Here is a 125640-nt window from a genome sequence, read left to right as displayed (position 1 = left end):
ATACCACACTGAGCAGGCTTGTGTCTGTGCATTCCTTATTATAATAATAAAAAAGGCTTAGTGACATCCACACTACTGTATACAATAAAAATAACTACATTGTTGAATCAATCACTGTTTCACACTTCCACCATGACTACTCTTAAGTCTTTTGTCCTGACAGATTTTACTCTCTGCAGCATTTATAGCCAGGCCCACAGAATGATAAATAAATCAAGTATTAATTGGTCAAGCAGACCTTTTATTCCTAATATCTTCTAGGTAAACCTTGCCTAATAACTAGTTTTTATTGATCTCTTTGTTGCTTCAATTTAAAGTAAACGGGTCTTACTGGCACACTTTTTGTTGGTTGTGAGGCTTGAACTCTGGGCCTGGGCACTGTCCCTCAGCTCTTCTGCTCAAGGCTAGGGACCTACCACTTGAGTCACAGCGCCGCCTCCTGTTTCTGGTGGGCTATTGGAGATAAGAGTCTCAGACTTTTCTGTCCAGACTGGCTTTGAATCATGATCCTCAGATTTCAGCCTCCTGAGTAGCTAGGATTACAATTTCTCATTTGACTGTTTTACTTGTAATAACCAAGGTGTCAGCCCTGCGGAACGACATTATGGCTCTCGTTCCTCCAGCACAGCTCCTGCAGTGTACTGAAAAGCACCTGAAGAAGGTAAATGGAGGTCGCCAGACCCATGAATATCTTGGGGTAGAGGATGGGCTTGTGTCTTAGTAGAATCTGAAGCAGCTCCTTTCTGGGAGGTGTGTGAAGCCTAGCCATGGACAGGGAAGATCAACATGCCTGAGACCCTTACAACATGACTCTGAGTCCAAATGGATAGTGAGCCCTACAGCCCTGGAGACAGCCCAACTAGCAAAGCAAACCCAGTCACTTTGGACAAGTGAAGAAGATACTTCACAAAGTAGAGAGACTTCATTGCATCAAGCTAACCTGCCTACAGGTCCATCAACCTGCTGGGAGCAACCTTTGCCAACCTTTGCCTTACAGTACCAGGGGCTCAAGGAGAACAAGTATTGAGCCACAGTTCCTACCCCTCCCCTGCTGAGGGCTACTGGAGCCAAGTTATAGAAACAGCCCAGATGCCCTACAATAGAGGAATGGAAGGAGACAATGTGGTACCTGATGGGAATCTGCATTGCTCTCAGGACTCAATATTGCTCCCCTGGCTTGGCCCACTGACTCACCTCCCAACCTCCCACCCCAGGGGACCTTCCCACAAGTCTCCAGCCCAGTCTCCAGCTCAGAATCTTAATGTAACTTTGAAATCCCACTCCCCAGCCCTTTCAGGTGGTAGGCACCTGAGAGATGGGGTAGGAGACTTGCTCAAACAATAGATTCCCAAAGCCAGACTTGCTTCATATACTCATGAAACTCCTTGAACCCCCCACACCTCTCCACCCCTTACCCATTATGCCTCCTGTCTCCTGCCTCTCCGCAGGTCTCCATATTGTCCCTCTTCAACTCTCTATGAAAGTTGATCTGGTCTGTAAAGTCCACTTTCTGCTCTTTCCTTATGCTCATATCCTCAGGATTCTGTTTCCTAACAGTACTTATACACAATGGTCTGTAGGGAAATGGATGGCACTAAAACATGTTGGGTGGGGTAAGCAAGCTCAGAGAAACAAACAGCACAGGTGTTCTCCCATATGCAGAAGCTGGTTCTAAAACACACCAGATCATAACAAATTCTATGTATTTCACAATGAGACCAAAGGAGGTTGCTCTTAGGAGAGGAAAACAAAATACACAATGCCTATGTACATCTGGATTATACAAAATAATATTTATTGAAATGAACTCCAGGTGATAGAAGCAGAGGTTTATTCTTTTTGCTGTTTTTATTTTTTTCCTTTGATCATGTTTGTTCATTTCTCTTCTTTTGTATTGTAAATGGAGACACAGAAGTGGAAGGACAAAGGGTAAAGAAATGCAGCAATGGTAGCCACTGGACTCTATGCTGAAAATGAACTTTACAATTTGTGAGTGGGGATGGGACAGTGAAACGGAAAGAGGGGAAAGTGACATTGTCCAAGAGAAATGTACTCTTTATCTAACTGATGTAACTGTAACCCTTCTGTACATCATCTTTCTAATAACAATCTAAAATATTTTTAAAATAAGACCTAAAGAAACATTAACAGCCTCCATGCCTCTCCGGACCTTCTCTCAGACATGTACATTGGATCATTAGAAAGTGCTCATGTGTCACTATTTTGGATCACCAAAATGGAGTTGCATGAAATACATCCTCTACAACTTGAATTCTTTCTGTGGCTTCCACAGAGATTATGCAGAAGAAAAATCACAGTATAACAAGAATCAAACTGAAGCCAGGCACCAGTGGCTCACACCTGTAATCCTAGCTACTCAGGAAGCTGAGATCTGAGGATCGTGGTGCAAAGCCAGCCTGGGCAGGAAAAATCTGTGAGACTCTTATCTCCGATACACCACTCAGAAAACCAGAAGTGACACTGTGGCTCAAGTGGTAGAGCACTTGCCTTGAGCTGAAAAACTCAGGGACTCAACAAAAAATTAAAAAATAACATAATGGATTTGAAATGTGCATTATATTGTCCTAGGTTTTCTTAATATGTCTTAAATACTCCAAGGCACCCAGGAACAGCTCACTGATTCTCCTTTTCCATAGGCCCATTCAAGTATTAAGGGTTTCTACCTCAGCTGCAGGATGCTTTCCAGAGGAGCAAGCAGGAGCTCTAACCCTGCCCTCCATCAGAGCTCCTGCCCCACAGGGACACAGACTTCATACACATTGGAGCTACGGAGGAAAGAGAAGATGCTGGAAGACTTCTCTTGGCATGATCTCACAAGGGACAGAGACAGCATCATCACAGATTCTGTGGAGCATGGAACCCAGAATCTGTAGGAGAGACAGACCTTTCTAACTCCCATTGAAAGCACGGCATGAACCAGGGTAGGGCAATGTGGGGAAATATTTGAACATCACTGCTTCTAAGTCCTGTCAGGCCTTCAGGGAAAGGAATGTCATGTAACATTGGGCAGCTGTCACCGGAGGAGACGTGGAAACAAATAGTCTCCATGGAGGCATCATATGCAGAGCTCACAGAAAGGGAAAACGTGGAGGTTCTCTTTGGTTTGGGAAGTTGCAGTATGGAGATTATTTGGGAGACAGAGGATAACCATAGGTAGCCACCTGACAAAAAGCATGCCACATTTTAAAGGATGCTGCCTGGAAACAGTGGCCGGTTACCACCCTTCCTCCCACAATGCCACCTGGTTGGGCCTCATGTGTGCAGTGAGGTTGAGCAGGAATGCTCAACGCCACACCAGGGGAGGACTCCACGCCATCAGTGCTGTTCCAGCTAACATGCGTGCTCCACCAGGGAGGCAAAACACAGGCACATTGTGCTGGAAAATGGGAAACGATGAGGTATGACTGCTATGAAACTTCATCCACCCCTGAAATAATCAGAATCAAAGTATTCATTGGTTTCGTGCTGGATTGAGTGATCTCAATGTGGAAAAACCAAATCTGCATGTCAGCAGTGGATACCATCATCAGTTGCTGGGCAGAGTTTCTCTATGAAGGTCTTCTTCTGAAACTCAGCACTTCCATTATTGAAAAGGATTGTTTCAATTTTTTATCTCTGAAGTCTGATCTAGTTACAAGTAGAACTCTTTGCTTGAACCAGTATGGTGGTTCATCTCTGTGCTAACCAGGGAGGCATTCATATGTTCCATTCGCATGTTACTTGAGGAAAGAACCATTTGGAAAACTCCATGTGTGGAGGTGTTGAGGAATGAAAGAAATGGAGAGAAAATGACTCCAAATCAGGGCAAGTTTAATCTTACCTTGACTCGGTTTTGTAGAAGGGAGTTATCAGTTAACTTCTCACAGCAGAATTTTATTTTATTTATATAGTTTATTATTATTAATGCATTTTTTCATGCTTATTTTTATCTTTACTTTTTGAATTATTATCTTTAAATAGTTGTACAAAAGAGTTATTTCTTATTTTTTTACGGGAGATTCAATGCAACATGTTAGTTGTATGTACAAGGCATCTTGACCTATGTCTCCCCTTTCATTGTTTTACCCCATCTCTCCCAATCCTATCTACCCCCTCAATTTACCTGAGTCTATTTTCACATATGTACACTGGAGATTATGAGGGCATTCACTCACTTTCCTCTTCTTAATATTTAGGGATATGGCTGATAAACCAGAGGCACCATTTAACGGACTAAGAGGCTTCCAGGTTTATCTGCTGCTTTCACTGCTGTCAGTGGCCCCTGAATGCATGTGGATAGACACCAGGATGATGGGAGGCCATCCACGTGGCTTGAAGGTCTGAAGAGAATCTGTGCACTTACCTTAGCAACAATGAATGACCACCCTCCATACAAACTGCACAGGGACTCAGCGACCATATAGGGTACTCAGAATCAGCCTGAGTCACATCTCCCCTTTAAATTTATTGAAACAAGGTTTCCATCCCTTTATCCTGCTTTCAGTTTTCATTCTCTCATTCCATTGAGGATAGATATATCCCTTCCTTATCCCATTTTGCCTGCTCTATCCTAAGGAATTAGCTGGTATGTGCTTGATTCCACCATGTCTAACTCAGTGCCACCATTACACTGAACAGAAAAGACACCAGATAAAAACAGAAGCACAAACTTAAACCTTAAAATAACTCCGCATATTATTTACTTTTTTAATTTAATGGAAGATATACCACTAATGACCATTAACTATACAAAGTAGAAATCAAAATTTAGAATAACAAGGGGCTGGGAAGGTGGCTCAGTGGTAGAAGGCTTGCCTTGCATGCATGAGGCTATGGGTTCGATTCCTCAGCACCACATAAGCAAACAGAAAAAAAAAGCCGGAAGTGGCACTGTGGCTCAAGTGGTAGAGCGCTAGCCTTGAGCTGAAGAACTGAGGGACAGCGCCCCGGCCCAGAGTTCAAGCCCCAAGACCAGACCAAAAAAAAATTTAAAAAAAATTTAGAATAACAAATGTGTTATATGTATCATGTAGATCACTCACGTTAAAATAAAGGACAGGGATCTGCCATACAAAAAAAGTATACTTTTTTTTGCTTCTGAATTGAACTGCACAAAAGTTATTATCATATAGAGATCCATGATTTAAGAAGTAGTAAAAATGATTGGATAGATATTGTAATAAAGTAGAAATTAAAAACGTATCAAATCAGAATCTGTTTCTGGTTCAGAATAACTTTGATATGTCTGAATTTCTTTCTTCTCATAATATCAGAAAATACATATAATACCGTATTTTATTTCTTTTGGGACAAAGAAGAAACTGTAGGAAATACCTGTGGGAAAAATTTTTTAGCTCTATGTTTATTTGAGGGAAACATAAAATGAGGTATTGTGACACAGGCCAGATTGGATTGAATGGGGGTAGAAAGGGTGGCAGAAGGTTTGAATGCAAAAGGGCCAAGAGAGAGTGCAGAGCAGACCTTGCAGTCTGCACTGGGCTTCCAGCTCAGGGACAGGGGCTGGGGAGCCATCAGGGAGGACAGGATCTGCTGGACACTGAGCAGGGATGAAGCCAGGTCCGGAGAAAGCGTTACTTCTCTCTGAAGAATTAGAGCCAAGCTGGAGTGATGTCATGAGGAGAGGGAGGGGCAGAGGTCCTGCCTTCCCAGCTGTCCACCTTCACTTCAGCTCAGGAGTCCTGCAGGAGGCAGAGGACAGTAAGTGTGCAGACCCTAACTCAGAAAATGGCTGCTTTCCCACGATAAGGGCTTCTCATTATAGCATGTGGGAAGGAGGAGGGAAGACTTTCTACCCACCCTCAGCCAATGGTATTTTACAGCATAGTTGGGTTTTGTCTTTCACTGTTGGTTTGCTTGTACCACTGGTGAAAATGAACTCAGGACACTGTCCTTTGGCTTTATCTGCTCAACACTGCAACTATAACACTTGTGCCACAGCTCCACTTCTGGCTTCTTGGTAGTTAATTGGACTTAAGAATCACATGGGCTTTCCTGCTCTGACCAGGTTTGAATCAGGATCCTCATTTCTCAGCCTGCTGAGTAGCTGGGATTACAGGCATGGGATTACAGCCAGCCATCTCTGGCTCTAGCACAGTTTTTATTAAACTCAGAGTGGAGATGGGGTGCAGTTCAGTGGTACAGCATTTGTCTAACATGCACTAGACCCTCAGGAGGAATGTCAGAAGCACAAGAACACAAAGGAAACAAATCTTAAAGAGAACAAGACTTAGGTCACATTTCTGCTTCATGAAAACTTTGATTCCAGATTTATGACAGTACTTTTGCCTTGTGTCATTTGTTGTAGGATTAGAGAACATTACCTGCTGGTTGAAGTCCAGAGTGCCCTACAATGGAGACAAAAGGACAGACACTGAACTCTACAGAAGCCATTCCACCTGCAAACACAGCACCGAAGATTCACATCTGCCCCCTGAGACTTCTCTAACACCACTGATGCAGGAGAGATGAAGGACTGGCATAGAAGAGACAGGGAAAGTCTCTTCTTTTTAATAAATAGAAAGAGGGCCAGACTCAGAAGTTCTAACCAGGAAGCAACTCAAAAAGCAGTGAAAATTCCATCCACTCAAATGTTAAAGCGAGGAGACCTGAAAGGGTCTGCCAAAGCCTTCTCTGGTAAAATGGTTTTGTAAAAAAGTAGAGAGGAAATAGCTCTGCAAATGCACATAGACAAGATGAGAGGCTTGTCTGGAACAGAGCAAGTCCTAAAGCTCACCTAGGATTGTTCCCCTGTTTCAGGTAGGACCAGGGGCATCTCTCTATGTTAGAATAATAAGCAACATACATATGAGCCACTGAGAACCTCTGCTTGCGTGGAGGCTGCCAGATGACATGCCCACACCTATTCTCTCAGCTCCCAATAAGGAAGACAGCAGGGAACTGCTGCCATTTTGAACCTTTAAGTGCCACTTCCTGCGTATGAGGAGCTGGAAATGTTTTCCTAGCTTTCTGTCTCTCTCTATTTAACCTTGTTCTACTAAAATAAATCCTGGATAAACACTGTCAGCTCATGAGTCTCTCTCCTTTTCAGGAGACACCATGGCATGCTTTCAATGAAGCTTAGGGACACCCTCATGCGTTCTCTGGTGAGAGTTGCAGAACTTCCTTAGATTTTCAGGTCATGTGAGAACAGTAAGCTTCCCACAGGTCCCTTGCTGTCCTCAGAATTAATCTCAGTGATACCACTTTTTTTCTTAAAAAAAAAAAAATCTGCCGACTGTGATTCTCAGCCACTAGAAGGTCTAAGGACTCAGGGTCAGCTTGCCATTAAGTCCCCACCTGTATCCCTACCTATTTACAAAAATCTGTTAAGTTTGTATTTCCCCAGTGCTGTATTGCTTTCCCCCTCTGACATACAAACTCCTACCCCAGTTGCAACAATCTCATTACTCCTCCTTCTTGGAATATGACTCTCGCCCCAATTCCTGTACCTCATGTAACACCTTCCCAACACCTTCTTCTTGGAACTGATTCTACCCCCTGAATTCCCATGGTCCATGTGATGTGACCCATGTGAATGCCCTCTAAGTTTAGTGTAAATTCCACCCAACCTGTGCACTGCTGCTCCCTCCATTCCTGCTTGCAGAGCCCAGCAGGTCTGTCACCCAGGAAATCCTTGAGCCCATACTGGTGGCTCACCTCTCCTTTCTGACAGAGGTTCCTTACCTTTTGAGTTCCTGTGGTAGATGAACAGCCCTGCACCCAGGAAGAGCAGCCCCAGCACAAAGCCCCCAACTCCACTCATCAGCTTGCCCTGTGCAGATCCAGATTGCGGCTCTGAAAGGAGACACCAGGATTAGTTACATGTGTACAAAATCAGAAATTCTCTCATGAGACCCCGAGAGTCAGACTCTTGAGCAGATAGAAGCCTGCCCCAGATGAATGAGATTTAGCCATTCCTGAAAACAGGAGAATTAAAAGTCTGAGCCAGGTGCCAGTAGCTCATGCCCATAATCCTAGACATTCAGGAGGCTGAGATCTGAGGATGGTGGTTAGAAGTTAACCTGGGCAGAAGAATGTCTGTGAAGCTTTATCTGCTATTGAGCAGCCAAAAGCCAGAAGTGGAGCTGTGGTTCAGATGGTAGAGTGAGTTTGAAGGAGTGGAGTGCTAGCCTTGAGAAAAGTAGATAAGGGAAAGCACCAAGGCCCTAAGTTCAAGCCCTAGTACTGGCATGATCACACACACATGCTCATCAACCTTAGTGACTGAAAGGTTCATACACTGGCTTCATGTAATTGTCACAGGGCTGAAGTGCCACCAGGTCTCTGAAAACTGTGGAACTCAGTCATGTTACAGAGCTGGTAAAGGATGACAGAGCTAATGGCAGACAGAGCTGAGACTGGATGAACCTCATGTCAGGAAGGACCCTGCATTGCTACTCTTCTCAGATCACAGTGAACAACCCAGACAGTAGCACCCACACATAAGCTCAGCCCTGAGGCTGAGGCTGGGCCAGGACTGAGGAGGTAACTAGGACCTGTGGTGTCACAGGGCTTTCAGAACAGTGTCTTGATTGACACACTCATGTCCCCATGGCTCATGGGTGTTTTCCTGACCAGTGACCTATGCTGAGGGGGAGAGCATGGAATGGGTGAGAATCCAGTGTGGGGAGAGAATGCTGCAGCTGTGGTGTAGGGAGAGGAGCCCTGCACCCCGCAGGCAGCCAGGTCTGCATCTGGCCTGAGGACTTTATACAGTCACCAACATGCTCACTCACTCCACTCCACGGTGACAGGACCGTCCAGGCTGGGGTGCTCCACGTGGCAGGTGTAGACGTCCCCCTGTTGGGGGGTCATCTCCAGCATCACCATGATCTGGAAGGTCCAGTCTCCATTGTAGACCAGGCCTGTGGACACCACTCCAGCCTTCTCCTCTTGGCCATTGCGGAACCATCTGACTTCAATGTTGCCTGGGTAAAATCCATGCACAGCGCACACCAGGAGGTTGTGGTGCTGCAGGGGTTCAGTCTTTGTGGGGTACACGGTCACCATAGGTTTAACTGGGGAAGAAAAGGCAGAATAACTCAGAATACAGCAGAATCCTCCTTGGTTTGCTGCCTTCCTGTATTTGTCCAACATTCCCAGGTTCCAGTCCCGGCTGGTGATACAAGTTCTAACTGGTAGCACCATGGAAAAGCAGGCTACAGGACTTGCAGATGGTAGGATAAATGGATAAAACTTGCCTGACAATGAAATGGAGGCACAAAAGAATGAGGGATAAGAAAACAACGAATGAAGAAATAAAGATGCGCTCTTCATCTTTTGCTCCATGACCTTACAGGAACCAGAAAGGAGAGTCATAACCATGTGTCTGTCTCAACGACTCCAGTTCTCTGGATTTAAGCCAAGGCCAGGCTGTGTGAGAAGGAAGGTGGTTGGATGGGCTTATGCTCTGTCTTCCTGTGGCATGTCCATGACACAGGCTCTCTTTCTCTCCTTCTCATTTCTCTACTAAAAATTCTTCCCCTCACCTTCACCATGTGCACACCTTGCCTGTGCTCTCTTGCCCATCAAAAGTACTGAGGTCCCCTTAGCTGCCCTGAATTTCTGGTAACATATTTGTTGCAGTGGTCAGGCAGTCAGAGATTAAATATGTCTTTTTCTGGTTTGGATTCACTGAAAATTTCAAAATAATCAGCTGAAAGGAAATCCCCTTTTTCAATCAGTGGTGGGGTGCTGTGCCACTGGCCTATTATCCCAGCTAGGAGACTGGGTGCAATGGCGTGAGCCTGTCATCCCCATGAAAGGAGGAGACTCCTGCAGAAGTGAGGTGAGATGGAGACACAAGGAGCCAGGCGATAATGTTGTTTCAAATAACTCTCATGAGCAGAGTCAGACGGTAACACCAGAGGAGGAAAAAGCAGTTCAACTTCCCCACCACTATACCTTCTGTTAGGTGCTGAGTTCAAGAGTGGAGACCTGAGACATGCTATCAGAATCTGCCCTTCCTACGAAGGTGCAAAACCCTGCCAGCTCCATCAGTGGGTAGAGGTGGACAGTGGGAGGCAAATCTGGGGAAAAGAGGCCCTGCCTGAAGCTCAACCATTTCCCCTAGGTTTCAATAGGCTCCAAACCTTCTCCATATTTTAGATCATAAGCAGCACCCGTCTTGGCCGTACTGAACCATGGTGTAATGCTCAGGAGTTGAGGAGCTCCACAACCTCGTGCAACCCACCAGGAAGAATGAAGGCCACTGCCATCTTGATTCTTGACCACCCTTTCCTACGTGGGAACCACGAATTGTGGATCTCTCATTTTCCATTTCTGTTTGCTTAGCCCTTCTTTTTAAAAAAATTTCTTTGTTGAGATTATATAAATTTCATAATAATGTGGAATAATGATACTTAGGTAAAGCACCAAACACATTTTAACCATTATTTTGTTTTGTTTTGTCGGTTGAGGGGCTTGAACTCTGAGCCTGGCACTATCCCCCAGCTCTTCAGCTCAAGGCTAGTGCTCTACCACTTGAGCCACAGTGCCACTTCTGGTTTTCTCATGGTTTATTGGAGATAAGAGTCTCCTTCCCGGGCTGGCTTTGAATCATGATGCTCATATCTCAACCTCCTGAGTAGCTAGAATTATAAGCATGAATCATTGGCACCAAGCCACATTTTAACCTTCACAAGACAAATTGTCATTACCATGGTCCATAACACTGGTGAACTCTACACATTTTGACGATACAACTATTTCTTCCAAATCAGGAGACATGTACATTTCTTTCCTTTTGCTTAGTATGAGCCCTTCCCTCTTTCTCACTCCCCCCTCCCTTCGCTGCCCTTGAGTTGCTTAGTTCACGTTCATCCATGTGCAGCGCAGCTGACGGCCTCTGCTCATGTTACCCCTGTTTCCCTCTGAGTCTGTGCCTCCTCCTGGCTTCCCTCAGATGTGCACATGTGTGTTCCATATGTGGGGCCAACAACATGGAGTCGTCTAAAAACAATGCTTGTGTAGTGTTTATTTTGCCATATCGTGTCTCATTTTGAATTTAATGTCCACATATTAGGGAGACCATGTGCCTTTGTCTCTCTGAGCTGGGCTTAGCTCACTCATCATGATTTGTTCTAGTTCCATCCATTTGCCTGTGAAGGCCATTGTTTTGTTCTTTTTAATGGCTGTGTAATATTCCATTGTATATAGGTACCACAATTTATGGAAGCATTCATCTGTCGGGGGGCATCTGGGTTGTTTCCATATTTTGGCTATTGTGGACAGCTGCTTAGCCCATCTTATATTAATAACAGTCCTTGCTGAAACTTTCCCCTTGTGGGACTGTTTTTGTGAAAGGCTCCTGAAGTGCCTTTCATGAGTGGATGTCAAGGACCTGTGGATTTTCCTGGGCAGGGGTGGGTTGGAGCCCTCACCTGTCATATGATGACAGAAGGCCCACAGGCCAGCCTGGGCATAAAGTGGATCCTCACTTGAAATAATCAGGAGAAGAAGTGGTGGAGACCTGGTTCCAGTGGTGGAGCACCTGACTTGCAGGCCTGAGGCCTGAGTTCCACCCTGAATTGTGCCAAAAAAAAAAAAAAGTAAAGAAAAAGAAAAAAGAAAAAGGGGGAGGAGAGAGGGGAAGGATGGAGGGAGGGGAAGGGAAGGGAAAAAGGGGAGGGGAGGGAAAACAGGGAGGGGGGAGGGAAGGGAGAAGGGTGGAGGAGGGGGACAGGGGACAGGGGAGGAACAGGAGGGGAGAGGAAGAGGAGCAGGGAGGGAGGGGGAATGTGGGGGAGGGAGGAAAGGGGGGATGTGAGGAGCTGGAAGCATGGCAGGGAGGGAGGAAAGGAGGGGAGGGGGGAGGGGAGAGTGGGGAGTAGGGCAGGAAGGGAGTGGAGAGTGAAGGGAGGAGGGGGAGCAAGAAGCAGGGCCATGACATAGAGGAGGGGGAATGGGGGAGGGGAGAGCAGGGAACAGGGCCTGGATGGAGGGGAGGGAAGGGTGGAGGGGGAGTGGGAAGGGTGTGAGGGAGGAGGGGGGAGCAGAGAGCAGGGCAGGAACAGACAGGAAGGGGAGGGGAGGGAGGGAGGGAAGGAGGAGGAGGGGAAGAAGAAGAGGGAGGGGAGGGGGAGTGATGAGGGATGTGAGGGGAGGGGGGAGGCAGGGAAGAGGGGGTGGTGGGAGCAGACTGGGGAGGGAGGGGAGGGAGGGACTGGAGGGAGGGTAGCTGAGGGGGAGGTGGAGGAAGAGTGAGAAGGAGGGAGGGGGAGGGCAGCGGGGCGGGGCGGGCGTCTGGAAGTTGCTCATGTCCATCATCTTCTGCTCTGTGTTTGGGTTCAGATCTGAGCGTGTTCTCAGGCTGGCAGCAGACGCGGGCGGCGCACAGGCACGTGCGCACACACGCGCAGGCGCACGCGCACCCGCACGCACGCGCCCCGCGCCCCGCCCTCCCCGCACGCACGCGCCCCGCGCCCCCGCCCTCCCCGGCGCCGGCCCCGCTCACCTCGGCGCTGCACGGTGAAGCCATACCCGATCTCGTAGTTGTGTCTGCAGTAGGTGTCCGCCATCCGCCGCCTGTGCTCCAGCTCGTCCTGCCGGCTGTTCCAGTACTCGGTTTCGGGCCGCCCCAGCTCATTCAGGGCTTGGAACTCCCCGACCTCGCTGTCGAAGCGCACGAGCTCCTCCCGGTTATAGAAGTATCTCCGCAAGTAGCGCACCCGCTGCGTCCCGTTGAGGAAGTGACACTCGGACTTAGCTAGTTCCAGGAACCGCGCTGCGGGGACAGGAGCGGTTACTGCCAGGGCCGCGATGACCTCTGACCCCAGGACTCTGAAGGATCAGCTCCCTCCAGGACCCCGAGACGACTGGACACAAGACGGAGGCCACAGTGACCCCGAGGACAAGGACACCCCATTGCACCAGAGTCACCCGTGTGTGGGGGGAGTGTGGGGGGGAGGCGTGCGGGGCGGGAGAAGGGGCGGGGCAGGTCCCACACACTGGCACCTGACATCACCAAGTCCACCAAGAACAGAGCAGGCGGCAGACCCGGGAAATTTCCACCCATTCCCCACAAAACGTGGAACAGTCCTCCCCCCTCTACCTTTTATTCACAATCTACAACCTCCCTTCCCCGAAGGCAGAGGATCAGAAGCGCGAGCTCTCCCTCCCAGGGTTCTTATTCTGTCATTCTAGCAAGGCCCAATGTCTCCCTCTTGAGGGGGGGATGGGGGAGTGGAGGGATGGAAGAGAAACAGGAGAGAAACTATGGACAGAGAGACAGCAAGAGGCACCTTTGGGAACAGAGTGGGAACACCCTGTGGAAAGTGCTGAGGCCTCTGGAGAGGCCTGCTGTTTGCAGAGAGGCCTGGGGAGAGTGGAGAGGCCTGCAGAGAGGGAGGAAGGAAGGAAAAGGAAAGACCTGTCCCAATGGAGGTTTGGAGGTTTGCAGACCAATAATAAAGGTCGAGGCTGTTCGTTGGAGGTTTGGAGGTGAAGGCTGCTCTTGGCTCTGGGTAGCTAGCCCATGACAAAGTAGTCACAGACCCCTTTCTAGTGTAAATAAAATTCTTTTGTTACCTATAACCCTGCCTCTGAGGATTGTCTCACTCCAAGGTCAGTACAGTTGGAGGCCCAGCAAGATAATCCATCTGCATGGCATGGGGCCATGGCCCCCAGGAAACCCCTCATAGGTGAGCACCTCAGCCCTCAGGGCAGAGAGCCTCCCTCCAGCATCTGTTTCCCAAGGACCAACACAGACAGGAGTCATTAGGAAACTCTGCAGGGGGAAGTCTGGGCAGGCCTGCGTCTGGACAGACTCATTGGAAGGCTGGACACAGCACTACTTCCCAAGTCCAAGGCGGGAATGAGGTGTTGCCCCCCACCTCCTGGGACTTCCTCAAGAGATCTTCTGAGGCTTCCTAGAGGTCATCTGGGACCTCCTTGGGAGGTCATCTGGGGCATGTGGGACATGTGGATTAAGTGTGTGAGGCTACTTGTGGGTGTTTGTTTTTTAGTAGTTCTGTGTGCATCCTGTATATACCCATACTCACTCCTTTTTTCCAGGTTGGGAAAACAATATCCTAAGGTTCTTGTAAGTGAAACTGTAACTGAAAAATCTTCTGCCCAGTGTTACAGGCCCCAGAGGAAGACCCACTGGTGCACTCTCCTGCCTGCTCTGTGCCATTAGCACCTCTGATGTGAAGTCCCCACCCCCCCCATGCCAGAAGTGGTTCCTCTTTCAGGCCTGAGGTAGTAAAGGTGATGCAGTCCCCTTACCACCCCTGAGCCAGGAGCATGGGGGAGACTGTGGGCAGGCCCTGTTTCTAGGGTATGTTCCCTTTACAACTAGTGACCTGTATAACTGGGAACAACAAAACAGTGTTTGTCACACACCAGCCCACCTGCAATGATTGCCAGCAGCTTTTACAGGTGCTGTTCACTTTGGAGGGAAGGGGGCAAATCTGGCACAGTGCCTTGAAGGCAGCCCTTGGACCACATGGTTCCACTGATGACCCAGTGCTTTTGGAGCGAGTCTTTCCCCAGACTCACTCAAGCTGGGAATCCAACATTGATCGAGATAAGGAGGCGCTTACCAATCATTGCTAGACTCTGTTGGCAGGGATATGGGCCACAGCTAGGAAGCCAACTAATTTATCTAAGGTGAGTGAGACAATACAGCTCCCAGAGATTCCCTCACTGATGTTCTAAATGTCTCTTGGCAGCCTATAGGACTTGTATGCCTACAGGTCCTGAAGTCCCAGAGAATTATACAGCTCTAAATATGACCTTGGTTACCCAGTTGGCCCCAGATATAGGAAAAAATTTGAAAGGTTGGAAGGATTTGAGGGAATGGTGTTATCTGAGGTGCTTGTGGTTGCCCAGCAGGGGGTTGATTAAAAAGATAGAGTAGCAACACCAGGACAGGGTGTTTATTGCAAGGAAAACAGACACTGGAAAGGGATTGTGCAAAGATGGAAAATGACAGGTTAAGTAAGGGAGTTATCTGCCTGAAAATGGTGTCCATGTCTCCTGGGAAACATGGAAAGGAGCTTGAGGTTCTGAAATCTAACCTTGATGAACTTAAAAATCACTGGCCAGGGGCACTAGTAGCTCACACCTGTAACCGTAGTTACTCAGGAGGCTGAGATCTGAGGACCCCAGTTCAAAGCCAAAAGTGGTGTCGTGACTCAAGTGGTAGAGCACTTGCCTTGAACTGAGGAGCTCAGGAACAGTGCCAGGCCCAGAGTTCAAGCCCCACAACCAAAAAAGAAATCAGCTCTCTGAACTTAATGAAAAAACTCACACACTCCTGTCTGAAAACACTGGCTTAAAGAAGACCCTGAACCTCCAGTACATGCCAGTCAAAACCACAAAGGGGCTAAAAGCACATTCAACAGTCTGCTGGAGAGAACCAAAAGAAAATTATTGAACATGAAGAAAAGATTTGAAGACATAATTCAGGAACTTGTAAAAGCCAAAGATGAGAGTGAAGTCCTCAAAAGGAAACTGGAAAACTCTGAGAATGAAATGAAAGCCGAGTACATCAGCTTGGGTGAGCATGAGCCCAAGCAGGGGAGCACGGGTCAGAAGCTGAAAGAGCCACAGGACACCAACGCTGCCGTCCTGGCTGATTACAAGCGAGGCAGGAGGAGATCCTGATGCTGCATGTGGAGATCATGACCTGGAAGAAGGAGCTGGACATGATAGAAGAATGTATTATGCTGGAGTGCACGCCCATTATCAGCTTTTGAAGAGTGTAGGCAGAAATTCAACGCAACAGAGAGAGAACTAAAAGAGCAGATAGTGGAGCAGACACAGAAGTGCCATGTCAGAAAAGCAGAGGCCATGAAAAGTGAGCAGGCTTTCCCTCCATGAAGTCCACTTCCCAGAATTCATCAGGTGAGGTTCCTCTCTAACACACCCTCTCCACATGTCCCATCTTTCCAGCATTTACCTGTTGGCAACGTTCTACATGCATTACATAGGCTTGGTAGGCTGAGGCCATACTGGTTTTCAAGAGAGTTTTAGGCAGTGGCCTGGGGCAATTTTCCAGGTGACAAATAACCAGATATAAGCAGACATGGAAGGCTTGAGCCTGGAACCACTTTTTGCAAATGCAATCTCCACATTTGTATAGAAGAGGCCAAGAAAAGTAGCAGGAAAACAACAGGCTCAAGAAGAATATTGTCACTCACCAGAAAGAATTAAAGGACACGAATCCTCTGATAGGGAATGCCCAAGAAATGGAAAGAGCAGTAGGCAGAAAAACAGAAGAGGAAACAAACAGTTGAAAGATCTGTCAACAAACACACTGAAGGGAAGAATGAGGAAGAGAAGCTATTAGAGGAAAAGGCCAAACACACTGCCAATATCCTCACCACACAAAGTCTAATACAGAAGCAGCATGTCCCAATGGAGCAGGTGGAGGTGCTGAAAAAGTCTCTCAATAGCACTGTGGAGAACTTAAAGGAGGAGCTGAAGAGCAAGCAAAGGAGCTGTGAGAGGGAGCAGCAGGCTGGGAGCAGGCTGCAGCAGCAGGTGGACAATCAAAGCAACTCTCCTGTGGCCCTGGCAGAACACTTGCAGGTTAAGGAGGCCTTTGAGAAGGAGGTTGGATCATGAAAGCAAGCTGGAGAGAAAAGGAGGAAGAAGAAAGCCAAAATAAGACAGAAGAACTCCACAAGCTCCAGACTGAGGTTCAGAGTACTAAACAGGTTTTAAAGAAATTAGAGACTCCTGAGGTTCAGGGAAACAACTGAGCTGATCAGGTAGCATAGGAGGCTGCCCCAAAACCAGTGGGGCCTCTACAGCTTCTAGTCATTAAGATGAAAGGAAGAGGAGTGTAAATAGTGGTGAAGTATGCAAATGTGGAGACTGCACTTGTGAAAAGTGCTTACAGGCTCAAGCCTTCTATGTCTGCTTATATCTGGTAAATTGCCCCAGGTACTAAAAATGTCTTGAAAACCAGGGGGACCTCAGCCTGCTAAGCATATATACTGAACATAGAAGGTTGCCGAGAGGTAAATGCTGGAGAGTCAGAACATGTAGAGAGGGTGCATAAGAGAGGAACCTCAGGGTGACTTTTGGGAAGTGGACTTCATGGAGGTAAAGCCTGGAAAGTATGGGTATTGGTAACTGTTAGTACTAGTAGACACTTTTCCAGGCTGATCTGAGGCATTCCCGAAAAAACCAAAACTGCTCAGATAACAGATAAAAATGACTCCATGAAATAATTCCTTGATTCAGCTTACCCTTAGCAATGGAGTTCAACAATGGGCCTGCCTTCATGGCCCAAGTCACTCAATTATTAGCTAAAGCCCTAGGAATAAGTTGGAAGTTACATTGTATTTATAGACCTCAGCTTTCAGGACAGGTGGAAAGAATTAATTGGACTTTCAAGGAAACTTCAACTAAAGTAATTACAAAGAATGGCCATGACTGGGTAAACCTCCTCCCCTTTGCTCTCCTCCAAGCAAGATTCACCTCTTACCTACCTCCTATAATGTAATTTATGAAAGACTGTCCCCTTTGGTTCCTAAACTGGGGAAGCTATATTCACAGAAATGTCGAACCACAATCTTGCACAGTCTCTGCAACATGTTCTTTTGTGTGCCTGTCCTTTGGTAGCTGAGGCCCACCAACCTCCTAGAAAAACTCCCCCCACTCTTTCTCACCTGCGCAGCTGGTGTGGGGGAAAAGGCATCATGCTCCTGAACTGGAGCCCAGGTGGCAAGGACCTTACTCAGTAGTGCTAATAACTGTCGCTATTAAAGTGGCAGGAAAACAGCATTGGAGCCATCACTCTCAAGTGAAACAGGCAGTGGAACAATATCCAGAGATGGATGCAAGATGGTCTGTTCAGATACTCAGAGGATCCCCTAAACATAAGGCTTACTAAGTGTTAACGTTTCTAACAGGGATATGATGCTTTGCTATAGTTGCACTTCCTTGTTCTTAATGCATTACTAAGACTTTCCATGGGGAGACCTTTTCTGCCCATTCCTTTGTACAGGTGGCTTGTTATTATCTGTTGAAGCCTGTTAGTTGAGGGGAAAAGGGAGTATAGGGTTTGCCCCAAAAGAAGGATGTAAAAAATCAGTGATTTGATTGGACATGAAAACCAGTGGGGATTGTGAGGACCAGCCGGCAGTTTGGCCAGCACTGTGCTGATGTCATTGCCTCAGGGCCAGGCTGCTGGAGGGGACAAGGAGCAGTTGGGCAGTGGGCAGCTTTGGGCAGGGTGTCAGTGGGCCGTTGGAGCCAGTGGAGTGGGGAAGGGTCAGCCTATGTATAGGCTGTGCATTCCGGTTTATGGGGTAGAGAGAGAGACAGCAAGAGGCACCTCCCTGAGCAGAGTGGGCAGGGCCTGTGGAAAGTCCAGAGGCCTCTGGAGAGGCCTGCAGAGAGGCCTGTGGGGAGGCAAGAGGCCTGCAGAGAAGGAGGAATGAGGGAAAAGGAAAAGCCCGCCCCTTCGGAGGTCTGGAGGTCTGGAGGTTTGGAGATCGGCAGACCAACTAATTGGAGATTTGCAGAACCACTAATAAAGGTTGAGGCTGCCCTTTGGAGGTTTGGAGGTTGAGGCTGCTCTTGGTTCTGGGTAGCTAGGCCAGGACAGGGTAGTCACAGGACCCCTTTCCATTGGAAATAAAACTCTTTTGTCACCTTTAACCGTGCCTCCATGGATTTTCTCACTCTGAGGTCATTACAGAACCAGAAGATATGGAAAGCAAGATCCATGATGTAATTACTTCCCCAAACATCAGCACCCCACCCATTCACCTTTCCTAACCCAGCGGCAGAACAAGCCCAGAGGGCAAGGGACCCCTGTGACATTGCACCACATTGCACCACACACACCCCTCCACTTGGGTGCTGTGCTGGGGACCATCAAGCAGGAGCTGGGTAAGGACTTGGCCCTCACAGCCCCTGACCTACTCCTGCTGGGAGCCTCCATTCACTCCTTCCACCTCTCCTGCCCACAGTTCTTCATCCCTTTCTTCACAAGCCCTATCTGGAACATTCCGTGGAAATATCCTTAGCATGGATCCTGGGGCAGGCCTGGGCTGCCCTTGGGAATTCAAACAGAGAAAATTCAACATTTGCCCTTGAGCTTAAATGAGTGAAAGTGAGGCACAAGAGCCAACACTCCAGAAATTATCCAGGAAATGCAATTGTCAGAGTATAGCAAGAAGAACCAACATGGAATTGGGAGGCAAGGAAGGACTGTGGGGACTCACATTTGAGGTTTAACAGGGAAGGGTAGGAGGATGTGAGCCAGAGGAAGTGTGTGGTGAGGGCATTGGTTTTGATAAACAGGAAATGAGATAGAAGGATGGAGAGGACATTTTCTCTTTCTTTCCTAGCTGCCATGTAGTGAGCAGTTTCCTCCACCACACCCCCCACCACAGGCCCAAAAGCAATGGAGCTAACAGACCCCAGACTGAAATCTCTCTCTGCAAAGAATCCTTTCCACTTAGTCATTTGTTTGTGTGAGGTAGTTGGTCATAGTGACAGAAAGCTTACCATCAGTAACAACAGTAAGCCAGACCCCAATGGCTCACACCTGTAATCCTAGCTATTGAAGAAGCTGAGATCTGAGGATCACCACCAGAAATCTAGAAGTGGTGCTGTGGACAATTTTGGATAGTTAATGTTCATTAGCAGTATGTGTATTCTTTTAAATTAATATAGTAAAAACATAGAGACATTTTAAATCCAAGGTGCTTTGGCTCAAACTGATAGTAACCCTTATCAAAAAAGCCATCTTTTAAAAGCCAACTTCCTCTACCTTTTTTTTTTGTCATGGGGATGTACAGAGGGGTTACAATTAAATAAGTAAGGTAATAAGTACATTTCTTGTCAATCTTGTTACCCCTTCCCTCATTTTTCTCCTACTTTACTTCCTCCCACTCCTTTTCCAATATATTATCTTGGTATATTGATGTTGCATTGATTCTCTTATCCTTTGTCTCATCATTCTGTGGTTTTCCTTCCCTTCCCTAACTCAAATAAATGTATATACAATACCAGAGTACCCAATCAACTACGATGACAACAGGAGATATACCATAGGGGAAAGAACATACAAAAGAAAAAAATTACATAGTACATTAAAAACAATAACAAAGAAAAACCTCGTATGTCCATGTCTTGGAGTTCATTTCACTTAGTGTCATCCTAGATAGAAAAATCGATTTTTTAAATTTTCTTCCATCTTTTTGAAATGTTTAGATCTGTTGTGTCCTCATCACACATCACCCCAAACATGTCCCCAAACAATAAACACATATACTCTGTGTAGAATCTCTGCCAGTTTTATTGAGTGTGTTCTTAACTGGTTTTCAGGACTTGGATTCTCATTTCTCTTGAAGATATAGATACAGATTTATGAAACATGTAATAATAGAATTTATATGACTATACATACATATACATATGTTTGTATATGTACATATATACATGCACTGGAATGTACTGGGATATATAGATAGGTTTTCAGTTGGTGAACACATGAAATTTCCAATCATTTCATTGATGGCTTTGTAATCACTAAACTGCATTAAGTCATCTTCACAACATATTCCTTCTTCTCACTGCCAATGTCATTCAGCACTCCAACTACTTGCAATCTGATTGGTATCCAATATCCAGTTCCCAATATTCATCTTAGAACCACTCCAAGCTGGGTATGGGCCTCTCACACTTGTAGACAGGACCCCACAAAATGGGAAACATGAGAAGGGAATCGTCTTGCTGGTTCACATTTCTAACCTTAGCTATTCAGCAAGGTTAAGATCTAGAGGATCATGGTTCAAAGCCAAAATGTCCTCCAGACTCCAGCTCCAGCTCCAGGTAACATTCCAATCTTTGTCACCATTATGAACACACACTCACAAGAATAATTCATTCTGAATTTCCTGGAATAAATAATTTTTCATCATAGGACAATTTTATTACTAATTTCCATTTTCAGCAACTGGGTACAGAAGCACTGGTGTACTGGACTGTACAGCACACGGAAGCTCGCCCCTAAGTGTCCAGTACAGAAGGGAGGGGTCTCCCCTCTACTCTCATGGGCCTGAAATCTGGGTCAAGCCCAACAGTGTGACTCTGCTGAATTACTTAAACCCTTTAAGTTTTAGTTTGCATTGGTACATAGATGTATAAATGTCTCAGGCATGATATTTCTACTTAACTGACAGGCTGAAATAGATAGGCCTGCGAAAACATTTCAATGCTCCATACCAAAACAGCACAACTGTTCATCTCTCCATTCTTCAAAATATGGTAAATATATTCTAAGCCACTAATAAATAAGAGCTATGGGGCAAAGGACCTTTTGTTTTTCCAGAGCAGACAGGTAAAGGTGTGGCCAGTGCTTCTGTGTAAACTAAACCAACAATTTCTGCACTCATATTCTCTCACACTTTCTGACTCCCGTTCCACAGCACAGCCTTTTCTACAGGCACTACTTAGTCATGTCTTCTCCAACCCTCACTTCCTCGGTTCTGCTCTCTTCAATCCTTGCAATCCAGTTTCTTCCTCAACATTCTTCCTACAATGAAGGTGAAGGGTAGGGGACCCAGGGCTCACTTCCCTGTCCCATTCCCCCTGTGGCTCCTCCTGGGTCTCACCACCACTGGCCATTCTCTCTCCACGCTCCCTCCACCTCCACCTCTTCTACCACTCCTCCTCCTCATTCTCCTCCTGCTCCTCCTCCCCCTCCTCGTCCTCTTCCCCCTTTGTTTCCCCCCTTCTCCTCCTCCTCTTCTGTCTCATCCTCCTCCCTTGTCCTCCTTCTCCTCCTATTCCTTTCTCCCCCTCAGAAAGTTGCCTTCAATTCCCATGGGTGACTTCCCTTTGATCTTCTTCCAGCCCCAGGAGACAATCTTTTACACTCCTGTTTGGTGGAAGTAGTTTGGATTTCATACAAGTTGGATCAGAAATTATTGAAGAAATCTCAACTACTAAGGGATTTGTCCTGGACATAATGAGGAAGCTACCCCCCTCTTTCCCCCACCCATAGTAGCTCAGCACCCAAGGTGTGCACTTACGTTGAAGGTCCCTGGTCAAAGCCACAGGAGGGCTCAGCACCATCAGCAGCACCAACAGAACTGCCATGTGGAAGCCTCCAGGGAGCCATGGGCACAGCATGCTGGAGATCAGCATGAACCCTCTCTACCCAGATCCCAAGTAATCACCAAGGTACTCATTGCTTTGATGCTGGATTGGCCAAGCTCAATGTGGACAAACCAATCAGCACTAGAGATGAAAAGCATCACCCGTTGCTGGGTAAAGGGTCAATATCAAGGTACTCTTCTGAAATGTGGCCATTTCTTTCTTTCAATAAGTTTTGTATTGAATATTTTAACTCTTTAACCCACACATATGTGAATAGTTTTATTTGGGTCACTGTCCTGGTCTGGTTGGGTGCTAGTCAGTGAGTGATATGTTCACAAGGTCGAGCCTTGTAGGGAGCTCATTCAGTCACCTCTCACTTAAAGACAGATGTTTGTACAATCACTCCATCCTCAAGCTCCAAGAGCTTATGGACACCTTTGGCAAAGCAGCAGAGTACAAAATTAGCCCACAAAATCAGTAGCCTTTCTGTACAGTAACAACACACAAGCAGAGAGGGAAATCAGTCAAACAACTCCATTTGAAATAGCCTCAGAATAAAATATCTACGAATAAACCATCCAAAGAAGCAAAGACCTTTATAGAGAAAATGATTTAAAAATATGAACATATCAAAGATATCATCAGAAAATGAAGACACCTTGCATCTTCGTGGATAGCTAGAATTAATATTGGCAGCATAGTCATTCTCCAACAAGATCTACAAATAGGATGCAATCCCCACACAATCCCAGGGAATTTCTCTGTCGAGATAGAGAAAACAATCCAAAAATTCATATGGAACAACCAGACTCCCCAAATAGCCATATTATTCTAGGCCAAAAAATCAAAAAGTGATGCTGTGTGTGTTGGGGACCGCTCATCTCCCTAAGCAAGGCTGAAGGCACCCGTGGCTACTGAGAAGTCACCATGCCAGGGATGCCTAAGTGGCAAGGGTCATTTGGGCAGAGGCAAAGTGACCACGCACTGGAGATCACTGGGTCTGAGCCCTATCCCTGTTCCCAAACCAGGCAAAGAAGACAGCGGGTTTACTCAAGGATGTTAGCTTAAAAGCTTGTTTATCTCACACCTACTTTTCTACCAGAATGGTCCCACTTCTTTCTGTTAGAGAAGGCACTTACTCATCATCACTAGTTATATATCAAGTTGACTGCCTTTCCTTCTAGTTCATGCTGGATAGTAAAATCCTCTTAGGAGATGAGTGAGGGGCTTTTGTCCTCTGAGAGAGTGCCTCCTGGCTTCCCTGCTTTGATTCCACCCATTCTCTTTCAGTCTTTCTTTCTTTCTCATACTGGGCAGTCGCACTTCTAGGAACCTGATTACCTGGCTGCACTGGATGCCACAGATTCACCCCCGAACAGACATCACCAGCAGGGAAGGCCTGCTTCCAGCAGAAAGACTACCAGTGAAGAATCATAAAACTGCAACGTGCAGAAACTACAGCCAGCAGAGGATACCTTGCTCTGGAAAGAGTCACAACCATGAGTGGGCAAGGAAGAGGTGAGAGCACGTGGGTAACAAGTGGGCAGAACGACTCTCATGAACCTTAATGTTCTATCCGCCTTGGTAAGTAGATGCAGACACAGTTCAGGGATTTCTGAAGCTTGATTAGAGACATCGTTAGAGGCTGTGCTTAACTATAATCCCTTGTCTAAATACAAGCATTATAGATCCTGAGTGCCAGGATGGGCCTTTGAAGAGTTAAACAGAAACACAGCACTCAGGAGCAATGTTCCCTGTTTCTGTGTTTTCTTTTTGGGGTCTAGTCAATCATGCCTTAACATGATTCAGAAATCATAAGGAAAAACCAACGCCTTCAGTGCCTCATAAAACAAACTCATTCCTTGAATTGAAGGACAGAAAAAAAAAACAATTATGAAGGGAAAATAAAAAAAATATATTAAAGAGGAGAATATTTTAAAAGGGTTAATTTCTCTGTAATATAATTTGGCCTCAATGTAAATTGACATGTAAAAGGCTAAAACACTGTGGTATAAAAATAGATCACCCCTTAAAATGGGATAATGTTTTTAAAGAGGGATTTTATTAAAGACTATTAAATTAACACCTCACAAATTCTAAGCTCTTTGTTAGTCTAAATGACCCTCTAGAAAATTCATAAAGGAATCTGGGAATGGTGCCTCCTTCAGGAATTCAGTCTGGACACCCTCCTCCACCCCATCCTCCCATTCCATTCTCTTTATACACCACTAAGACTAAAGGCATCCAGGGAGTATTCAGTGTCAAGCTGTGGACTGAAATGAAGCCTTGCCAAGAAACTTGTTCTGGACGTATTGTATTCTTGGCTACCTAGGTGTGCTTATGAGTGGAGATTCTTTTTGTTGTTGACAAAAGGTTTCTGTTTTTTCGTCATTGGTTTTTCTACCACTGGCCACATGATTCTATCATACATTGGGCAAAAATATGTCATTGGCCATTAGAATCCCCCAAAACTTACAATCAGCATTCTTTTCTTTTCTTTTCTTTTGTTGTTTACCTGGGGCTTGCGCTCGGTGCCTGGGTACTGTCCCTGAGCTTCTTTTGTTCAAGGCTAGCACTCTACCACTTGAGCCATTCTGCTTAAGTGGTAGTGAGAAATGAAAGGCAGGGCTTGATGCATGCTAAGCACACTCTCTACCATTAATCCATATTCCCAGCCTCCCCTGCCATCATATTTAAACACAGTCCTGTGTGCATTTTAAAACTTTTTGTCCATAAGTGTGCATGTGTTCAAAAGAATTGTGTATCTTAATACACAAAACCTTCATCACTGGAATCAGGAGTTATTTCGCTGAACAAAACAAAAGCAAAAGAAGGCAGCTTTAAACTCAGACTGCAAGGAGGTCTTAAGATTTTGGTCTTAAGGAAAGCCTCAAATGATTATTACAAATATGAATACCTTCAATAAATAAAGAAGAGTTTTAAACTTATTTTTTTCATAAATAAAAAATGTCTTTGTAAACTATGCTAATGGAGTTCACAGATTTTGTAAAAGTTATTTCCAAATCAACTTACAGGAAGAAAATCAGGAAGAAAAAGGGAAGCATACAGAAAATGAGAAGTTAAGCATTACTAAAGAATTGGAGGGCTGGGAAGGTGGCTCACTGTTAGAGAGCTTGCCTTGGATGCATGAGGCCCTGATTGCAATTCTTCAGCACCACATAAGCAGAAAAAAAAAAGCCGGAAGTGGTGCTGTGGCTCAAGTGGTAGAGCGCTAGCCTTGAGGTGAAGAGCTCAGGGACAGCGCCCAGGCCCAGAGTTCAGGCCCAGGACTGGACACCCCCCACCCCACCGCCAAAAAAAAAAAAAAAGAATTTGAAAGGGAATTAGGAAACAAAAAGTGGTTTCATATAGAAAAGAGAGGATTTGAAGAGTGAGAATTGTCTTAAATGTTTGTTCCAAATTGGAAAAAGGAGATATTAAGACAAATCCAGACTAATCACTAAAGTAGCAGATGGTGTGAGTATGTATTGAGTTTTATAAGATAAAGCTTATAAAACATGAGTACAATTGGTATGTCATTAAGTTGGCTGTGACTTGAAAACTGATCTGAGGAATTTTCCAAAGGACAAAATCAATCCATGAATATAAAACTAAATAGAAACTAGCCTAAAGTTCGTTGAACTATCTGTTTATGTCAAGGTTCTGTTTATGGTCACATTTTCACTGATTAAATAAAATTAAAATGCTAAGAATTATTGCTGTCTAATATATTCTTATCCAGTTCACAAGCCACGTTGGATACTAAACTAAAATGGACACCAAACAGGTTATTTCTAAATTAATAATACCACACTGAGCAGGCTTGTGTCTGTGCATTCCTTACTGTAATATAAAAAAGGCGGGCTGGGAAGTTGGCTCAGTGGTAGAGTGCTTGCCTCACATGCATGAGGCCCTGGGTTGGATTCCTCAGCACCACATAAGCAGAAAAAAAAAAAGCCGGAAGTGGCACTGTGGCTCAAGTGGTAGAGCGCTAGCCTTGAGCTGAAGAGCTGAGGGACAGCGCCCAGGCCCAGAGTTCAGGCCCCATGACCGGACACCCCCCAAAAAATAAATAAATAAAATAAAAAAATAAAAAATAAAAAAAGGCTTAGTGACATCACACTACTGTATACAATAAAAAATAACTACATTGTTCAATCAGTCGCTTTTTCACACTTCCACCATGACTACTCTTAAGTCTTTCGTCCTGACAGATTTTACTCTTTGCAGCAGTTACAGCCAGGCCCACAGAATGATAAATAAATCAAGTATTAATTAGTCAAGCAGAGCTTTTATTCCTAATAACTTCTAGGTAATAACTAGTTTTTATTGATCTCTTTGTTGCTTCAATTTAAAGTAAACAGGTCTTACTGGCACACTTTTTTTTTTTTTTTTTTTTTTTTGGTCGGTCGTGGGGCTTGAACTCTGGGCCTGGGCGCTGTCCCTCAGCTCTTCAGCTCAAGGCGAGCGCTCTACCACTTGAGCTACAGCGCCACTTCCGGTTTTCTGGTGGTTTATTGGAGATAGGAGTCTCACGGTCCCTCCTGCCCGGGCTGGCTTTGAACCACGATCCTCAGATCTCAGCCTCCTGAGTAGCTAGGATTACAGGCGTGAGCCACCAGCGCCCGGCCTGGCACACTTTTTGTCAGTTGTGAGGCTTGAACTCTGGGCCTGGGCACTGTCCCTCAGCTCTTCACCTCAAGGCTAGTGACCTACCATTTGAGCCACAGCATCACCTCCTGTTTCTGGTGGGCTATTGGAGATAAGAGTCTCATAGACTTTTCTGCCCAGACTGGCTTTGAATCATGATACTCAGATCTCAGCCTCCTGAGTAGCTAGGATTGCAGGCGTGAGCCACAGGCACCAGACTCTCCTAAACTTCTTAAACAAAACTTTCTCATTTGACTATTTTACTTGCAATAATCAAGGAGTCAGCCCTGCGGAACGACATTATGGCTCTTGTTCCTCCAGCACAGATCCTGCAGTGTACTGAAAAGCACCTGAAGAAGGTAAATGGAGGTCGCCAGACCCATGAATAACTTGGGGTAGAGGATGGGCTTGTGTCTTAGCAGAATCTGCAGCAGCTCCTTTCTGGGAGGTGTGTCAAGCCTAGCTATGGACAGGGAAGATCAACATGCCTAAGACCCTTACAACATGACTCTGAGTCCAAATGGATCGTGAGCCCTACAGCCCTGGAGACACCCCAACCAGCAAAGCAAAACCAGTCACTTTGGACAAGTGAAGAAGGTACTTCACAAAGTGGAGAGACTTCATTGCATCAAGCTAACCTGCCTACAGGTCCATCAACCTGCTGGGAGCACCCTTTGCCGACCTTTGCCTTACAGTACCAGGGGCTCAAGGAGAACAGGTATTGAGCCACAGTTCCTACCCCTCCCCTGCTGAGGGCTACTGGAGCCAAGTTATAGAAACAGCCCAGATGCCCTACAATAGAGGAATGGAAGGAAACAATGTGGTACCTGATGGGAATCTGCATTGCTCTCAGGAATCAATATTGCTCCCCTGGCTTGGCCCACTGACTCACCTCCCAACCTCCCACCCCAGGGGACCTTCCCACAAGTCTCCAGCCCAGTCTCCAGCTCAGAATCTTAATGTAACTATGAAATTCCACTCCCCCACCCTTTCAGGTGGTAGGCACCTGAGAGATGGGGTAGGAGACTTGCTCAAACAATAGATTCCCAAAGCCAGACTTGCATTATATACTCATGAAACTCCTTGAACCCTCCAGCTTCCTGTGACCTGCCCCCCCCACACCTCTCCACCCCTTACCCATTATGCCTCCTGTCTCCTGCCTCTCCGCAGGTCACCGTATTGTCCCTCTACAACTCTCTATGAAAGTTGATCTGGTCTGTAAAGTTCACTTTCTGCTCTTTCCTTATGCTCATATCCTCAGGATTCTGTTTCCTAACAGTACTTATACACAATGGATTTTACATACACATTAGAAAGAATAGTAGTATGTGGTCTGTAGGGAAAGGGATGGCACTAGAACATGTGAGGTGGGGTAAGCAAGCTCAGAGAAACAAACAGCACATGTGTTCTCTCATATGCAGAGCTAGTTCTAAAACACACCAGAACATAACAAATTCGATGTGTCTCACAATGAGACCAAAGGAGGTTGCCCTTAAGAGAGGAAAACGAATACACAATGCGTATATACAGCTGGTTTATACAAAATAATATTTATTGAAATGAACTCCAGGTGATGGAAACAAGAGGTTTATTCTTTTTGCTGTTTTTGGTTTTTTTTCTTTGATCATGTTTGTTCATTTCTCTGCTTTTGTATTGTAAATGGAGACACAGAGGTGGAGGGACAAAGGGTAAACAATTGCAGAAATGGTAGCCACTGGACTCTATGTTGAAAATGAACTTTACAATCTGTGAGTGGGGATGGGACGGTAAAACAGAAAGAGAGAAATGCACTCTTTGCCTAACTGATGTAACTGTACCCTTCTGTACATCATCTTTCTAATGACAATCTAAAATATTTTTTAAATAAGACCTAAAGAAACATTAACAGCCTCCATGCCTCTCCGGACCTTCTCTCAGACATGTACATTGGATCATTAGAAAGTGCTAATGTGTCACTATTTTGGATTACCAAAATGGAGTTGCATGAAATACATCCTCTACAACTTGAATTCTTTCTTGTGGCTTCCACAGAGATTATGCAGAAGAAAAATCACAGTATAACAAGAATCAAAATGAAGCCAGGCACAAGTGTCTCACACCTGTAAACCTAGCTACTCAGGAAGCTGAGATCTGAGGATTGTGGTGCAAAGCCAGCCTGGGCAGGAAAAATCTGTGAGACCCTTATCTCCAATACACCACTCAGAAAACCAGAAGTGACCCTGTGGCTCAAGTGGTAGAGCACTTGCCTTGAGCTGAAGAACTCAGGGACAGTGCCCAGGTCCAGTGTTCAAGCCTCATGACTTACCAAAAAAAAATATCATAATGGATTTGAAATGTGCAGTATACTGTCCTAAGTTTTCTTAATATGTCTTAACTACTTCAAGGCACCCAGGAACAGCTCACTGATTCTCCTTTTCCATAGGCCCATTCAAGTATTAAGGGTTTCTACCTCAGCTGCAGGATGCTTTCCAGAGGAGCAAGCAGGAGCTCTAACCCTGCCCTCCATCAGAGCTCCTGCCCCACAGGGACACAGACTTCATACACATTGGAACTATGGAGGAAAGAGAAGATGCTGGAAGACTTCTCTTGGCATGATCTCACATGTGACAGAGACAGCATCATCAGATTCTGTGGAGCATGGAACACAGAATCTGTAGGAGAGGCAGACCTTTCTAACTCCCATTGAAAGCACGGCATGAACCAGGGTAGGGCAATGTGGGGAAATATTTGATCATCATTGCTTCTAAGTCCTGTCAGGCCTTCAGGGAAAGGAATGTCATGCAACATTGGGCAGCTGTCACCGGAGGAGACGTAGAAACAAATAGTCTCCTTGGAGGCATCATATGCAGAGCTCACAGAAAGGGAAAACGTGGAGGTTCTCTTTGGTTTGGGAAGTTGCTGTATGGACATTATTTGGGAGACAGAGGATAACCATAGGTAGCCACCTGACAAAAAGCATGCCACATTTTAAAGGATGCTGCCTGGAAACAGTGGCCGGTTACCACCCTTCCTCCCACAATGCCACCTGGTTGGGCCTCATGTGTGCCGTGAGGTTGAGCGTCCTGGCCACACCAGGGGAGGACTCCACACCATCAGTGCTGTTCCAGCTAACATGCGTGCTCCACCAGGGAGGCAAAACACAGGCACATCCCGCTGGAAAATGGGAGACGATGAGCAGATTATTTTCATCCAGGGAGTGCTATGAACCTTCTCCATCCACACCAGAAATGATCAGAATCAAGGTATTCATTGGTTTCATGCTGGATTGAGTGATCTCAATGTGGAAAAAACAAATCTGCATGTCAGCAGTGGATGCCATCATCAGCTGCTGCGCAGAGTTTCTCTATGAAGGTCTTCTGAAACTCAGAACTTCCATTATTAAAAAGGATTGTTTCAATTTTTTATCTCTGAAGTCTGATCTAGTTACAAGTAGAACTCTTGACTTGAACCAGTATGGTGATTCATCTCTGTGCTAACCAGTGTGAGGCATTCATATGTTCCCTTCGCATGTAACTTGAGGAAAGAACCATTTGGAGAACTCCATGTATGGAGGTGTTAAGGAATGAAAGAAATAGAGAGAAAATGACTCCAAATCAGGACAAGTTTAATCTTACCTTGACTGGGTTTTGTAGAAGGGAATTATCAGGTAACATCTCACAGTAGATTTTTTTTATTTATATAGTTGATTATTATTAATGCATTTTATTCATGCTTATTTTTCTTTACTTTATGAATTATTATCTTAAAATAGTTGTATAAGAGTTATTTCTTGGGGCTGGGAGGGTGGCTCAGTGGTAGAGCGCATGCCTTGCATACCAGAGGCCCTGGGTTTGATTCCTCAGCACCACATAAGCAAAAAGAAAAAGCCGGAAGTGGCACTGTGGCTCAAGTGGTAGAGCGCTAGCCTTGAGCTGAAGAGCTGAGGGACAGCGCCCAGGCCCAGAGTTCAGGCCCCATGACCAGACCCCAAAAAATAAAAAAGAGTTATTTCTTATTTTTTTATGGGAGATTCAATGCAACATGTCAGTTGTTTGTACAATGCATCTTGACCAATGTCCCCTTTTCATTGTTTTACCCCATTTCTCCTAATCCTATCTACCCCCTCAATTTACCTGAGCCTATTTTCACATATGTACACTGGAGATTATGAGGGCATTCACTCACTTTCCTCTTCTTAATATTTAGGGATATGGCTGATAAACTAAAGGAAGTCCAGAGGCTCCATTTAATAGACTAAGAGGCTTCCAGGTTTATCTGCTGCTTTCACTGCTGTCAGTGGCCCCTGAATGCATGTCGATAGACACCGGGATGATGGGAGGCCATCCACATGGCATGAAGGTCTGAAGAGAATCTGTGCACTTACCTTAGCAACAAGGAAAGACCACCCTCCATACAAACTGTACAGGGACTCAGCGACCATATAGGGTACTCAGAATCAGCCTGAGATACATCTCCCTCTTACATTTATTGAAACAAGGTTTCAATCCCTTTATCCTGCTTTCAGTTTTCATTCTCTCATTCCATTGAGGATAGATATATCCCTTCCTTATCCCATTTTGCCTGCTCTATCCTAAGGAATTAGCTGGTATGTGCTTGATTCCACCGTGTCTACCTGAGTGCCACCATTACACTGAACAGAAAAGACACCAGATAAAAACAGAAGCACAAACTTAACCCTTAAAATAGCTCTCCATATTTTTTACTTTTTTTAATTTAATAGAAGATATACTACTAATGACCATTAACTATCCAAAGTAGAAATCAAAATTTAGAATAACAAATGTGTTATATGTATCATGTTGATCATTCACTTTAAAATAAAGGACAGGGTTCTTACACACACACAAAACTATACTCTTTCTTCTGAATTGAACTGCAGAAAAAGTGATCATCATACAGAGATCCACAGTTTAAGAAGAAGTGAAAATGATTAGATAGATATTGTAATAAAGAGGAAATTAAAAACATATCAAATAAGAATCTGTTTCTGGTTCAGAATAACTTTGATATGTCTGAATTTCTTTCTTCTCATAATATCAGAAAATAAATACAACACCATATTTTTTTTCTTTTGGGAAAAACAAGAAACTGTAAGAAAAATCTGTGGGAAAAAATTTTAGCTCCATGTTTATTTGAGGGAAACATAAAATGAAGTATTGTGACACAGGCCAGATTGGATTGAATGGGGGCAGAGAGGGGGGCAGAAGGTTTGAATGCAAAAGGGCCAAGAGAGAGTGCAGAGCAGACCTTGCAGTCTGCACTGGGCTTCCAGCTCAGGGACAGGGACTGGGGAGCCATCAGGGAGGACAGGATCTGCTGGGCACTGAGCAGGGATGAAGCCAGGTCCTGAGAAAGCATTACTTCTCTCTGAAGAATTAGAGCCAAGCTGGAGTGATGTCATGAGGAGAGGGAGGGGCAGAGGTCCTGCCTTCCCAGCTGTCCACCTTCACTTCAGCTCAGGAGTCCTGCAGGAGGCAGAGGACAGTAAGTGTGCAGACCTAACTCAGAAAATGGCTGCTTTCCCACCATAAGTGCTTCTCATTATAGCATGTGGGAAGGAGGAGGGAAGACTTTCTCCCGACTCTCAGCCAATGGTATTTTACAGCATAGTTGGGTTTTGTCTTTCATTGTTGGTTTGCTTGCGTCACTTGTGAATCTTGAACACAGGGCACTGTCCCTTGGCTTTTTCTGCTCAACTCGGCAATTCTAAGACTTGTGCCACAACTCCACTTCTGGCATCTTGGTAGTTAATTGGACTTAAGAATCACATGGGCTTTCCTGCTCTGACCAGGTTTGAATCAGGATCCTCAGTTCTCAGCCTCCTGAGTAGCTGGGATTATAGGCATGAGCTAGCATCGCTGGCTCTAGCACAGTTGTGGAGATAAGGTGCAGTTCAGTGTACAGCACTTGTGTAACATGCACATGTATAGCATGAAACAGGCCCCCCTCAGGAGCAATGTCAGTAGCACAAGAGCACAAAGGAAACAAATACTAAAGAGAACAAGATTTAGTTCACACTTCTGCTTCATCAAAACTTTGATTCCAGTTCTATGCCAGTACTTCTGCCTTGTGTCATTTGTTGTAGGATTAGAGAAGGTTACCTGTTGGCTGAAGTCCAGAGTGTCCTGCAATGGAGACAAAAGAACAGACACTGAACTCTACAGAAGCCATTCCACCTGCAAACACAGCATCCAGGACTCACATCTACCCCCTGAGACTTCTCTAACACCACTGAGGCAGGAGAGATGGGGGACTGGGATAGAAGAGACAGGGAAAGTCTCTTCTTTTTAATAAATAGAAAAAGGGCCAGACTCAGAAGTTCTAACCAGGAAGCAACTCAAAAAGCAGTGAAACTTCCATCCACTCAAATGTTAAAGCTAGAAGACCTGAAAGGGGCTGCCAAAGCCTTCTCTGTTTAAATGGTTTTGTAAAAATGTAGCGAGGAAATACCTCTGCAAATGCACATACACAAGAGGAAAGGCTTGTCTGGAACAGAGCAAGTCCTAAAGCTCCTAGGATTGTTGCCCTGTTTCAGGTAGGACCAGGGGCATCTCTCTATGTTAGAATAATAAGCATCATACATATGAGCCACTGAGAACCTCTGCTTGCGTGGAGGCTGCCAGATGACATGGCCACACCTATTCTCTCAGCTCCCAATAGGAAGACAGCAGGGAACTGCTGCCATTTTGAACCTTTAAGTGCCACTTCCTGCATATGAGGAGCTGGAAATGTTTTCCTAGCATTCTGTCTCTCTCTATTTTAAGCTTGTTCTACTAAAATTAATCCTTGATAAACACTTTCAGCTCATGAGTCTCTCTCCTTTTCAGGAGACACCATGGCATGCTTTCAATGAAGCTTAGGGACACCCTCATGCGTTCTCTGGTGAGAGTTGCAGAACTTCCTTAGCATTTCAGGTCATGTGAGAAGAGGAAACTTCCCACAGGTCCCTTGCTGTCCTCAGAATTAATCTCAGTGATAACACATTTTTTCTTAAAAAAAAAAATACCTGTGGACTGTGATGCTCAGCCACTAGAAGGTCTAAGGACTCAGGGTCAGCTTGCCATTAAGTCCCCACCTGTATCCCTACCTATTTACAAAAATCTGTTAAGTTTGTATTTCCCCAGTGCTGTATTGCTTTCCCCCTCTGACATACAAACTCCTACCCCAGTTGCAACAAGCTCATTACTCCTCCTTCTTGGAATATGACTCTCCCCCCAATTCCTGTACCTCATCTAACACCTTCTCAACACCTTCTTCTTGGAACTGATTCTACCCCCTGAATTCCCATGGTCCATGTAATGTGACCCATGTGAATGTCCTCTAAGTTTAGTTTAAATTCCACCCAACCTGTGCACTGCTGCTCCCTCCATTCCTGCTTGGAGAGCCCAGCAGGTCTGTCACCCAGGACATCCTTTAGCCCATACTGGTGGCTCACCTCTCCCTTCTGACAGAGGTTCCTTACCTTTTGAGTTCCTGTGGTAGATGAACAGCCCTGCACCCAGGAAGAGCAGCCCCAGCACAAAGCCCCCAACTCCACTCATCATCTTGCCCTGCGCAGATCCAGATTGGGGCTCTGAAAGGAGACGCCAGGATTAGTTACTTGTGTACAAAATCAGAAATTCTCTCATGAGACCCCAAGAGTCAGACTCTTGAGCAGATAAAAGCCTGCCCCAGATGAATGAGATTTAGCCATTCCTGGAAACAGGAGAATTAAAAGTCACCCTGAGCCAGGAGCCAGTAGCTCATGCCCATAATCCTAGACACTCAGGAGGCTGAGATCTGAGGATGGTGGTTAGAAGTTAACCTGGGCAGAAGAATGTCTGTGAGGCTTTATCTGCTATTGAGCAGCCAAAAGCCAGAAGTGGAGCTGTGGTTCAGATGGTAGAGTGAGTTTGAAGGAATGGAGTGCTAGCCTTGAGAAGAGAAGATAAGGGAAAGCACAAGGCGCTAAGTTCAAGCCCTAGTACTGGCATGATCACACACACATGCTCATCAACCTTAGTGACTGAAAGGTTCATACACTGGCTTCATGTAATTGTCACAGGGCTGAAGTGCCACCAGGTCTCTGAAAACTGTGGAACTCAGTCATGTTACAGAGCTGGTAAAGGATGACAGAGCTAATGGCAGACAGAGCTGACACTGGACGACCTCATGTCAGGAAGGACCCTGCATGGCTACTCTTCTCAGATCACAGTGAACAACCCAGACAGTAGCACTCACACATGAGCTCAGCCCTGAGGCTGAGGCTGGGCCAGGACTGAGGAGGTAACTAGGACCTGTGGTGTCACAGGGCTTTCAGAACAATGTCTTGATTGACACACTCATGTCCCCATGGCTCATGGGTGTTTCTAGAGACATCTCAGCCTCCCTGCCCCCAGTGACCTATGCTGAGGGGGAGAGCATGGAATGGGTGAGAATCAGTGTGGGGAGAGAATGCTGCAGCTGTGGTGTAGGGAGAGGAGCCCTGCACCCCGCAGGCAGCCAGGTCTGCATCTGGCCTGAGGACTTTATACAGTCACCAACATGCTCACTCACTCCACTCCACGGTGACAGGACCGTCCAGGCTGCGGTGCTCCACGTGGCAGGTGTAGACGTCCCCCTGTTGGGGGGTCATCTCCAGCATTACCATGATCTGGAAGGTCCAGTCTCCATTGAAGACCAGGCCTGTGGACACCACCCCAGCCTCCTCCTCCTGGCCATTGCGGAACCATCTGACTTCAATGTTGCCTGGGTAGAATCCATGCACAGCGCACACCAGGAGGTTGTGGTGCTGCAGGGGTTCAGTCTTTGTGGGGTACACGGTCACCACAGGCTTCACTGGGGAAGAAAAGGCAGAATAAGTCAGAAAGCTGCAGAATCCTCCTTGATTTGCTGCCTTCCTGTGTTTGTCCAACATTCCTAAGTTCCAGTCCCGGCTGCTGATCCAAGTTCTAACTGGTAGCACCATGGAAAAGCAGGCTACAGGACTTGCAGATGGTAGGATAAATGGATAAAACTTGCCTGACAATGAAATGGAGGCACAAAAGAATGAGGGATAAGAAAACAACGAATGAAGAATTAAAGATGGGTTCTTCATCTTTGCTCCATGACCTTACAGCAACCAGAAAGGAGAGTCATAACCATGTGTCTGTCTCAACGACTCCAGTTCTCTGGATTTATATCAAGGCCAGGCTGTGTGAGAAGGAAGGTGGTTGGATGGGCTTATGTTCTGTCTTCCTGTGGCAAGTCCATGACACAGGCTCTCTTTCTCTCTTTCTCATTTCTCTACTAATAATTCTTCCCCTCACCTTCACCATGTGCACACCTTGCTTGTCTTCTCTGGTCCAGCATAAATACTGAGGTCCCCTTAGCTGCCCTGAATTTCTGGTAACATATTTTTTGCAGTGGTCAGGTAGCCAGAGATTAAATATGTCTTTTTCTGGTTTGTATTCACTGAAGATTTCAAAATAATCAGCTGATAGGGATCAAGGAAATTCCCTTTTTCAATCAATGGTGGGTGCTGTGCCACTGGCCTATTATCCCAGCTAGGAGACTGGGTGCAATGGCGTGAGCCTGTCATTCCCGTGAAAGGAGGAGACTCCTGCAGAAGTGAGGTGAGATGGAGACATAAGGAGCCCGGCGATAATGTTGTTTCAAATAACTCTCATGAGCAGAGTCAGACGTTAACACCAGAGGAGGAAAAAGTAGTTCAACTTCCTGACCACTATACCTTCTGTTAGGTGCTGAATTCAAGAGTGGAGACCTGAGACCTGCTATCAGAATCTGTCCTTCCTATGAAGGTGCAAAACCCCGCCAGCTCCTTCAGTGGGTAGAGGTGGACAGTGGGAGGCAAATCTGGGAAAAAGAGGCCCTGCCTAAAGCTCAACGATTTCCCCTAGGTTTCAATAGGCTCCAAACTTCTCCATGTTTTACAACATAAGCAGCACTCGTCTTGGCTGTACTGAACCATGGTGTAATGGTCTGGAGTTGAGGAGCTCCACAACCTCGTGCAACCCACCAGGAAGAATGAAGGCCACTGCCATCTTGATTCTTGACCACCCTTTCCTACGTGGGAACCACGAATTGTGGATCTCTCATTTTCCATTTCTCTTTGCTTTGCCCTTCTTTTTTTAAAAAAATTTCTTTGTTGAGATTAAGTGATTATATAAATTTCACAATATTGTGGAATAGTGATACTTAGGTAAAGTAACAAACACATTTTAACCTTTGTTTTGTTTTGTTTTGTCAGTCGTGGGGCTTGAACTCTGAGCCTGGCACTATCCCCCATCTCTTCAGCTCAAGGCTACTGCTCTACCACTTGAGCCACAGTGCCACTTCTGGTTTTCTCATGGTTTATTGGAGATAAGAGTCCCACAGACTCCTTCCCAGGCTGGCTTTGAACCATGATCCTCAGATCTCAGCCTCCTGAGTAGCTAGGATTACAAACGTGAATCATTGGCACCAAGCCACAGTTTAACCTTCACAAGGTAAATTGTCATTACCATGGTCCATAGCACTCATGAACTCTACACATTTTGATGATACAACTATTTCTCCCAAATCAGGAGACATGTGCATTTCTTTCCTTTTGCTTAGTATGAGCCCTTCCCTCTTTCTCACTCCCCCCTCCCTTCGCTGCCCTTGAGTTGCTTAGTTCACGTTCATCCATGTGCAGCGAAGCTGATGGCCTCTGCTCTATGTTATCCTGTTTCCCTCTGACTCTGTGCCTCCTCCTGGCTTCCCTCAGATGTGCACATGTGTGTTCCATATGTGGGGCCAACAACATGGAGTCGTCTAAAAACAATGCCACAAAATAAGAAGAGCTCCTTTGTTGCTTGAGTAGTGTCTCCTTTGCCATATCTTGTCTCATTTTGAATTTAACATCCACGTATCAGGGAGACCATGTGCCTTTGTCTCTCTGAGCTGGGCTTACCTCACTCATCATGATTTTTTCTAGTTCCATCCATTTCCCTGCGAAGGCCACTATTTTGTTCTTTTTAATGGCTGTGTAATATTCCATTGTATATAGGTACCACAATTTATGGAAGCATTCATCTGTGGTGGGGCATCTGGGTTGTTTCCATGTCTTGGCTATTGTGAACAGTTGCTTAGCCCTTCTTATATTAAGAATAGTCCTTGCTGCAACTTTCCCCTTGTGGGACTGTTTTTGTGAAAGGCTCCTGAAGTGCCTTTCATGAGTGGATGTCAAGGACCTGTGGATTTTCCTGGGCAGGGGTGGGTTGGAGCCCTCACCTGTCATCTGATGACAGAAGGCCCACAGGCCAGCCTGGGCATAAAGTGGATCCTCACTTTAAATAATCAAGGAGGGGAGGTGGTGGAGACCTGGTTCCAGTGGTAGAGCACCTGACTTGAAGGCCTGAGGCCTGAGTTCCACCCTGAATTGTGCCAAAAAAAAGAAAAAGAAAGAAAGAAAGAAGGAAAGAAAGAAGGAAGGAAAGAAAGGAAGAAAGAAAGAAAGAGAAAAAAGAAAAAAGAAAAGGGGGGAGAGAGGGGAAGGATGGAGGGGGAGGGGAGTACAAACAGGGAGGGGAGAGGGAAGGGGGGAGGGAGGAAGGGGAAAAAGGATAGGGGGAGGGGGACAGAGGACAGGGAAGGGACAGGAGGGGGAGGGAGGGGAGCATGGAGGGAGGTGGAGTGGGGGGCAGGGAGGGAAGGATGGAGGTGAGGAGCTGGAAGCAGGGCAGGGAAGGGGAGGGGAGAGTGGGTAGTAGGACAGGGAGGGAGAGGAAGGGGGAGGGGGGAGCAGGGAGCCTGGAGCAGGGCCAGGAGGGGAAGGGTGTGAGGGAGGGGATGGGTAGGGGGGAAGGGGGCAGGGCGGGGTCGGAGGAGAGGGGGAGGGGAGGGAGGGAAGGAGGAGGAGGGGGGAATGGCAGGGGAGGGGAGGAGGAATGAGCAGGGGTGGGAGGAAACTGGGGAGGGCGGGGAGGGAGGGACGGGGAGGGGGAGGAGGAGGGGAGGGAGAATGAGCAAGGGTGGGAGGGGAGGGAGGGAAGGGGGAGGGGAAGGAGAGTGAGAAGGAGGGAGGGGGAGGGCAGCGGGGCGGGGCGGGCGTCTGGAAGTTACTCATTTCCATCATCTTCTGCTCTGTGTTTGGGTTCAGATCTGAGCGTTTTCTCAGGCTGGCATCAGACGCGGGCGACGCACAGGCACGTGCGCACACACGCGCAGGCGCACGCGCACCCGCACGCACGCGCCCCGCGCCCCGCCCTCCCCGCACGCACGCGCCCCGCGCCCCGCCCTCCCCTACGCACGCGCCCCGCGCCCCGCCCTCCCCGCACGCACGCGCCCCGCGCCCCGCCCTCCCCGCACGCACGCGCCCCGCTCACCTCGGCGCTGCAGGAGGAACCCTTCCGCGAACCCGTAGTTGTGTCTGCACACGGTGTCCACCTCCGCCCGCGCACGCTCCAGCTCGCCCTGCTGGCTGTTCCAGTACTTGGCGTCGGGCCGCCCCAGCTCATTCACCGCGCGGAACTCCCCGACCTCGCTGTCGAAGCGCACGTACTCCTCCCGGTTGTAGAAGTATCTCACCAGATAGCGCACCCGCTGCGTCCCGTTGAGGTAGTGACACTCGTATTTAGCTTGTTCCAGGAACCACGCTGCAGGGACAGGAGCGGTTACTGCAGGGGCCGCGATGACCTCTGACCCCAGGACTCGGGCTCTGAAGGATCAGCTCCCTCCAGGACCCCGCGACGATTGGACACAAGACGGAGGCCACAGTGACCCCCATGACGCCCCATTGCACCAGAGCCGCCTGTGTGCGGAGGGGGGGGGGGCGGGGCGGGGCGGGTCCCGCACACTGACACCTGACATCCCCAAGTCCACCAAGAACAGAGCAGGCGGCAGACCCGGGAAATTTCCACCCATTCCCCACAAAACGTGGGACAGTCCTCCCCCCTCTACCTTCTGTTCAGAATCTACAACCTCCCTTCCCCTCAGGGAGAGGATCAGAAGCTCGAGCTTTCCCTCCCAGGGTTCTTATTCTTGGCCCAGAGTAAAGCAGCCTTAGTTCTGCCATTCCAGCAAGGCCGAATGTCTCCTCTGGAGGGGGAGATGGGGGAGTGGGGGGATGGAAGAGAAACCTGAGAGAGACAGGATGGAGACAGCAAGAGGCACCTTTGGGAACAGAGTGTGAACAGACTGTGGAAAGTCCTGAGGCCTCTGGAGAGGCCTGCTGTTTGCAGAGAGGCCTGGGGAGAGTGGACAGGCCTGCAGAGAGGGAGGAAGGAAAGAAAGGGAAAAGCTTTCCCCTTTGGAGGTCTGGAGCTTTGGAGGTTTGCAGACTGACTAATAGGAGGTTTGTAGACTGAATAATGGGAGGTTTGCAGACTGACTAATAGGAGGTTTGCTGACCGACTAATAAAGGTGGAGGCTGTTCTTTGGAGGTTTGCAGGTGAAGGCTGCTCTTGGCTCTGGGTAGCTAGCCCATGACAAGGTAGTCACAGACCCCTTTCTACTGTAAATAAAATTCTTTTGTCACCTATAACCCTGCCTCTGAGGACTGGCTCACTCCCAGGTCAGTATAGTTGGAGGCCCCAGCAAGATAATCCATCTGCATGGCATGGGGCCATGGCCCCCAGGAAACCCCTCATAGGTGAGAGCCTCAGCCCTCAGGGCAGAGAGCCTCCCTCCAGCAGCTGTTTCCCAAGGACCAACATAGACAGGAGTCATTAGGAAACTCTGCATGGGGAAGTCTGGGCAGGCCTGCATCTGGAGAGACTCATTGGAAGGCTGGACACAGCACTACTTCACAAATCCGAGGCCGGGATGAGGTGTTGCCCAGCACCTCCTGGGACTTCCTCAAGAGGTCATCTGAGGCTTCCTAGAGGTCATCTGGAACCTCCTTGGGAGGTCATCTGGGGCATGTGGGACATGTGGATTGAGTGTGTGTGACTATTTGTCTGTGTTTGGTTTTTGTGTATCCTGTATATACCTCTACTTACTCCTTTTTTCCAGGCTGGCAAAACAATGTCCTAAGGTCCTTGTAACTGAAAAATCTTCTGCCCCAGTGTTACAGGCCCCAGAGGAAGACCCCCTGGTGCACTCTCCCTCCTGCTCTGTGCCATTAGCACCTCTGATGTGAAGTCCCCACCCCCAGGCCAGAAGTGGTTCCTCTTTCCAGCCTGAGGTAGTAAAGGTGGTGCAGTCCCCTTACCACCCCTGAGACAGGAGCATGGGGGAGACTGTGGGCAGGCCCTGTTTCTAGGGTATGTTCCCTTTACAACTAGTGACCTGTATAACTGGAAACAACAAAACAGTGTTTGTCACACACCAGCCCACCTGCAATGATTGCCAGCAACTTTTACAGGTGCTGTTCACTTTGGAGGAAAGGGAGCAAATCCTGCACAGTGCCATGAAGGCAGCCCTTGGACCACATGGTTTCCCACTGATGACCCAGTGCGTTTGGAGCCAGTCTTTCCCCAGACTCATCAAGCTGGGAATCCAACAGCGATCGAGGTAAGGAGGCGTTTACTAATTATTGCCAGATCTGTTGGCAGGGATACTGGCAGCAGCTAGGAAGCCAACTAATTTATCTCAGGTGAGTGAGACAATACAGCTCCCAGAGATTCCCTCACTGCTGTTCTGGAATGTCTCTTGGCGGCCTATAGGACTTGTATGCCTACAGGTCCTGAGGTCCCAGAGAAGCAGAGAGTCCTAAACATGGCCTTGGTTACCCAGTTGGCCCCAGATATTAGAAAAAAGCTTGAAAGGTTAGACAGTTTTGAGGGAATGGTGTTATGTGAGGGGGTTGTGGTTGCCAAGCGGGTTTTTGATAAGAGATAGAATAGTAGCACCAGGACAGGGATAAAGAAACCCTTGACAATGGTATGACTTGGTTCTAAATGCCAGTAGGGAACCTCTAGGACTAGACTAGTGTGTTTATTGCAAGCATAACAGACATTGGAAAGGGATCATCCAAAGATGGAAAATGAGAGGTTAAGTAAGGGAGTTATCTGCCTGAAAACATTGTCCATGTCTCCTGAGAAACATGGAAAGGAGCTTGGGGCTCTGAAATCTAACCTTGATGAACTTAAAACTCTCTGGCCAGGCACTGGTGGCTCACACCTGTAACCCTAGTTACTCAGGAGGCTGGGATCTGAGGATTACAGTTCAAAGCCAGCCTGGGAAGGAACATTCATCAGACTCTTACCTCTAAATACCAGAAAACCAGAGGTAGTGTCATGACTCCAGTGGTAGTGTGCTTGCCTTGAACTGAGGAGCTCAGGGGACAGTGCCAGGCCCAGAGTTCAAGCCCCACAACCAAAAAATAAATCAGCTCTCTGAACTTAACGACAAATGTGGTGAGGACCAAGAAAAATTCACACACTCCTGTCTGAAAACACTGGCTTAAAGAAGACCCTGAACCTCCAGTACATGCCAGTCAGAACTACTGAGAGGCTAAAAGCACATTCAACAGCATGCTGGAGAGAACCAAGAGAAAATTATTGGACATGAAGAAAAGATTTGAAGACATAATTCAGGAACTTGTAAAAGCCAAAGATGAGAACAACATCCTCAAAAGGAACCTGAAAATTCTGAGAATGAAATGAAAGCCAAGTACATCATCCTGGGTGAGCACGAGGCCAAGCTGGGGGGCACGGGTCAGAGGCTGAAGGAGCCACAGGACACCAACGCTGCCGTCCTAGCTGAATATAAGCAAGGCAGGAGGAGATCTTGATGCTGCATGTGGAGATTATGACCTGGAAGAAGGAGCAGGACATGATACAAGAATGTATTAGGCTGGAGTGCACGCCCATTATCAGCTTTTGAAGAGTGGAGGCAGAAATTCAAAGCAACAGAGAGAACTAAAGGAGCAGATAGTCGAGCAGACACAGAAATGCCGTGTCAGAAAAGCAGAGGCCAAGAAAAGTGAGCAGGCTTTACCTCCATGAAGTCCACTTCCCACAATTCACCAGGTGAGGTTCCTCTCTTACACACTCTCTCCACATGTTCCATCTTTCCAGCATTTACCTGTTGGCATCTTTCTACATGCATTACATAGGCTTGGCAGGCTGAGGCCACACTGGTTTTCAAGACAGTTGTAGCCAGTGGCCACGGGGCAATTTACCAGGTGACAAATAACCAGATATAAGCAGACATGGAAGGCTTGAGCCTGGAACCACTTTTTGCAAGTGCAGTCTCCACATTTGTATAGAAGAGGCCAAGAAAAGTGAGCAGGAAAACAACAGGCTCAAGAAGAAGATTGTCACTCACCAGAAAGAATTAAAGGACACGAATCCTCTGATAGGGAATGCCCAAGAAATGGAAAGAGCAGTAGGCAGAAAAACAGAAGAGGAAACAAACAGTTGAAAGATCTGTCAGCAAACACACTGAAGTGAAGAATGAGGAAGAGAAGCTATCAGAGGAAAAATGCCAAACAGACTGCCAAGATCCTCACCACACAAAGTCTAATACAGAAGCAGCATTTCCCAATGGAGCAGGTTGAGGTGCTGAAAAAGTCTCTCAATGGCACTGTTGAGAACTTAAAGGAGGAGCTGAAGAGCAAGCAAAGGAGCTGTGAGAAGGAGCAGCAGGCTGGGAGCAGGCTGCAGCAGCAGTTGGACAATCAAAGCAACTCTCCTGTGGCCCTGGCAGAACACTTGCTGGTTAAGGAAGCCTTTGAGAAGGAGGTTGGATCATGAAAGCAAGCTGGAGAGAAAAGGAGGAAGAAGATAGCCAAAATAAGACAGAAGAACTCTACAAGCTCCAGGCTGAGGTTCAGAGTACTAAACAGGTGTTAAAAAAAATTAGAGACTCCTGAGGTTCAGGGAAACAAGTGAGCCTATCAGGTAGCTTGGGAGGCTGCCCCAAAATCAGTGCCCAAAAAACAGTGGTGATGAATGCAAATATGGAGACTACACTTGTGAAAAGTGCTTACAGGCTCAAGCCTTCTATGTCTGCTTATATCTGGTAACTTCCCCCAGTCACTGCCTAAAACTGTCTTGAAAACCAGTGGGGCCTCAGTCTGCCAAGCCTATGAAATGAATGTAGAAGGTTGTCAACAGGTAAATGCTGGAGAGTCAGAACATGTGGAGAGGGTGCATAAGAGAGGAACCTCAGAGTGACTTTTGGGAAGTGGACTTCATGGAGGTAAAGACTGGAAAGTCTGGGTATTGGTATCTGTTAGTACTAGTAGATACTTTTCCAGGCTGGGCTGAGGCATTCCCAACAAAAACCAAAAACCACTCACATAACAGCTAAAAATTACTCCATGAAATAATTCCTCAATTCAGCTTACCCTTAGCAGTGGAGTTCAACAATGGGCCTGCCTTCATGGCCCAAGTCACTCAATTATTAGCTAAAGCCCTAGGAATAAGTTGGAAGTTACATTGTATTTATAGACCTCAGAGTTCAGGACAGGTTGAAAGAATTAATTGGACCTTCAAGGAAACTTCAACTAAAGTAATTACAGAGAATGGCCATGACTGGGTAAACCTCCTCCCCTTTGCTCTCCTCCAAGCAAGATGCACCTCTTACCCACCCCCTTCAATGTAATTTATGATAGACTGCCGCCTTCTGTTCCTAAACTGTGGGAAGCTATATTAACAGAAATGTCTAACCACAATCTTGTACAGTCACTGCAACATGTTCTTTTGTGTGCCTATCCTTTGGTAGCTGAAGCTCATCAACCTCCTAAGAAAAACTCCCCCCACTCTTTCTCACCTGGCAGCTGGTGTGGGGGAAAAGGCATCATGCTCCTGAACTGGAGCCCAGGTGGCAAGGACCTTACTCAGTAGTGCTAACTGCATTGTCCCTATTAAATTTGCAGGAAAACAGCACTGGAGCCATCACTCTCAAGTGAAACAGGCAGTGGAACAATATCCAGAGATGGATGTAAGATGGTCTGTTCAGATACTCAGAGGATGTCCTAAACATAAGGCTTACTAAGTGTTAACATTTCTAACAGGGATATGATGCTTTGCTATGGTTGCCCTTCCTTGTTCTTAATGCATTACTAAGACTTCCCATGGGGAGAGCTTCTCTGCCCATTCCTTTGTACACGTGTCTTGTTATTATCTGTTGAAGTTGCTGCACTTTAAGCCTGTTAGATGAGGGGAAGAAGGGAGTTTAAGATTTGGCCCAAATGAAGGATGTAAAAATCAATTATTTGGTTGGACATGAAAACCAGCAGGGAATGTGAGGACCAGCCGGCAGTTTGGCCAGCACTGTGCTGATGCCATTGCCCCAGGGCCGGGCTGCTGGAGGGCAAGGGGTGTCAAGGAGCAGTTGGGCAGTGGGCAGCTTTGGGCAGGGTGTCAGTGGGCGGTTGGAGCCAGTGGAGTGGGGGAGGGTCAGCCTATATATAGGCTGTGTATTCCGAGTTATGGGGTGGAGAGAGAGATGGTGGAGAGAGAGACAGCAAGAGGCACCTCCCAGAGCAGAGTGGGCAGGGCCTGTGGAAAGTCCAGAGGCCTCTGGAGAGGCCTGCAGAGAGGCCTGTGGGGAGGCAAGAGGCCTGCAGAGAAGGAGGAAGGAAGGAAAAGGAAAAGCCCACCCCTTCAGAGGCCTGGAGGTCTGGAGGTCTGGAGATTGGCAGACCAACTAATTGGAGGATAAAGGTAGAGGCTGCCCCTTTTGAGGTTTGAAGGTTTGGAGGTTGAGGCTGCTCTTGCTTCTGGGTAGCTAGCCCAGGACAAGGTAGTCACAGGCCCCCTTTCTATTGTAAATTAAACTCTTTTGTCACCTTTAACCGTGCCTCCATGGATTTTCTCACTCTAAGGTCATTACAGAACCAGAAGATATGGAAAGCAAGATCCATGATGTAATCACTTCCCCAAACACCAGCACCCTACCCATTCACCTTTCCTACCCCAGAGGCAGAACAAGCCCAGAGGGCAAGGGACCCCTGTGACATTGCACCACATTGCACCACACACACCCCTCCACTTGGGTGCTGTGCTGGGGACCATCAAGCAGGAGCTGGGTAAGGACTTGGCCCTCACAGCCCCTGCCCTACTCCGGCTGGGAGCCTCCATCCACACCTTCCACCTCTCCTGCCCACAGCGCTTCATCCCTTTCTTCACAAGCCCTATCTGGAACATTCTGTGGAAATCTCCTTAGCATGGATCCTGGGGAAGGCCTGGGCTGCCCTTGGGAATTCAAACAGGGAAAACTCACCATCTTCCTTCTACTCCTTGAGCTTAAATAAATGAAAGTAAGGCACAAGAGCCAACACTCCAGAAATTATCCAGGAAATGCAATTGTCAGAGTATAGCAAGAAGAACCAACATGGAATTGGGAGGCAAGGAAGGACGGTAGGGAATCACATTCGAGGTTTGACAGGGAAGGGTAGGAAGTGGTGAGCCAGAGGAAGAGTGTAGTGAGGGCATTGGTTTTGATAAACAGGAAATGAGATAGAAGGATGGAGAGGACACTTTCTCTTTCCTTCCTGGCTGCCATGTAGTGAGCAGTTTCCTCCACCACACCCCCCACCATGATGTATTATCTCACCACAGCTAAAATTATTTTTAATTCAATGTGAATTAAAATACCTCAAAGGAGCTTAAATAAAATTTAGGTTTCCTTTGTGATGATCCTAGGGCTTGAATTCATGGTCTGGGTACTGCCCCTTAGTTTTTTCACTCAACACTGTTGCTTTACTAATTGAACCACAAATCCACTTCCAGTTTCTCAGGGCCTAGTATGATTGGGCTCCTGACTTATCTCCATACCACCTTACCTTCTGCCATCCTACCCTATAGTCCTATTCACTAAAATGAAGATACTCTTGCTTTCTGGCTCTCCCAGTACACATGTCACCATATTTCCACATTGTTCCCATTTCTTTGCTTTGTATCTTAGGTCTTCACTTGACTGTTTTCTCTTTCCTCTTTCAGCTAAATGCCACTTTTTCAGAGAGAGTTCTCTGAGAACTATAGTTGCCTGAATCTAATTGTTTTTCTTCCTCAATCCTGATGCCATTTTTCCCCAAAATACTTATTACTCTCTTCAACTTTCTTTTTTTGTTAGAAGCTTACTATCTTACTCTCCTGTCATCAGAGAAGGATGTGTTGAGTCAGAGGACAATATATAATTTACTCAAGAACCCGTCATCTAAATGAAACCACCAAGGTTCTAGAAATGGACCACAGTGGCTGGCTTGGAAAGCAAAAAGTATTTCAAGCTCTTTTATTTTGATGACATACTCTGTCTTCAACTTCCAGATAAATTTAGACAAATTTTCTCTTTCTCTTCCTTTTAAGTGTCCACAGATAAGGAAAAAGCAAAATAATCAAAGAAATGAACTGCATGATCTCTGAGGGATCTTTTAAGGACCTGTGCAAAGCTCATGGATTTTTGGTAGTAGCAGTGGAAGAAGAGGAAGAAGAGGAGGAAGAGGAAGAAGAAGAAGAAGAAGAAGAAGAAGAAGAAGAAGAAGAAGAAGAAGAAGAAGAAGAAGAAGAAGAAGAGGAGGAGGAGGAGGAGGAGGAGGAGGAGGAGGAGGAGGAGGAGGAGGAGGAGGAGGAGGAGGAGGAGGAGGAGGAGGAGGAGGAGGAGAAGAAGAGGAGGAGGAGGAAGAGGAGGAGGAGCAGGAGGAGCAAGAGGAGGAGGAGCAGGAGGGGGAGGGGGAAGGGAGAGGGGGAGGGGAAGGGGGGAAGGGAGAGGGGGAGGGGAGAAGGAGGAAAAAAGAGGAACAGCAGGAGGAAGAGAGGAAGAGGAGGAGGAGGAGGAGGAGGAGGAGGAGGAGGAGGAGGAGGAGGAGGAGGAGAGGAGGAGGAGGAGGAGGAGGAGGAGGAGGAGAAGGAGGAGAAGGAGGAGGAGGAGGAGAAGATAGAGGTAACTAGACATGGCTACTTAAAGGAAAACAGACCTTTCATATTTAAGACCACAAGTTCCCCTTCCTTGCCTATTGGTGTCTAGCCTGATGAGTTGAAAGCAGCCTTCAGGTTTTCGTTGTATCTCTGCTGGCATGTGCTGTTTAAAGCACATTCCATTGCTGATATTTGGGACTGGGGCATAGTTCAAGTGGTAAAATCCTTGCATTTCAAGCCACAGTTCAATCAGGTCCTGAGTTCAATCTCATGTATTTCCAAAAATAATTGCTGATATTTCACTATTTTGTCTTCTTAAAAATTAGATTTTCATATATTTTATTCAAGGTAGTTCAATCCTAGCTTATGGTCTCAATCCAGAGAATGTAGGAGATGTAGGAGAAACTGGTAACACATATTATAAGGTCAGAACAAATTCATAAAATAAACCCTAACCTGTACCAAGTTTTTTGGAAAGGTGCCTTAAGTACTTTAAGTCACTAGGAAACAATTACAGCTGTTCATTGTCTGTAACACTGTATCAAGCACACAGGAACTCTGCTTCAGCTACAAGCTGCTGACCACAAGAATAAAAAGAGATCACTAGCTGGCTGGCTACCAGTGGCTCACGCCTGTAATCCTAGATTCTCCAGAGACTGAGATAGGAGGATCAAGGTTCAAAGCCAGCCCAGGCAGAAAAATCCCTATGAGACTCTTAAGTCCAATTAACCACTCAAAAAGCAGAAGTAGATTTGTGGCTCAAAGTGGTAGAGTGCTAGCCTAGAGGAAAAGAGCTCAGAGATAGCACCCAGGCCCTAAGTTCAAGCCCTCCAACCAACAGAAGAGAGAGAGAGAGAGAGAGAGAGAGAGAGAGAGAGAGAGAGAGAGAGAGAGATCACTAACCCCAGCATCCTTCAAGGCATCCCCAGCACAAGGACAAGGCTTTAAGAACACTAGAGCTCAAGGGCAAAGAGAGAAAATATGAAGTGCAACTCTTGGCGCAAACTCTCACTGGCCTTCTGACATTTTCAGAGAAACCTCGCTAGTTCAATGCTTGACTTTTTAAAATTAGAACAATAAAATAGAGCAGAATTATACACTTAAAATAGAACAGAACTGTACACACAACTACAGCCTGGATGGAATATAATCAAAAGTGAGGCATTTTATTGGAGAAGATCTAGAAAGAAATGATTTATACATATATGCGCCTTACACAGATCTCATAAAGGAGACATGCATTCAATTACTGTTTGTGGAAATAGTTTGGATTTCATACAAGTTAGGTCAGAAGTTATTGAAGAAATCTCAACCACTAAGGGATTTGTCCTAGACAAAATGAGGGAGCTACCGCCTCCCTTCCCCCACCCATAGTAGCTCAGCACCCGAGGTGTGCACTTACATTGAAGGTCCCTGGTCAAAGCCACAGGAGGGCTCAGCACCATCAGCAGCACAATCAGAACTGCCATCTGGAAGCCTCCAGGGAGCCACGGGCAAAGCATGCTGGAGATCAGGAGAAAACTAGTTAGAAGAGTGCAGTGAGAACTGTGTACCCTTCTCTACTGATACTCCAAATAATAATGAAGATATTCATTGCTTTGATGCAGGATTGGCCAAGCTTAATGTGGACAAACCAATCAGCAGTAGAGATGGAAAACATCACTTGTTGCTAGGTAGAGATCTAATATCAATGTGCTCTTCTGAAATGTAACCATTTCTTTCTTCATAAGAATGGTTTTTACTTAATATTTTAACTATTTAACCCACATGCATCTAAATTATTTTATTAGGGTCATTATCCTGAGCCAGTCGGGTGCTAGTCAGTGATGTGGTCAGAAGGTTGAGCCTTGTAGGGAACACACTCAGTTACTAATCAAAGATAGCTGTTTGGACAACTACTGCCTGTATGTTTTTGTTTAGGAGTGAAAGTGGTAAAAGGCAGACAATGGCAGATTAGAAGGACTGCAGTCTGGTACTTACTGTACAATAACTTAGTGCTGTCGATTTGGATAAATTGTTTAACCCCTCCAATGTGAAATAAAGATTCTGAGATCTTTTCTGTAAGACAGTACTTGGAAAATTGTGTCCACATCAAGGAGCAATCTCTGCCGTTAACAGATGACACAACAGAATGGCAGCTGCTGATTGGAGAGCACAATCTATGCTTCCACTAGGGATATCTCTGATAAGCTAATGAAACTGAAAGTCTTGCTGGTTTTAGTGTCACCTCAGGAAATGCATAGACAAGGGTCTTTGTGGTTATCCAAAGTTGCAAGCAGTCACACAGAGGAGAGACTAAGGATCGCAGGGCAGCAGGAAAGATGCAAGGTTCTGGCAAGCTCCAGTCAGAAAATCACTTGTCCAGAAATCTGTGGAGTGTAGAATAAGGTCACCAGAATGGAGTCTGAATATAAACCCTCGTTCTTTGAATTGGTGTATATCTTTGGGAATATATTAATTCTTTTGAGTTTTTTACTTGTAAACAGGGCTTCCTTGATGTATTAATGCCATTTTTTATTCAACCTAGCTAGGTTTTTGAATCTGCTGAGCAGTAGAGGGTCCGAGGAATGGGGAAAGAGAGGGCAATATAGGGAGTTCATCTGGTTACTATATGTGTGTGTGTGTATGCGTGCAAGCACATATGGTTAACATCACAGTGAACAATTATTATACACTCAAAAATGGCAGAAATGTAGAACAAGTCCTGTTAGGGGGTAGATGCTCATGGGAGGGGAGGGGAAAGAAGAGAGGGTAAAGGTAAGTGAATATAATTGTAATATTTGGTATATATGTATGAAAACAGAACAAGAAAATCTGTTGGAAATGTTTCAACAATGGAAGAAGGGATATGGGAGAAAGACATGTAGGGAGTATTTGTATGCATGTATGGAAACATCTCAATGACACTCATTTGAACAAACAGTATATGCTAACAAAAATGTTTCTCTTTTCGTTTTAAAGCAAAGAGATCAATGAATCAATCCTATCCATCTGGGTACTGATTCTGTCTTTCTGGAGGAGACACAGGAGTGTAGGAGGCATTTATGGGGAATCCCCATCCTTTCTCTTTTTTATTTATTTCCTATAACCAATGGGGAGAGAGTTAGTCAGCATCACTTATCTCTAGCAGACACATTTGACCAGAAGGCCTTTTCAATGACTAAGTTACATGTTGATGTAAAAAAAAAAAATAGCTGAAAATTTAGTAGAAGAATTGGGGCATTGCAGGTGGTTTGAGAGGAAAGAATATTTGCAGAATAAAATAAAATGTGGGTGAAGATTGCAGGAACTAAGAATTTAGGGTAATAGTCATTCTTGGATTCTTATGCTTATATGGGAAGTTCTAGCAAATAGGAAATGCATAAATATAAATCTGTGATGGGCCTGGAACCAGTGTATCAGAGTCCTAGCTACTCAGAGAATCACAGCTCAAAGCCAGCCTAGGCAGGAAAGTTTATAAGTCACTCTTTTCTCCAATTAACCGGTATAAAGCTGGAAGTGGCTCTGTGGCTCAAATGGTAGAGCACCAGCTTTGAGCATCAAGACCAGGTATCGTTGCAAATTTGTGCAGAGTCACTCTGAAACAAGGAATGTTTTAGACTCAGTCCTTAAACCTCTGGTTGCTTCTCTTTCCTGGATCCTAAACTCTGTGCTTCAGGATGAAGTGATCATTTTTCTGAGCAATGATACTTTATGAAAATCTATTATCTGTCAATTAATTTCCTGTGCAAGCAATGAATAAAGTAACTTAGTTGATTCTAACAAGTAATATCATTGTAATAATCGTAGCATAGATCTGGTTCCCCACACCCTGTGAGGATGTCGAGTGGGCTGGGTTAGAAGCCATGGGGTGAGAAGAACACTTGCAGTTTGGGGAAAGAAACAGGATATGGCTCCATGAGCTGTCAGGGCCTCACCTTTCTCACTCATTTTGGATGCTTGATCCTTTTCAGTCAAGCAGAGTTGGAAAATCCCTATCAGGATTAATCAAAAGGACATTGTTTGGAGGCTAATATCTCACTATGGATAGAAAGGTTAAATTCTGTGGTGAGCAGAAGACTGGGGAGAAAAGAGAAGTTTGTTGAGAGTCATCTCCCCACCTGCTGGCATGGGACGAAAATACTGGATCAATATTAGAAAATGGAATCAATAGCTGCACATCCTTATAAAGACATTTTTTTAATCACCTCATGCAATCTTTTTGTTGTTGGTTGTCGGTTGTGGGGCCTGAACTCTGGGCCTGGGCACTGTCCCTCAGCTCTTCAGCTCAAGGCTAGCGCTCTTACCACTTGAGCCACAGCACCACTTCCAGCTGTTTTCTGCTTATATGGTGCTGAGAAATTGAACTCAGGGCCTCATGCATGCAAGGCAAGCGCTCTACCACTGAGCCACCTTCCCAGCCCCTCATGTAATCTTTATAACATCTCCGCAAATAACATTTTGTACCATTTTTGGAAGGAGTAAAAGGAATATATACTGATGCCAAATTGGGGGAATAGAAATTTATCTTAAAAGGTATTAGTGTTTCAGATATATAAAGTTGGCAAAATTGTTTCAATGTTTTACAAACTTACATTAAAAGTTTTTAGTGGAATGCTCTGTGCAAGGGAGATAGTAACCCTCATTAAAAGAGGGGAAGAGCCGGCTCTCTCTGATGGCTCACACCTGTAATCCTAACTACTCAGGAGGCTGAGATCTGAGGGTCGTAGTCCAACATCAGCCTGGGAAGGAAAGTCCCTGAGACTCTTTATCTCCAATTAATTACCTAAAAACTGGACGTGGAGCAGTGGCTTGAAGAGGTGGAGTATTAACTTTGAGCTAAAGAGCTCAAGGACAGCGCCCAGGCTCTGAATTTAAGCTTTACAACCACCAAAACAAAACAAACAAACAAAAAACAGAGAAGAAATAAAAAAAGGAAAGAGTTGTGCTTCAACTCACTTAAGGGAACAGAAGGGACAAAAAAGAGAGATGCAATTATATTACAGAGGTAGCATGGATGAAAGATACAGAGTGAGAGGAGTCCTGTCTTCTTTAAAGAACAGAAGGGCAAATACAGAGTATGCAAATGAATTTCAGAGAAGAGAGAAAAAAATCAGCCACAGTCATGTTGGTAATCCTATGTAGTTACAAAGTTAGAAAATGTCTATTAAGCTGGGTTTTGGTGGCTCATGCCTGTAATCCTAGCTACTCAGGAAGCTGAGATTTGAGAATAATGGGTCAAAGCCAGCCAGAGCAGGAAAGTCTATGAAACTCTTCTCTCCAATTAACCACCAAGAAGCTGAAAGTGTAGCTGTGTCAAGGGATTGTGTGCCAGTCTTGAGTGGAAAAAAGCTAAAGGACAGCACCCAAGCCTTGAGTTCAAGCCCCAGAACTAGCACAAAAAAAGGCAGGGAGGGAGTGTTCATTAGAAAGGAGAGCTTGGTGCACGTTCACAATAGCCAAGATATAGAAACAACCCAGATGCCCCACTACAGATGAATGCATCCAAAAATTGTGGTACCTATATACAATGGAAGATTACTCAGCCATTGGAAAGGACAAAATAATGGCATTCTCAGGGAAATGGATGGAACTAGAACATGTTGAATGAGGTAAGCCAAGCTCAGAGAGACAAATGGCACAGGGTCTCCCTGATATGTGGATGTTAAATTCAAAATGCAAGGAGATATGACAAAGTAAACAGGATTCAAGCAGCAAAGGACCTCTACATTTGTCATATCATTCCTAGATGACTCCATGTTCTTGATCTCAAATATGGCATTTACACGTGCACATCTGAGGGAAGCTAGGAGGGAGGCACAGAATCAGAGAAAAACAGGGGGAAAATACACAGAGGGGCCCATCAGCTACACTGATGGACTGAGCAGCGAGGGGAGGGAGGGAATGAGAGGGATAGCGGGAATAGTTTATACTGAGTAAAAGGAAAGAAATGTACATATTAACCAAGAAATAACTGTAGTGCCACAGTTTGTGGAGTCCATAAGCTTTATAGACCATGATAATGACAATGAAGGTGCCTCATGAAGGTTAAAATGTGTTTGTGACTTTATCTAGGTATCACTATCCCACAATTCTGTGGTTTGTGAACTTATCTAATCACTTACTCTCAATAAAAAAATTATTAAAAGAAAAAGAAAGAAAGGAGAGCTTGGATTTACTCAGCACTAATATTCTCATATTTGTACTATAAAATCTCATTTGAGGAAAAGGGAAAGATGAATGAATCCTTTTAGAAGAAACACTTCTTTCCTTTTTCCAGAGGTGGGGCCCCTAGACTCATCCTGAAAATGCAGAATCTGCCTCATCAATCTCAGTTCATCCTAATTCCTGCTTACAAAGGTATTCCAACTTTTTTGCACTGACGCATTTTAAGACAGAAAAACATTGTTGGAAATCCCCAACATTTTTTTCAACATTTCAACCAATAGGAATAGAGAACAGAGCAGCATCACTTGTCTCTAGCAGACACAACTGCTAAGACAGTCTGGTCTGAGCCCAGGTCTTTGAGGAGAAACCGTTTAGCCAGTGGGACGTCTGATCAGCAGTGAGTGGAATGGCAGACAACCTAGTTTTATGAAAAGAAGTAAGATAGGTCCTGCAGAAAGCCAAGAAAACATGTTTCACCATTGCAAAGCAGCAGAGTGCAGAGTAAGGACCTAAGTATTTGGCTAGGGGAGGGGAGGGTACCTAATCCTTTCATGCATCCGTGGGAAGTCCCTGGTCAGTTTTAGAGAAGGAAATGATCTAGACTGTTCCTGATAGTTTTGCATTAGTATGAGTGGTGGTGGAGGTGAAAATGGAAAAGCCCACAATCACACCTGCTGATTGTCACAGGACAAGTGGAGGAAAGGTCACGTTACTACACACCAAACCTTTTTTCCTAGCACAGTAGCACTTCAAGTATACTATCTCAATTAAGGATCATAAAAATCAATGTTTGTTGTTTTTTTCAACTGCTGGGTCTTTAGTACCTATGATGGGTCCTCATCCTCAATAAATGTTTAGTAAACTCATTGAGTATTATACTAAGATGTAGTAAATTTCAGAGCTCCAAAGCAACCATCTTTAGGATTCAAACCCTTGCTACATAAGTCCCAAGTCCAGGAACTAAAAATAATAGTTCATCCAGGTGATACGTAGATGTGGAATAGTGGAGCTGTGGCTCAAGGGGTAGACTAGCACCAACCTTGGGCGAAAAACCTAAGGGAAGGTATGAAGCCCTGAGTTCAAGCCCCAGTACCAGCACAAAATAAATAAATACATACATACATACATACATACATACACACATACATACAGTACATGAGAGAAGAGATGTGGAACATGTTTAATATGCAGGAGCCTCTGCTTAAATCTCTAACACAGTATAAAACCTGTGCAGAATTTATTTTGATATGAGGCCATCTGTATAAGGCATGTAAGCCCTTGTGAGGCTCTCAGCCCACAGATAATCTACGAAATGTGCAGGGTTGATCTAGATAACTTCCAGCACTTCCCTTGGGATCACCTCCACAGGACAAAGGACTTCCTGGCTGATCTTGAGAGCTACACAGTCCCTCATATCGACCTCCACTGCCCCTCTGTGTCTCATAGGTTGGGGTGATGAGAGAAAGGGAGGAATCAGGAGGCCTGGGGAAGGTTCCTCTTCATCTGAGGGACACCAGCATTCATTTAGTCTCTCTCGCCATCTGGTGGTGGCACAGCTGGAAAGGTTCAAGTTTCTGAACTTTTCCTTGTGTCTTCTTGTCTGGTTGTTAATGTTGGTTTTATTTCACTTTTTGTTTGTGTCTTGTTTGGGATTTTATTTTCCTCCCACGCTGGTGATGGAACCCAAAGCCTTGCGCATATCAGGTAAACACGCCACTCCTAAGGTACACGGACAGTTTGGGTTTCTAAACTTTTTCTAACAGGAATTTTATCCCATGGTTATGATGATTCCTCACCATCGTGTAAACAGTTAGGCTTCTTCCAGCTCATCTCTAGTTTATTAAGAAGGTTGTCAGGGGCCAATGGCAAAAGGGCTGGGGGGGAGGGGAGCTTTAAGCCTAGCTACTCCAGAGGCTGAGATCTGAGGATGGCCGTTCAAAGCCAGCCCAGGCAGGAAAACTCATGAGACTCTCATCTCCAATTAACTACCACAAGTTAGAAGTGGAGCTCTGGCTCAAACAGTAGAGAGCAAGTGTTGAGCCAAAAAGCTCAGGGACAGTACCCAGGTCCTGAATTCAAGCCCTAGACTGGCACCAAAATAATTATCATCATCATGAGCATCATCAGCATCATCTAAAAACAAAAACCAAATGTTATGAGATCTTTGTGAACAAAACTCCACCCACAGAAGACCTGCCACCCACTCTCTACCATGTACCTCCCTCTTCCCCAACACAATCTGGGACAGAAACCTAAGGTGTCACCACCCTTCCTGGGACAGCCATGAAACTAAAGAACCCTCTGATGAAGCAAGATGGCTGATGGAAAGACTTCAACCCAAAGACAGAATGTGAAAAAGTAATCAAGTTTTAAAATGGAAAAGACAGCTGGGAATGTGGCTTAGTGGTAGAGTGCTTGCCTAGCATGCATGGAGCACTGGGTTCAATTCCTCAGTACCACATAAACAGAAAAAGCCAGAAGTAGCATTGTGGCTCAAGTGGTAAGAGGTCTAGCCTTGAGCACAAGCAGCTCAGGGACAGTGCCCAGGCCCTGAGTTCAAGCCCCAGGACTGTCAAAAAAAAAAAAAGGGAAAATATATGGATATGTGAAATATCTCTTGAAACTCCTTCACATTTTTTATACAATTAACACACACACACACACACACACACAAACACACACCTAAAAAAGAATGACAGGAGGTAAAGTGCGAAAGAAATTACATGTATGTAATTGGAACAATGAAGTCGGAACTGCTTTAAAAAGAGTGAAGTGGGATTGATAAAGCAGATGAATTGGATCAGAATATATTGTATGCATGTATAGAAAAATCACAACAAAACCTCCTTGAGTAACTAATAAATGCTAATAAAATATTTTTAAATAAATGGAAAAATACAAAATTCATGAGAAAATAGTAAACATTAAAGACACACAAAAGTAAATTAAAGTGGAATGACTAGAATCCCTGGAAAGGGAAAACCAAAGCAAAGATGAAAATAAATCTCAGCTGGGCATGGTGGTGAACCACGCCTTGCGACTCCTAGCTAGCTGAGAGGCAGAAGTCGGAGGATCACAGTTTGAGGTCAGCTGAGCAATTAGCAGGAGAACCTATCTGAAAAGCGTAGAAAGCAAAAGGAATGGGGATATGGCTCCAGGCTGCCTAGCAAACATGAGGCCCTGATATCAAACCCTAGTACCGGAAATGAGAGTCAGGATGGGACCATAAACATTCCTGAAATTTAAAAAAAAAATGATTTACACAATATATTGAAAAAGAATATGGCTTCCTAGAGAAGTGGAAAAGTTCAAAACTAAACAACCAAAGCCAAGATACATTCTGGTAAACTTTCTTAACATTGAAAGACGACAACAACAAAAAATAGCTTCCAGAGATCCTATAAAAATTACCAAATGAGGGGCTGGGAAGGTGGCTCAGTGGTAGAGGGCTTTCCTTGCATGCATGAGGCCCTGGATTCGATTCCTCAGCACCACATAAGCAGAAAAAGCTGGAAGTGGAGCTGTGTCTCAAGTGGTAGAGTGCTAGCCTTGAGCTGCAGAGCTGAGTGACAGCGCCCAGGCTCAGAGTTCAGGCCCCATGACCAACAAAAAATAAATTACCAAATGACTTGTCAATGAGTAGATAATCTCTCAGTATAGTAGTGCATGCTAGTTAGTCACCCAGCTCAATGGGAGGCAGAGGTAGGAAGATCATGGTCCAAAAAGCACAATACTGGAAAATAAACTAAAGCCAAAAGGGCTTTGGTTATGGTCCAAGTGGTAGAGTGCTTACCTAATAAGCATAAGGCCCTGAATTCAAACCCCATACCATACACACGTACCAAAAAACAGGGGGGGCGGGGAAGGAAAGGGCAAAAGCTCACAGTTTGCAGTTTGGGAGCCAAATTGTGGTTCCTAGAGGCTAATAAGAACAACAGGGGAGGTGGAGGATGGGGTAATGCTGTCCCTGAGAATGATTAGATAACAGAAACGAGTTCTTTTATTCTATTGTTTAGTGGCTATAAATAGCCATTTTATTTCACAATAAAAGGGTATATTGATTTACTTTATGAAAAAGACCAAAAACATGAAGTAGTCTCTGCTTCATCATTTGTCTTCTGAAGTCTGGAAGCTGCAAGCAGGGTTTTGGAGACCTTGCGGTAGAGCGAGGGGGGCTGGGAGGAGTTAGGTCTCAGGGAAATTTCCAGCCAGGATCTTGAAATGGGGTCTTAGAAAGTTCACAGGTAGGAGGGTGGGGGCTGCATGGTCTTGGGACACACAACCCTAGATTAGTTCACAACTCCAAGGACTAAGGAAGAGCCTTCTCCAGAACAGTGACTTCTTCAATATCCTTTTCCTAACCTGGGGCTCTGGGCCTGTGGGCACTCTGTCAGGCTCTGGGGACAAAGCTTCCATTAGGGCCTCAGTAGGGCTGTGATGGGAGAAGAGCTCTTGAGACCTGCAGAGACAAATGATGAGGAGTCTCACCAGGCCACACCCCCATCCCAGCTCAGAGTCTCAAGAGACAGCACCACCCAGCCAGCAGCACCCTCTGCCTGCGTTACTCCTTCTCACCAAAGGGCTGGGAAAGAATCTAGCAGCCAAAGACAAAATATAGGAGACATTACCTCACGGCCAGCCTGAGCCTCTGCAGATCCTAGGAACAGAGAATGGAATGGCCCAGTTAGGGTGTTGTTGTGAATGGAATGGCCCAGTTAGGGTGTCGTCATGTTCCTGAGGGATGGAGGATGGCCTGCAATGGCAGAACTCCATCTCTGTTGAGCTTCAGGAAAGACTCTCCTGGCGCCCCCTGGAGGAGGGAAACTGGAAGTGGAGGATGACAGGGGGCAAGTGGCCAGGGTCTCCTGGGGGCTCCTTACCTTTCCAAGCCCTGAGGTGGATGATGAGTCCCGCCAGGAAGAAGATTACACCAAGCACAAAGGCCACAATCCCACCTAGCATCTTTCTCCAGCCATATTCGATCTGAACTCCTATGAAAGACAGGTCTTAAAGGTAATTACAAAGCTCCAAATATTTGACACATATAACATCTCAAAGCCTGTGCCGGATGCCAAATCAAATGCTATTTAGGAAGAACGGCATTTAGAAATGCATCTCTGAGACCAGTGTTTACACTCATAGAGTTGCCTCCCATTTGTCGCTGAGTCTCATGTCTCATGTTGGTCCCCCTCCCCCCCCCCCTCAAATCCTAAGAACCAAATATGAAAGGACACTAGTTCCCAAAATTGCAAGCAAGTAAGGATGGGAGAAAACAATGGAAAGGGGTGACATTGATCAAGATACATTGTACTCCTTATTTGACTTGTTGAAGTGAAACCCTTGGTACAATTACTTAATTTGTTTTTGTTTGTTTTTGTCAGTTGTGGGGCTTGAACTCTGGGCCTGGGCACTGTCCCTCAGCTCTTCGGCTCAAGGCTAGTGCTCTACCACTTGAGCCACAACACCACTTCCAGTTTTCTGAGTGGCTTACTGGAGATAGTCTCACAGACTTTCATACCTGGGCTGGCTTTGAACCACGATCCTCAAATCTCAGCTTCCTGAGTAGCTAGGGTTACAGGTGTGAGCCACCAGTGCCCGGCCTTATTTTGTTTTTAAAGCAAGTAATGAGGTGGCCAGCCTTCCTTGTCTCTTAGAAAATGTGAAGATAGATACATATCTGCCCCATCTTCTCCCACCTAGCCCAAAGACTCTCATTTTCTCAGGTCCAGGGAAAGAATTTGAGTTGTGACCAAGATGAGCACACAGGCAACACAAACTTCATAATAGAGCAATCTGCTGGTGTGATCGTGAATCAGGCTGTGAGAACACAAGAAAGAGATGCTCACTCCACTCCACAGAAATGGGGCTCTTCAGGCTGGGATGCTCCACACGGCAGCAGTAGACATCCCCAAGGTTAGGAGTCATCTCCAGCATCTCCAGGGCCTGAAAGGTCCAGTCTCCATTCCTGGTGAGGCCACTGGACACAACCCCAGCTCTCTCCTCCTGTCCATTCCGGAACCACCTGATCTTTATGTCCCCTGGGTAGAAGCCTGTCACCAAGCAGAGCAGCATATTGGGCTGCTGCAGCAGTGGGGTTCTCTCTGGGTACACTGTCACCTCTGGTGGCACTAGGGAGAGAGAGGAAAGGAGACATTGTGTAGGAAACCCACCAAGCCAGGGCAGGGTGGGAGTTTCGCTAGGGGTGATCCCCAGATCACCCAAGTGGAAGTGGGAAGTGTAGGGAAATTCCAGCCCCAAGACCAAGAATTGAGGTTGTATCAGTGTCTCCAAGCAGGATTCTGACTTTTTTTTTGTCATGAGGCTTGAACTCTGGTCCTGGGGGCTGTCCCTGGGCTCTTAAGCTCAAGGCTAGTGCTCTACCACTTGAGCCACAGCACCACTTCTGATTTTCTGGTGGTTTATTGGAGATAAGAGTCTCACAGACTTACCTGCCTGGGCTGGCTTTGAATCACAATCCTCAGATCTCAGCCTCCTAAGTAGCTAGGATTATAGGCTCGAGCCACTGATGCCCAGCTCGAGGATTCAGATTTTATCAGCCCTTCCCATAATCAACCATTCTAGTTGACAATGCTCTCATTCTCAAAAGCCATGAGACCCTTGATGTGGTCTAGGACCGAGACTAGGGTCCTGACCTGTGTGGATCACAAGTTAGTCACAGTTGGGGACAAAATATACACATAGCTTCTCCTACTTATAACGCATTCGTCCTGAAGCAGACAGAACAGAGTCTATCTACAGAAGTTCATCCCAAACAAGCAAAGCCCAGCTAGAGCCTGGTAAACTTTCTGAACATTAAGAAAAATAAAATGGCCAGGTTCTGATGGCTCATGCTTGTAATCCTAGCCACTCAGGATGCTGAGATCAGAGGATTGTGGTTCCCAGGCAGGAAGTACATGAGACTCATCTCCAATTAATCACCAGAAAACCGAAAGTGGCACTGTGGCTCAAAGTGGTAGATTGCTAGCCTTGAGGGAAAGAGCTCAGGGACAATGCCTTGGCCCTGAGTTCAAGCCCCATGATAGACAAAATAAATACACAAATATATAAGTAAATAATAAAATTGTTTATAGCTGGTGGCTCACACCTGTAATCCTAGCTACTCAGGAGGCTGAGATCTGAAGATTGCAGTTCAAAGCCATCCTGGACAGGAAAATCTATGAGACTTATTTCCAATTAACTACCAGAAAACCAGAAGTGGTGCTGTGGCTCAAGTGGTAGAGCACTAGCCTTGAGCTGAAGAGCTGAAGGACAGCACCTAGGCCCAGAGTTCAAGCCCCATGACCAACAACAACAAAAAAATCACTTCTAGGGATCCTATAAAAAGTTTCCAAATGTGGGGCTGGGAAGGTGGCTCAGTGGTAGAGTGCTTGCCTGAGGCCCTGGGTTCGATTCCTCAGCACTACATAAGCAAAAAGAAAAAAGTTGGAAGTGGCACTGTGGCTCAAGTGGTAGAGCACTAGCCTTGAGCTGAAGAGCTGAGGGACAGTTCCCAGGCTGAGAGTTCAGGCCCCACGACCGGACCCCCCCCCCAAAAAAAAAGTTTCCAAATGACTCCTTCATAATTAGATTATCTAGACCACCCCTGCCTTCCTCCTCACCTTTCCGCCCCACAGTGAAGGGGGCACCCAGCCTGTAGTTCTGTCTGCACACTAGGTCCACAGAGGCTCGGCTCTGTGCCAGGATGTCAGGCCGGTTGTTCCACTGCTCAGCATCGGGCTCCCCCAGTTCTGTCAGGGCCACGAACATCCCCACATCACTGTCAAAGTGGACAAACTCCTCCAAGTTGAAGATAAATCTGACCACGAACTGCACCTTTTCTGTGCCATTGGTGAAGTAGCAGTCGGCCTTTGCCTGAATCACAAAATCTTCTGGAAAACACACACACACCAGCTCCATTAGGTTACATTTTGTGGATATCAGAGGGGGCTCAAAAACAATGTTAAGTGAGAATATGATTCAATGCACAAGTATATATGTTATACCCCACTTCATTGATTGTGAATGGAAGCACAATGTCTGTGATTTCTTAATTCTATGCACTTGAGAATAGTAACATAAAAGGCCAGTGGCTCACAACTGTAATTGTAGCTACATGCTAGATTGAGATCCAAAGATTGCAATCTGAAGCCAGCCTGGGCAGGAAAGGCTGTGAGGCTCTTACCTCCAAATAACCAGCAAAGAGTCAGAAGTAGAGCTGTGGCTCAAGTGGTAGAGTGCTTGCCTTGAGCACAAAAGCTCAGGGACAGCACCCACAGCTCAGGCCCCAGGACTGGCAAAAAGAGAATAGTAACACAGAAGGAAATTCAAATGAGACTCATAATCTCAAGAGGCTGAGATCTGAGGACTGAGGTTCAAAACTAGCCCAGACAGAAAAGTTTATGAGACTCTTGGTATCTCAATTAACCAGCAAAAAGCCACAAGTAGAGATGTGGCTCATGTGGTAGGGAGCTAGCCTTGAGAAAAAAAAGGTAAGGGATAGTGCACAGGCCCTGAGTTCAAATCACAATATCAGCATTAAAAATATGGTGTTTGAGACTTGCAGGATAATTGTTATTGATCTGTGACTCTGCTTTCATTTCTTTTCTTTCTTTTTCTTCCTTCCTTCCTTCCTTCCAGTCTTGGGTCTTGAACTCAGGGTCTGGGGTCAAAGCTAGCCCTCTACCACTGGAGCCACAGCTCCACTTCTGTCTTTTTATTTTTTTATTTTTTGGCAGTTAATTGGAGATAAGAGTCTCATGGACTCAACCATCTGAGTAGCTAGAATTACAGGTCTGAGCCAGGCTCTGCTTTCATTTCTAAGTTCAGAGCCTCCTCCAGGCTTTGCTGGGCCTACTAGGTTCATCTTTGTCTGTCACTGATTGCAGGTGAAATTTCAACCTCTAATTAGTTGGCATTTATGTCATTCTTTATTTCCTTTATAGTCTAAATTAAAAAAAACAATTCTTACTTGTTCATCCTCACTAAAAATCTATTCTTTCCAGGTTCTGGTGGCTCATACCTGTGATCTTAGCTACTCAGGAGGCTAAGATCTGAGGATTGCAGACCCAGGCAAGAAAGTCTATGTAAGACTCTTCTCTCCAATAAAGTACCAAAAGAGCTGGACATGGAGCTGAGATTCAAGTCTAGTCTTGAATAAAAGAAGCTCAGAGACAGAACCCAGCCCCTGAGTTCAAGCCCCAGGACTGGCAAAACAATAAAAATAAAAACCTATTCTATCACAGTATGTTCACAAAAAAAAAAAACCTATTCTGATTTTGTCCTCATTTTTGTTGCCTAATGGACTTAACTCAGAGTAGTTTCTATTCTCTAAAAACAATGATAATCTCCCTCCAGGTCTGTTCCTCTTTTGTATGTAATGAAACTGACTTTTAAAGGGGATTCTATTCTGAGTACAATACATCCTGTTTTCTGCTCATCCAAACGTGCTTTCATGATTAAATACTTCATGTTTGTGTACCTTGTTTTCTCAGCTAGGAAAATGACAGGGACAACTTGTACCCAGCATCCCACAGACAATTATGCATTCAACTTCTCAAAATCACTTACTGCAATTCTGAATATGCACTGGCATATTCAGATGACAGCAGAAATTGCTTCCAATTTCCTTTGTCCACACAGACCCCCAACAGAAAGACACAGTTACGACCATCTTGGCTTAAGAATAGCAATTAATACCAGGTGCCAGTGGTTCTTACCTGTAATCCTAGCTACTCAGGAGGTTCAGATCTGAGGATCACAATTCAAACCACCCCAGGCAAGAAAGTCTGTGAGACTCTTATTTCCAATTAGCCACCAAAAAAGGCCAGAAGTGGACTTGTGGCTCAAGTGGTAGAGTGCTAGCCTTGAACAAAAAAGCTCAGGGACAGCACAAAGGCTTGAGTTCAAGCCAAGACTGGCACCAAAAAAAAAAAATAGAAAGGAAGAGAGAAAGAAAGAAAGAAAGAAAGAGAGAGCGAGAGAGAGAGAGAGGAAGAGAAAGAAAGAGAGAGAGGAAGAAAGAGAGGAAGGAAGAGAGGAAGGAAGGAAGGAAGGAAGAATGGGAAGAAAGGAAGAAGAAAATCAATTACTCTCACATTGCCTCCAGCTTTTACTGTTCTCCTGACTGATATTGATACAATAAAGAATCTAACAAGATAAAAATTCCTCATCATTCCTCCCTAGTTCCTGAGCCTGTGTCTGGTCTGTAGTCCAGCATGTCCTTTTTCCAGAGAGTCCATCGTGTGCAGTGAAGAGAGAAGACAAGTTTTCTACCAATGGGAAAAACATGGTTCTTCAAAGCCAGAAGCCTGGGCCCAACAGAAAAAGTATCCCCCCTACCCCCTCCATCCCCACACCCAGCTAACACTATCTTGAACAAGCAGGGCCTGGGGTGGGGGGACGGGGTGGGGGGAATTCTGCCCTTACCTGGAGTCTCTCTGCCTTCCATCATGGAGGACTCCATCCAGATCAGATTCACTAGCAGAGCCAGCCTCCAGCAGACCCACCTAGAATCCATTCTGGGAAGAAAAAAATTAAACAGTAAGCTGGGTGGTGGCTCAGGCCTGTAATCGGAGCTACTCAGGAAGCTGAGATCTAAGGATTCCAGTTCAAAGCCAGCCTGAGCAGAAAAGTCTATCTCTTATCTCGAACTAACCACCAACAAGCTGGAAGTAGAGCTGCAACTGAAGTGATAGAGGGCTACCATTGGGCAAATAGCACCCAGGCCACTGAGTTCCAGACCCAGTACTGGCACAAAAATAAACAAAACAAACAAAAAAACCCAGCTTGTTCACAGTGGACCTCTTGCCTCCACACAACCCAACCAAAAATATAGGTAAATTTCTGGCCTCTCTGGGATTGGTAAATTTGCTCTGACTGATAACCAATCAAAATAGAAGATCTTTGCATTATTAGTTGCTAGGCAGAATACGTTCACAAAGTTGTATGACACTACTCAAGAATTAATTACCTTCAAGAGCATTGGCAGTAGTTTAGGTGTATGGAAAATGAGATAAGAAAAATAAATTCTACACAGCATGGAGTCCTGGAAGAGCTAGGCAGATTGCTTGAGATGCATCCTGCTATCCAAACTCAGCATCAGCTCCAGCCTGTTCTGAACAGTAGGTCTTCCTTCACATAGCATGATTGCTGTTAACAGCAAAGACATGTAAATAAGGAAGGAAGTAGAAAGCATTCTGAAACATTAATAGTGGGATTATCAGAGAAGAAGAGAGCCAGGCACCAGTGGCTCACACCTGTAATCCCAGCTACTCAGAAGGCTGAGATCTGAGGATCATGGTTTGAAGCCAGCCCAGGCAGGAAAGTTTGTGAGACTTAATGACTATCTGGGGAGTTTTGTTGCAAAATTTAGCAAAATCCACTTTCCTCCTTCAGTGGTCCATTAGAATTGAGCTAGAAATGGCTGGCATGTATGAAGATAAATGTCAGGCACTAGCACAGTAAACACCCAGTGAATAATTATTATGAGAATTATAAGTCAAAACACTCTGGTTTCAAAAACAAAAACAAAAAATAAAAACCTGACATTTCTTATGACCACTAGATGGCACCAGAACATACCCAAATAAGGACATTTGCATTTATTCATTTTCAGTTTTTTTTTTGTTATTTGTTTGTTTTGTGTCAGTCTTGGGGTTTGAACTCTGGGCCTGGGCACTGTCCCTGCGCTCTTCAGCTCAAGGCAAGTGCTCTACCACTTGAGCCACAACACCACTTCCAATTTTCTAGTGGTTTATTGGAGGTAAGAGTCTCATGGATTTTCGTGCCTGGGCTGGCTTAAAACCGTGATCCTCAGATCTCAGCCTCCTCCTGAGTAGCTAGGATTACAGGCATGAGCCACCAGTGCCCAGTTTATTTATTTTTCACTCAGGGCTTGAACTTGAACTTGAATTTGAGGTTTTTGGCTCAAGGATAGCATTCTACCACTTTGAACCACAGCACCACTTCCAGTTTTCTGGTGGTAAATTGGAGATAAAAGACTCACAGACTTTCTTGCCCAGGCTGGCTTTGAAGCATAATCTTCAGATCTCAGCCTCCTGAGTAGCTAGGATTACAGGCGTCAGCCACCCTTGCCTGTCAAAGGCAATCTTCTGTTTTTGTTTAGTCTCCAGTCCTTTTCAAACCCTGACTATTCCACATTTCCTCCTTATCAGGGTGCCATGCAGCCTCCTGTTGGCCATCCCACAGAGCAAGGTCATGAAGGACTGACTCAATGCAGTTTCCACTGAGGGCAGGATAGACAGGATAGAGAATTGTGGGTCCAAAAGAAATCTGAAAGGTTTCCCTCACTCTTCCTCTCTCCATTCCTGTTTTCCTTTAGAAAGAGTAATCCTGCCATATCTCTCACCTTGTACAAAAATTAACTCCAAGTGAATCAAAAAAATCTTGATGTACGATCTGAAACTTTAAAGCTACTAGAGGAAAACACACACAGAGAAACACTCAAAGATCCAGACAGAAAATCTGAGATATTCTTATCTCCAATTATCCAACAAAAAAACAGAAGTGGAGTTGTGGCTCAAGTGGTAAAGCACCAGCCTTGAGAGAAAAAGCTAAACAAAAGTCATAAGTACAGGTCTTAAGTTCAAGTTTAGTCTCCAGAGTGGGGGGAGAGGAAGAGAAGGAGGAGGAAATAATTTTGTAAGAGGAAGAGGAATCAGGCTGTAGTGAGGACGTACAGTGAGACCACTCAGTCTGCAGTGAAAATATAAAAACTTTTTTTTTCTTTTTTTTTTTTCAGGTCCGGTCGTGGGGCCTGAACTCTGGGCCTGGGCACTGTCCCTCAGCTCTTCAACTCAAGGCTAGCACTCTACCACTTGAGCTACAGTGCCACTTCTGGCTTTTTTCTTTTTGCTTATGTGGTGCTGAGGAATCGAACCCAGGGCCTTAAGCATGCAAGGCAAGCGCTTTACCACTGAGCCATCTTCCCAGCCCAAAATATAAAACTTTTATTGAGCGGAAAAGTGCTGATGTGCCTCGACTTGGGATCCCCGGAAACAGCCCTGAGTGCCAGCCCACATCCGCTTTTAAGCATTTAAAACTAGGGCGGGGAAAGGGGGAGGTTGGGTGTTGCTTTTAGCCAATGATTGTTACAAGAAATTCGCACCTTAAGTTTAAATTTCCCGCCAAGGTTTTGCTGGCGGGAAGCAGGGGAATAGAACCTTTGTTCTATGGTTCGGCTGGGTTAGGGCTCACATTGTTCAGAAAACAGCAGAAGCAGAGTTACAGAGTTACAAGGTTACAGAGTTACAGTTGCAGTTACTAGCTAAAATAGCTAGTTAGTTACCAGGGAAGTCTCATCCACAGAAAGCACAGTTACATTTATATCTTAAAATCATTCATTATTCATTTTACACAATCCAAGTCAAAATATTATATTTCATCCTTACTTCCTCTACCATATCAAGGCCAGCCCCACCCCTTCTCTCTTTGCCAGTCCTGGGGCTTGACCTCAGGGCCTGGGCACTGTCCCTAAGCATCTTTTGCTCAAGGCTAGCACTCTATCACCTGAGTCACAGCACTACTTCCAGCTTTTTCTGTGTATGTGTTACAGAGGAATCGAACCCAGGGTTTCATGCTAGCTAGGCAAGCACTCTACCACTAAGCCACATTCCCAGCCCCTCCACCCCCCTCCCTCAGTGCTGGGTGGGTCTGGATGATCTGCAAAAGTGCTCCTCACTCTCACTCCACCTCCTCCCAACAACAGCCAAACAGCTGTTTATTACTAGCACTGGAAAGCACCTGCTATTTCCCGGAATGGGAAAGTTTCTGTTTCCTAGAATAGGAGTCCCAAAGGCCAAGTCCCTCCCCAACCCCAGTGATGTTACATGGTTGAATGGTTGAACCGGTTCTCAGTGGCCAGGATACATAGAGAGGATTATGTTAATATATTAATCCAGCAGACTTGTTATTTCTTTTCTCATGGTTTGGGCCCTGTGCCAGGTAGCAGATTTAAAACTAAGTTATGTGGCCTTTTAGCCCCAGGAGCTCCTGTTCTAATGCAGGACAGAGTGGGCTGGGAAGACTTTAGAGAGAGCTGGAACAGTGCCAAGTCCCAGGCAACAGAAGCACCTGGAAAGGAAACTTTCTCCAGACAAGAGGAAATAAGGAAGACTTCCTACAAGCCCGAACCCTGAGTTAAATCTTAAAGGACTTGTGGAGATGCAGGAGAGGAGGGTTGGTAAAATGGGAAAGAAATGGGGGAGGGGGAGGGAGTTTGTGGTGGCCACCGCTGAAAACACCAAGAAAGAGCAGGATCCTCTGCTGGGGACCTTTGGTGCTCTGCAGGGAGTCTGGGCAGATGGTACCCAGGACTCTGGAAGCAGTCTAGAGAAGGAATGTCATCCCATGTGCCTTCAAGGAAGAGGAATAACTTCACAAAGAACGGCTGGGAAAAGGCAGCTCCTACTGGAGAAGCCTCTGTGTGGAGATGGGAATCATGTAATACTATGAAGGAAGGCCAGCACAGCAGGAGTGGGAAGAGAATGCATCCAGAACTAACCCTGCTGTGTCTGATCTGACCATGAACTGTAAAGAATAGACACAAGGGGCAACATCATTCACACGGTGTGGATTCTAGGGCCAGGCCTGGATTCAACTCCCAGTCTACCACTGGGGAGCCTTGGAAAAGTCACTGAATCTCTTTGAATCTCGTTTGTAACATGGCAGTCATAAACAATAGCCGCTCTCATAGAGTTAGGATAAAGTAAATATGAACATATGTGATGGGCAGCTCAGGCTGAGATCTGAGGATTGCAGTTTGAAGCCAGCCAGGGCAGGAATGTCTGTGAGACTCTTATCACCAACTAATAACCAAAAAGCTGAAAATGGAGTTATGGTTCAGGTAGTGAATACCAGCCTTGAGCAAAAAAGCTCAGAGTGTGTGCCCAGGTCCTGAGTTTAAGCCCCAGCACTGGCACACATGTGCACATTCGTGTACACATACACACACAGAGAGATACTTGAAAAATCATTTAGTGTAGTGGTTATTCATATTAAGCCTCTATTAAAGGTAGCTATTATCAGATGTTAGTAACACTGCAAATTAGGGAGCTGTGTCTTTCCAGCCCCACCTTAGTTTCCCCCAAAACACCACTTACTGAAGGAAAAAGGGAATAAGGAAGGACCCTGAGGGAGGGGCATGAGGAAGGGAGGGGCATAGAGAGAGGAGGGGCACTGGGGGGAGGAGTGGCAAAGAGGGAGGGGCACAGAGGGAGGAGGGACACTGGGGGAGAGGAGGGGCATTGGGGGGAGGAGCAGGAGGTCCCCGACAGCTTCCCTGGTCTTCCAGGGCCTGACATTCACCCTGCGTCCTGGGGAGGTGACAGCGCTGGTGGGACCCAATGGGTCTGGGAAGAGCACTGTGGCTGCCCTGCTGCAGAACCTGTACCAGCCCACCCGGGGGCAGGTGCTGCTGGATGGAGAGCCCATCTCTGAGTATGAGCACTGCTACCTGCATAGGCAGGTAGGTGGGGAGCGAGGGGAGGGCGGAGGACAGCGGGTGTCATCACCTAGAGAGGATGCCATCCATGTTAGTGGGAGGGCTAAAAACAAACACCAACACAAGGGTCCACTCAGAGAGAAGGGGGGGGGGGGAGACAGAACCAGAGCCCCCCGGGGTGGGCACTGCATGCGTCCCCTCTGCCCTTCCCCTCTGGACAGGTGGCTTCGGTGGGGCAGGAGCCCACACTGTTCTTGGGTTGGCGAGCTGTGAGGACGAGCAGGTGCTGGTTCATGGAGGCCTCAGTGAACAGATGCATAACTGAGAGGGAATTTGCAAGACAACGACATGGCTCAGCGTGGTAACTAAATAGGTAGCTAGGTTTACTTTTTCTTCATTGTGTTTTTTTATACTTTCCAAACATCTGTATGAATGAGTCCTTCTAAACAGTCATACATTATAGGGAAAAGATTATCATGAAGAAAAAGCAATTTAAATGCATTTATTATGCTACAGTAGATCACTCAGCATCGGGCAAATCTCCATACAGCCAGACCCCACCCCATCCCCCACTCCCCTCCCCCACCAACCCACCCAAAGGACCCATGATCCAGATCTCCACCATGCCTCCAGCTCCAGGGACCACTCCTCAGGGACACAGGGCAGTTCACAGAAGCCGTGCTGGATGGGGGTCTGGGTCCAAGTGATGGGCCTGGGACAGCCCTGCTTGTGCAGGCCTCAGTCCTCCTGCTGCTGCTGCTGCTGCTGTGCCAGGCGGGCATAGGGGTCCTGGCCCTCCCTGAGCTGGGAAGGCTGCAGCAGCCGCCCCTGCCTCAGCACCAAAACCTGGTCCTTCTCCTGAATTGTGTTCAGGCTGTGCGTGATCACCAGCACTGTCCTGTTCCCACTGGATTTCCAGGCCTGCAGCTGAGGGAGAGATAAAAAAGGAATGGACACCATGTCCCCAGCCAGACAGCATCTCCTGTGACTCAGGGTAAAGACACCTTTTTCTGTGTCTCTGTGTCAGTGCTGGGGCTTGAACTCAAGCTTTCTTGAACTTAAGCGTTCTTGCTCAGATGAGCTATCCCTCCATTTCCGGGGATTTTTTGCTTTGTTTGTTTGGTGGTGGAGATAAGAATCTCAAGGACTCACTAGGGGCTGGTGGCTCACACCTGTAATCCTAGCTACTCAGGAGGCTGAGATCTGAGGATCAAGGTTCAAAGTCAGCCCAAGCAGGAAAGTCCGAGAGACTCTTATCTCCAGTAAACTACTAGAAAACCAGAAGTGGCGCTATGGCTCAAGCGGTAAAGCGCTCACCTTAAGCTGAAGAGCACAAGGACAGCGCCCAAGCCCAGAGTTCAAGCCCCATGACCAACAAAAAAAAAAAGGATCTCAAGGACTTTCCTGCCCAAGTCAACTCTGTATGAGGACTCTCAGATCTCAGCCTCCTGAGTAGCTAGGATTACAGGCATGAGACACAGGCACCTAACTTGAAACACGAGGAGACTGCAAGGTAGGCTGGGGTCTGCCCAGCCCTCCTCCAGTGATGGAGGAACCGAGGATGGACCACACCACCACATTCTCCTCCAATCCCAACCCTACAAAGGCACAGGTGTTTCTCCACCAATGAGCCATTCCTCCTCCTGGCCCAATCCCACTGGCTGAGCTGTCCAATGGGAGCCGGACATCCCACTGTCCCCTGCCCTTCCCACCCCGGTACTCACAGCCTGCTCAGACTGGGCGTCTAGGGCACTGGTGGCCTCATCCAAAATCAGGACTCGTGGGTCCCGCACCAGGGCCCGGGCTACGGCTAGACGTTGTTTCTGTCCCACGGCCAACTGGCTGCCTTTCTCCCCTACATCTGAGGAAATCAGAGATGTTCCCCTCCTCAGACACAAGGAACCAGGACAACACTCTGCACCCCCTACCCCCCTCTCAGGAAGGGGAGTAGGTACACCCTGGCTACTTCCACTAGGACTGGCAGGAGGTAGTGGGATCTGGGGGGAGGGAAGGTCACAATGAGGTGGGGACCTTGGGACTTCTCAGGTGGAGGAGACACTTATTTCTGCATTGCTCCCTGGGAACACACACACACACACACACACACACACACACACACACACACACACACACACACACACACGGAAGGAGGATCTGAAGAATGAATACATGGTAGGGGGGGTGGACAATGGGAAGCAGAAGGAGGAGCAGGAAAGAGTTTCATGGACCCAACCTTCACCCCAGGAATAGGTTTTACTTCTCTGCTGACTGAAAGAGAAGATTCACGATCCAATCTGTAAGACATACCTGTGTGGATCCCATGCTTCATTTCCTTTATGAAATCGTCCGCGTTGGCCACGCGAGCGGCCTCCAGCACCTGCTCGTCCTCACAGCTCGCCAGCCCATAGGCGATGTTGTCCCTCACAGAACCCGAGAACAGCGTGGGCTCCTGCCCCACCGAAGCCACCTGTCCGGAGGGGGAGGGCAGAGGGGACGCATGCAGTGCCCACCCCAGGGGGCTCCGGTTCCATCTCCCCCCCCTCTCTGAGTGGACCCTTGTGTTGGTGTTTGTTTTTAGCCCTCCCACTAACATGGATGGCATCCTCTCTAGGTGATGACACCCGCTGTCCTCCACCCTCCCTCCCTCCCCACCTACCTGCCTGTGCAGGTAGCAGTGCTCATACTCGGAGATGGGCTCTCCATCCAGCAGCACCTGCCCCCGGGTGGGCTGGTACAGGTTCTGCAGCAGGGCAGCCACGGTGCTCTTCCCAGACCCATTGGGTCCCACCAGCGCTGTCACCTCCCCAGGACGCAGGGTGAATGTCAGGCCCTGGAAGACCAGGGAAGCTGTCAGGGACCTCCTGCTCCTCCTCCTGATGCCCCTCCTCTCCCCCAGTGCCCCTCCTCCCACAGTGCCCCTCCCTCAGGGTCCTTCTTCTTGTCTTCTGTCCTGGACATTGTCCCTCAGCTCTTCAGCTCAAGGCTAGTGCTCTACCACATGAGCCACAGCACCACTTCTGGCTTTTTCTGCATACGTGGTACTGAAGAATCGAACCCAGGGCCTCATGCATGCTAGGCAAGCACTCTACCACTGAGCCACCTTCCCAGCCCCTCCTTGTCTTCTTGAACAAGCGAGATCAGGTTAGTCTCCAGGCTGTGGTGATTAATCTAATCATGAACAGCAACAAGGGTTCGTTCCCCCCTTCTCAGGCACCTGGAGCACAGGCTGATCTGGGCGACTGGGATAGGCAAAGGAGACATCTCGGAACTCCACCTGGCCCCGCAGTGCGGCTGGGGCCAGAGTCCCCTCTGGGGGCAAATTGGGCTTTCTGTCCAGGTATCCAAAAACTTTCTCGGCAGCTCCCACGTTGCTCAGCATATCCCCATACATGTAAATCAGCGCCTACAAAACAGGAATGGATGGTCAGCTAATCACAGCTCCTCCAGAACCCGTACCCCAACCCTCCGCACACAGCTAAGCCATCCTCCTCCTGACGCCCCCCACCCCTATTCTTCCTTGCCTTCCGACGTGCAGTTTGGAGGGGACTTTTTTTGTAATTGTTGGAGACAGGGTCTCATTAGATAGCCTAGACTGATCTCAAAGTCACCATCTTCCTCTGCTTTCAAGGTGCTGGGCTTACAGGTGTGTACTACTATATCTGGCTTAGCTGGGGTGGAATTTAAGAGCAGCACCAGTACTTCTATGTTCCATTTTCAGTGGAAGGAATCTGAAGTCTCTACCCAGAACACAGGACATTACTTCTATTTCCAGACCGAGTCCTTCCTGTGTGATACTCCCTGTGTACACAGAACACCTTACAAGCAGGTGGTGTGCCTAACGCACTTGTGTAGCCAACAGGGTACCTAGTGCCATTCTCCACACTTCAATCCATGCGTGCTCATCACCTGCTTTAACAGCGACCACCTCAGATCTCAGCTTCCTGAGTAGCTAGGATTACAGGCATGAGCCACCAGTGCCCAGCTACTATATGGTATCTGAAAGTTACTTCATAATAATATGGGGGGGGTTGATGGGGAAGTGGATGGGGACACAAATAAAACACAAAGGTCTGTGAGTGATCACAGTTAAAGCAGGTGATGGACATATATAGAGATCATTGTAATTTTTAGCATTATATGTTTTTATAACAAAATTTGTTCCTTTTTTTTTTTTTTTTTTTTGGTCAGTCATAGGGCTTGAACTCTGGGCCTGAGCACTGTCCCTGTGCTCTTCAGCTCAAGGATAGCACTCTACCATTTGAGCCACAACACTACTTCCGGTTTTCTAGTGTTTTATTGGAGATAAGAGTCTCGTGGACTTTCCTGCCTGGACTGGCTTTGAACCACGATCCACAGATCTCAGCCTCCTGAGTAGCTAGGACTACAGGCGTGAGCCTGTAATCTTAAGAAAAAAAATTGCTTCAACTAAATAAATACTAAATCCTTAAGGCCAGTCAGGAAAACAGCAGGTATAAGGAGCGAGCACTTGCAGGCCCCATACTCACATGTACAAAGCTCCCCACGTCTTCCTGGTAGAGCAGAAAGGAGAGCAGGCTGCCCTGGGTGATCTCGCCAGCCAGGATCTGCTGCACCCCGCAGCTCATCACCAGCACCTTCACACCCAAGCCCAGCACCTGACATGGGGAGAAGAAAGAAGCAAGCTGAGAACCAGTCTCTGCAAAGAACACAAGCCCTGCCTTAAGCTCCGCCCTCGTGTCTCTGGGCTCTCTCCACTCTCACCCTCCGGATGAGCAGGTACAAGGCTCGCTCCAGGTCCCTTCTCCACCACAGCTGCCGGCATCGCTCCAAGGCCTCCTTATAGCGACACACTTCATCCTCCTCTGCTCCGAAACTGCGCACCGTCTGCACACCGCCAACTGCCTCCCGCACCACCTGCCCAGCCTTCGCTGCCTCATCCTGGATCTTCACAAGCAAAGCCTGAGAAAGCAGGGAAGCAGACATTTCCAGGTTGGAATGGACATTGGACATGAATGTATTACTTGGCCTTAGAAAGAAAGGGCATCTTGGGGCTGGGAAGGTGGCTCAGTGGTAGAGCGCTTGTCTTGCATGCCTGAGGCCCTGGGTTCGATTCCTCAGCACCAAATAAGCAAAAAAAAGAAAGAAAGAAAAAAGCCAGAAGTGGCGCTGTGGCTCAAGTGGTAGAGCGCTAGCCTTGAGCTGAAGAGCTGAGGGACAGCGCCCAGGCCTAGAGTTCAGGCCTCATGACCGGACCCAAAAAAAAAAGAAAGAAAGAAAGAAAGAAAGGACATCTTGACATGTTGTAACATGCATGGATGGACCTTGAATTATGCTAATTGAAATAAGCAGTCACAAACGGACAATGACTGCAGTTTCACTTATAGGCAAGGCTTAGAGTCTCATAAAATCAGAAAGTTGGTCGCCAGGACTGGAGTGGGAAGGAGTGGAAAGTGACAGTTGAACAGGTTCAGGGCTGCACTTTTGGAAGATGGAAGACATTCTGGACACAGATGGTGGCAATGGATGCACACCAATGCGAATGTTCTTAAAGGCACTAACTGTAATCCAACCCTCTTCCCCCCACTCCAGCCAGTTTCTGCTGATTTTAAATAAAGGGAAATACTCTGCCTCAAACCCTCCAAGATGTCCTTTATGTACAAGCTCCTTTGAGAAGCTGGTTAAAATGTATTGTCTACCCCAGAAAAATACCCCATTCCCCATCATACCACACACACACACACACACACACACACACACACACACACAGAACTCACATATATGTATATATTTTTGTTTACAGTCCCAGGGCTCACAGACCTTCTGAAATATCCATCCATGGCTGACCAAGTAAGCCAAACAACAGTATAAAAGTGCAATATACTCTAGGCTGGGAATGTGGCTTAGTGGTAGAGTGCTTGCCTAGCAAGCATGAAGCCCTGGGTTCGATTCCTCAGTACCACATGCACAGAAAAAGCCGGAAGTGGTGTTGTGGCTCAAGTGGTAGAATACTAGCCTAGAGCAAAAGAAGCTTAGAGACAGTGCCCAGGCCCTGAGTTCAAGCCTCAGGACTGACAAAAGAAAAGAAAAGTGCAATATACTCTAAAGGCTACAAAGAGCACATCCTATCGTGATGAGGGTGGACTCATCCTCCCCTCTACATTTTATTTTCCTCTCAGGTCCCCTAACAGCCCTGCGTACCTGGTGGCGGACATTGTACACCTTCTCTGCTGCTATTGTAAGGGGCATGTCGAGCAGTGAGAGGAGGGTGAGGCGGGCTGACACGCTGAGCATGAAGCCGTACAGCCCCACCACCTTCACCAGGTTCCGCAGAAATACGTTGGCATTCAGAGGAAGCCATCTGCTCATCAAGGCGGTGTCTGAGCTCAGTCTTGAGTTCAGTTCCCCTGTGGAGGGCAAAGTCAATGAGAAAACCATGCACATTGCAGCGCCCACAGAACTCCCTCCTGTCCATCCACTGGGCTGGGCCTGCCTCTCTGCACCCTTCCTCATTTGCAGGGACATGTGGAGGCTGGGCCTTTACACTGTCCTGAAACACAATTCCAGGTTGTAGCAGATAGATAAAGACAGCAGGGTAAGTGAATGACAAGGAATGACCAGCAGAATCCCAAATCTGTCCTCCAGGTCTCTAAGACCCACCTGTCTTTGTCTCCTGGAAGAACTCGAGGTCCTGATGCAGCAGGGAGGAGAAAAGCTGGTCCTGGATCCTGAGGTTGATTCTGGACATGGTGAAGAGAAAGGAGCCACCTCGGCAGCCAGCAGACAGGGAGCTGTGGGAAGGGAGGAATTGAGAAGAGCATGAAGAGGGGAGGGCAGAGGAGGAGGAGGTGGGTGGGTGAAGCAGAGGGGAAAATCCACAATGAAAAGATACTCAAAGTTGGAGGGAGCAGACAAGAGACAACAAAGAAGACACAAACTCAGAAATAAACAAGAAGAAGTGGGCGCAGTGGATAAAAAGGAATTGCTCTGTGCTTGCTTCTGCCCTGGCTTTCCTCCCTGCTTCCCCTTCTGAGCTCTGTTTTGGCTTCTTTCCTTCCCATTGATGTGGCCCTTCCCCACGCTCACAGGTGTTTCAGTATGAGAACTGCCACACCAAACACTCTACCTTCTCCTTCTCTACAGCCCTAAAGGCAGTGACACTATCTTTTACCACAGAAAAATTCAACTTAATTTTTACAGTAAAACTTAATGGAAATATTTAAACACACACACACACACACACACACACACACACACACACACACAGAGAGTTATTTTGCATGGCTATAATCCTAGCTACTCAGGAGGCTAAGATCTGAGGGTTATGGTTTGAAGCTAGCTCAGGTAGGAAAGTCCCTGAGACTCTTAGCTCCAATTAACTACTAGAAAACCAAGTGATAGAGCTCTAGCTTTGAGTAGAAAAGCTCAGGGATGGTGCCCAAGCCTGAGTTCAAGTCCCACAACCAATACATACACACGCACACACACACCCACACACACACACGCACACACACACACACACACACACACACACAGAGTTATTTTGCATGCCTATAATCCTAGCTACTCAGGAGGCTAAGATCTGAGGGCTATGGTTTGAAACTAGTTCAGGTAGGAAAGTCCCTGAGATTCTTATCTCTAATTAACCACTAGAACACCAAGCAATAGAGCTGTAGCTTTGAGTAGAAAAGCTCAGGGACAGTGCCCAAGCCCTGAGTTCAAGTCCCACAACCAACACACACACACACATACACACACACACACACACACACACACACACAATGGAGCTTTAATACAATTTTTATTGCCACATTCAAAAGTTGTTGGGCTGAGACATGAACTCATGGACTTGGTAACTGTAGTGAAAGTAGAGGGAGAAGCTAAATCACAGGTGCGACACTTTGAAATTAGGAACTGGCAGAGCTGCTGTTGGAGAATGAGGAAGACCTGGTGGTGGCTGGGGTACTTGATGGTGGCATGAGGAGGAAGAGGGAAAGCAAGAGGAAGAGGAAGCCACTTTCATAAAGACTAAGAGGAGTGTGGCATGTCTGGAGGTGCGGGAGCATGGCTGGGGTGTGAGTGACTGAGCTGCCCTAGAAACGGCCCCAGGAAAGCTGCGTCTACCTGACTAGCGCTGGGCGTGGAAGCATGGATCTGGGAATCATTTGCTGAGATAAACTGAGTCAGCTCAACAGGAAAAGTGGTATTAAATAGCAAACCATAGAGTCCCAAGGAAAGCCCATATTTATCTGTGCGGAGGGAGAAATTCTCAGAAGGAAGCAGAGAGGACTAGTGTGTCAAAGGGGAGTTCATAAAAGCTAACAAAGGTCATAAAAACAAAACAATGTCATAAGAGTTTATTAGTGCCCACAGAAATGGAGGGACAGAGTGAACAAACAGCAATGGTATTCACACTAGACACTGTTGAAAATGAACGATACAACTTGTGGGCAGGGACAGAAGGGGAAAACTGCGAGAGAGTAAAGGAAGGGGTGACACTGTCCAAAAAGAAATGTACTTATCATCTGCCTAATGAAACAATAACAATTTTCTTCTTTAAGGAGTTTACCCAGGCAGCCGGGCACTGGTGGCTCACGCCTGTAATCCTAGCTACTCAGGAGGTTGAGATCTGAGGATCATGGTTCAAAGCCAGCCCAGGCAGGAAAAGTCCAGGAGACTCTTATCTCCAATGAACCACCAGAAAACTGGAAGTGGCGCTGTGGCACAAGTGGTAGAGCACTAGCCTAGAGCTGAAGAGCTGAGGGACAGCACCCAGGCCCAGAGTTCAAGCCCCACAACCGAAAAAAAAAAAAAAAAAAAAGAGTTTACCCATGCCAAATGCTACTGAGAAGTCAAATAATGCAAGGCATAATTGTGACAGTTGGAGAGAAAGGGGAAAGTGGATTGATCAATTAAGTTCACATTTGAGTAATTAGTTTCAGATGATAGTAAGAATGGGATGAAGACATAATGAAGGACTGAGTTGTGTTTTTTCTTGAGAGTATGGTAAGTTAAATATGATCATAAAAAATAAGTGATGAGGGCTGGGAAGGTGGCTCAGTGGTAGAGTGCTTGCCTCGCAAACATGAGGTACTGGGTTCAATTCCTCAGCACCACATTAACCGAAAAAGCCACAAGTGGCGCTGTGGCTCAAGTGGTAGAGCGCTAGCCTTGAGCTGAAGAGCTGAGGGACAGCGCCCAGGCCCAGAGTTCAGGCCCCACGACCAGACCCAAAAAATAAATAAATAAACAAATAAGTGATGAGCCTGGCACCAGTGGCTCATGCCTATAATTCTAGCTACTTAGGACACTGAGATCTGAGGATCATGGTTTGAAGCCAGCCTGAGCAGGAAAGTCTGTAAGACTCTTATCTCCACTTAACCACCAGAAAATTCGAAGTGGCGCTGTCACTCAAAGTAATAGAGTGCAAGCCTTGAGCGGAAAAGCTCAGGGACAGTGCCCTGCCCTGAGTTCAAGCCCCATGACTGACAAAAAAAAGTGATGAACCAGGCATCAGTGGCTTGTGTTTATTATCCTAGTTACTTAGGAGGCTGAGATCTGAGGATTGCGCAGTTCATAGCCAGCCCAGGGGAGTGGGGGGGCGGGGGGAATAAGTCTATGAGACTCTTATGGGGGGGGGGGGGCAGGCAGAGGGGAGCCAGAAGTGGAACTGGCTCAAGTGGTAGAATGCTAGCTTTGAGCCACAAAACTCAAGGACAGAGTCCAGGCCCCTGAGTTCAAGCCCCAGGAGTGGCACCATAAAAGGAGGAGGAGGAGGAGGAAAGGGAGAAGGGGGAGGAGGAGGAGGAGATGAGAAGCTCAGCGGGGATTAGAGTCAGGTGGGTGGGTGAGTACCTAAGTATGCTCACTCTGTGTACCTTGCACCTAGCTCATTTCATCCCAGGCTCAGCCCTACCAAGAAGCATTGGTTTGTTGGTTTGTCTGCTCACTTGTCCTATTTGGTTAAAAGAACAGATTCTGAAATATGTCTAGAAAGAAGCATAGTAAGGGAACGTGAAAAGATTAAAGATGCTGGAACAAAAGGGGAATCGGTCTCCAATTAGCAGCTTCAGAGATTAGAAAAATCAGTGAGGAAGGACGGACCAAGAGGGAGCAGTGGGCCCAACTTGCCAGGAGGTCAGAAAGACACACGCAAGTGCAAGAGAGACACACGCAAGTGCAAGAGAGATACTCAAGTGTAAGAGAGACACATGCAAGTGCAAGAGAGACACTCAAGTGTAAGAGAGACACACTCAAGTGTAAGAGAGACACACTCAAGTGTAAGAGAGACACACACAAGTGTAAGAGGGAGGAGGCAGAAAAGAGAGATGGAATTTCACCAAGACAAAACATCAAGAGGCAACTCAAACACATCCTATTTAACACACCCACTATCTATAATAACAATATAAACCTTTAGAGTGTTGGACAAAATTGGAAGACGGAAGAAATGGATGGATGGATGGACCAAAATGGTGAGTAAATGTATTCGAGTATTAGGTTTTTGTTTTCCCTTTGGTGTTTTGCACAAGACCCAACTTTAGAATTCGTGTGCCTGAAAAGACTTGGGTCTAAGCCAGGTGCCGGTGGCTCACACCTGTAATCTTAACTACTCAGGAGGCTGAGGAGAGTGGTGCAAAGCCAGGCTGGGTCAGAAAGTCTCTGAGACTCATCTCCAATGAACCACCAAAAACCGGTGGTGTTGTGGCTCAAGTGGTAGAGCACTCGCCTTGAGCTAAAGAGCTGAGGGACAGCGCCCAGGCCCAGAGTTCAAGCCCCACGACTGACAACAACAACAACAAAAGACTTGGGTCTAGCAAAAGGCCCAGCTGCCCTTCACCTACCTCCCAATGGAAAATAAGCACATGAAAAAGATGGCGCTGGCAAAGGTATCAGGGTCAAAATCACCTCCAAGGATGTCAATCACACGACCAGAATAGTGAGGGATTAATGTCTCCCCTGGAAGAGAAATGAAAGGTAGAGGAATGAGCTTGAACCAGGCCTCTTTCCCCACCCCCCGCCCCGCACCTCCTGCTCACACTCACCCAACACGGCCATAGTGAGGAAGAAGAAGGCGGCCAGGAGGTAGGGCAGGTCTGGCCTGGCGAGCCTCAGCAGCCTCCATATGAGGGCTTTGCTGTCCTCCAGGCCTGGATCCCTTTCCTGGGCTCCTTCTGGATGGCTCAGCACAGCCCACAGAGCCCAGCTGAGCCCCGCAGACCCGTAACCCAACAGCAGCCAGCTCCAAGGGGCCTCGGCCACGCGTACTGGGGGAGCATTCAAGGCCCCTCCCACCAGAGCCCGCAGAGAGAGAAACACGGGGGTCTCCAGACACAGCAGGGGCAGCAAGGTCCTCACACACCCCAGCAGCCCTGCCAGTCGGAGCAGTCCCCACAGTCCTCCGAGTCGCAGGATCCCCTCCAGCCATAGTCCTGGAAGCCCGCGGGGCAGCAGCGCCCCGACAGTGCCCTGAAGGAGCCAAAGGAAGGCCAGGTCGGCCAGCAGCAGGGAGGCCCAGGGCCTCGGGTCAGGCAGCATCGTGGCGCGGGGGATCTATGGGGAGAAGGTGAAAAATCAGATAAAAGGTGGATCCTGATCGTGATCCTCTCGATCAGCCACAGGCCGCTCAGTTTCCAGTCCCACACAGAAAGATCTCCCAGGGCAGCTGGCATCCGGCCTGTGTCCTACCTAGGATCCTGGAGACCCTGCACCGCCCAAGAAGTAAAGAGTAACGGCATCTCGAGTCCCGCCCTCCCCGCCCACCGCAGCCAACCTCCGGGCAGCCTAGGGGTTCCAGCCCCGCTCCTTCCACTTCCTGGAATCCAAAAGACACATCCCCATGCGGGGCGTGATGGGATGGGCTCCGGGTTTTTACCGCAAGAACTCACCCGCCGCGGCGGTGCAGCTGCACCGCAGGCTTTCCGATGGATGTCGGGCGCTGAGTCAGAAATGCGATCTTAATGCAGGTCCCAATGGGGTCCTCTGGGAAGCCCCGCGCCGGGCACGTCGGGGCTTTCGCTTTCGCTTCCCAGCCCAGGCCTGCATTCTGCGCAGTGGCCAGCAGGGGACGCCCCAGGCCTGCAGACCGCGGATCCCTCGCCTCTCCGGCACCATCGCAAGTCTCCCGGGTGGCGGTTACTTTGTTACATGCAAATGGCAAAAAACTGTTTCTAGGACTTGAGATACTTTGTAAAGCAGAACCGCTAGAGGTTCTAGCCATTCTTACAGGCTTCAAGGGATTTGCATTTCGAAATTTGGAATTTAGGGGTCTCTAATCTTTGGTCCGCATATGTCCTCGATTAAACATCTGGTGAAAATTCAGTACGTTTGTGCTTGTGAAGGAAATGCCCGGTACTAACCCTTTTTCTGTTGACAGTACTGGGGCTTGAGCTCAGGGCCCGGGCGCTTTCCCCGAGGTTTTTCACTCAAGGTTGATGCTCTATCACTTGAACCCCAGCCCCACTTCTGGGTGTTTGCTGATTACTTGGAGATGAGAGTCTTAGGAACTTTCCTGCCCAGCCTGGCTTTGAACCTCCATCCTCAGATCTGAGCTGCGTGAGTAACTAGGATCACTGGCTGGCCTACTTTTTATTACTGATTAGAACAACAATCAGGTTTCTCCCCATTCTGCCTCACTCACAGCCATCCAAACAACTTGCAGATTGGTTTATTGACTCTTTAAGTGATCTGACTCTGTGGTCAATAGCTTGCCTAGCACGTGTGAAGTCAGGGGTTTGATCCTCTGCACTGGCCAACACACAGCAGCATGTCAGTATGTCTGGGCCATAGCATCACTTCCAGAAATGACCCTGAACATTAAAACTACAGAAGAAGAAAGGAGGAAGAAGAGGAGGAGGAGCAGGAGGAGGAGGAGCAGGAGCAGGAGCAGGAGGAAGTGGAGGAGGGGGGAAGAGGAGGGGGAGGAGGAGGAGGAAGAAGAAATATATCCCCAAAGAGCAATCATTTGGAATTGATATGAGAGATTATTAGTGTGATTATCAATGAGTCAGTTAATGTTTAAGGTAATTAAAGGGAAGGGTGTGTGAAGTCAAGGCCGACCCTATTTATTCTTAAGGATCTCTCCTCCTGAGAGAGATCCTTCCCCCTCTGCTGCTTTTACCCTTTGAGAGTCTGCCTCAACTAACTCTCTTTGAGAGGTGACTCCCTTCGTGCTCTTTCCTGTAGCCCTGAGTGAGCTAAGAATTTCATTTGTTTTCCTGTTTCTTTTTTCTAACCTGGAACTTACTTTTTCCTCATGTCTCCCCACTTCAGAGTCCTTTGTATTTCCTCTTCCTATTCATGACTTGTCCTCTTGAAATCAGATTTGTCACATCATGAAATTGAACTTTCATGCATATCTCAAAGGTGTTATTTAGAGTAAATGCTAAGAAGCTTGCAGTCACTTCCGATACATTAGCTAAGAACTTTTTTTTCCCTACTCTCCAAAGTCCAAAGCAGGTGTTTTAGGATATTCTACTCCGAGTCACCCAGACTATCTACGAGAGACCACCTGGGGATCTCCAGATTGGATATTTTTAGAAAGGACCCTATGGGCTAGAAGGTGGCGCAGTGGTAGAGTGCTTGCCTTGCATGCATGAGGCCCTGGGTTCGATTCCTCAGCAGCACATAAGCAGAAAAAGCTGGAAGTGGTGCTGTGTCTCAAGTGGTAGAGCGCTAGCCTTGAGCTGAAGAGCTGAGGGACAGCGCCCAGGCCCAGAGTTCAGGCCCCATGACCAAACAAGAAAAAAAGAAAAAAAACCCTAGGGAGGCTAAAAGAAATTGCAAACCAGTGTCCCAAGAGAAAGCTGCTCAGTCTTCTTGTCGTCTTAGGGAGATGAACGTGGAATGCCAGGAAGAAATATTTTAGTGAGACCCTATTTCTTTGGGCATTTGAATCCCTTCCCAGGAAAAGACTCTTGAGTTCCTGTCCCCTCCCCCACACCAAAAGAGAAAGAAAGAAAGCAAGCCCACAACCCCACCCCAGCCACAGCACACAGGTGTTTATAACTGTTTTCCTTTATTGTGTTTAGGCATCCCCCACCCTGTAAGCTCCTAGCGGGCAGAGAATGCTCAATGAAATTGAGAGGACACAAATGATGAACTCAGGCCGCCCCACCGGTCACCGAGCCCAATCTCAACATGTCTGGGGTTGAGCCTCTTCTTGTCCTGGGACTGGGTTGGCCCAGGTCCCTGAGTTGGCTCCATCCACCTGGAGGAGGCTCCGCCCAGCCCTCACTGCCACCGCTCATTGGCCTCCAGGTACTGGTGCATCAAGTCACTGACATCTGAACTTTCCACTTTGACCCAGCCATCTTCCTTCATGTGGTACACTGTGGGGGATGAGCAAAAAACAAACAAACAAAAAACAGAGTCAGCTGGGCACTGGTGGGTATGTCTGTAATCCTAGCTACTCAGGAGGCTGAGATCTGAAGATTGCAGTTCAAAGCCAGCCTGCGAAGGAAAGTCTGTGAGACTCTTATCTTCAGTTAACTACCAAAAAGCTGGAAGTGGGGGTGTGGCTCAAATCATAGAGTGCCAACCAGTTTTGAGTGAAAAAGCCAAATGAGACCACAAAGTCTGAAGTTCAAGCCTCAGGACTAGTCCCCCCAAAATAAAATAAAACAGACCATCTGGTCACCTTCTCCACCTCCATCTTATGCTAATGGTGTTACACTGATAGAAGCAACTGCATGTGCTCACATGCACACACACACACACACACACACACACAAACACACACACACACATACACACACACACACACACACACGTCCCAACTCATTACTACAAGGACTTTAGATGTCCTTCTGACCCTGGAAAGTTCCTCCCTGCCACTCAGCCTCCACAGAGTCTCCTTGTCTGAATGCTCCCTCCCTTCTCCCAGGCCTGGTGGTCAGAGCTTTGGTCTCTTACTATTGACAACGCCTCCAGAATAGCTGTCTCGGTGGGTGGCATGAACGATAGCCCTTCGTCCAAGGTCATAGGCCTCTTCAGGACTCATATCTGGCCGATAGCCACTGTCCAAGACCCCATAGGCATAAGTGTTCCCACTACCAGTGGAAAACATACGTCCTGAGAGCCGAGTCCCATCTTCATCCACATAATAGAGTCCTGGACCCTAGAAAGGTTAGAAGATCTTAGAAGGTTAGAAGACCCTAGAAGAAAGGTTCTGAGTTGGAAAGAGATGTGTTGGTAGCATAGAGATTCAAGTGTGAGCCCTAAAACACAGAGAGAGAAATGACCAGAGGAAAACTATACTTGAAGTCATCTACTTCAACCAAAGGGATGGGCTTAGCCCCCACATCTGGATCATGAAGTAGCCAGTGGTTACACTGGGATAGTCCCACAGCTCTGTTATACACTGTATCTTGTAGGGATGGAGTGGGAAGGGGAGATGGGAAGAGATCTTTCATCCATGCTTGGAGGGGCTTGCGGAGTTGGGAGAACCCACCTTCTTATCCCAGCCACAGATCATGCTGCCCATGGACAGACCCATGCCCCGGTATTGGCACATCATATTGGAGAGCAATTTGGAAGCCGCTGACACGGAGATGCGTTCACCATTTCGCAGGTAGTACAGCCTGGGGGAAGGGGGCGGGGAGAGACAGGAGGAGGGAGAAATTGGATGTTGCAGGAGACACACTGGGAAGGAATTGTTTGGGTAGGGCCTAAGAACAGGGAAAGACTTGGGGTTTCAAGTAGCTAAACCACCCAGAGAAAACCCAGTAAAGAATCCTGTCCACCAGGGCTGATAGTGCCCATGCTTTATAATGGATAAGTGATTTCGCTCCTAGGCAGGAGCCAAGACTGAGATTTGGAAACAGCTTTCTGATCCTCTAAAGGCTATTCTGTTAAATGCCTTGGTAACACTAAGATACAAGGGGCAAAGGACAGGAGCCGTGACTAGGACAATCCAAGCAACACCTCCGAGTCTGAAAAATGAGAAAAGTGACCTGGCTTACCTGCATTCCTTGGCCAACAGGCGCTCCCAGTACTGACAGTCGGCCGCACAGCCAGACATAGTGCCAAGCAAGTAAGGGTTAATCTCTATCACCTTGTTCACCCGCAAGGTGGCTGCAAGAAGAGGGGTTTTGTTGTTGTTGTTGTTGTGTGTACTGGGACTTGAACTCAGGCCCTGAGCCCTGCCCCTTAGCTTTTTTTTTTTTAACTATACCACTTGAGTCACACCTCCACTTCTGGCTTTTGGGTAGTCAATTGAAAACAAGCATCTTGTGGGCTTTCCTACCTTAGCTGGCTTTGAACTGTGATCCTCAGAACTCAGCTTCATGAGTAGCTAGGATGACAGGTGTGAGCCACCAGTTCAAGAAGAAAGGGCCCCATGGTTCCCCCCCATGTGCTCTTGCTTGGGCTTTGGTGTAGATGTTGGGCCTCTGCTGAGAGGAGGGCCTAGCACCCCAGATTCTGCCTCCTGGTACACACACACTCACCAATGTAACTCCCAGCCGAGGCCCGGGAGTCCACCGCTACAATCACTCCATGCTGGAACTTGAAGGCCAGTGTGGTTGTCCCGTGAGCCATTGCGATCTGAACATGGCTTTCTCCATCCCCACTCAGAGACTTCAAGAATGTGGTGGGCTAATGAAAGAGAAGAGAAGGAAGGGACAGTGAAGGCTCCTGGAGCAGGTGCTCCAGGAGCAGGTTTTTAAAGGGTTTTAAAGAGTATGCAGATGCCCAGATTTTCTACCCATTAACAAATGGAACAGTTAATCATCAATACTAAATTAATTAATAATTAATCATCTCCAGAAGGAAATGATTTGGGAAAAGGAAAGGAAAATGCACCTGCGCCAACCGTTTCCATTTTCCCCGCACAACAGAAATGGACGTCTTGCTGGCCTCCAGTGGCTCATACCTGTAATCCTAGTTACTCAGTAGGCTGAGAGGTGAAAATTGAGTTTTGAACCTACCCTGGGTAAGGAAAGTCTGTACGATTTTTTTAAATCTCCAATTAAGCAGCATAAAGCTAGAAGTGGAGCTGCGGCTCAAGTAGTAGAGCACCAGCCTCGAGCAAAGAAGCTAATGGATACACAGGGCCCAGGCAGCACCCCAGCCCTGAGTTCAGCCCCAGAACCAGAAGGAAAAAAAAGGAGGTGGAAGAGGAGGAAGAAGAAAGAAAGTGGGGGGGGGGGGGAAGGGTTGAGAGAAAGGGAGAAAAAGTCTTAAGGATCATTTTAAGAGTTTTTCCGATCCATAATTCCTTTTAATTCTCACAAAACATGTTTTACGAATATATCTTCCCTCATCTTGCAGAAGAGAACAAGAGAGCCAGGCTCTAGGACAGGCAATTGCTGGGGCAGGTTCATAGATCTTCCAAGACACCGTGTAGCTCCTGCGCCCCCCGACAGATACCCCATGGGGATAAAAGCACCCCACCCTCGCCTCGGACTCTGCCCAAGTCTGCACTACCTCTCAGCCCCCCAGCCCCACGTGGCTCCTCCCCAGGCGGTTCCCGTACTGAAGGAGAGCCCCCTCTGTCCACCACGGTTCCCCACTTGGGCAGGGCAGCCTCGGGCTGCCTCCCTCCCTCCGCCCTCCGCCGGCCGGCGCCCCTCACCTGCGTTCCCCGGGGGAGGGCGAGCTCGGGAGCGCGCACTGAGAAGCTGAAGTGTCCCAGGTCCGAGCGATGCCTGCTTTCCGCCCCCTGCCCTCGGGGGGCTCCGCACACGTCCAGCAGGGCCATGGCCGCTCAGCGCACACCCCCGGGGATCCGTGGGCTCTCCGAGCAGGAAGTGAAAGCGAAAGCCCGGCACCGAGGGGAGGGAACCGGGGCGTCTTCCACGTCCCCGGCCCTTTCCGAGAAGAGGCCCCGGGGGCGGGGGGGGGGGGAGGAGGGGGAGTGCCATCTTGGGGACAATGTGGGGGGGCGGTGCCATCCTGGGGACGATGAGGCGGGGTGCCATCCTGGGGATAATGAGGCGGGGTGCCATCCTGGGGACGGTGCGTGGTGGGTAGGTGATGGATCGTCCAGGGAGCGCACCAGCGCCTTCCAGGAAGACAAGGCGACCGTGGGGTCGCATCACCCGAACCAGAAAGGCTGCAGGAGGCAGGACGCAGCTTCAGGCAGCCCTGCGTGCTGGGGACAGGGGCGGTGTCCCACGGGCATCTTTCATATATAAAAATGGTCCATGGAGGCTGCGTCTTAAGGGACAGGTTTTGGGGCAACTGGAAAAGAATAAACCCCAAGTGTGGAGAAAGGAGCCAAGGACAGGACAACATCTCAGAATCTTCCCGTACGGGCCTCGGTAGGGGCCTGATGGTCCCGCAGTCACCCCGACCCGCAGCCACCCGGGAGAACGTGCCCTGGCGCTGCGCTCCTCTCCACCTGGTCTCCGGCTGGGCTGAACGACCGCGCGGCTAAGTCCCGCCCCTCTTTGCAACCTGTGTTGGCCTCTTCTGCTCAGCAACTGTTGACGTCACACATCCTTGCTCCTCTGCCCAATGGCAGAGATTGGCCAGATAATCCTACCTACTTCCCTAAGGTTGTGGGTTTTGTATGGTGGTTTTTTTTTTGGGGGGGGGGGGTTGGGGTTGGTTTGTTTTTCGCGGGGGTGGGGAGAGTAGGGGGATGGCAGGTGCCCACAGCCAGGGAGTCGTGTGAGCCCTTCAGAAAAGTTCTGAGCAAGCAAGATGGAGACGTGTGCCTGGCTGTTGGCCTGTCTACCTTCCATCTTCCACTGCAAGGTCCCTGCGCAGCTGTTGGCGCCTTGAAGAGGAACATAGTCTGAGTCTTTCACCACGAAACACAGCGAGCCCTTTGGGAGTGTCAGAGACAGGGACACCACAGAACAAAACACCATTTTTATTATAAATATCAAGAACCTACAGCCTATGTAGGGGCCATATGCCAAAGGCCTTTGGTCATACTAAAAGTAGCTGGTCTTCCCTTTCTGTGTATTCTGAACATTTCATCCAAATTTTCACCGAAGCATCTACCAGTTACATAAAGGTATTTGGAATTATGCTTGTCTTTCTTGGAAGTCTGTGGTGTCAAGACACCAGTGGGTGACTTTGGGACTGGAGATCTGAGGATCCCAATTTGATATCATTCTAGGGAAGAAAAATTCATGAAACTCTTCCAATTAACAAGCAAAAAAACCCAAAACAAAACAAAAATCAAACTGGAGCTGTGACTCAAGTGATACAGCACTAACCTTGAGAGGAAAAAAAAAATCAAGGCCCTGAGATCAAGCCCAAGTACCAGCAGGAAACCAGGGGGAGCAGGAGCACTTGGAGAGGAAGTAATACTAGTGACAAACGTTAGGCACCGTCTAGGGAGCTGCATTTGGGCAACTCCTCCTCCCCACAGCTGCCTACCCTGCAGGTCTGCTAAGACCTTCCCTCCCAAATCCATCACAGAGAGCAGAAGAAAGTGGAGGGAAAGGTAGGGTGCAGGTTCAGAAAGTCTTTCACTCTGGAGCAGCTGCAGAAGCCTCCACCATGGCCCGGTACAATCCCCTCTTCTCCATGAGCTGCTGGTGGGTGCCCTGCTCACAGATGGCACCTCCTTTCAGAAAGAGGATGTGGTCAGCCTGCTCCACCAAGCTGAGATGCTGGGTGATAAGAAGCACAGAGCGAGAGTGCCGTGTAGGGCTTGTGTACAGGAGCTGCTGGACCTGAGGAGACACACACACACACACACACACACACACACACACACACACACACACACACACACAGTTAGTGCAAATGGGATAAAATGGGTGGCGCAACTGAGATAAAAATCATAGTCCTAGCCAGGGGCTGGTAGTTCAAGCCTATAATCCTAGCTACCCAAGAAGCTGAGATTTTAGGATTGAGGCTTAAAACTATCCTAGTCAGATAAATCTGAGAGAGACATATTCCAATTAATCACCAAAAATGGAGGTGTGCCCAGCCTTGAGCAAAAAGCTAAGGAATAGCACTCAGGCCCTGAGTTCACACACACACACACACACACACACACACACACACACACACACACACACACACACACACACACACACACACACACACACACACACACACAGAGTTGTTGGAGTCTATGGTGAAGCCTATAAAAGAAGTATGAAGGGTGTTGACGTCTCTCCTCTCTACCTGTGGACTGGAAATTTTTATAGTAGGACTTTAGAAAATCTAGTTTAGTGATAAAGAGCATGCACATTCAAGTCATATAGATCTGAATTGGGCCCAGGGTGTACTACTCAACACTTGAGTCACCTTGAGTAGGTGATACAATGTCTCTTAGTCTCCATACAGTCATCCATACAGTAAGGATAGTGATGCTCATCCCATTAGGCCTCATGATGAATAAATTGAGTTACACAGGACATGTAAAGGGCCTAGTAGCAGGTCAAACACATAGTACAACCTGGTTAATATTATTAGGGTGGCATTTTCTTTATGTTTGGTCTTAAAAGATTCAGTATCTATAGATAGTTAATAGGAATTAAAAATTCTAATCATGTTGATATAATTTAATAAAGGAGATGAGAGGCAGTGAGGCCTATGCATTAAAAAGATGGCTCTCTTGCTGGGCATGGTAGCACACACCTGGAATCCTGGCTATTCAGGAAGTGGAGATTAGGAGAATCAACTTTCAAGGCCAACCCAAACAAAATGTAAAGGAGGGCATACATAGGAGGATCTTTTCCAAGGTCCTATCTGAAAAAAATAACTAAAGCAAAAAGCTAGGGTATGGTTCAGGAGGTGAAGCACCTTCCTAGCAAGCTCAAAGTACTGAGTTCAAGCCTCTGTACTGCTGAAAGAGATGGTTTTCTCACCCGTAACCGGCTATCAGCATCCAGAGCACTGGTGGCATCATCCAGGATGAGTACACAAGGCTTCCGGATCAGTGCTCGGGCCACGGCCACTGCCTGACGCTGCCCTCCCGACAGCTGGCTTCCTTCCTCACCTGCCTCTGCAGAGACAAGCACCCAGGTGAGAGCCGTATAGCTACATGCGCGCGCACACACACTCACACACACACACACACACATCAAAGTCTGATAGATGCAACGAGAGAGGGGAATTCTGGGAAGGTTGATCCAGCTCTTCAATGTGAAGATAAAGAAGCGATGGCAGCAAGATCCTACACTTTCAAATTGTTGCCCTTGGTGCAGGAAGAACTCTGGAGTAGAGTCAAGATTATTGGGTTCTCAGTAAAGATGTCCAGAGGGGAGAGGGCCAAGTACCTGTGTCGTAACCCTGAGGGAGTCTACAGATGAAATGATGGGCGCCAGACTCCAGTGCAGCTGCCATGATTTCCTCCAGAGGTGGTTTCTCGATCAGGCCATAAGCAATATTCTCTCGCACGCTTCTGCCAAACAGTTGTGGCTCTTGTCCCACAGCAGCCACCTGAAATGAAATATGATGGAGTGTCACAGAATGAAGGCCTCAGGAGAATGGTGCTCTAGAGATTGAAGACTGAAAACAGAGAGTATGTCTTCTCTCAACCAAACCTCCCTCTCCACCCAATGCCCTCCCCCCCCATCCAATTCTCTTTCAGTGTGCTCAAGGAGAATGTTCTTCTCATTCAATGCTCCTCCCCTTCTCCATGCCGCCTTCGTGCTTACTTGTCTGTGCAGGTAGCGGTGCTCATACTCGGAGATGGGCTCTCCATCCAGCAGCACCTGCCCCCGGGTGGGCTGGTACAGGTTCTGCAGCAGGGCAGCCACGGTGCTCTTCCCTGACCCATTGGGTCCCACCAGCGCTGTCACCTCCCCAGGACGCAGGGTGAACGTCAGCCCCTGGGGAGTAGAGAATCACCCAATAAGAGGTCCCAATAAGAGGTGATTAGTCCCTTGACTTTGACAGTATCATTGTGTCATTATACTGTTTCTCTTTTTTTTTTTTCAGAGGAAAATGGAGGCAAATGGGGAAATACAGCTATTCCTACTTCTATGCACAGATTTCTGGGATGATTCCTCCCAAGGAGGAGATGGAAAGAAGATGTAGCAAACAAAAAAAAAAAAAAAGAAGAAGAAGAAGAAGAAGAAGATGTAGCAAAGACAAGGGCAAAATGAAGCATAACACAGGAGGCTTTCTACCAGGAAGCGTGGGGGAGGGGTGTCACAAAAGGAGCCAAGCACCACTGGCTCCTGCCTGTCATCCTAGCTACTTAGGAAGCTGAGAACTGAAGATCAAGATTTGAAGCCAGGCAGGAAAGTCTGGAGACTCATTTCCAATTAACCAACAAAAAGCCAGAAGTAGAATTGTGGCTCAAGTGGTAGAGTGCTAGCCTTGAGCACAAAAGCTCAGGGACAGTGTCCAGGCTCAGAATTCAAACCTGAGGACTGCCAAAAGAAAAGAAGGAGGGAAGGCAGGAAAGAAGGAAGGAAAGAGGGAGAGAGGAGAGGAGGGAGGGAGGGAAGAAGGAAGAAAGGAAGGAAGGAAGGAAGGAAGGAAGGAAGGAAGGAAGGAAGGAAGGAAGGAAGGAAAGAGGGAGAGAGGAAAGGAAGTAGGGAGGGGAGGGAGGAAGGAAGGAAGAAAGAAAGAAAGGGAGAAAGGGAAGGAGGAAGAGACGGAGAAAGAGAAGGAAAAAGAGAAAGAAGGAAGGGAAGGAAGGAAGGAAGGAAAGAAAGAAGGAAAGGAAGGAAGGAAGGATTGCGAACAGGTTTCACTATGGCAATTCTTGGCTGATTGGGGTGGGGGATGACTTCTAAGACAAACCATGCTATTCATTGCATTTGAAGGGTTAGGAAGGACCAGAGTTTGGTACTAAGCAGGCTAATAACTGGAAGAAACTTTAGGGTGGAGATGGGTAGGATATTGGGATTGGTAGGCTGTACCTGCAGTACTGGGACATCCGGACAGCTTGAATAAGCAAAGGAGACATCTTGGAACTGGACAAGGCCCTGAATGTTTAAGGGGGACAACAAACCACTGGGCAGGCAGCGAGGCGTTCGGTCCAGGTACTCAAATACTTCTTCTGAGGAGCCCACAGCCTTCTGGACCTCGGGGTAGTCAGTCAGCAGTGCCTGGAAGTGTGATATAATAATGCGAGTCAGGTGGGGAGACCTAACCTGCTAGGCAGCATGTATAATGCAAGAGCGAAGGGCCCAGGTGGTGAAGGAAGAGGTTAGAGACAACACTGCCGGGTGAAATTGCAAGGACCTCACCCCAACAGCTGTGGTGAACTGGATCTGGTAGAGAACAAATGTGACAAGGCTCCCACTGCTTAGAGCCCCTCTTGTCACCAGCTTCCCGCCGAGGTACAGAATGCCCACTTTCAGCAGCATCCCTGAGATCTGTAGAGAGACCACAGGTGAAAGGAATCATGGTAGAAAAGTCAGAAGGATACAAGGCAGCATGATTATCCCAGAGATTTAAACTCCCCCTGCCTTTTCTTCTTGTTGGCTGTGAGGCTTGAACTCAGGGCCTGGGCTCTAGTGCTCTGCCACTTTGAGCCACCTCTAGTTTTCTGGTGGCTAATTGGAGATAAGAGTTTGCTGGGCTTTTCTGCCCAGGCTGACTTTGATCCTCAGATCTCAGCCTCTTAAGAAGCTAGGATTACAGGCACGAGCCACCAGTACCCAGCTACATTGTCCCTTTCTCCATAAAATCAGTAGAAGCTCAAGCAGAATGAACCAGTGGACCATAGAGACCCACAAGGTGTAATTCACACGATATTGGAAGGCCACAGAATCTTATCTTCATCACCATCACCATTGTCACTCTGTGTAGGGATCATTTTTCTCTTTACCAAAGGCTTTCACAAATAGGCTATTAGGTAATACCCATATTAATAGCCTCTGTAAGAGAAATTTTATCATTGCTTTTTTGTAATGAGACAACAATCTCATAAAAGGTATTGCTGGCTCAGTTCTTTTTGACTACATTGCAGATACCCTCCTTCCTAGCTCCATCACGTCCACCCAGTACTAGCTTGAAGCAGGCACTGACAGAAATATTATGGTTCTCTGAGCTTCCCCAGAGAGACAAAGGGAGTCTCCTAGGACTGAGAGACATAGCATCTCTCTAATACATAGCTGTACTTACAGTGAGAGGAAAAAGCTTAGCATCCCTACAAAGGGTAAGTGGGCTAGGAACACTGAATAGAGTAACTGATCATCAGGTTGCTAGGAAGAAAACATGGAACTGACCATTCTCCAGTGGAGGAGAAATGGAACACAGAGTTGGGAAATGGAACAGAATTAAGGCATCTTAGGGACAAAGGAATAGGCATTCGTCTCTTGATACTCACACTAGTGGTCCAGACGTTGGCTACAAGGCCCAGGGCCTCCCTCTGGCTGAGTGTCTTCAGTTCTTCCAGTTTATTCCTAAACTTCTGGGCCTCTCCCTCCTCATTGGCAAAGCTCCGCACTGTAGGCATAGCTGATAGGGCCTCAATGGCTACTTGGCTTGCCTCTGCCAGAACTTTCCGCTTCTGTACTTCCACTGACTGTGGAAACAAACAAAGGATGTCACCCGGAGCTAGCAAACCACAAGAAGCGCTCAAATTCAGGTTTGAAATTAAAGTCAAGAAGAGCAGGTGGACAAGAGAAAAAAAAAAGAGTTTGCTATATTACCAGTCACTAAAGAGAAGTGAGGAAGAGAAAAATGACTCCAAATTAGTTGGTGATCATAAGCTTAAGGTTAGGATGTGGACTAAAGTTTGGATACAATATAGAGATCAAACGACAGGCAATCTAAGAACATTACAGGGACTAGAAGCTCCATGGTAATGGACAACCCGTGAGGGTGGAGGAAAATCATGCTGAAAACAATCAGAGAGGAACTGAGTCTAAATCTGGGAGATGAAGATCCATTGTGGGCGGCCCAACTCCTTTGGACATACCTTGTACAGTTCTCCTATCTTCGCAGGCAGAAGGATAAGCACAGGCAGGAAGGCCAGGGTGACGATGGTGAGGGACAGTGACCCCCAGAGCATGAACCCCAAGAGACACAGCCCTCGCACCAGGTACCACATCAGGAGACTCAGATTCTTGCTCAGAGACTCACACACGTTGGACGTATTATCTGTTACTCGAGATGTGATGGCACCTGCCAGGATTGAGAGTTGAGTGAATGAGACAGAGTCAGAGCGATAAGATGAACCAATAAAGAGACAGGGGTCAGGGCAGGGTGTCAACATAGTGTTTTAAGGGCTTGGGGGAGGTATGGAAACCTCAGTGCCAGAAAAATGGGTTTTAGAGAAGAAAAACCTAGCCCAAACCTTCATTTTTAATTATAAAGACACTGACACACATGCACATTTTCATTTCTCAGGAGGTTTTCTGTTCCTTAAGGAATTTGTATGTCCAATGCAGGTCATAAAGCTGACATTGCAGATAGGAAAAAGTCTAGGAACAGATGTGGGAGTCCATAATAAGCACTCTGATGAGCATCAAGTTGCTGGGGTCCAGCTCCAAGTTTTTCTCTGGCCATATATAACTGTGCGAGTTTCAGCATCGAGGGTCTAGATCTCAGTTTCCTTCCTGTGAACGAAGCTGGACTTCATAATCTCAATTGTGCAGGTTTGAAATTCTGATGTTTGTGATCTAAGGACAAGTCTACTCCCATGTGTCATTAGCACAAATAAGACTTATGGGACTTAGATTTATGGGAAATTTCCAATGAAAATTCTAGGTTTCTCTGAAAGCAAAAGGGGACAATATTTTTTTTTGGGGGGGGGTCCGGTCGTGGGGTCTGAACTCAGGGCCTGGGCGCTGTCCCTCAGCTCTTCAGCTCAAGGCTAGCACTCTACCACTTGAGCCACAGTGCCACTTCTGGCTTTTTTATTTTTGCTTATGTGGTGCTGAGGAATTGAACCCAGGGCCTCATGCACATAAGGCAAGCGCTCTACCACTAAGCCACCTTCCCAGCCCTGTGGGGACAATATTTTGTTCCTGAGATAGAATAAGAAATAAGGAATTACAATGTGTGTGTGTGTGTGTGTGTGCGCGCGCACACACACACACACACACACAAAAGGAAAGAGAGATTGATACAGGTTGTAAGTAAAAGAGCCTGTATGAGCTGAGCGCCAGTGTGCCTATAATCACAGCTAGTCAGGTGACTAAGATCTGAGCTTCACAGTTCATGAAATGCATCTCTCCAATTACTCACTAAAATGCAAGACGTGGAGGTGTGGCTCAAGTAGTAGAGCATTAGCCTTGAATGAAAAAGCCAAGGGTCAGTGTCCAGGTCCTGAGTTGAGAGAGGGAGGGGGAGAGAGGGAGAGAGGAGAGAGAGAGAGAGAGAGAGAGAGAGAGAGAGAGAGAGAGAGAGAGAGAGACAGAGAGACAGAGAGACAGAGAGAGAGAGAGAGAGAGAGAGACAGAGAGAGAGAGAGAGAGGGAAAGCAATTATACAGCTATATAATGAAAGTATTTCAAATAAAACCTGTTTGGTTCTGCGCAAAAAACTCAGTCTCCTGGCGCAGGACAGCGCGAAAGACCTCTCCCTGCAAGTGGCTGTGCACACGGCCCGTGGTTCTGTTATAGATCCCATCACCCACGAACTCCAGCACCGCACTAGAAAGAGTCGGAGAGGAAGGTCAGAGTGTGCTGCGGGGGGGAGGGGGGGGGAAGAAGGTCCCAATGTCCAACCCCCTCTTTCCTAGGGCTCCCCATTCTTAGCACCCAGACCTGGCTATGGTGAGCACGGACATAAGAGTTATGTTTCGGGTGAAGGCAGAGGTGGTCTTATCCTGTTGAACCCAGTCGGTAAGGCGGCCGGTGAAGAATGGAATGGCCATCTCCCCTGGGAAGAGAGACACCACATCTGTCTGTCACATTGCCTGGGCAAGTCAGCTCTTGTCTGAACTGTCCCTGCCTACCCCCTCCTCCTTTGCCAATTTTCCTAGCAGGCAGTGACAGAATACACCGACTCCATGGTCTTAACCCTGTGCGGAAAGCCCGCCACAATGGGGCATGGGCAGAGATCTTGGCGTCAAAAACCCTCTCTGAAGTGGTGGTGTGGCTCAAGTGGTGGAGCAATCGCCTATGAGCTGAAGAGCTCAGGGACAGCGCCCAAGCCCGGAGTTCAAGCCCCGAGACCGATGGAAAAACAAAACAAAACAAACAACAAAACAGAACCGACCCTCTGTGTGATGGACATGATTGGTCCCAGCAGCCCGGACCAGCCTTGATCCCCGACAGCTTCCCAGTCCCGGACTCCATCCCACTCTGAAGTGGTCTCAGGATCTAGGCCAGGCTGCCGTCCTGTGCTCCGCATTTCCTGGCTGAGCCAGGCCACCACGGGCCCCTCGCTCCGTCCCCTCTGCCCCTACCCGGACCCCTTGCGCCCTTACCAAGACAGGAGAGGACCAGCAGGGCCAGGACCAACGCGACGCGGCGGATCTCTGAGCCCAGGCAGCCGAGAAGCCGGCGCGCGGCAACTCCCGGGGGCGCCCACAGACTCCCCAGCTTGTGCCACAGGGCGGCCGCGGGCAGGGCGGCCGCGTAGCCCAGAAGGAAGGCGTCTGAGCGGCTGCCCCAGTGCAGAGCCCGGGCGCCGCCGAGGGCACCCCACGAGCGCAGCTCTCGGAACGAGGCAAGCCCCGGCAGCGCCAGGCCCAGCGCCGCCGCCACGGGCTGCGCGGCGACCAGCCACCCGCGGGCCGCCGAGCCTGCGCCCTCGCGGGGAGCCGTCGCCCTGAGCACCCCGTGGACCCCCAGCCACAGCGTGGCCCAGCGGCTCAGACCCACCGCCCAGATCTGGAGCAGCGGCGCCGCCGCGGGCATCAGCCGGGAGAACATCCCGGGCAGCGCGGGCCGGAGCAGCGCCCAGTCGGCGAGCAGCAGCAGAGCGGCCCCGACCCATGCGGGGAAGGGTCGGGGGACGCCGGCGCCTCCGCCCGCCATGGGCTCCGGCTGGACAGCGGCCTCGGGGTGCTGTCCGCGTCCAGCGAGGCCGGGATCACAAGCTCGGGGGGGCGGGGTGGAAAGTCCCGGGAACCGGTGATCCCGGCGGGCGCTGCAGGGAAGCGCAGCCTTTTAGGGGAAAAGGAAATTGAAAGCGGCCGCGGCAACCTGGGGCCCCTCCCTGCCTCGGTGCCCCGCCCAGAGCATGGGGGCCGCCCTGCCCCGCCCAGAGCGTGGGGCCACGGTGACCCACCCCGACTTCAAGGGGGCCACCGTGATCCCCCAGAGTATGGGGCATCATGGCCCGCCCAGAATATGGGGGCAACAATGACCCACCCTGACTACATGGGGGCCACAGTGACCCGCCCAGAATATGGGGCCACCGGGATCGACCCCCACTATATGGGGGCCACATGACCCACCCCGAATGAATAGATGGGGGCCACGGTGACCCGCCCTGAATGCAGTGGGGGAGCCGGCGTGGCTCCCACAGCTCAGAGTCCGGCTGGTATTCCCCGGTCCCGCGTTCTCCACCACGCCCACCCTTCCTCTCGGCTCCTCCTCTTCTCGCCTTTTTCAGGTCCTTGCATGAAATCTGGCTCTGGCGTCACCTGTCTCCGGGCAGACGCGCCCGGCCCGGGTTAGCGGCGCGGGCGGCCGGGCGGGGCGGGCGCGGGCGCCCCCTGGCGGGCGGGCGAGGGGGCGGGGCCGCAGGTGCGCGCAGCGCGCGTGTGGGGAGCCGTGGCCCCAGTCCGCCCCGAACGCGGCGCTGCCAGGCTGGGATGCTGCGAGCTGGAGCACCTGCCTGGGACTTCGCCCCGGCCGGCGAAGTCCACACTGGGGTAAATGGCTCTGGATCTGAGGGTCGGCAGAGAGGTGGAGGAAGTGGGGCGATAAGGGGTCTGGGGGGACCGTGCAAGTGCCGGGAAGCAAATAGCGAGACGCATAGAAGCTTAGGGCCGCATCCAGGCTCGCCCGCCGCCAGGACAGCGTGTGCTCCCCTTCCCGACGCGGGTGTCCGGCGGTGGGCGAAGGGCTGGGGCGGGCCAGGCTGCAGGGAAGGCCGGCTGTGCGCCCTGCGGGCCGCGTCGGGGAAGCGGGCCCCGGACGCTTTCGCTTTCGCTCAGCTCTGGGCAGTGGAGGCTGGCAGAAAACAAGTGAGGGGCTAGGGACCATGCAAACGGGGAGCATGCAAACGGAGGAGGGAGGGGAGCCCCGGAAGAAAGTAGAGATAGTACTTGGGAGAAAAATTCAAGGACCAACTCATCCTGCACATCTGTGATTGAAGCAACCCAGGATAACTAGCACCCCCGGCACGCGTAACGGGGATTTTGCATGAGTCGGTGTGGTTGTGAGTGATGTTATTCCCCAAAGGCCCAGGAAGACACTCCCCCCCCCGCCCCCTCCCCGGCCTGGTCCTGGTGCAACCCTACTCAACCCCTGACAATTGTCATGACGGCTGGGGAACTTTAACCAGGCTGGGCGCACAGGGCGGGTGGTGGAAGTCCCCAAGGCTGGCGGGCTTCTGCTCTGACTACCACAGCCATTTGACGTGGGGGTTGGCTTGTTTATAGAGGAAGGGACTGTAGGGTGGAGTATGGGGTCTTTCATTCATTCATGGTAAGTCCGCATATAGAAAGCACGCTGGGGGGGGGGGTGCAGGGGGGAGGGAGCCCTGCGGGTCAGAGTGAGGCATGGGGTAGCCAGAAAAGTAGCAGTTGGAACCATTCAGAAATTGGGAACTCTCCCTTCCCTTCCAAATAGGCAGTGGAAAGTAGGGGGAAATGGAGTAGGAGATAGACCTGGGACAGGCTTTCGTCCCAGGTCTGCTGTTAATTCAATGTGAATTGGGGTAAGTCGTCTCTGCTCTATAACTCAATGAACTGAGTAACTGAGTTAAGTTATTCAACTTAACCAAGTATCTTTAAGGCTCCAACCAGAGTGGGAAAGTGTCGCTTTATTCGCCTTTACTGTTCCTTAATTCTTTTCTTGACTTGGAATAAAAGCACCAACTCCCCAGTTCCATCTTCTCCTGGTACATATTTCTTCTCCTGACTGCAGAAATATTTACCTCGACCAGAAATTGCTTACATGAGACTTTCATTGGTGGGGAGGGGGTCCAGTCGTGGGGCCTGAACTCTGGGCCTGGGCGCTGTCCCTCAGCTCTTCAGCTCAAGGCTAGTGCTCTACCACTTGAGCCACAGCACCACTTCTGGCTTTTTTCTTTTTGCTTTATGTGGTGCTGAGGAATCGAACCCAGGGCCTCAGGCATGCAAGGCAAGCGCTGTACCACTGAGCCACCTTCCCAGCCCCCTGAGACTTTCATTTTAATCTATCTATGTATCCTTTGCTGCATTCCTTCTGCCTTGACTCCTGACTGTGCTAACTCTTGTCCTCTTTTGTTGAGTAAACTGAAAGAGCTCACTTCTGACTAAGGAAGGGTGCAGGTGCAGAATACAGCAGGTGCAAGACCCAAACTTGTTCTCACGTTCATAGTGACTGGCCTACGGCACATCTGGGCACCCAAGGCGCTCAGGAGGAGGCAGCCATGTTGGGAACTATTTCACTAGTGCACACAAGTGTCCACCCTGCCTCACTCAGAGGACTTCTGCCTCCAGGGAGCCCACCCCCGGTTCTCCTTACAGTGGAAAGATTTCTACGTGGGGACAGTAGGGCTAGGATTCTGGCTCATCCCTCATGCAGGATGAAGCAATGAAGTGGAAAGATTGAGAGAAAAAGTTTCTAGCTCTGGCCTACATTACTGTATGGCCTTGAACCAGTTACCTCAGATTTCAAAGAGCCTTTCCCTTCTTTAATCACTCTCCCTGCTTTGATATTTCATCCTCTGTCTCCGCAGACAACCATCATGGCGGTGGAGTTTGACGGCGGTGTGGTGATGGGCTCTGACTCCCGGGTGTCTGCAGGGTGAGTTCCACTGCCTACCATTTGCAAGGAAGCTGCTGGCCCCAAATACACACTTTTTCATGACAAATCTGGCAGACAGACCAGAGCTTTGAGAAAATGGAACAGACCTTTCCAAAAAGCTATTATAATGTCATGTTGGTAGGTGCTTGGATTTCTGAAATTCATGGAGGAAGATCTGTATGCTTTTATAGTCTGTCCCTGTATTGTACAGAGATGAATATAAAAGAATAACATCTCAAAGGGACACAAGAAGCAGGTTGAGGGGGGGACTCTTCTTCCATATATGTTTAGAGATTCAAAGATGGGTTCTGTCAGGCAGAAGTGAGACCACTTTTTTGAACCTTGTCTTCCCCTAGCCAGTTTCATCACAAGCATAATGAGTTATATAAGACTAGATTAGCCAGATGCCAGTGACTCAAACCTGTAATCCTAGCTACTCAGGAGGCTGAGATCTGAGGATTGCAGTTCAAAGTCAGCCCAGGCAGAAAAGTCTGTGAGACTCTTATCTCCAATAAACCACCAGAAAAACCAGAAGTGGTGCTATGGTTCAAGTGGTAGAGGGCTTGCCTTGAGCTGAAGAGCTGAGGGACAGCACCCAGAGTTCAAGCCCCACGACTGACCAAAAAAAAAAAAAAGACTAAATCAACATTACCTACATTCTATTCCATAGGACATAACTCTCTCAAGAGGCTTCATAAAGAAACACTAATAAGATACACAGTTTTCTCAATCCAGTGTTTTTTGTTATGCTATAAAAAAAATTAAGTCTACTTTTGATTAAAATACTGACTTACCTGCAATGATTACTTTTTGCTCCCTACTTTAATCCAACCATTACATCTTATACTATTCTCTTGTCAAATAAACTCAAATGTTGAGAAACATTAGACCAACTAACCTTAAAAATTCCTACAATGAGCTGGACGTTGGTGGTTCATAACTGTAATCCTAGCTACTCAGGCATCTGAGAGCTGAGGATGGAGGTTCAAAGCCAGCATGGGCAGGAAAGGCCATGAGATTCTTATCTCTAGTTAACCACTAGAAAACCAGATGTGGAGCTGTAGCTCAAAGTGGCAGAGCACTAGCCTTAAGCAAAGAAAGTTCAAGGTCAGTGCCCAGGCCTTGAATTCAAATCCCAAGACTGACAGAAAAAGAAGTGCCTACAACTCTAAGACTGATGATTATTGGCTGGTTTCCTGCAGAGCAGCAGTGGTGAACCGAGTATTTGACAAGCTGTCTCCTCTACACCAGCGCATCTACTGTGCCCTCTCCGGCTCTGCAGCAGATGCCCAGGCTGTGGCCGACATGGCTGCCTACCAGCTGGAGTTGCATGGGTATGAAACTCCAGGTCCTGACCCCACCCTCTACTCAAGTGTGACCCTTGCACTGTGTCTTGCTCCAACACCGCCATTTCTGCTTAACGCATTTGTGAACACCTAAATCTCCCGACACCAGTTTATACATCTGTAAAGAGGAGATCCGAGTATCCCACCCACCCACCTCCCCAGGGAGCTGTTTAGAGAATGTGAAAGCTACCATCCTAATATAATTAATCGAGAAGAACTTGATGATTAGATGAGCAAAGTATCAGGCAGTTACAATATGAGAAATCAAGGCCAATGGGACCAAAGTAAAGCTTATCTGCTTTTATCCATAAGGGTAGTCGCAGCAGACAAAGGAAAATTATGATTGGGAATTGGCTGGGTAGGGCTAAAGAAAAGAGGGTGGACACTAAAAGCTTCTTCCCGATTGGAGATGTGAGACTATAGCTCTACTGAGCATATGGGAGGGGAACTGGAATTTGAACTGTTGCAGTTGGAGATTCAAGTATCACTTGGCAGGGATTATTGTAATGACACAAGAGGGTGGGCCTAAGAAAATGATACTGACCCTTACACTTAACATTTCCTTCAGATTGGAACTGGAAGAACCTCCGCTTGTTTTGGCAGCAGCAAATGTGGTTAGGAATATCACCTACAAATATCGGGAGGACTTGTCAGCACACCTCATGGTAGCTGGCTGGGACCATCGGGAAGGGGGCCAAGTGAGTCCCTCCAAGGCACACGCTCTCTCTCCCTCTCTCTCTCCCTCTCCCTCTCTTAGTGTTTCCCCACTGTTCTCTATTGGGAGATGAAAGCCAAATGGTGGTGTAGCAATCAGTCCCATAAACACTTCCTCTGGAAGATGCCACGGCTTTCATGGTTGGGGGCAGGAAATGCTGGGCCTTCACTGCACAGAGCAGAGACCCTCTGCCTATCTCAGTGGGAAGGATGGGCTGAGTGATGCGTTGGTCTGACTTGCTGGTTCTTTCCCCAGGTGTACGGAACTCTGGGAGGAATGCTCACTCGGCAGCCCTTTGCCATTGGTGGCTCAGGTAGCACCTATTTATATGGCTACGTGGACGCGGCTTATAAACCAGGCATGTCTCCTGAAGAGTGCAGGCGCTTCACCACAGATGGTAACTAACCAGATGGGGCGGAGGGTGCCTGGGGAAGATTTTTTTCCTTTTTTTCCTGAACCTTGGAACTCGAGGCCTGGGTGCTATTCCTGAGCTCTTTTTGCTCCAGGCTAGTGCCCTACCATTTGAGCCACAGTGCCACTTCCAGCTTTTTCTGAGTAGTTTATTAGAGATAAGTGTCTCACAGACTTTCCTGAATGGGCTGGCTTCAAATCGTGATCCTCACATCTCAGCCTCCTGAGTGGCTAGGATTACAGGAGTGATCCACTGGTGGGGAAGATTTTTGAACATGAGGAAAAAGTGGAATATGAGGAACAAGAAGAATACATGGATAGCTGTTTTAATTTAATTTCCAACCAGGGACACTTTTAAAGGTGAAGAGGGACAAGACAAATGCTAAACTAGATGGGACTTTGGGACCATGAGGACGAATCAGGACTGTTTGGAGTAAACCAAGTTGGGGTGTGTGGCCGCCTTAAAAACCAGTGATGTGCTGGGCTAGTTTGAACCAGCCTGATGGTTAAATATTAAAGGAGTTGCTTGGTAACTTGAACACAATCTTGGTAAGAGCATTTATACCACGGACACAAGTGGATCCTTTATATTATTTTCTTTCTTTTTTTTTGTTTATGTGTTATCAAAGAACTGAACCCATGCAAACACTCAACCACTAAGCCACAGCAGATACTTTTTCTTTCTTTCTTTCTTTTTTTTTGCCAGGGCTGGGGCTTAAATTCAGGGCCTGGGCACTGTCCCTGAGCCTCTTGGTGCTCAAGGCTAGCACTCTTCCATTTGAGCCACAGTGCCACTTCCGGCTTTAAAAAATTATTTATTTATTGTGTTTATGTGGTAGCAAAGAATTGAACCCACTCTACCACTAAGCCACATTCCTTGCCCTTCATTTTTTTTTGTTTTTTAAAGCTGGCTTATCAACACACTACTGAATATGTCTCTCTGGAAGGTGGGCATTGAGGGGAAAGTGGTGAATGGACAGGAGGGAAAAGAAACTATTTTTGAAGCTAAGCCATTCTCTCCTCTTTGACTTGAATTCTCCTGTAGCTATTGCTCTGGCCATGGGCCGGGATGGCTCCAGTGGGGGCGTCATCTACCTGGCTACCATCACAGCCGCCGGCGTGGACCACCGCGTAATCCTGGGGAATGAACTGCCCAAGTTCTATGATGAGTGAATCTTCCTCCAACATCCCTTCCTCATTTGTAATAAACTCTCTAGGACAAGAAGCCGGTGTGGTCAATGGGAAATAGATGTCAAGGATGGGGCTGGCCTCCAGAAGTCTGCATATTCCTTTTATTCCATCATCCCGAGTCTAAAGCAGCTTTCACAGAGAAAGGAGAGAATAGTACACTAGAAGGAGAGCGAGTCCTTGATTTTTAAGAAGTACAGAACATAAACATTCTCACAGGGGCTTGGAATGTGGCTTAGTTGTAGAGTGCTTGCCTAGCATGCAGGAAGCCCTGGGTTCGATTCCTCAGTGCCACATTAAACAGAAAAAGCCAGAAGTGGCGCTGTGGCTCAAGTGGCAGGGTGCTAGCCTTGAGCAAAAGAAGCTCAAGTTCAGTGCCCAGACCCAGAGTTCAAGCCCCAGGACTGGCAAAAGAAAAAGAAAAAAAGAATCTTCCTAGGCTGCTCAGTCGTAGAGCACACACTTGGAATGTTCAAGGGTCCTGGGACCTGGATTCAGTCCTCATCTCTTTTTCTCTCTGTTTCTCTCTCTCTCTCATACACACACACACACACACACACACATACACACACACATATGTACAATATACATACATACATACAGATATACAGATAGATAGACAGACGATATATAGATATAGATCTTATTCCTAGATTCAAAGATGAGAATATACAAAGATTAGCTCACTTTTAGGAAGCTGTCACAGATACCTGAGAAACAAAGCTGAGTTCTGTTTCTACGTATGTCCTACATTTCCTGGGTGTCAGAACAAATTATGAGCCCTCATTTTCCTCCTCTGTCAAAAGAAAATGCGTGACTCCTTAGATAGTTTATAGCTCCAGCATTCCACACCAGTTTGGTTACAAGTGAACAGTTAAATCAACAGATACATTCAACAGAAGTAGAAGTAGGATCTCAGGCTAGGCATGCAAATTCAAAATCCTGTGAAACAGGCACATACCCTTGGAAGTGGGGGGGGGCGGCGAGGGGAAGGGGAGGAGGATATATCTAAACCTACAAAGCCTGCAGTTGTTTCTAGCCTTGCTGTTTTATTTTGAATTCAAAATAAATAATAGTTTAAGAGTATCTGTCTGCCACTGATCATCGCTAGAAACTCTGGACAGGATGTGAAAAGCAAGCATTCAAGGACTCCGAAAGCAAACAAGCAGCTGGGCTGGGCAGTCAAAACTGAAAGAGGCCATGGTCTGAGGCATCTCCTCCATGCTTTGCTTCCAAGTCCGCCTCAGGTGCAGACCTGCTGGTGGTAATGCAGGAGCTCAATCTCCAAAATGAGCACACTTCCTTGTAAGAGGAACCATGGAAAAGGGGGGCCCCTGTGGGCAGAAGGTAGAGGAATCTCCAAAATGAGAGGCCTGGAGATAGGAACTCCCTGACTCAGCTCAGAATCCCCATGGAAGCTGAAGGCATGATGACATACCCTGAGCAGCGTAGCGTAGACTTGGAGAGCTGAATGGAGACTTCAACTTATTAAAATTGGAAAGCTTGCCGGGCACCCGTGGCTTATGCCTATAATCCTAGCTACTCAGGAGGCTGAGATCTGAGGATCACAGTGTGAAGCCATCCCAGGCAGAAAAGTCTGTGGGACTCTTATCTCTAATAAACTACTCAGAAAAGGCCAAATGTGGTGCTGTGGCTCAAGTGGTACAGTGCTAGCACAAAAAGGCTCAGGGACAATGCCCAGACCTTGATTCAAGCCCCAGGACAAGCCAAAAAAAAAAAAAGGAAGGCTTAATTTACTTTACCAGCCAAATAACTGTGTTTTTATCCCTCTTATTTCTCAAAGGGTTCATAACAGCTTACAGAGGTAGGCATGGGTTTTAAAAGAATGAGTCTTGGCAAAGGAAAAGCAAGGTTAAGAAAATAAAAGCGGCCAAGGGCTAAATCCAACATGAATATCTAACACCCACAACCAAAGAAAAGTGGCATGGGGTAGTTTACACTGGCTCACAAGGACAGATAGTAAAATATTCAAGAGTTTAGAATGAACCAGGAAAAAAAAACTTTAAAAAGTATTCAAGAATTAAGGCAGGTGTTAATAATTGGTTTCTTGATATTGTGTGTGGTGGAAGTATTTATACTGTAAAATAAGTAACAAGTCAGAACTTCAGTATACAGAGTGGAAAAAATACTTCAGGAGTCCAAGACAAGAAGACTCATTATAATAACTAGTTTAACACAGCAGTAGAGTATGGGCCAGCCTCAAGAAAGATGAGAAAAACGAGAGGTCGAGATTAAACTATTGTCCTTTGGAGTTCATACGATCATCTACTGTTAGTCTGATGATCATCTACTGTTAGTCTGTTTTCATTCACTATAATAAAGACCTGAGATTTGAAAAATGAGTGTGGTGGTGCATATCTGTTATTCAAGCTACTCAGGAGGCTAAAAATCAGGAGAATTGAGGTTTCAGGACAGCCTGGACAAAAAGCTTTCAAGAATTTGTTTCAACCAATATAAAGCTGGGCTTGGTGCTATGTGCCTGCCATCCATGCTATGTAGGAAGTATAAATAGGATGGCCATGGTCCAGCCCAGTTGGAGCAAAAAGCAAAAATAAATAAATAATAACTAACGCAAAGAAGGCTAGGGGTGTGGTTTAAGTAGCAAAAGCACCTGCTTAGTAAACACAAGGCTCTGAGTTCAAACTCTAATACAAATAAAGGAAAGAAGGAAGGAAGGGAGGAAGAAAGGAAGGAAGAAGGAAGAAGGAAGAAGGAAGAAGGAAGAAGGAAGGAAGGAAGGAAAGGGCAGAAGCATCTGCTTCACTCAGTAATTTTGTTTTTTGGTTTTTTTTTTGTCGGTCGTGGGTCTTGAACTCTGGGCCTGGGCGCTGTCCCTCAGCTCTTCAGCTCAAGGCGAGCACTCTACCACTTGAGCTAAAGCACCACTTCCGGTTTTCTGGTGGTTTATTGGAGATAGGAGTCTCACGGTCTCTCCTGCCCGGGCTGGCTTTGAACCACGATCCTCAGATCTCAGCCTCCTGAATAGCTAGGATTACAGGCGTGAGCCACCAGCGCCCGGCCTTCACTCAGTAATTTTGAAGTTCCAGTCCAGGTTCACTAAATCTCCTCAATTTGAATATGACAACATACTTTACTATCACCGTTGCACAGGACAGAGAAAATCTGTTCCCCTTGTGGTTGCTGGAAAACCAAGAGAGATGGGACCACAGTCCCAACATCTCCTTCAAAGGGCAAACCCTCAGAGAATCTAATTTCTTTCCTCTAAGCCCCACCTTCTAAAGATCCCACCGCCTCCTGATAGCCCCATGGGCTGAGAACCTAGCCTGTCACACATGGATTTGGGAGAGTCATTTCATAACGATAGCATCTACTTAGAAAAAATTAGACACCAAATTACCAATACAACAATGCCCATTACACATAGTTATGTAGCCCATAAAGTAATGCTGGCCATTCCACTCATGGTCTCTAGTGTATGGTGATTGGTTACATTTTCTGAGTGTTCATTAGATCAAGACACCTTTTAGAGAATTGTAAAATTTCGCCCTGCCTTAGTCCTACTTCCTTAGAATGAAAATCAGAAAACTTACTTCCTCTGGTTTTCTTCAAAACTAAGGCATAAATGTGGGAACTGATTCCCATCAATCAGATTCAACCAACTGGGACTTCAATCCAAAAGTGAGTCACGGGAGGAAACAGTACCCAACCTGTATTCATGTCACTGGCAAAAACCAGTGGGGGGAAAAAAAGAAGTAGCAACTGGCTTTTGAGGAAGCAGTGGTTAAAAAGGAAAATTTCTGCCAGGATGGTGGCTCACGCCTGTAATCCTAGCTACTCTGGAAGCTGAAATCTGAGGACCACTGTTTGAAGCCAGCCTGGGCAGGAAAGGCTGTGAGATTCTTATATCCAATTAACCACCAGGTAACTGGAAGTAGAGAGCTGTGGCTCAAGGTAGCACAGCACTGTCCTTGAGCAAAAAAATCTCAGACACAGTACCAAAGTACTGAGTTTGAACCCCAGGACTGACACACAAAAGCACACATGCACACACACTCAGAGGCAAACTTCCAGTAACAGAAATAATAATCATAATTACTCTTACTTTCTTCTGAGAACTTAGGCGATTGTCCTTTTCTGTTGTTTCTCTCATGAGACCCAATTTTGGATGGGTAGCTAGTAGCCTAAGTCCTTCAGGTCCAAGGGAAGAACAGGAAGCAAGACCAGATGGCTCTGTTTAACTTAGTACAAGAACCAACAAGAGCAGAGGAGAAGAGCAGAATCTTCCACAGAGACATTACCCCAAAAGAAAAAACACATTTTAGACATGGAGGGCATGAAACCCTCCAAGGTTTTCTAATCCATCCCATAGGATGTGTATTAGGATTCTGACCAAGTGACAAAGTATTTGTTCCTAATTTATTCTATTGTTTTATAGGTGATATTCAGTGAGTTTACCTCTATATAGGACAGGCATTAAGTACATTTCCTTTTGCATACTGTCATTCTTTCCCATTCCTCCTTCCCATGTCCACCCATGAGTTGTATAGTTCAGTCTCATCAATGTCCAGTGCACTCCACTGCTGTACTTTTTCACCCTTTCCCATGGATTCTGTGGCCTCCTCCCACCCTCCCGCAGATGTGCACGTGAATACACCATATATAAGGTAAAGAATACAAAATGACAGGGTATTTTAAACTAAGAAATAAACTGGGTTATTAAATGTGCCAGAAGTGGAATAAACCAAGAATATACGTTTATCCTTCCTGACACCTGTGCTGCTAGAATGGTGTTTCACCTGAAAAAAAAAAAAAAAAGTATCAAGGAAAGTTAAGTTCCTAGGGGGAGGCTCTATTTTTTTCCATATTTTGAGTTTGATATATATGATAGTGCTCTTATTAATACAGAATTTGTTAAAAAAAATATATGAAGTATATGAAATGTACCTAATTGTTTCTAATTTATTTATTTATTTTCTTTCTTTCTTTCTTTCTTTTTTCTTGTCAGTTGTGGGGCTTGAACTCTGGGCCTGGGGGCTGTCCCTCAGCTCTTCAGCTCAAGGCTAGCACTCTACCATTTGAGCCATAGCACCACTTCCGGCTTTTTCCCCCCTGCTTACATGATGCTAAGGAATCAAACCCAGGGCCTCACGCATGCAAGGCAAGCCCTCTACCACTGAGCCACCTTCCCAGCCCTCTAATTTACTTTCTATAGTGAAAGGTTAAACCTTTGGTGCCACTTAGTGGTCAAATGGTTAATGGCTGTGTTGTGAGTTTTGGGGTTTTTTGTTGTTTTTTGTTTTGTTTTGCTTTTTTGTCAGTCATGGGACCTGAACTCTGGGCCTGGGCGCTGTCCCTCAGCTCTGTAGCTCAAGGCTAGCGCTCTAGCACTTTGAGCCACAGCACCACTTCCAGCTTTTTCTGCTTATGTGGTGCTGAGGAATCAAACCCAGGGCCTCATGCATGCAAGGCAAGCACTCTACCACTGAGCCACCTTCCCAGTCCTGTGTAGTGAGTTTTGAGGGTGAAAAAAAAAAAAAGCATAGCTTTACAATTTTAGTATTCTGAATTTAGGAGATGAGTTCAATGAAGGCTAAAACAAAAGAGAGTTTTCAAAAGCAACTAGTCACTTAGTTAAATCCAAAGATGTATGAGAATGCATATAAGCTTTACTGTCTCAATAATCAGCATGACAATAAAACAATTTAAAATAAATAGAATGACTGGGGGGGGGATTATCAAAGCTCCTCCACCATTTACAGTTTACAGTGGATTTCGTTGTGCTATTTCCACACATATATATAATGTACATTGGTCATATTCCTCCCCCATTACCTGCTCCTTTTCCCTTCCCTTTTCAGATTGCTACCTCATCTCAAACAGTTCTCTTTTTACTATCATGCCATAATCTTAGCATTTTTAAGTCTAAGGTCCCTGAATAAGCAAAAACAGTTCTTACGAGTTGTGTTTTTCTCATTCAACATAATTATCTCCAGTTGTGTCCAATTCATTCTTCTTTATGGTTGAAATATACTTCATTTATCCATTCATTTGTTGTTGGACAGCTCAATTGACTTCATAGCAATAAACAAGTATTTGCAAGTATCTCTGTTGTATGTTAATTTACAGTCCACCAGTCATAGAATGGTATTGCAGTATTATATGATAGTTCTTTATTTGGTTTGTTGAGGACACTCCATATCAATTTCCATAGTGACTATACAGATTTATATTTCTACCAACAGTGAATAAAGGTTCCTTTTCCTAGCCATCCTCCTTCTCCATCTTTATCAGCATTTGGGTTTAGTTTTTACCTTAATTTTTGTTTGTTTGTTTGGATGATAGCTAACTGGGGCAAAATGGAATCTCATTGTCATTTCTATTTGCATTTCTCTTATTGGCTAAGGATGTTGAATATATGCCTACATTTTTGGCCACTTACAATTACTTGGTTTGAGAATTATATGTTCACACAAATCAAATAGATTCAGTACAATTTGTGAACTAAATTTTGGTGTCTAATTTTTTTGAGCTCTTTATATATTCTGGATACTAATCGTTTGTTTGGTTTTCCTCATTCTTTGGGTTATTTCTTCAGTCTGTTTATTGTTTCCTTTGTTGTAAAGAAGCATTTTAATTTGATGAAATCTCATTTGTCAATTCTTTTTTTTTCCTTTTTTGCCAGTCCTGGGCTTGAACTCAGGGCCTAGGCACTGTCCCTGAGCTTCTTTTACCCAAGGCTAGCCCTCTACCATTTGAGCCACAGTACTACTTCCAGCTTTTTCTCTTTATGTGGTACTGAAGAATAGAACCCAGGGCTTCATGCATCCTAGGCAAGCACTGTACCAAGCCAAATCCCAGCCCCAGGAAATTCTTATCTTCAATTATCCACTAAAATGCTGGAAGTGGACCTGTCAAGTGGTAGAGTACTAGCCTTGAGCAAAAGAAGCTCAGGGACAGTGCCCAGGCCCTGAGTTCAAGCTTCATGATGGGAAGAAGGAAGAAGGGAAGGAAGGAAGGAAGGAAAGAAGGAAGGAAGGAAGGAAGGAAGGAAGGAAGGAAGGAAGGAAGGAAGGAAGGAAGGAAAAGAGAGAGAGAAAAAAAGAGGGAGAGAGAGGACAGAGGGAGGAAGAGGAGAGAGGAAGGAAGGGAAAAATGGAGGGAGAGGAGAAGAAAGAAGAAGAAAGGAGAAGAATAGTGTCTAAGAGAAACAAATAAAGGAAATAAATGTATAAATGATTCATTTTACCCCCACCACCACCGCTTTATTTTCTAAGTAGACTTAAAAAGAAACATTCTCTGCAGGATCCTTAAGTAAAATCTTTGGCAACTTGTAGCCTGTAGGTGTCAGCAAATACCTATGAAGGGCAAGAGAACATTTTGCCAGGAGGAAATAGTGCTTTGAATTTTGTCTTCTTTCATTCCCCTCTGTGCGTATGTTTTTATTCTGTGTTCCCAGTGTCTTCCTCTTAGTAGCCTATAACATGAACCCCAAGCATTTTCTCTTATTTGTCCTAGTCACTGTTTCTTGCTTTCTGGATTTTATTCCGTTCATGGAGCAGTTCTGGGAGCTTGGGTTTGTCCTTTTCCCTCTCTGCTCTAAAGAATGTTTTGCTGTAATGCAAAGCCGTGTGCTTCACCACAGAAGAGCGTGTGCTGCTTCTAATGCACTGGGCAGCCTCCAATGCGTAACTCATCTTGAGGATACGAGAAGGAAATATGTATTTATTCAGTAACTTGTAAACTTTCCATGCCTTATTACAAAGTAAATAACCAAACTATATGCTATATTGCATGCATGTGCACAATTAATAAGTAAATGTTTATATACAGATAAGTATGGTTGAGAGGGCCTTAGACTTCATTAAAAAATTTCAAGCACACAATTGAAAGTGATTGGAGAGTCTACCCTTTCAGGAAATGATGCTAGCCCACTTTACTCAAAGAACCTTGTATGTATTAAATCTTTATTTCACATTTACTGAATTCCACTGACACATGAGTCAGTTCTTCTGGTCATCAATCTAGTTCTGGAAATATTTCCGTTAAAACTAAGAATATCTCAGGCATTTTTACTTAAAAATTAAAACTAAAAGGGGGAAACAAACATTTTTTTTGTACAGAAAGAAAGAAGACTAATGAAAATAGACATTTTCAGTAGTGGAAGTCACACTGAGCATTGTAAAGCATTAGATAAAGGTGTCACTGTATCAATTGTGATTTGTTGTTGTTGTTGTTTTACCATAACGGGGTTTGAACTCAGGGTATCACAATTCCTAAGCAGGAACTCTAACTGCTGAGCCAGGCCACCAGCCCCAATTTTTGCTGGTTACTTTGTTGTTGTTGTTGTTTGTTTGTTTTTTAATTTTTTATTGTAAAGATACTATACAGAGGATTACAGTTACATGAGCAAGGTAATGACTACACTTCCTATTGAGCATTGTTACCCCCTCCATTGTTTCCCCCTACTATCCCTTCCCTCCCTACCTTCCCCAGGTTCTTTTTTTTTTTTAATTGTGATTAAGTGATTACATAATTTCCCAAATTTCACAGTATTGTGGAATAATGATGCTCATTTAAAGTCACAAATTCATTCTTGCTGGTTACTTTTGAAATAGGTTTTCATTTCCTCCCTGGGGCTATGCCCGGGCTCAGCTCAGCTATGTTAGGCTTCTAGGTAGCTAGGATAGCAGGCACACACCGATATGTCCAGCTTTTTGTTAAGTAGGGGTCTTAGAAACATTTTTCTACACTGCTGGCCTCAAACTACTGGCTCCCAACTGCAAAATTAAGTCTTAATACATCAGTAGTTACAAAATAAGCACAAATGCTCTAGAAATGGAGGAAATAAAACAACCAAACCATGTGTGATTTCCTGTAATACTCCAAAAAGCAGAAACACACATAAATATGGAAACTAAAAGAAAAGAAAAAAGATTTACCTGATGGCAAGTATGATCCAAAAGGAAGACATAACAAAATAGAACTGAGAGTTAATTTTTTAAAAAACATAAAAGACAAAAGATACCTGTATAGTAATATTTGGATAATAGAAAAGAATAGAGTAAAAAGACATAGTAATCATAAACAAGCCCAATCATACAACAACTGAGGTAGATGAGTCATTTAAACTTATTATTTACCTACTAGTGCCACAAGGATTTGAACTCATGACCTCACACTTAATGGGCTGATGCTCTACCACTTGAACCACAGCTTTACTTCTGGCTTTTTAGTGGTTAATTAGAGATAAAACTCTCACAGGCTTTCCTTTCCTGAGTTGGCTTCAAACTGAGGTTCTCAGATCTCAGCCTCTGGGATAGGTAGGATTACAGGTGGCAACCAGCTAAGATCAAAGAGCTTGAAAGTCAGCATAATTGTTATTTAACTTCAAGTTCATTGGCAAAGCCTAATAAGTAAGAAACTGATTGTGCTGTCCAGATTTTAAAAAAATTACTGATGAGACTAAACATTTACTAAAATGTTCCATCCTGGATTTAAGGCAGGAGGTTGGGAATTAGTAAGGAAAAGAAGGATCTTTTGTGGGAAAATGAATGAAATTTGAATATGTATTGTGGATTATACAATAATCCTATATCCAAGCTAAATGTCCTGAATGTGATCATTCTGTTTTTTGGAAGAGCAATGTCAGATTCTTGGGAAATATGTGGAAATATTTAGTACTAGAAGGGTATAATGTTTGCTGTTGACACTAAAATGGTTAGGGGAAAGATGAGAAGGGAAAAATAAATCAAGTAGGGTATAATGACTAATCTTTTAAAAATCTGGATAAAGTTTCCATGTGAACATACAATACTTCTTCATCTCTCCTCTCTCCTTGTTTTTCCTCTTTCTGTCCCTTCTTTTTATTCTTCTTTCTTTCTTTTTTTATCTGATTACCTTCTGCATGAGCATTCTACTAAGCTACCCTCCCAGCCCAAGAATCTTTGTATGATTGTAACTTTTCTATATGTTTGAAACAGTTTCAAAATAAAGTTTCAAGAGGTCACAATTTTTGAGTTAAAGGAAAAAATTTAATGAAGTACATAAATAACACTTAGAACTGAGTTTCAATTAAAATTCTACATGTGAAAATTAAGTATCATTAAAGCAGAACTGTGATGAAAGCAGAGGGGATTATGTTAAAGAAGAAGGAAATTTTACCTTTAAATACACTTATCAGGAAACCAAAAGAAAAAAAAAAGAACATCAAGTGAGCTAATGATTTAACTCAGAAGTTAGGTAAAGGCTGGGAAGGTGGCTCAGTGGTAGAGTGCTTGCCTTGCATGCATGAAGCCCTGGGTTAGATTCCTTAGCACTACATAAGCAAAAAAAGCCAGAAGTGGTGCTGTGGCTCAAGTGGTAGAGCGCTAGCCTTGAACTGAAGAGCTGAGGGACAGCACCCAGGCCCAGAATTCAGGCCCCACAACCGGAACACCCCCCCCAAAAAAAAAAAGAGAGAAAGAGAACAAACCCAAAATAGGAAGGAAATAATGAAGATAAGAATAGAGATCAGAACTAAAAGCTATAATAGATTAATGAAAAGAAAAGCTGGCCTTTAAAAAAAATACTTATGTTACTCCAGAAAAGATACTGAGGAGCACAATCTGCAATTCATTGTATAGAAGAATATTTATTACCCAAAAAACAAAATATAAGAGAAGCAAGTTTCAAGTCTCTACTTTATAAAATAATAATAATAAATGCAATGCCCTAAGTAACTTAAACTAAACGTAAGTATGTCAAATAGGGTTTCCCCAGAATGCAAAGGTATTTCCTATTTATTTTATTTTTTTGTCAGTCATGGGGCTTGAACACTGGGCCTGGGCACTGTCCCTCTGCTCTTCAGCTCAAGGCTTATGCTCTACCACTTGAGCCACAGCGCCACATCTGGTTTTCTGGTGGTTTATTGGAAATGAGTCTCCCAGACTTTTCTGCCTGGGCAGGCTTTGAACCTCGATCCTCAGATCTCAGCCTCCTGAGTAGCTAGGATTACAGGAGTGAGCTACCGGCGCTCGGCTCCTTTTTTTTTTTTTTTTTTTAAATAAGTTTCAGGGACTGGGAATGTGGCTTAGTGATAGAGTGTTTGCCTAGCATGCATGAAGCCCTGGGTTTGATTCCTCTGTACCACATAAAAATGGAAAAAGCTGAAAGTGACACCATGGTTCAAGTGGTAGAGCGCTAGCCTTGAGCACAGAGAGGCTCAAGGACAGTGCCTAGGCCTGAGTTCAAGCCTCAGGATTGGCAAGAAAAAAAAAGATAGAAAGAAGGAAAGAAAGAAAAAAAAAGGAAGTTGGCAGAGTCCACCTAGTCCACTCTCCATTCATGAAACAACCAGGTCTGCACAGTGCGGGGGGGGGGGGGGGGCTTCCTTCATACTTTGGGGGCAGAAAACAATGCTCTAGAACCACCTCCTAGTTTCAAGTTCTCTTTGGCTTCCTATCAATACACATATTTAAATGAAAGAAACAAACAAGGATTAATGATTCATCTCAACATTTGTTTACAGAAATCATGTGTCCATAACCTCTTATTCTCCCTCCACAATCTTCTGTAAGATAAGGCTCCTTCAGTACTTGTGTTCTCTTCTTTCACATTTCTGGGTGTCGTTTTGTTTTGTTGTTTTGTTTTGTTTTTATTTTGTTTTTACCCTGCCAGCAGTTGAGTTTCCAATTTTTAATTCCCCAAACAATTCCACAGCTCAATTTTACATGTCCAGCCAGTGTCTCCACTGGAAAACAAACAGCACAGAAGTGATGTCTTCTCTACAGAGTAGAAATCCCTCCCAATGCTGGATGTCCTTTGCATTTTGGATAGATGGAAAGAGAAGGATGACTTTCTAGAGAGAGATGCAAACTTGGTTAAGGAATTTCAGACTGAGCTACTATATATTTCCACCCTATGGAGAATTTCTTCAAGTTATTTCACACCTCCAAATCTCACTTCCTTGGTCTGACATGGAAGGACAGTTTCTTCTGCTGTTGTGAGAAGAGAATGAGATGTAAATATGAAGTGTTTGGTCCGCTGCTGAGGACATGCGCTCGGGCTATGTTCCTTTCCCCTCTTACAGCATAGAAAAAATAACTTTCTAAAGCTCTCGTCTCCTGAATCCTAACTTCCTGAGAGTCCCCTCATGGATTCTGATGAGGATAAAGGAACATAATGCACACCAGCACCTGGTACAAGGCCTGGCCTAGAATCTTGAATAATACCTAAGGTCATTCTCGCAGGTTCTCAGGGGAGAAGGCCCTGACTCCTTTGCTGGAATAGGAAAGGCTAGTTCTCCATTCTACTCTCTCGTATTCTCTCCCCAGGATCTCAGAAAAACACACAGAAAACCAGCATTTTCACCAGTTTATTTTACAGGGATGAGCACAAGCCATGCACTGTGCTCTGTGGTGTGGTGGGGCCTTCGGGAGAGCCTTGGACCCTCCAGTTACAGTCACCCAAGAAAGACAACCTTACACAGTAAATTTGATCACAGAATATTCCCAATATGAGCCCTTTAGAGCTGCTATGGTGTACATACGGAGAACTGGAAAAGTCCAAGAATTGAGTGAAGAAATCTTAGGATCCAAGAACATTGGAAGGGGAATATTTTAGACCCTGGGGGACATGGTAGCAACATTAATAGCTGAGATTTCCATCTTACTTGGAGTGGAGGTTGTAGGCTTCTGCCCCTAGGAAATGTGTTGTCCTGCAGAGGAAATAGAAAGGAAATCATAAAATCCCAACTTGACCCCATCACTTGTCTCTGTAGCTACTCCATACCCAAACCCTGACTATAGTCACATTAGGTCAGCAATGACTAGTACAAAGGAGTCACCTGTGGCCACCTCCTCATGGACACTCCAATGTCTATGTTCCCATGTTCTTAACCTATGACAGCATAAATCATGTCCTTCCCTAGATTTTTATAGTAATTCACTCCCTACCACCTTACTAGAAGCATCATTAGCTAAACACAACAACACTCTTTAATCTTTACTCCCTCTGAAGGACCAGTGAGCAAACAGATAAACAAAGATTTACCTTCTGGATAATTAGATCCAGGGAGAGTAATGTAGCCTAGGAGAGGAAAATCCTTGATTAGACCAGTATAAAAGTGCCCAACATTACTCACAACACGCAGGGTAGGAATAACAGAATGGATCACAGAGAGGAAGCAAGCACAGACTGGGAGCGAGGGTAGGAAAGCTCAAGAGGGTCACTTACTAGAGGAGCCAGCCTTCTGCCAGCTGATGAGACCAAGGGAGAAGATGATTATGCCCACGCCCAGGGTCACTGCAGACACAGAAACCTTTATTGTCTGTATGGGGGACAGTCCCGAGGCTGCAAAAATTTAAAAAAGCAGAGACTTACATTGTTTTGTAACTCAGTCTTGGAGCCATTTCATTAATTGCAACCTTCACCTAGAGAAGGTTCAAAGGTTCTTTATCTTGGGTCCAGATGTCTGGACCACACCAACGTACTCCCAAGAAAAGGACTTTCCTCAACATCCTATCCTTCTCTACTCCTAGAGAAGCCCTAGGGGTCCTACCTTCCCAGAGTAACAGCTCTGCTTTCCCCCCAATGTGGTTGGGGCTCTCTTTCCTTCCTCCACTCCCAGGATACCCTTGCCAGAATCAGAGGGTCCTCCCTCTCCCACCCACTGCATCCCTAGGGTCAACTTGTTCCATCTTATCAACTTACTAGTAACATGTCTCCCCAGCTTTCCAATAGTTCTAGTGTGTGAATTATCCCAGTGCTGTGTGTCTTACACTTCCATGGTTCTCGTATATTCTTTCTGAGTTTGTTTCCATCCCACTTCATAGTGCTCCCCCATCCCATTTGCCAGAGCTGGTCTTATTCTAAAGGGTGTGCCACTGGATTCTATTTCCATGTTAAAATGCCTGGTGCACCACATAAAAGAGACCTACTAGGAGAGCTTGAGTGGACATGTGAGTTCCGGTCTCTTCTGGTTCCCCATTCTTCTCACCCATACAACCCGCCTCACGGAGGGAGGCGTGGCCTTGGCAGCGAGGCTGACATCCGGCTTCCCTAGCCCTTCCTACTTAACTTTCCTCTTCCTCTCTGCTTTCCCAAGAATCTCCAAATCTGTGCACATGTTCTTTCATTACCTCAAAGTACCCCCAATCCTGGAGTTCGAACAGAAATATGCCAAGCATGGCCCAGGTGTTTTACCAGCCATGGTTTTACTACCCCATTGTGGTTGATACACCCACTGAAATTCTGTGTAGCCCCACATGAAGAGAAATCCCCCTTTCTTCTTCAATCTTCAGTATTTTCTCAACTTTCATTCCTAAGCTTAACAACAGAATAGCTGGACTTTGAGGAGACTAGAATAGTGATTGCCAGTGTTTGGTTTCTGAGAATGTAGTTTCCAAATCTCCATCTTCTTCTTTTTAGAATCGTCATGTGCCCTTCCCACCACCTAACAAAACCACACTATGACTGCGTCAGTGCCTTCCTCTTCCCATTCCTTTTCCTATTGTCCTATCTCCGGTCATAAGCTCTCCACAAGCTCTTCCAGACTCACTCCAATTCTTACCATTTGCTCTCTACCACACACACTCGCTCCACAATTCATTCCCTCTACCAAAATTTTGGTGTTTCTTTTCTAACTACTAACTTCTCTATTGTAACCCTAATTCCTTTCATCCACCAGACACTTACTCCAGTCCTTAAAGATGGGCTCGGGAATTCCAACATGCTCCACTGCACAGGTGTAGGTGTCCCCATAAGAGGGGGTTAAAGCTAAGTGGGAGATGGTCTGGTATGTCCAGTCTCCATTGGGCTGGGCAATCTTCTGGATATTTTGGTGAGGGGCAATAGGCTTTCCATTCTTCATCCATGTGATTGTTATTTCAGCTGGATAGAAACCCCACACATAGCAGGCCAGCATCACAGGCTCCCTGGTGTTAAAAGGAGTGGTTTGAGCGACTTGCACAGATGGTGGACCTGCAGAGGAGAAAATAAATAGGATCCAAAAGAAAGATATTCTAGATTTTGCTTCGACCTGATTTTTTTCCCATGTCAACTCTTCATAGATTTCCCAACCTACTTTATCACACTCACACCGCCTAGCAAGCCACCACTTGAAAATGAGGAGGTAGAACTACTCCAGCTTCCCTGTGTTTTCTCTCTGTCCCTTTCATCACTTTACTTTCTTTTCTCCTTTGAAATTGTGTTTTATCACAACAGGCAAATATCAAATCTGAATTGCAAGCTGTTCTGAAAGTTATTGTGTTAGCCCGGTGCCAGCGGCTCACATCTGTAAATCCTAGCCATGCAGAAGGTTGAGATCTGAAGATCACCTTTCAAAGTCAGCCAGGCAGAAATGTCCATGAGACTCTTAACTCCAATTAAATGGCACAAAGCTGGAGTGGAGCTTGGTTCAGCCTTGACTGAAAAGAGCTGAGACAATGCCTAGTCCATAAGTTCAAGCCCCAGTATCAGCACAAAACCTCAAAAGAAAGTCATTGTGTTTAGGTCAAATGTACTAATTAGCTTGAAAAGACATAAACCAACAGCAATCCAGGATTGTACATTGAGATTTGTAAAGGGAGAAAAAAATTTCATCAAATCTTGTCTAGCAAATTAATTTGCTAAATAAAACCTTTCCTACTTGGATAGTTTAAGGTAACAAACCTAACTCCCTTACATTGGAATTGGTGTCATTCAAATTAATAAGATTGTTCATATTGTTATTCTCTTAGGTGACTTTCCTGCCTGCCTCTAGCCTAGATATTTTTTAAGTAAAATGTTACATAAAAATCCAAGAAATTGCCAGGCACCGGTGGCTCACACCTGTATTCCTAACTACACAGGAGGCTGAGACCTGAGGAACATAGTTAAAAGCCAGCCCTGGCAGAAAAGTTCCTGTGAGATTCTGTTCTCCAATTTAACCACTCAAAAACTGTGGCTCAAATGGTAGGGCACTAGCCTTAAGCACAGAGAGGCTCAGGGACAGCACCCAGGCCCCGAGTTCAAGACCCACAACAGAATAAATAAATAAGTTTTTTAAAAATGCAAGAAATTATGTGGAAATGTCTATATCTGGCCTATATCCACAGAATTTTTATCCAATGGACCTGGAGAGGTTTAAGACATACAACTTTGCCTTTTGGAGATTTTCAAGTTCACTTTCCTTTCAATCCATTCTCAATACTAGGGAGTCATGGAGAAAGAATATGCATCAGAATCTCCTGGGGGGCTTTCCAATATTCCCACTCCAAATCCAGAACATCAAAATATGGAATTGAGACACACAAACATTTCGGGAAAAGCCCCTCCAGTTATTTTGTTACCCGACCATGGCAGTTATACACAGCCTAGATAAACTCAGACTCCCATTCTGAGGTGTTCTGGCCTTACAGGCTCAAATACCACTTCCTCTTTACACCTATTCCTCATCAATCATCTAGTTCAGTCTTCCCTCTTTCTATATTCCAGGCCCACACACGTCCTTTCCTGATCAAAGCTAAATCCCCTTGCTGGCTGAGGGCTCTTCTCTGGCCTCCCCTCTCCTAGCCATGCTTCCAAATAGCCCCTCTGCACCCTCTCTCCTCACGTGTTCTGTGGGTCAGTGACTTCCAGAAGGGCTGGGTATGTGTGGCACAGTCTTGGAGCCCGTTGCTCAAGCGTTCGAGCAGCTCTTTATCTTGATTGAGGTAATTTGCTATGTTTTTGGCCAAACCATTCAGTGTTCCAAATTCACAAGGGGATATTATCCCCTCCTCCGGATTCCAGCAGGCCAGCAGGTCCTTGTTGAAGGAGATACAATACGCAAAGTCCTTGGGAGTCCCATCATCATCCAACAGACAGGTGCTCTCCACATGGGCCACAAAGCCACCTTCTGTATCCAGGGAAGAGACGACAGGTCAGTGCCTGCTGCTAGTGGGACAAGTATTATAACTATTGGGCTGGAAGTGTGGCTCATGGTAGAGTATCCACATGCAAGTTTGAGTTCAAGCCCTAGTACTGCCCAAAATAAAAAATAATGGTGTCTGTCTCCAAGTCCTAGAAGAATTCCTAAACACTTTTAATTATATGAGTTGGAAAAGGGGATTAGATGCATCCTTTGTTCCAGTTCTTTGACCTAGTTCCAGATAGTGAGTTTCTAATCCTTTGGAATTTGCTGAGTGATAGCAGTGCATTTTGCCTAATGAGATGACTCTTGGTGGGTCACTAAAGGAGGTCAGCTGGTCACCAGAAAGACCAAGCCATGGTTAAAAGCTTGAATATTCTTTCTTCCTTCCTTTCTTCCTTCCTTCCTTCCTTCCTTCCTTTCTTTCTTTCTTCCTTCCTTTCTTTCTTTCTTTCTTTCTTTCTTTCTTTCTTTCTTTCTTTCTTTCTTTCTTTCTGTCAGTCGTGGGGCCTGAACTCTGGGCCTGGGCGGTGTCCCTCAGCTCTTCAGCTCAAGGCTAGTGCTCTACCACTTGAGCCACAGAGCCACTTCTGGCTTTTTCTGATTATGTGGTGCTGAGGAATGGAACCCAGGGCCTCATGCATGCAAGGCAAGCACTCTACCACTGAGCCACCTTCCCTGCCCCTTGAATCTATTATTTCTATCTTCCCATTCTCCAGGAAAGGAGCAGGGAGCCTAGGTGATGAAGCCTCCATAAAAAATCCTTGAACTGGGGCTGGGAAGGTGGCTCAGTGGTAGAACGCTTGCCTTGCATGCATGAGGCCCTGGGTTCCATTTCTCAGCACCACATAAGCAAAAAGAAAAAAGCTGTGCCTCAAGTGGTAGAGTGCTAGCCTTGAGCTGAAGAGCTGAGGGACAGCGCCCAGACCCAGAGTTCAGGCCTCACAGCCCAACCCCCCCCAAAAAAAAATCCTTGAACTTCCTGGCACCACTGGCTCACATCTATAATCCTAGCTACTGAGGTAGCTGAGATCTGAAGATCAAGGCTTGAAGCCTGCCCAGGCAAGAAAGTCTGTGAGACTCTTAGCTCCAACTAACCACCAAAAAAGCTGGAAGTGGAGCTGTGGGTCCAGTGGTAGAGAGCTTGTCTTGAGCACAAAAGCTTGGAGAATGAGCCCAGGCCCTGAGTTCGAGCCCTAGGACACACACACACACACATACACACACTAAAAATCTATGAACTATGAGGTCCTGAGACCTCCTGAGCAGGTAAGCACATCCAAGAGGGTGGCACACTCCAACTCCCAAGGGACAGAGGCTCCTGCAGCTGGGACCCTTCTGAACCTCCCCCATGTACCTCCGTACCTGGCTATTCCTCTATATCCTCTAATAAATCCTTCACAATATGCCAGCAACAGTAAATAAACTATTATCTTAAGTTGTAGGAGCCTCAATAGCAAATTATCAAACCCAAGGAAGGAATGGTGGGTGTGGAGCCCCTGGTTCAGAGCCAGGATGGAGAAAAGTTGTGTATAACCTGGGGACCCACCGCGTGACTGGCATCTGAAATGGAGTGATCTTGTGGTATTGAACACTTGGCCTCAGGACCGTGTTAACTTTGGTTTATGTCATAATTGCATTTGATTATAAGGTATCTAACTGGTATAGAAGAATTTATTGTGGGTGGGGGCACCTATCTGGTACAGAAGGGTTGAGTGTAAGCATGTAGAGAAAACCTAGTCCAGTTAGTTTTCACCGTATTCAGCAGGGGAAAACAAGCCTCAGTCGTATTCAGCTAATCTGGCAGAGATTTCTATTTTTTTTGGGGGGGGAGGGGGGATTCTGGTCATGGGGCCTGAACTCTGGGCCTGGGCACTGTCCCTCAGCTCTTCAGCTCAAGGCTAGCACTCTACAACTTGAGCCACAGCACCACTTCTGGCTTTTTTCTTTTTGCGTATGTGGTGCTGAGGAATCGAACCCAGGGCCTCATGCATGCAAGGCAAGCGCTCTACCACTAAGCCACCTTCCCAGCCCATGGCAGAGATTTCTTGCATCACACAACATCTGCTGACCAGGCTCACAAGCCGATGTCTCTGAGAGCCCCTAAAGAGAGGAATAGATGACAAGCGCAGAAAAACTCTTAAATCCAGTTTTCTAACTTTGTGTGAAACTAAACATACTGGCCTTGGAGCATGCCAAAATTATTTGCATATTTAAACAGGACAACTCCAAACACAGACCTCTGTGAAACAAACAAGAGGGAGAAAATGAGTCAAGAGAAACAGTCAGTCTTGTTCTGTGCTGGAAACATTATAAACAATCCACTTCAATACATTTTTCTTTTTTTGAGACAGTATCCTCTCACTAGGCAGCCCAGGATGCTCTCAAACTTGAAATTCTCTTGCCTCCACCTCCTGAATTCTGGGATTACAAGCATGCACCACCAAAGACTTGGCCCAGAGGAGCTGGAGATGCAGCAATACAGATGGCAGACATTGTCTTTGGCTTACATTCCAGCAGGAAGTAAACAATTCACAAAGGACTGCACAGCCTGATCACTATTACAATCGTCACAAACGTACAGCACAGTGCTTCAAGCAGAACGCAGCAGGGAAACTCAGAAAGAATGTCCTTACCTGCTCCTGTGCAGCCCAGGCTGATGCCCAGTAGCACTGGGAGGAGAGTGATCATGCTGGGCTCTGCAAAGACGCTGGGAGTTCAGGCCCTTGAACCAGCTTATGCTGGAGCCTTCGGTCCTCTCCTGCCTTAGAAACCCCAGCCTGAGTAAATGATCTCCACACGCTGTGTAGGTCCCTTGGTCCAAATGTGGGAATAACCTGCCCCTAGATCCCAAACCTATTCATTCCTACCAACTCATTCAAGTCCCAAACTGAAAGTTGTCAGATTAGTTAGATGGGTGGGGACAGATGTGGAGACAAATCAGTGAGTACCTTAGTCTAGTATCATCAGTTACTAGGTGAAACTCATCTTGCCCTAGGCTTAAACAACAGGATTTCTGGACTTTCTCTTTCTTACCTCTTTGTATGTGAAACAACCAACCAATCTGTAGGTGATTTCTAAAGGTCAATGGAGGAAATAACTTCAACATTCCCAAGATATGTGCTGCCTAGATTGCCCACTAGCTTAAATCTGTCCCCTCAATGCTCTTCCAAAGACTAAGGGCTAGATAACCCCCAATGTCCCTTACAGGGAGGTTCCCTAGGAAGACAATACACACACCTTAATCTGTCCTGTCACACAAGAAATGGAAGGACATAGGGCCTTTCTGGCTCAGGTGACAAAGGCAGGGCTGCTAAGAAAAAAAGAGGCGGGGCTGGGAAGGTGCATGCCTTGCAAGCATGAGGCCCTGGGTTCGATTCTTCAGCACCACATAAACAGAAAAAGCTGGAAGTGGTGCTGTGGCTCCAGTGGTAGAGCACTATCCTTGAGCTGAAGAGCTGAGGGACAGCGCCCAGACCCAGAGTTCAGGCCCCATGACCAGCAAAAAACAAAAAAAAAAAAAAGAAAGAAAAAGAAAAAAAGAGGCACAGAGAGAGTGGACAGTTGTTTGGACAAAACACAGACTGCAGTAGTTTCACCTTGGAGACCAAGGCCAGGACCTGGAAAATCCCTTCACAAGCCTCCACTGCTTCTTCCGTTTGAGTTGGTCTAGCTTCATTTCCTCCTCAGCTATAATGGCTGTTTTCTGGAGCCAGGAAACCCTATCCTCCCACTCAAAGTCATCTCTGGGGTAGACCACTGGGCAACTCCACTAAAGCCCTTGGGAAAATAGCTGGCCCTAAACCCAAAGCTTACCTGTGTTCCCCTAAACGCTCAACTCCCCTGAATGTTTCTCCTACAATCTCTTCTGTTCTGGGGTAGTCTCCTGCTTTATGAAATCACCAGAACAATGAAATGAAGCTTCTTCCTGGGAAAAAAATACTGCTTTGATTTATTTTATTTTATTATTTTTATTTTTGGGTCCAGCCATAGGGCCTGAACTCGGGGCCTGCGCACTGTCCCCTCAGCTCTTCAGCTCAAAGCTATCGCTCTACCACTTGAGCCACAGTGCCACTTCTGGCTTTTTCTGCTTATGTGGTGCTGAGGAATCGAACCCAGGGCCTCATGCATGCAAGACAAGTGCTCTACCACTGAGCCACCTTCCCAGCCCATTATTGTGTGTGTATGTATATGTATATAAAATATGTATGTATGTATGTATATGTATATGTATATAAAATATATATCACCATATATATATCACCATATATTTTATATACATATATATATATATATATATATATATATATATATATATATATATATATATATATATATCTCACCATACTAGGACTCAAAACCAGAGCCTCACACAGGCTACCCAAGTACTCTACCACTGAGCTACATCCCCAGCCCTGGAAAGAAAAATAGCAAATAGGAATTCTTTTTTTACTCTGTTGTGAAGTATATAATTTATCCACTTTTTTCCATCATCATCTTAAAATTCTAAAGTGGCTCACCTCTGCTTCCCAGTAGGCTTTAGGGTTTGGCCTCTTCTCATCTTAGTTTCAGAAAGTTCTTGAATTTAGGGCTGGAAAGTTGGCTTAGTGGTAGAGTGCTTGCCTCGCATGCATGAGGCCCTGAGTTCAATTCCTCAGCACCACATAAACAAAAAAAGCCAGAGTGGCACTGTGGCTCAAGTAGTAGGGCATTAGCCTTGAGCTGAAGAGCTGAAGGACAGCGCCCAAGCCTAGAGTTCAGTCCCCACAATTCAAAGATCTATATTAGGAACCAAAGATTTGCTTTGTGTAGCTAAATGACATTAATGGAAACTTTACTCATATTCCCTAGCACCCCCCCATCCCCAACACTCTGTCACCCACTTAGTTGGGCACTGTAACTCTTCTAAAGAGATGTTAAGTGTTGGGAATGAGCAGAACATGGGGCAGGGAGTCAGAATTTGAGCTTCAATCTAGGAATAGAATAGATACTATTCTAGGTAGGCCCTTTATATGTTCTCTCACATCTTAAAAGATTTGATCATTGTCTTCACAAACAGATCTAGAGATTTACATTTAAGATCTAGAGGCTTTAATTACTTTTTTGTGGTTGTTGTTGGTCGTGGGGCCTGAACTCTAGGCCTGAGCGCTGTCCCTCAGCTCTTCAGCTCAAAGCTAGCGCTCTACCACTTGAGCCACAGCACCACTTCTGGTTTTTTCTGCTTATGTGGTGCTGAGGAATCGAACCCAGGGCCTCATGCATACTAGACAAGCACTCTACCACTGAGCCACCTTCCCAGCCCCTTAATTACTTTTTTTTTTGGGG

The 125640-nt window shown here is 46.6% G+C and overlaps 8 protein-coding genes across 12 annotated transcripts; 1 reads left to right on the top strand and 7 right to left on the bottom strand.

The window, feature by feature from the left end:
* Positions 1-5337: 5337 nt before the first annotated feature.
* LOC138828200 (H-2 class II histocompatibility antigen, E-S beta chain-like) lies at positions 5338-22160 on the bottom strand. Its single transcript, XM_070024053.1, has 6 exons — positions 22026-22160; positions 12476-12745; positions 8757-9038; positions 7705-7815; positions 6342-6365; positions 5338-5699 (listed from the first exon to the last, which is right to left on the bottom strand). The coding sequence occupies exons 1-6, from the start codon at positions 22138-22140 to the stop codon at positions 5686-5688; spliced, it is 816 nt and encodes a 271-aa protein (XP_069880154.1). The 5' UTR covers positions 22141-22160; the 3' UTR covers positions 5338-5685.
* A 9684-nt stretch (positions 22161-31844) lies between these two features.
* On the bottom strand, positions 31845-49058 carry LOC138828201 (H-2 class II histocompatibility antigen, E-S beta chain-like). Its single transcript, XM_070024055.1, has 6 exons — positions 48895-49058; positions 39069-39338; positions 35278-35559; positions 34205-34315; positions 32844-32867; positions 31845-32207 (listed from the first exon to the last, which is right to left on the bottom strand). The coding sequence occupies exons 1-6, from the start codon at positions 48992-48994 to the stop codon at positions 32194-32196; spliced, it is 801 nt and encodes a 266-aa protein (XP_069880156.1). The 5' UTR covers positions 48995-49058; the 3' UTR covers positions 31845-32193.
* Positions 49059-57643: 8585 nt separating this feature from the next.
* On the bottom strand, positions 57644-64451 carry LOC138828191 (HLA class II histocompatibility antigen, DO beta chain-like). 2 transcript variants are annotated; one of them, XM_070024028.1, is made up of 7 exons: positions 64294-64451; positions 64065-64156; positions 61259-61528; positions 59486-59767; positions 58520-58630; positions 58268-58296; positions 57644-58098 (listed from the first exon to the last, which is right to left on the bottom strand). In XM_070024028.1, the coding sequence occupies exons 2-7, from the start codon at positions 64153-64155 to the stop codon at positions 58063-58065; spliced, it is 819 nt and encodes a 272-aa protein (XP_069880129.1). In that variant the 5' UTR covers position 64156; positions 64294-64451; the 3' UTR covers positions 57644-58062. The 2 variants fall into 2 exon arrangements, with proteins under 2 accessions (XP_069880129.1, XP_069880128.1); XM_070024027.1 differs by having other exon boundaries at positions 64065-64451.
* Positions 64452-69694: 5243 nt separating this feature from the next.
* Positions 69695-81087, bottom strand: Tap2 (transporter 2, ATP binding cassette subfamily B member). 3 transcript variants are annotated; one of them, XM_070024024.1, is made up of 12 exons: positions 80964-81087; positions 80121-80628; positions 79920-80034; positions 75736-75866; positions 75277-75482; positions 73840-74037; positions 73605-73733; positions 72314-72502; positions 71756-71929; positions 71407-71566; positions 70824-70960; positions 69695-70026 (listed from the first exon to the last, which is right to left on the bottom strand). In XM_070024024.1, the coding sequence occupies exons 2-12, from the start codon at positions 80611-80613 to the stop codon at positions 69838-69840; spliced, it is 2121 nt and encodes a 706-aa protein (XP_069880125.1). In that variant the 5' UTR covers positions 80614-80628; positions 80964-81087; the 3' UTR covers positions 69695-69837. The 3 variants fall into 3 exon arrangements, with proteins under 3 accessions (XP_069880125.1, XP_069880126.1, XP_069880127.1); XM_070024025.1 differs by lacking the exon at positions 80964-81087 and adding an exon at positions 80849-80905; XM_070024026.1 differs by lacking the exon at positions 80964-81087 and adding an exon at positions 80764-80808.
* Positions 81088-83073: 1986 nt separating this feature from the next.
* On the bottom strand, positions 83074-86839 carry Psmb8 (proteasome 20S subunit beta 8). The gene is made up of 6 exons (XM_070024023.1): positions 86651-86839; positions 85524-85671; positions 85038-85149; positions 84527-84656; positions 83989-84193; positions 83074-83405 (listed from the first exon to the last, which is right to left on the bottom strand). Exons 1-6 carry the CDS (start codon positions 86774-86776, stop codon positions 83308-83310), a joined length of 819 nt encoding a protein of 272 aa, XP_069880124.1. The 5' UTR covers positions 86777-86839; the 3' UTR covers positions 83074-83307.
* Positions 86840-87879: 1040 nt separating this feature from the next.
* On the bottom strand, positions 87880-97020 carry Tap1 (transporter 1, ATP binding cassette subfamily B member). The gene is made up of 11 exons (XM_070024022.1): positions 96329-97020; positions 95664-95778; positions 95419-95549; positions 93872-94077; positions 93278-93475; positions 92193-92321; positions 91863-92051; positions 90648-90821; positions 90267-90429; positions 89856-89992; positions 87880-88709 (listed from the first exon to the last, which is right to left on the bottom strand). Exons 1-11 carry the CDS (start codon positions 96879-96881, stop codon positions 88503-88505), a joined length of 2202 nt encoding a protein of 733 aa, XP_069880123.1. The 5' UTR covers positions 96882-97020; the 3' UTR covers positions 87880-88502.
* Positions 97021-97602: 582 nt separating this feature from the next.
* Psmb9 (proteasome 20S subunit beta 9) lies at positions 97603-103503 on the top strand. Of its 2 annotated transcripts, XM_070024021.1 has the most exons (7): positions 97603-97723; positions 99739-99806; positions 101009-101140; positions 101721-101850; positions 102123-102264; positions 102625-102726; positions 103324-103503. In XM_070024021.1, exons 1-6 carry the CDS (start codon positions 97664-97666, stop codon positions 102687-102689), a joined length of 597 nt encoding a protein of 198 aa, XP_069880122.1. In that variant the 5' UTR covers positions 97603-97663; the 3' UTR covers positions 102690-102726; positions 103324-103503. The 2 variants fall into 2 exon arrangements, with proteins under 2 accessions (XP_069880122.1, XP_069880121.1); XM_070024020.1 differs by lacking the exon at positions 102625-102726 and having other exon boundaries at positions 97605-97723.
* Positions 103504-115784: 12281 nt separating this feature from the next.
* On the bottom strand, positions 115785-123215 carry LOC138828185 (HLA class II histocompatibility antigen, DM beta chain). The gene is made up of 6 exons (XM_070024019.1): positions 122952-123215; positions 120019-120303; positions 118122-118406; positions 116661-116777; positions 116478-116513; positions 115785-116142 (listed from the first exon to the last, which is right to left on the bottom strand). Exons 1-6 carry the CDS (start codon positions 123004-123006, stop codon positions 116126-116128), a joined length of 795 nt encoding a protein of 264 aa, XP_069880120.1. The 5' UTR covers positions 123007-123215; the 3' UTR covers positions 115785-116125.
* Between the last annotated feature and the right edge of the window lie 2425 nt (positions 123216-125640).

Source organism: Dipodomys merriami, unplaced genomic scaffold, assembly GCF_024711535.1.
Source record: "Dipodomys merriami isolate MVZ:Mamm:240054 unplaced genomic scaffold, mDipMer1.0.p SCAF_16, whole genome shotgun sequence".
Lineage (NCBI taxonomy): Eukaryota > Metazoa > Chordata > Mammalia > Rodentia > Heteromyidae > Dipodomys > Dipodomys merriami.
Note: the sequence above shows the minus strand (reverse complement) of the source record. Positions and strands in the feature narration are given on the sequence as shown.

Excerpts from the sequence above, each read along its gene's own strand:
- LOC138828200 (XM_070024053.1), bottom strand. The coding sequence starts at position 22,140 with ATGCTGATCTCCAGCATGCTGTGCCCATGGCTCCCTGGAGGCTTCCAC. Across the intron at positions 12,746-22,025 it reads TTTGACCAGGGACCTTCAAC|CGCGGTTCCTGGAACTAGCT; the intron begins GTAAGTGCACAC and ends CTGTCCCCGCAG. Across the intron at positions 6,366-7,704 it reads CTACCACAGGAACTCAAAAG|GGCACTCTGGACTTCAACCA; the intron begins GTAAGGAACCTC and ends TCTCCATTGTAG.
- LOC138828201 (XM_070024055.1), bottom strand. The coding sequence starts at position 48,994 with ATGCTTTGCCCGTGGCTCCCTGGAGGCTTCCAGATGGCAGTTCTGATT. Across the intron at positions 39,339-48,894 it reads TTTGACCAGGGACCTTCAAT|CGTGGTTCCTGGAACAAGCT; the intron begins GTAAGTGCACAC and ends CTGTCCCTGCAG. Across the intron at positions 35,560-39,068 it reads GTTCCTCCTGCAGCGCCGAG|TGAAGCCTGTGGTGACCGTG; the intron begins GTGAGCGGGGCG and ends TTTCTTCCCCAG.
- LOC138828191 (XM_070024027.1), bottom strand. The coding sequence starts at position 64,155 with ATGGATTCTAGGTGGGTCTGCTGGAGGCTGGCTCTGCTAGTGAATCTG. Across the intron at positions 59,768-61,258 it reads CTTCACTGTGGGGCGGAAAG|TGCCACCAGAGGTGACAGTG; the intron begins GTGAGGAGGAAG and ends CTCTCTCCCTAG. Across the intron at positions 58,631-59,485 it reads CCCCATTTCTGTGGAGTGGA|GAGTTCAGATCGAATATGGC; the intron begins GTGAGCATCTCT and ends TGTCTTTCATAG.
- Tap2 (XM_070024024.1), bottom strand. The coding sequence starts at position 80,613 with ATGCTGCCTGACCCGAGGCCCTGGGCCTCCCTGCTGCTGGCCGACCTG. Across the intron at positions 75,867-79,919 it reads TGCTTATTTTCCATTGGGAG|CTCCCTGTCTGCTGGCTGCC; the intron begins GTAGGTGAAGGG and ends CCCTTCCCACAG. Across the intron at positions 70,027-70,823 it reads ACGCCCAGTCTGAGCAGGCT|CTGCAGGCCTGGAAATCCAG; the intron begins GTGAGTACCGGG and ends TCTCTCCCTCAG.
- Psmb8 (XM_070024023.1), bottom strand. The coding sequence starts at position 86,776 with ATGGCCCTGCTGGACGTGTGCGGAGCCCCCCGAGGGCAGGGGGCGGAA. Across the intron at positions 84,194-84,526 it reads TCTGTGGCTGGGATAAGAAG|GGTCCAGGACTCTATTATGT; the intron begins GTGGGTTCTCCC and ends TAACCTTTCTAG. Across the intron at positions 83,406-83,988 it reads TTCTGGAGGCGTTGTCAATA|TGTACCACATGAAGGAAGAT; the intron begins GTAAGAGACCAA and ends CATCCCCCACAG.
- Tap1 (XM_070024022.1), bottom strand. The coding sequence starts at position 96,881 with ATGGCGGGCGGAGGCGCCGGCGTCCCCCGACCCTTCCCCGCATGGGTC. Across the intron at positions 95,550-95,663 it reads TCCGTGCTCACCATAGCCAG|TGCGGTGCTGGAGTTCGTGG; the intron begins GTCTGGGTGCTA and ends GACTCTTTCTAG. Across the intron at positions 90,430-90,647 it reads ACCGCTACCTGCACAGACAA|GTGGCTGCTGTGGGACAAGA; the intron begins GTAAGCACGAAG and ends ATTTCATTTCAG.
- Psmb9 (XM_070024020.1), top strand. The coding sequence starts at position 97,664 with ATGCTGCGAGCTGGAGCACCTGCCTGGGACTTCGCCCCGGCCGGCGAA. Across the intron at positions 97,724-99,738 it reads CCGGCGAAGTCCACACTGGG|ACAACCATCATGGCGGTGGA; the intron begins GTAAATGGCTCT and ends CTGTCTCCGCAG. Across the intron at positions 102,265-103,323 it reads CAGGCGCTTCACCACAGATG|CTATTGCTCTGGCCATGGGC; the intron begins GTAACTAACCAG and ends ATTCTCCTGTAG.
- LOC138828185 (XM_070024019.1), bottom strand. The coding sequence starts at position 123,006 with ATGATCACTCTCCTCCCAGTGCTACTGGGCATCAGCCTGGGCTGCACA. Across the intron at positions 118,407-120,018 it reads GTCACTGACCCACAGAACAC|GTCCACCATCTGTGCAAGTC; the intron begins GTGAGGAGAGAG and ends TCTCCTCTGCAG. Across the intron at positions 116,514-116,660 it reads GCAGAAGGCTGGCTCCTCTA|GCTACATTACTCTCCCTGGA; the intron begins GTAAGTGACCCT and ends TTCCTCTCCTAG.